Raw genomic sequence first — 144,179 nt, forward strand, 5'->3', positions numbered from 1 at the left:
TCCACAACCAAAGCTCCAGGACTGGTGGGAAACCACTTGGGAATTCTGGACTCACTGGATGGGTGCAGGCACTGTTTCAAGATGGTGGGAACAGTTAATGTCCCTTTGTGTGGCTCTGAACAGGAGGCCAGTAACCTAGCCCTTGCAGTCACTCTGATAGTCCTGGGTTCAGATGAAGATGCAGGGCTACAACAGCAGTGCTGCCCTCTGAGGGTTCAAAGCGATACCAAAGGGAATTATGTTTGCCCTAAGTTGGCAGGGTATGCCCAGACATGGGTCCCTTGCTCACTTTGCAACTGGATTCAAGCTAGCCTGGCTGATGATGGCTGATTAGCCAGAAACCAGTCCCAGGATGCTTGTTTCCAGTCCAGAGAAGGCATGGCTTGGCAGTTCGGGCTGGACTGTTCCCATGAGGCACAGGGTTAGACTGATTTGCATATGGCCATGTCTGAACTGGGGTGGTGGAGTGAGCTAAAGAATGATGATGGATTAAACCCAGATCAGTTGACTGGGGGTGAGTGTTTGATTTGCTCCAATGCTCCGTCCATCATCCCCTTTGTTATCGCTTTGTTCATCCTAAGTTGGCAGGGTATGCCCAGACGTGGGTCCCTTGCTCATTTAGCCACTGGATTCAAGCTAGCTTAGCTGATGACGGCTGATTAGCCAAAAACCGGTTCCAGGATGCTTGTTTCCGGTCCAGGCACAGGGTCTGACTGATTTGCATATGGCCATGTCTGAACTGGGGTAGTGGAGTGAGCTAAAGAATGATGATAGACTAAACCCAGATCAGTTGACTGGGGGTGAGTGTTTGATTTGCTCCAACGCTATGTCCATCATCCCCTTTGGAATCTCTCTGAGGATTCAAGGCAGGCTCCAGGCAGCAAAGCAGTCTGTAGTAATTGTTCTTTTGGGACCACTTTGGTTCTCTCTTAGTTTTGTGTAATATGCAATTTAGGCTGTCACTGCTTTGCACAGACACAGATAATACATTTGCTTTTGTGATATTATGTAATTTTAGAAATACACTGTACATGTTATTTGTTTTTAGGCCTGGGCGTTAAATTCCATTCCGCTCGCAGAATTTGCGAAATTTTGGTAATTTTGCGTTCCGCGTAGAACGCAGAATTGCCAAAAATTCCGCGATCCGTGAATTTTATGCGTGTTCACAAGATATTTCTCTCAGAGCACGCAAACAGCGTTCGTGAACAGGAAAAAGGCACCGCAAACGGGCGGAAGAAGCAATTCCGGTGTTTGCTGAACTCTGCACATGCTCGCAGAGATTTTTTACCATTTCACAGAGCTTTGCGTAGCGTAACTACGCAAATTCCGCCCACACCTATTTATTTTTCAGTGACTCTTATTGGCAATTACTAAGAACATTTTGTGCAAGGTCAAATAATGTGATGTACTGTTTTCTATCGCCTGGTCAGCAACATCTCCTAATGTTTTTAGACATGGTAGCTGTAGCACAGCTGCAGTTTTCGAACACAGTAGTTATATAAACAATGTCTCACAGCCTTGGGTAGCAGAGAGAAAAATTACAGCAGAGAGACCCATCCTGGAATGGAGGCAGCAGCCTTGTTAAACTGAGTTCACACCTATGAAGCTGACCACCTATCAACACACACCACGTATGGAGTCCATTGCTAATCCTAGAGATCACTAATATATCCCTGTGCTCACGTAGTGAGGGTAGGCCTAGACAGATGTTTTAGTTGCCATAATTGGGGTGTTTATTGTATAAATCCTACTATTAATGGAGATTACATTATTCAGTTCCATTTGTTTACTTTTTGCAGCACACTTGCTTCAAAATAGACTACAAGAGTTTCAATAAATATATTGTTTATTATGGACATGCATAAGTGAGATACAAAAGAAAAGAATCTGTTTCCTTGGTTCTCTTGGGGACAAGAGGTTCATGTTCTGCATTTCCTGAAGTCACCTACTATTCTCTAAGGTTAGGAGTTGAGGTGAGTCACTGTGAGCTAGTCAGGTTAGGGCCTACAGGTACAGACATGGTAGAGAGACTCCAGGCCTAACTATGATCGGGGTAGGACCACAACAGATAGCTCCTGGGTTGTGGTCCGAACTCCATCTCCTCCTGCTCTTCGACCAATGCATTATGATGTATGCGGTCGGAGGCAGCAGTCAGAGGGACTGGAAAGTCACCATAATTTCTTATGGATGGAGTTTCCGCCATTGGGATTATGATGTTGTTGGAAAGGCTGTCATAAAGCGACTTTGGCCCGTCCCTCCATGGCCTCCGCATTTGGCCCTGGGGATGGGCTCCTTAACATCCCTGCACCGGTGGAGATATGTTTAGGCGGGCACAGTGCAGGGATATTTCAAAACTTCACTTTTTCAATGGGAGCTTTTGCTGCTGGCGGTTTTAGCCCACCGCATATGCTCCCAGTGAAAAATGGATGTTTCTGTTCTGGTCGGAACCCCCGACATGAGGTAGGTTGGTTACCAATCTGCAATGGTGATGGTCGGAGGCAACTATGGCTGGCATCATAAGGAGGACCTCAGTCTTTACCTTCTGATGTCCTGTGATCCCAAGGCACAGTTCTGCTTCCCAGCAGAATCTCTGCAACAAGTCATTATAAGTGCAGGAAAGCAGTGTTGTGGAGCGCACAACAGGTCACAGCAGCAGGCAGTCCTTCCACAGGTCTAGAAGGTGAACTCAACAGTGGGTCTGAGCCCCTACCTTTATACCTGGTGCCTCCTTTTAAGCTAGGAGAAGTTTCAAGAGGCTTCTCTTTGAAGTGCTTGGAATATTCTGACTCCCCAGGGCTGTCTCCAAGCCGGCTGCAGAGAAATATGTGGAGTTGACAAGCCCTTATTTTGAAGGCAGAGCACAGCTTATTCAGTTGCAAGTGGGGCGGTGCCCAGCCCCACTCCCTTCCTGCCTGAAAATGTCCCATTCAGGCACAACAAATCCTTCTATTGTGTGACTGCCTGGGAGGAACACACAAAGTTTAACTGTCAATTACCCACTGTCACGTGACCTAGGGAAGGCAACTGCACACACCAAAAAGCTAAAGGCAGGAGAATTCCAGCTTTCTAAAAGTGGTATTTTCACAATATTAATATAATATGTGACTTTACCATTAAAAGGATTTTCCATCACAGTTTTATTGATGCCAAATATAAAATGCCTGCCAGGTCCAATTAAATATTATAAGGTAATCCAATGTTGTCCTATAGGGTAGGTAGCCCTCACAGTAGGGAAACAGTGAATGTAGTTTTTTTTACTACCAGGACATGTAAAACTTAATAGTGCATGACCAATCTGTTAATTACAATGCACCCTGCTGTAGGGGCTACCTAGGACCTACGTTAGGGGTGTCTTATATGCAATCAATGGGGAGTTTAAGGTCTGGCAAGGGAGCTGTATTTGAATATGAATCATTTTCCAAGCAGGAAAAAGCAGCCTTTCTTGGTGCACCCATGATTATGTTTTGTATAGGTAAATTAATTCATCCAAGTCTAATTAAGTTGCACATTTCTTTTATTCCTATTTGTAATTTCAAGACTAGCAATGTTCCAAATCACACTACATTATCAGGTTTATTGCGACTTCTTCACATGTTAAAGAACACAATGCATTTTGGGTGGGACCCTTCATCAGGAAACATTCCTGACTATTGGCATGTGATAGAAATCACACTGTCCTTAAAGGTTTGTCGGTTCAAGTGAGCTTCACGCTTCATATTCACTTATAACAATACACCTCAGGATCAGGAGGTGATACCCACAGGCACCAAAAACACTGAGTAATGCTAATTACCACAAGTTAAACTAATTTAAACAGGAGTGCAACTGGAATAAAAAATGTTCTAAGGGAGCTATATTGCCAAGTTGAATTGGCAGTTTATAACTAAACTCAGACTGCGATGGCAGACATGGGACATGGTTTAACGGGTACTTAAGTGGGTGGCACAATATGTGCTGCAGACCCACTAGTACTATTTAATTTCCAGGCCCTGAGTGTATGGTATACCACTCTACAAGGATCTTATAGGCAAATATGCAGATCTGGTGTAAACCAATTAACAATGTTTAGGGGAGCGAGCACAAGCACTTTAGCACTGGTTAGCAGTGGTAAAGTGCACAGGGTCCTAAGGCCAACAAAAACATATTTCAACAAAAAATGGATGTAAGTAGGCTAAATGTTTGGGGGAATACCACCCTAAGGGTGACATGTCTAACACCTAATAGAGGTAGGTACACTCACATTATATAGGTTTCTCCTGCATGAATAGGAAAATACCAGTGATGATATATATATGTGTTCAAACAATTGCCTGAAAGCTTTAAGAGGGCACTCTCAGCATGCCTACCCTCCGGTATATGCGTCCAACTTGTTCCAAGCTCCTGCAAAGTAGTATTTTCTGCCAACGCATTTCGAGGCAGAACGCCTCTTCTTCATGGGCTACTGCAAAAATGGCAAGGAGGACTCACTTTCCTTTTAATTTCCGGCATAATTAATTTATTCAATAGCCCCCAGGTGGGCCTCGCTCAGTGCGTGATATTTACAATGCCTACTGGGACATGTGCTCCATAATGCAAGTCTTTAATCTCCCCTTAGTGGGTTCCATGCACAATTGTTATAATTTACAGCTATTTTATTTTCCTTTAAGAAGGTCCAGCATTTTGGGACAAGTTCAATTAACAGACGGCTTGCTGTGCTGTATCAGGTTGGAAACAGTTCCAATTCCCAGTCTTTCTCTCTCATGAAATGGTGCACCTCTTCACGGCAGGGCCACTGTACCATTCAATGTTCAAACAATAGCCCGAAACGCACACACACACACATATATATGTATAGAGAATGCATCCACTGAATATACATTTCAAGACTACAGATCCCATAACTCCGCTGTGACCTTAGATGCCCAGGGGGCGGGGATTGCTCATACAAATGGGGCGTTCTCAAGTGACTGGCAACCTTTTGCCACTGAAGAAGAGAGCTTGGCCTCTCGAAAAGCGTTTGCCATACCATTTGCTGATGACACCGGTGCTGGGAGCCTGCTGGCAAGCTGTCGATAATAAAGGAGTTTTTTGGATCCATTTTGTGTGTGGCTTCTCTCCAAAATAGGTTTCCTGCGCTGATTGATGGATATGTATATATATATGTATATATATATATATATATATATATATATATATATATATATATATATATATATATATATCCACTGCAGCGTGAGCGAGGGCATTCGTGCTCGAAACGCGTCGCTGAAAAAATGGCTTGTGAACTGTAATAAACAAGATATGCTTGCTAGATTGGTGGTCCGTTTTTCCTTCCTGTGGTTGGCGTGGAGGCTTTGACCGCGTACGCAGAGCTGGAGAGAGGGAATCCTGTGCTCTCATATATATATATATATATATATATATATATATATATATATATATATATATATATATATATATATATATATATATATATATATATATATATATATATATATATATATATATGTCTATATCCTTACAAGAAGCTCCTGCTGGCAAACCAAACGCTTAAAGAAGTGGCTCGTATCCGGCGGAGCAGCCGGAAACAATATCACAACAGAAAACGGCGTACCAACGAGCACTTAGAGGAACAGAACACGGGAGTCAGGTCAAGGTTCCAGAGCAAAGGGTTTATTAATCCATAAACCTCGTGACGCGTTTTGCGCTTAGAAAGCGCTTGTTCACACAAAGTCTGCACCATTACAATCACGCTATATGGGCATTCTCACTTCCGTGTCATGGACAACAACAAAGGACTTGTTTATGGTCGCCATCTTTGAGTGGTGAAACAATCATTATTGTCAAAACGTAAAACAAATAACAGAAACATGTACGATATATCGTTTACAGACACATGGGGCGACATCATATTATGATTGCTAGTGCAAAGTGCAGGACACAAATGTGTGGAAATCTAGCTAATTCGCTTGTTAGTGCGTTTGTTATTCAAAATCCAAAATACCGTAAAGTCAAAATGAAAATAAAATACATCCATGGGATTCCTCCTCTCTCCCTCCCATGTATTTTATTTTCATTTTGACTTTACGGTATTTTGGATTTTGAATAACACGTGTGACATTTGGACACTATCAAGAGGTGAACTTCACTCATTCCATCTAAGGGTTTGCACCGTGCTTCTATACATATGGGCTATGGACAATACTCATGGACTTAACATAGCTGGACGATGATATTTATATCTTACAGCTTGAACTTTTGATTTGATTTTTTCGTGCATGACAATGAACTTTCATGATATGTATTATTTGCGCACTAACCAGCGCTTGAATCCTGTATATATAGAATTTTGTATTTTATGCAGAGTTAATTTTGTATTTCAACCTTAGTATTTTTGCATACCTACCAGGAGACCTTTTAACTTCATGTCTCTTATGGGTAGGACAGGATTTGCTGGTCTTATAATCGCTTTTGTTTACATTAATTTCTTGACCTGTTTCCATGATTGTAAGGTATCTGATGACCTAACCGTACTTATCCGAGAACAGTTTTCCCTTACCAATGATATTATATGCTGACAAACGCACTAACAAGCGAATTAGCTAGATTTCCACACATTTGTGTCCTGCACTTTGCACTAGCAATCATAATATGATGTCGCCCCATGTGTCTGTAAACGATATATCGTACATGTTTCTGTTATTTGTTTTACGTTTTGACAATAATGATTGTTTCACCACTCAAAGATGGCGACCATAAACAAGTCCTTTGTTGTTGTCCATGACACGGAAGTGAGAATGCCCATATAGCGTGATTGTAATGGTGCAGACTTTGTGTGAACAAGCGCTTTCTAAGCGCGAAACGCGTCACGAGGTTTATGGATTAATAAACCCTTTGCTCTGGAACCTTGACCTGACTCCCGTGTTCTGTTCCTCTAAGTGCTCGTTGGTACGCCGTTTTCTGTTGTGATATATATATGTATATATATATATATATATATATAAATATATATATATATATTACCTACTGGCAGTCCCCAGTAGGTATAAATAGTTAGAATTTTTTTCCTATGGGATTTCTGAAAATTCTATGTCGAATAGCTTTAGCGTTTGTCGACGGAATTGGCTGAAATTTTCAGGAAAATGGCACATTTTGTTTCTGAGCAGCCCCTGAAAATCTGGGGGGGTTTCGTCAAGGGGGGGTCGAGAAAAAAAGGGGGTCCCAAAACACGTTTTCCCATTCATTTTTCCGTAGGGCGGTTGGAATCACTTTTAGCTCGAACGGCTGAATGGATTTACATGAAACTTGGCAAAATTGTAGATATGGTTTGCCCGACGTGCCTTTGCTATGTCTCAATATATGTGCTCCAGTGAATTTTGAGAAATTAACGTTTTAAAAAACAGATATATCTGTGACAGCGCTCCGGTTAGCGCCCCGGCTGCGTACCTGACGCGTACCGGAACTTCGCGAAGCGAGGCTGATTGGCTCTCCGGTGTCTGTCAACATTCTAAACAGTCCGGAACGGCCGCCATCTTGTCTCTCGGTAGGATCGAGAGACAAGAGGTGGAGAAAAACGAAGGGGGAAATGAAGGAAAGGGGGCAAGGTAGACCCCCTCCTGACCCCCTCGGATTGATGAGGGGGATATTAAAGTGCCCCGCGGGCCAAAAAAAATAAAAAAATCGATGTTTCGCGGTAGAGGCGCTTCCTGGTACGCAAACCGGGCAGCTAACCGGCAGCGTAACAGGAGTCCACCATCTTGTGTTTTTGGAGCGTCCGGTTCGCGTACCGGGTAGCGTTCCGATAAGCGTAACGAGGGGAAAACCAAGAGAAACAGTAAAATAAAATTTAAGGGAATAGATTTCCACCAAACTTGGCAAAATTGTAGGGACTGTTTGTTTGATGTGCCTTTGCAAGGCCTCAAGATATGTGCACGTGTGGATTTTGTCTAATTAAGGTTAAAAAAAATGTATATATCTGTAAGCGTGCTCCGGCGCGCTTACGTTACGGGTTTTGATTGCGCTGCAGAGCCGATACGTCACGGTTATGCGACGCGTCATGAGGCGTCTCACGTGGCTACGTGATACGTCATGTAATAAAGAATATATTTTACAGCTATAGATATTAGCTTTTAAAAAACCAATGAAATTCACTTAAAAAACCATAGGGTATAGACCATATATAGTTAGGAATTTGCATTTACAAAACCTTGAAAATTCACTGAAAAAACCGTAGGTTAGAGACCATATATAGTTAGCTGGACATTTTATTGATATAAAACCAATACAATGCCATATATAGTTAGTTGCACTAACTATATTTCGCGCATCCGCAATCCAATGCTGATGATGTCACATATTACATCATTCATGACATGGTCAGTGACATCACTGATGACATCTCCAATGACATCACTGATGACATCACTGATGACATCTCATTTAACATCAATGATCACACCACTGATGATATACTTCATGTGATAATACAATGCACCTCCTTACACTCTAATATAACCTCTGTTACACCTAGTGTAAAATACAGAGTATCATTTTTGAAACCATTGACACACGAATAACATTTACTGCATACGCACTCACTGATTCCTACGTCTACCCACACATTCACTCATTCACCCATACAATCACTCGTACATACAGTCACTCATCATTACAACACTATCATATGCACTCATACACCTATGCAGACACTCACACACTGCCACTCATACATGGAGTTACTCACACACCTAGTCAGTCCTGTAAAGAATCAATCACACTTTGATTTCTTCATCTATACAGTTAAACACGGAACACCTTACATTTTTACACATATACTAACACATACTTACTCACTGATACAATCAAATCCTTCATCCATACTCTTATACATCCACTCATTCTTCAATATGTAAAACATATTTAAAATTTAAAAAAACACACAGTCACTGGATGATGTCATCAGTGATGTCATTTGAGATGTCATCAGTGATGTCATCAGTGATGTCACTGACCATGTCATGAATGATGTAATATGTGACATCATCAGCATTGGATTGCGGATGCGCGAAATATATAGTTAGTGCAACTAACTACATATGGAATTTCATTGGTTTTATATCAATAAAATGTCCAGCTAACTATATATGGTCTCTAACCTATGGTTCTTTCAGTGAATTTTCAAGGTTTTGTAAATGCAAATTCCTAACTATATATGGTCTATAACCTATGGTTTTTTCAGTGAATATATATATATATATATATATATATATATATATATATATATATATATATATATATATATATATATATATATATATATATATATATATATATATATATATATATATATATATATATATATATATATTCACTGAAAAAAACATAGGTTTCACACCAGTTATAGTTACCTGGAAATTTTACTGACATAAAACCATTGAAATTCCCATGTTATAGTTAGTTGGACTCACTATAACTTGCACGTGTAATGCACTGCTGATGACATCACATATTACATCACTCATGACATGGTTAGTGACATCACTCATGACATCACTGATGACACCATCCAGTGAATGTGTGTCTTTCAGATACATAAATATGTTTTATATATGTATGTTAACCCCTTAAGTGCTGCTGACGGCCAACGGTCGTCAGCAGCGCTACCTCCCCAGTGCTGCGCACGACCATTGGACGTCCATTCAGCACTGGTTCCAATGGACAGCGCAGCACTGGGGAGGGATGTTTACACGCAGCTAAGGTGTTAAGGTCGATGGAAGAATATTTGTTTAAATTATTGTCTTAATGGATGTTTTTTTTTTTAAATGATTGGATATCTGCCTTATTAAGTGTATCTTAGTGAATACATATATTAGCGAGTAATGTGTAAATATTTAAATATATGTATCAGTGTTTCACTTTGTGTATAAGTGGCTGCATGGGTTGGTGAGTAGCTACATGTGTGTGTATATGGGTTATTAGATGTTTTTTTTAGTATCTTTATAATTGTCTGTTTGATTTGGTGGGGGTGTTACTTAGCACAAAGATGCATCAATGACTGACTCACTCTTTGTATGTGTTTTGAAGACAGCATATGTGTAGGATTGTAAGGGTGAATGAGTGTGTATATGTATGTGTTAGTAAGTGAATGACTGTCTCACTAGTGTCTTTATCAGTAACTACATATGTTTTAATGTAGTATATGTGAGTATTGGTGTATATAAGTGAGTAAATGTGAGAGTGAGAGATTGAAAGAGTTCTTGTTTTAATAAGTATGTGTTTCTATAAGTGATTGTTTAAGATAGTAAGTATGTGTAAGTTTCCTTAGAAGTAAGGTGGTAGTGTATATATAGCTGTATATGCAAATAAATGGATGTTCAATAGTTTATTTGCATGTTTGAATATGTGTGTGAGCAACTTTTTGAAGACTGTCAGTGTGTTAACGGATGTATAGGTGTCTCACTACATATGATGAGTGAGTATATGTATGAGTGACTATATAGAAGTGTTGGTGAGCGAGTGGATGTGTATATAAATGGTGGAATTACTGAATTGGTTGTTGTATCTGGTATAGGTATGTCCACTTTTTATAAAATGTTATTTTTTATTATTCAAAAGGTGTTTTAAGAGTTACTTTACAGTGAAAGTAGGTCAGTCTCTCTGTCACAAGGATGGTGTCATCAGTGATGTCATGAGTGATGTCACTGACCATGTCATGAGTGATGTCATCAGCAGTGCATTACACGTGCAAGTTATAGTGAGTCCAACTAACTATAACGTGGGAATTTCAATGGTTTTATGTCAGTAAAATTTTCAGGTAACTATAACTGGTGTGAAACCTATGTTTTTTTCAGTGAATTTGATAGGTTTTTTAAATGCTAATTCCTAACTATAACTGGTGTGAAACCTAGGGTTTTTTCAGTGAATTTCATAGGTTTTTTAAATGCTAATTCCTTTCTATATCGAGTTTCTAACCTTTTTTTTTTACAATTTGCTGTTTTTTTGTAAGTATTCATTTTTTTTTTTATATAATTTTTTTCTTTTGCGCTCTGGGTGCGCGCTCCGGGAAGCTTTCAGCTAAGCTCTCCGGTAAGCTTTCCGGTGAGCTCACCTGATAGCGCACCCAGAGCGCTACTGTCGTTCGTGAAAAAAAATATGAATGAAAAGTTAATAATAATGCAAAACATTTCGTACCATACAAATAAAATCAGTTTTTTTTAATAAGGAAAATGATTATGCATTTCTGTAAAAGTTTGATGACGTCACTTCGGCGCGCAACGTAAGTGCCCTCGGACGCGCCTACGTTCGCGCTGCGTAAACGCACCCAAAAGCGCCTACGATCGCGCCACGTTTGCGCCCCGGAAGCGCCTACTATCGCGCTGCGTAAACGCACCCGGAAGTGCTCCGGAGCGCGCAGCGTAAACGCGTCGGGTCATGTGACCCTAAAATAACACTTTTCATTGGTTGCTAACAGTTTTTTTTACAAAGAATGAAATCCCCACCCATTTCCTTCACTTCTTCTTTCACTTTTGTGACTGAAAGACCTGTTTTTTGCTCCTGGATCTTTCTTGATTTACCATGGCTGCCAGAGAATCCAGCAGTGAGGATGAACCTGATTTCATCAATGAAGAGCCTCCTACCCCAAAGGTGAAGGAACATTTTATATGGAAATTTTTTAAGATTCCAGCTGACCAGAAGAAGGTGAATGCTCCAAAAGTGGAGTGCAGGATCTGCAAACAGGTCCTGTCACGGGGTGACCCCAAAAAAAATCCTCATTTGGGAACTTCACGATGATCCGGCATGTGGAGAGGAGGCATCCCCAGAATTATGCCCGGGAAAGTGTCAGGGCTCTGGCACAAGAGGTTCCCAGTGATGGGGCCTCTACATCCACAGGAGGAGCAACTTCTTCTGGGAGAGGGCAATCGCAGGAGCAGGTGCCAAACATTCAACCTGCTTTTAACCATGGTGTCCTGAGATGCAGATACTGCAATCAACTACTCACCTATGGGGAGCAAAGTGTCCAGCTCATGGTTCGAGCATTGGAGAACCATCACTGCCTTTCCCACCCCTAATTTTTTTGTTTTTTTTGCTCCTGTTGAGCAGTTTCCATTCCCTGTTTTTGTTCCTGTTTAGTTAAAAGAAGAAAACCAAAAGTTCTTTTCAGAACTACCTCCAATTCTCATCAAAGAGCTATATTCTTAAAAAAATGAAGAGTAAGTGAAATATAGTGCATTGATAATTGAAAGGAGAATGAGTAAGAAAGAACAGAAAGGTATGAGAGGAAAAAAGAAGTGAAGTAGGAGGACTGAAAGAAGGTGAGTGTTAGAAAAGAAAGTTATGAGAAGAAGAGTGAATATGGGGAATGTTGATATTCAAAGAAAATGTTGAAAAGGAGGGGTGTGGAAGGGTAAGAAAAGATGCATTGCTGGAGTTGAAGGTAGAAGGCCTCATTTATGAAGCCATGCGTCACTTTAGCGCCACCAAAGCATCACTTTTTGTGACACAACATTCCAATAAAAATTGCACCTTATTTATTCATATTTACAAAGTGGTGTTTCTTGGTAAATACATCACTTTGTAAACCCCTGTGCCACATTATTCCTACGTCAGGTGTAATATATGCAAAAGGAACGTATTGACGCAAGAAAGGGTCGTAGAGGTGACACAGTGAATAAACTGGAGGCCTCATTTCTGAAAAGTGACGCATCGCTACGTGAAAACAGCGATGCGTCACTTTTCTGGGCGCACTCCTTATGACATTCCAGATATGTCATATTTAATTTATGACTAATCAATTCGCAAGGAGTTACAGATATGTCAGTATTTCTGACGTATCTGTAAACACAAAAGTAACGCATTGCTGGAGTGCGTCACAAAAGTGACGCAACTCCAGTAATGTGTCCTTTCACATGGAAAAAGCACCATGTGAAAGGTCTGCTGTGAAGCAGGCGCAAGGTTTTGACGCAACAGCATCCTAAAAGTGACGCAGTGAAATCTCAAAGATTTCACTGCGTCGCTATTACAAAGCTTTTTGCGGTAAATACATCACTTTGTAAACCCCTGTGCCACATTATTCCTACGTCAGGTGTAATGTATGCAAAAGGGACGTATTGACGCAAGAAAGGGTCGTAGAGGTGACACAGTGAATAAACTGGAGGCCTCATTTCTGAAAAGTGACGCATCGCTACGTGAAAACAGCGATGCGTCACTTTTCTGGGCGCACTCCTTATGACATTCCAGATATGTCATATTTAATTTATGACTAATCAATTCGCAAGGAGTTACAGATATGTCAGTATTTCTGACGTATCTGTAAACACAAAAGTAACGCAGTGCTGGAGTGCGTCACAAAAGTGACGCAACTCCAGTAATGTGTCCTTTCACATGGAAAAAGCACCATGTGAAAGGTCTGCTGTGAAGCAGGCGCAAGATTTTGACGCAATAGCATCCTAAAAGTGACGCAGTGAAATCTCAAAGAGTTCACTGCGTCGCTATTACAAAGCTTTTTGCGGGGGAACACCCCCTCTGCATACATTATACCTGACGCAGATATATTGTGGCGCAGGATTTTAAAAAGTGACCCATCTACCTAGATGCGTCACTTTTTAAATATAGCGCAACGAGGCGCATTTTTTTACACCACTGGTGCGATGCATCACTTTTCTGTGCGCACTCCTTATGACATTCCAGATATGTCATATTTAATGTATGAGGAATCATGTCGCAAGGAGTTACAGATATGTCAGTATTTCTGACGTATCTGTAAACACAAAAGTAACGCATTGCTGGAGTGCGTCACAAAAGTGACACAACTCCAGTAATGTGTCCTTTCACATGGAAAAAGCACCATGTGAAAGGTCTTGCGTCAAACACCTGCTGTGAAGCAGGCGCAAGATTTTGACGAAACAGCATCCTAAAAGTGACGCAGTGAAATCTCATAGACGTAGATAATCTACCTAGATGCGTCACTTTTTAAATATAGCGCAATGAGGCGCATTTTTTTACACCGCTGGTGCGATGGTGCTTTCTCCTTGTGAAAGGACGCATTACTGGAGTTGCGTCACTTTTGTGACGCACTCCAGCAATGCGTCACTTTTATGTTTACTTTTATGTCAAAAATACTGACGTATCTGTAACTCCTTGCGACATGATTCGTCTTACATTAAATATGTCACATCTAGAATGTGGTAAGGAGTGCGCACAGAAAAGTGACGCATCGCACCAGCGGTGTAAAAAAATGCACCTCATTGCGCTATTTTTAAAAAGTGACGCATCTAGGTACATGGGTCACTTTTTAAAACTCTGCGCCACATTATATCTGCGTCAGGTATAATGTATGCAGAGGGGGCATTCCCCCGCAAAAAGCTTGGTAATAACGACGTACTGAAATCTATGAGATTTCACTGCGTCACTTTTAGGATGCTGTTGCGCCAAAATCTTGCGCCTGCCTCGCGTCACTTTTATGTTTACAGATATGTCAGAAATACTGACGTATCTGTAACTCCTTGCAACATGATTCGTCATACATTAAATATGACACATCTGGAATGTCATAAGGAGTGCGCACAGAAAAATGACGCATCGCACCAGCAGTGTAAAAAAATGTGCCTCGTTGCGCTATATTTAAAAAGTGACGCATCTAGATAGATGCGTCACTTTTTAAATATAGCGTAACAAGGCGCATTTTTTTACACCGCTGGTGCGTCACAAAAAGTGACGCACAGGCGGCGCAAACCTGGCAGCGCAAGGCCTTCATAAATATGGTCCTGGATTTTCCCCGTGCTTCGCTCCCCGGTGCGCTTCCCGGAACGCGTACCAGGCGCTTCCCCCGCGCAAATCGGAAAAAAAAAATTTAATGCCCCGCAGGACCCTATTTTAGCCCCCACATCAAACCTAGGGGGTCAGAGGGGGTCTACTCTGCCCCCTTATGGTCATTTGCCCCTTTTTTTTTCAAACCCCTTGTGTCTCGATTTTACCGAGACACAAGATGGCGGCCGCTCCAGACTGTTTAGAATGTTTACAGACACCCAAGAGCCAATCAGCTTTCTGCGCGCAAGTCGCGTGTCGTGCCTGGAGCGCTCTCCGGTGCGCGCACCGGAGAGCGCCTATAGATGTATATATGTTTTTTGAACCTAAAGTACTCAAAATCCACTGGAGCACATATCTTGAGACATAGCAAAGGCACATCGGGCTACCAGTCCTTACAATTTTGCCAAGTTTGGTGTAAATCCATTCAGCCGTTCGGGCTAAAAGTGAAATCGACCGCCCTATGGAAATTAACATGGGGAAAACGCGTTTTGCGACCCCCTTTTATCTCGGCCCCTGCTTGACGTATCCCCCCCAAACTTTCAGGGAAGGACCGGAGCTCGACGAGGCCATTTTCAGGAAATTTTCAGGCAGATTCGTCAACTGGTGCCAAAGTTATTCCAAATAGAATTTTGAGATTTAACATTGAAAAAAATCCTAACTATAACTACCTACTGGCGACCGCCAGTAGGTAATATATATATATAATGGCGACAGCTGAATAAACGAGAATAACCAGCATCCAAATTGTGGTCCGTGTCTGTTTCCAGCGCGATCAAGTCAAGGGTGATTGTGGCAGGAGAACGGAGGTTTTTGCATATATATATATATATATATATATATATATATATATATACATATTGTAGGAAGGGGGAGGCTCTAGTTCGCGCAGTGTAGCACTAGCGACAAGCAGGGACTCTCTCTTCCTCGTCAGGGCTGAGGGTTACCTTCCAGACAACCTCTGCTTACCCTCTAGGTAGTGTGGCTTAAGCAGACTAGGCTAATCTTTGGGGCACATAGGGTTAAACACTTGCAATATTACACTGTAACAACCAACCCACCACACAATGAAACCAAACTGTATTCTGTAAAAATATATATCTTTATATAAATTTCAAGCAGGCTTGTGAATACAGTCGTCAAACTTTCAAATAGCGGTTCCAGGTTACTTAGTTCAAGTTGCCACAGTTCTTTCTAGCAATAAGCGATCTTTAGGGCCTTCAGCCCAGTTCAACAAAGTTCTTGTGGAGCAGGCGGCTTCCAGGGGAGCTGTCCCACGTCGCGTTGCCTTCCCGGGGTCGCTGGTCGTTGCCGCTCTCAGCCGAGCAGTTCACGGGTCATCCGGGGCAGCGGTGTTCTGTGGCGGCAGGGTCCTTCCTTCGGTGTTCTCTCCGACCCTGGAGGCGGCGGCTGTTGTGGTGGCGGCCAGTGGCAGTACGGTCCCCAAGTGCAGGACGTACCCAGCCAAGGGCCGGTTGCAGCTGTGCGCTCACAGCTGGGCGGTCGGGCAGGATACCGACCAGAGGGGGGTTCTCACAGGGCGGCTGTCCGTCTTTGCAGGTGGGTTGGCGGCTTGAAGCACAGTCAACTCGGGAGCTTGGACCGGACGGGTCCTCCTTCGCTTTGCTCTCGGTTCCCGGTGCAGATGCGGTCACGGTGTTCAGGCCAGCGGCGGCTGGACCTCACTTTGCTCTCGCTGTTGCCTTGGGTCCCGGTCACGGTGTTCGGGAGGATATCGATGCCTTGGATTACGGGGAGCGTGGCAGGATTGCCCAGTGCTCCCAGACCCCTCTGTCAGTACTGCAGCGACAAGCAGCACACACAGTTGCTTTCTTCAGGGTGTAGCGCCCACTGGTCCTGGGGCGCTGGTCAGAGGGCAAGTTCAGCAGCAAGCCCTTGGAGATCTTTTAGCAGAGTTTGGCACAAAGTCTTGTAAAGCAAAAGTCTTCTCGCAGTCTTTCCTTTTTCCTCTCCTTCGGCAGCAAGGCACCAGACACAGGCAAGAGACAGCACTCTTCCTTGTCCTTCACGGTCCTTCTCGTCGGGCAGAGTTCCTTCTGTAGCCCAAACAGGATCTAACTTTCAAGGAGCAGGGCTCCTTCTCTTATACGGTATTTCTTTTGTTCTCGCAGGCCAGGGGGGCCTTTGCATAGCCACTTTCAGTCCTTGAGTACTCTGGTGGGCGTAATCCGGCTTCTGCTTTCAGTGTGAGGGGCAGGCGCATCAGACGCCCCACAGGAGGTGGAGCCAGCATTGTGCGGACAGGGGCAGCCAGAGTACCTTGTTGATGGGGCTTCGCCCTTCCTGGGCCAGGTGTCGGCTGAATCATCAGTCGCTCCCCAGGAGGGTGGAGCCAGCATTGTGGTGGCAGAGCACAGCCAGAGTTCGAGTCAAGAGGCACTCACCTCCCACTAAGGTGTAATCTGCGCATTCACCAACTGTCATCCCCCCAGCCCTGTCACTCACACATCCCAGACAGTCAGATACACATACCAGCAGAGGCGGGCTGAAATGGCTAGGCAAGCAAATGCTAACTTTCTAAAAGTAGCATTTGCAAACACAGGATACTAAAATAAACTTTACTAAAAGAAATATTTTATCATCCTGAGTTCAGGCATACTAAACATGAATCGCTACCTTGATCCTTGAGCCTGCTGGGACTATAGGGTGTAATAATTCCAGCAGCTCAGTCTGGCCTAACGGAAGCAGGTAGCCTTCAATAGTGAAATACGATTTTGGTTGTAAGTCACTACTAGGACATGCCACACACATCATGGCTTGTCCTACCTTACACCTACAACGCACCCTGCCCGCAGGCCTACCATAGGGGTGACTAATATGCAGTCAAGGGAAGGTTCAGGGGCTGGCAAGTGGGTGCACTTGCCCAGCTAGCGTGACAGTACGAGACCGCACGCGGGTTCTGCGGTCGCAGTCCCCAGACACATCTTTACGGCTGCTTAGGTGGGTGGCGCAACCAGCGCTGCAGGCCCACCAGCAGTATCGGCATCTACAAGCCCCGGCACTCCTAGTGCACTTTACTAGGGACTAACAGTAAATCCAATGAACCAATCATGGACATCAATCGCATGTACAATTTACAGTAGGGAGCACTTGCACTGCGGCACGGGTCAGCCGTGGCGCAGTGCCCTGAGTATGGGAAAACCAGCAAAACATCGGAGGCACATCAGCAAAAAGTGGAAGGGAAACTCACGCCAAGGTGCCAGGTCTAACATGTGTCCCCTCCAGCTGAAATGTGGGGGGAACTACCTTTCCCCAGGGAGTTCCACATCACTAAGGCGGAAAAATCTGGACAGACCGTCAGCGTTGGCGTGATCTGTGCCAGGGCAGTGTTCCACCGTAAAGTCCATACTCTGTAGAGAAATGGACCACCTCAACAGTTTCGGGTTCTCACCCCTCATTTGCATCAACCATCTGAGGGGCCTGTGGTCCGTCTGAACTCGGAAGTGAGACCCAAACAAGTAGGGTCTTAGCTTCTTCAGCGCCCAGACCACAGCGAATGCTTCACGCTCTATTGCACTCCACCTACTTTCCCGTGGAAGTAACCTCCTACTTATGAAGGCTACGGGTTGGTCAAAGCCCTCCTCAGTCATCTGTGAAAGAACAGCCCCTACACCATGCTCTGAAGTGTCTGTTTGCACTATGAATTCCTTGGAGAAATCAGGAGCCAGGAGCACGGGCGCCGTGCACATGGCAGTCTTCAGGGTGTCAAAAGCCTTCTGACAGGTGTCAGTCCAAATCACATTCCTGGGCTGCTTCTTCGAAGTCAGCTCTGTCAAGGGGGTCACGATCGTGCCATAGCCCTTGACAAACCTCCTGTAATACCCAGTGAGCCCCAGGAAGGCTCTCACTGCAGTCTGGGTCTTGGGGGGTTCCCAAACCAGGATGGGCTCGATTTTGGGTTGCAAGGGTGCTACCTTGCCACTCCCCACTTGGTGTCCCAAGTACACCACGGAACCCTGCCCAATCTGGCACTTGCTTGCCTTGATTGTGAGGCCTGCTCTGCGCAGGGCCATCAACACTTCCCAGAGGTGTCGCAGGTGTTCGGGCCAGGTGCCACTGAACACCGCAATGTCATCCAGGTAGGCGGCACTGAACTCGTCCAGCCCAGCCAACACCTGGTTGACCAATCTCTGAAAGGTGGCAGGGGCATTCTTCATTCCAAATGGCATAACCCGGAACTGGAAATGCCCATCTGGTGTAGAGAATGCCGACCTCTCCTTTGCCCCATCGGTCAAGGCGATCTGCCAGTACCAAGACGTTAAATCAAACGTACTGAGGAACCGGGCAGGCCCTAGCCGATCAATGAGCTCATCAGCTCTGGAGATGGGGTGCGCGTCAGTCTTCGTGACTGAATTGAGTCCTCTGTAGTCCACACAGAACCGGAGTTCGGGCGTGGCTCCCGGCGCAGCAGCCTTTGGGACCAAGACCACGGGGCTGGACCAAGGACTGCTGGAAGACTCAACCACCCCAAGGGCAAGCATCTTGGAGACCTCCTCTTTGTTGCAGGCCCGGACCCTGTCAGTTACTCTGTAAGCCTTATGCTTCACAGGTAAGCTGTCTCCAGTGTCCACATCATGGACGCACCAATCTGTGACACTCGGAACCAGGGAGAACAGATCTGGAAACTGCCCCAGCAACTGGCGGCAGTCTTCCTGTTGTTCGGCGGTCAGGGTGGGTGAGAGGTTAACTCCATCCACTGACCCATCTTTCTCACAGGCCACCAAGAGGTCAGGAAGAGGCTCCGACTCCTCCTCCATTCCGTCATCAGTTGCCAACAACATGCCCACTTCGGACCTTCATAAGTGGGGCTTGAGGCGGTTGACATGTAGGACCCTCAAAGGGTTCCTGGGCGTCTTCATGTCCACCAAGTATGTCACTGGGCTCTTGCGCTCCACAACCTCAAATGGGCCTGTCCACTTATTCTGAAGGGCACAGGGCTCCACTGGGGCCAGGACATACACCTCCTGTCCAGGCTGAAGCTCGACCAGAGTGGCATTCTGGTCGTACCACCGCTTCATCTCCTCCTGGCTCGCTTCCAGATTTGCCTCGGCAAGTTGTCTGAAGCGCCTGGTTTGGTTTCTGAAGGCCAGCATGTAGCTATATACATTCTGGGGAGGTTTCCTGGGAGATTGCTCCCAGCCTTCCTTTACCAAACTCAGTGGTCCTCTCACGGGGTGACCGTACAGCAGCTCAAAGGGGCTGAACCCTAGGGACTTCTGTGGTACCTCGCGATATGCAAAGAGCAGGCATGGTAAGAGGACGTCCCACTTACGCCTCATCGGACCTTCCAGGCCCATGATCATGCCTTTCAGGGTTCGGTTGAATCTCTCAACCAACCCGTTACCTTGGGGATGGTAAGGCGTGGTGAACTTATACGTTATGCCACACTCTTGCCAAAGGGACTTCATATACTTGGATATGAAGTTGGTCCCCCTGTCGCTCACCACCTCTAGAGGGAATCCTACTCGCGAGAAAATTCCCATCAGTGCACGTCCCACCACGGGGGCCGTCACTGTCCTCCGAGGGATTGCTTCAGGGTACCGGGTGGCATGATCCACCAAGACCAGGATGAACCTGTTGCCCATGGCTGTCTTGGGGTCCAGAGGCCCAACAATGTCAATGCCCACTCGCTGGAATGGCGTACCGACCACAGGGAAGGGTTGGAGGGGAGCCTTGTTCTTCCCTCCGGTCTTCCCACTTGCCTGGCAAGTCGGACAGGTTCTACAATGAGCGTCTGAGCTCTTGTGCATTTGGGGCCAGTAAAAGTGGGTGACAAGCCTGTCATAGGTCTTGTCCATCCCCAAATGTCCTGCTAAAGGCACATCGTGAGCCAGACCCAGTAGGAAGGCTCTGAACTTCTGGGGTACCACCAGCACACGGGCTGACCCAGGTTCAGCAGCCTTAGGCTCTGAATTAGGCATGGGCGGAAAATCCGTTCCGCTCGCGGATTTTGCGGATTTTCGGGAAATCCGCAATCCGCGAGATTTGCGAATCTCCCGCAAAATCCGCAAATCCGCGAGCAGCGGATTTTGCTCGCACTGCTCGCACTGTTCGCGTGAGTTCGCGCCCCGCGAATAAGTGCAAAATTGCAGAAATACGATTTTAGCAAAACTGAAAGTAACTACTTACCAGGTTCAAAAGTTCAGGCTCATCATTAGTAGCCATTTCCTGTAGTGCTTCCTGAGGGGCCCCTCCAGAGTTCAGTTGCCAGTTGAAACTATTATGTGACCCTGCTCTGAACCTCAGAATAGTTACACATATGCCACAAAGGTCCTGAATTACAGCTAAGGGAGACAAGCAGGAGCCAGGCTGGAAGTTAAAATCCATTAATCAGCCCCTAATTCATTATTGTCAGTTGGGGCAGGGCAGGTGTTGTAACTAATTTTGCAACAATGAAAGCACTTAGCAAGTGCAAAAGATCACTAATCAGGGCGCACTAAGGAAGCAGGTGCCAGCTAAAAAAATATTCTGTGACACATTAATCAGCCCCAAATTAATTCAGGTCACTTGAGGCAGGGAAGGTGTGCTTTGCTTTGCCGAAAATAATGTACACTGGACAACCAGAGGGTGTGGTGATGAAACAGAGGTTGGCATGGGTGGGCCAGAGGGTGGCATGAGTAGTCAGAGAGTGGCAGTGGTGACAGAGAGTGGCAGTGATGAAGAAGAGTGTCCCAAACAGGCTGGACACGTAGAAACAACAAGTTCGCGAAACTTGCGACCCGACAGGTAAGTTCGCAATTTGCGAAAGTGTACAAAACCCTCGCGAACTGGCAGAAACACGGGCGAACACAAAAAAAAAAAATCCGCAAATTCGCGGGAATTCGCGGATTTTGCGGATTGCGAATCCGCAAATCCGCAAAATTCGCGAACGCGAGATCCGCAAAATTCGCTCATGCTTACTCTGAATACAGGAGGTCGTTCTCCCAGTACACATAATGTGTTTTGGCCTGAACACCATTGGCCTGGTCTGCAGCCTGCTGCCGCATACCCACGAGAGAAGGGCATTCTTTCTGCTCCTTGCAGAATTCCTCCCTGGAGGGTCCTCCTTCTTGCTGCCAATGGGTCAGCTCAGGCAGGTCCCCCAGTTTGGCAATCTGTTCCCCTGTAGGCTCCAGGGCATCCCCCTCAAGGTCTCCTTCCTCCTGGACCGTGGGAACTTCAGGGGCCGGTTTCCCGCGCCCCCTGCGCCTTCTCTCTAAGGCCGGTTCCTGGGCCTCTCCTTCAGGCCCCAGGACCTCTTGATCACCCCTACTGGCTGCCATCAACCGGGTGGTCATGTACGCCCAGTCAGGCAGACCCACCATCCGCAGGTGAGTCGTCTTCTCCACCTTTTCCCAAGGGGAGTGCTCCAAGTCATTCCCTAGCAAACAGTCAACAGGCATGGTTTTTCTCACACAGACCTGCAGAGTACCAGAGACCCCCCCCCCACTCGAAGGGAACTTGAGCCATCGGACACTGACTCTCTGAATTATCAGCGTTGATAACCCTACAGTAGGCATGGGGTACAACCTGCTCTTGAGACACCAGGTGCTGCTTCACTGCAGTCACACTGGCTCCTGTGTCTCTAAGAGCCTCAGCTTCCTTGCCATTGATGATCACCACCTGCCCATATTTCTTAGTGTTAGAGGGCAGGTAGTTTGTAGGGATCATCTCACTGTCTCCTAGCGAGACTAGGGTCATGTGAACGGGATCTCCACCCCCCGGGACCATCACTTCTTCTCCTAAGTGAACACTAGTCACTTGACGGGGCGGAGCACCAGTGGGTGCGGGTTTGCCAAACAGGCGACACTTGGGGTCACTGGATATGTGCCCAGGCTCGCCACATTTGTAACAATTGAAGGGCCCCTTTGGAACAGGCTTACCTGTCGGGGCCCCATTCTGCTTTGGGGGTGGGGGAGGCTGAGAACCTTGCTGCTGGTTCCCCTGGGAACTACTTTGGGGGCCTTTTTGGAACCCTTTCTGTTTTCCCCCCTTGTCCCCCCCACTCTTCTGCTGGGGACCCTGCCCACTCTTGGCGGAGTCTCCCACGGGACCCTTGTGGACCCTGGTGCTGAGCCAGCGGTCCGCCTCCTCAGCAAGCTTCCTCGGGTTGGACAGCTTGCTATCGATCAGGTGTTGGCGTAACTCAGGAAAACAGTGATCAGACAAGTGCTCCCATGCAATCAAATCAAAGAGACCTTGAAAATCATTCACTTTGCTACCCTTCACCCAACCATCCAGTGCTCTGCAAAAATAAGTCACATACTCCACATACGTATTCCCAGGCCGCTTAGTACATCCCCTAAACTTCTGTCTATACATTTCAGGGGTCAGCCCGTACCGGTTCATTAAAGCTTCTTTCATGTGGGGATAGGATCTCTGATTTTCAACGGGCAAATCTAGCAAGGTATCTCGCCCTTCGCTAAGGAACCTTCCCCACAACCCCGCTCCCCAATCCTTGTCAGGGACCCGGTGGGAGGACATGGCTACCTCGTATGCCCTAAACCACTGTCCTATGTCATCCCCCTTAAAGAACTCCTTAACTACGTCCTTCGGGATGTGCACTCTTGACTCTACCTGCACTGGCGATGTGCTGCCACCAGAGGGAGGATGATCCAAGCCTCTCTCCTTCAGACTCATCTCCCTCATTTTCACTTCGTAATCCATTTGGTGCTTTCGCTCTTCCAGTGCCATTCTTTTGGTTTCAAGCTCCAGTTGGATTTTTAATTCTGCCAGCTTCCTTTCGTGATTCCTCGTTTCTTTCCTGTCCGCCAGCTCCTCTGGCGACAGGCCTTTACCAAAGCTGTGCACGCTGTCTTGCCTTTTGAGATCCACCAGATCCACAGGTGCATTCTGCTCCTCAGTTGTGTCTTGCTCCGCGAGGGCATCTTGATCCTACGGGGCCTTTCTGGACTCTATCCAGGCTTTCAGGGCCTTGTACAGCTGTGGCTTGTTCTTGCAACCGGTGTGTGGAACCTTGAGTTTCTTGCAAAAAAACTTCAGTTCCGTTCTGGAGTATTTATCCAGTTTTGTGGCGTCCCACTCCACCTCCAACATCTCAGAGGTCGTGGACTCCGCTCCATCCAGGCTCTTCGTGCCCGGCATGGTTTCCACACTCGGAATCTTCTTTCGGCAAAATTCAAAAGCAAAAGTCTGTGGCTAAGTAACTGGACTGTAATCACTGTGTAATGGTCAGAAGCTAAGGTATAGATACCGCAAGTGTAAATTCGAAAATCCTCACCGCTGCGTCCAATGTAGGAAGGGGGAGGCTCTTGTTGGCGCAGAGTAGCACTAGCGACAAGCAGGGACTCTCTCTTCCTCGTCAGGGCTGAGGGTTACCTTCCAGACAACCTCTGCTTACCCTCTAGGTAGTGTGGCTTAAGCAGTCGTAGGCTAATCTTTGGGGCACATAGGGTTAAACACTTGCAATATTACACCGTCACAACCAACCCACCACACAATGACACCAAACTGTATTCTGTAAAAATATATATCTTTATATAAATTTCAAGCAGGCTTGTGAATACAGTCGTCAAACTTTCAAATAGCGGTTCCAGGTTACTTAGTTCAAGTTGCCACAGTTCTTTCTAGCAATAAGCGATCTTTAGGGCCTTCGGCCCAGTTCAACAAAGTTCTTGTGGAGCAGGCGGCTTCCAGGGGAGCTGTCCCACGTCGCGTTGCCTTCCCGGGGTCGCTGGTCGTTGCGGCTCTCAGCCGAGCAGTTCACGGGTCATCCGGGGCAGCGGTGTTCTGTGGCGGCAGGGTCCTTCCTTCGGCGTTCTCTCCGACCCTGGAGGCGGCGGCTGTTGTGGTGGCGGCCAGTGGCAGTACGGTCCCCAAGTGCAGGACGTACCCAGCCAAGGGCCGGTTGCAGCTGTGCGCTCACAGCTGGGCGGTCGGGCAGGATACCGACCAGAGGGGGGTTCTCACAGGGCGGCTGTCCGTCTTTGCAGGTGGGTTGGCGGCTTGAAGCACAGTCAACTCGGGAGCTTGGACCGGACGGGTCCTCCTTCGCTTTGCTCTCGGTTCCCGGTGCAGATGCGGTCACGGTGTTCAGGCCAGCGGCGGCTGGACCTCTATTTGCTCTCGCTGTTGCCTTGGGTCCCGGTCACGGTGTTCGGGTGGATATCGATGCCTTGGATTACGGGGAGCGTGGCAGGATTGCCCAGTGCTCCCAGACCCCTCTGTCAGTACTGCAGCGACATGCAGCACACACAGTTGCTTTCTTCAGGGTGTAGCGCCCACTGGTCCTGGGGCGCTGGTCAGGGGGCAAGTTCAGCAGCAAGCCCTTGGAGATCTTTTAGCAGAGTTTGGCACAAAGTCTTGTAAAGCAAAAGTCTTCTCGCAGTCTTTCCTTTTTCCTCTCCTTCGGCAGCAAGGCACCAGACACAGGCAAGAGACAGCACTCTTCCTCGTCCTTCACGGTCCTTCTCGTCGGGCAGAGTTCCTTCTGTAGCCCAAACAGGATCTAACTTTCAAGGAGCAGGGCTCCTTCTCTTATACGGTATTTCTTTTGTTCTCGCAGGCCAGTGGGGCCTTTGCATAGCCACTTTCAGTCCTTGAGTACTCTGGTGGGCGTAATCCGGCTTCTGCTTTCAGTGTGAGTGGCAGGCACATCAGACGCCCCACAGGAGGTGGAGCCAGCATTGTGCGGACAGGGGCAGCCAGAGTACCTTGTTGATGGGGCTTCGCCCTTCCTGGGCCAGGTGTCGGCTGAATCATCAGTCGCTCCCCAGGAGGGTGGAGCCAGCATTGTGGTGGCAGAGCACAGCCAGAGTTCGAGTCAAGAGGCACTCCTACCTCCCACTAAGGTGTAATCTGCGCATTCACCAACTGTCATCCCCCCAGCCCTGTCACTCACACATCCCAGACAGTCAGATACACATACCAGCAGAGGCGGGCTGAAATGGCTAGGCAAGCAAATGCTAACTTTCTAAAAGTAGCATTTGCAAACACAGGATACTAAAATAAACTTTACTAAAAGAAATATTTTATCATCCTGAGTTCAGGCATACTAAACATGAATCGCTACCATGATCCTTGAGCCTGCTGGGACTATAGGGTGTAATAATTCCAGCAGCTCAGTCTGGCCTAACGGAAGCAGGTAGCCTTCAATAGTGAAATACGATTTTGGTTGTAAGTCACTACTAGGACATGCCACACACATCAGGGCTTGTCCTACCTTACACCTACAACGCACCCTGCCCGCAGGCCTACCATAGGGGTGACTAATATGCAGTCAAGGGAAGGTTCAGGGGCTGGCAAGTGGGTGCACTTGCCCAGCTAGCGTGACAGTACGAGACCGCACGCGGGTTCTGCGGTCGCAGTCCCCAGACACATCTTTACGGCTGCTTCGGTGGGTGGCGCAACCAGCGCTGCAGGCCCACCAGCAGTATCGGCATCTACAAGCCCCGGCACTCCTAGTGCACTTTACTAGGGACTAACAGTAAATCCAATGAACCAATCATGGACATCAATCGTATGTACAATTTACAGTAGGGAGCACTTGCACTGCGGCACGGGTCAGCCGTGGCGCAGTGCCCTGAGTATGGGAAAACCAGCAAAACATCGGAGGCACATCAGCAAAAAGTGGAAGGGAAACTCACGCCAAGGTGCCAGGTCTAACATGTGTCCCCTCCAGCTGAAATGTGGGGGGAACTACCTTTCCCCAGGGAGTTCCACATCACTAAGGCGGAAAAATCTGGACAGACCGTCAGCGTTGGCGTGATCTGTGCCAGGGCAGTGTTCCACCGTAAAGTCCATACTCTGTAGAGAAATGGACCACCTCAACAGTTTCGGGTTCTCACCCCTCATTTGCATCAACCATCTGAGGGGCCTGTGGTCCGTCTGAACTCGGAAGTGAGACCCAAACAAGTAGGGTCTTAGCTTCTTCAGCGCCCAGACCACAGCGAATGCTTCACGCTCTATTGCACTCCACCTACTTTCCCGTGGAAGTAACCTCCTACTTATGAAGGCTACGGGTTGGTCAAAGCCCTCCTCAGTCATCTGTGAAAGAACAGCCCCTACACCATGCTCTGAAGTGTCTGTTTGCACTATGAATTCCTTGGAGAAATCAGGAGCCAGGAGCACGGGCGCCGTGCACATGGCAGTCTTCAGGGTGTCAAAAGCCTTCTGACAGGTGTCAGTCCAAATCACATTCCTGGGCTGCTTCTTCGAAGTCAGCTCTGTCAAGGGGGTCACGATCGTGCCATAGCCCTTGACAAACCTCCTGTAATTCCCAGTGAGCCCCAGGAAGGCTCTCACTGCAGTCTGGGTCTTGGGGGGTTCCCAAGCCAGGATGGTCTCGATTTTGGGTTGCAAGGGTGCTACCTTGCCACTCCCCACTTGGTGTCCCAAGTACACCACGGAACCCTGCCCAATCTGGCACTTGCTTGCCTTGATTGTGAGGCCTGCTCTGCGCAGGGCCATCAACACTTCCCAGAGGTGTCGCAGGTGTTCGGGCCAGGTGCCACTGAACACCGCAATGTCATCCAGGTAGGCGGCACTGAACTCGTCCAGCCCAGCCAACACCTGGTTGACCAATCTCTGAAAGGTGGCAGGGGCATTCTTCATTCCAAACGGCATAACCCGGAACTGGAAATGCCCATCTGGTGTAGAGAATGCCGACCTCTCCTTTGCCCCATCGGTCAAGGCGATCTGCCAGTACCCAGACGTTAAATCAAACGTACTGAGGAACCGGGCAGCCCCTAGCCGATCAATGAGCTCATCAGCTCTGGGGATGGGGTGCGCGTCAGTCTTCGTGACTGAATTGAGTCCTCTGTAGTCCACACAGAACCGGAGTTCGGGCGTGGCTCCCGGCGCAGCAGCCTTTGGGACCAAGACCACGGGGCTGGACCAAGGACTGCTGGAAGACTCAACCACCCCAAGGGCAGCATCTTGGAGACCTCCTCTTTGTTGCAGGCCCGGACCCTGTCAGTTACTCTGTAAGCCTTATGCTTCACAGGTAAGCTGTCTCCAGTGTCCACATCATGGACGCACCAATCTGTGACACTCGGAACCAGGGAGAACAGATCTGGAAACTGCCCCAGCAACTGGCGGCAGTCTTCCTGTTGTTCGGCGGTCAGGGTGGGTGAGAGGTTAACTCCATCCACTGACCCATCTTTCTCACAGGCCACCAAGAGGTCAGGAAGAGGCTCCGACTCCTCCTCCATTCCGTCATCAGTTGCCAACAACATGCCCACTTCGGACCTTCGTAAGTGGGGCTTGAGGCGGTTGACATGTAGGACCCTCAAAGGGTTCCTGGGCGTCTTCATGTCCACCAAGTATGTCACTGGGCTCTTGCGCTCCACAACCTCAAATGGGCCTGTCCACTTATCCTGAAGGGCACAGGGCTCCACTGGGGCCAGGACATACACCTCCTGTCCAGGCTGAAGCTCGACCAGAGTGGCATTCTGGTCGTACCACCGCTTCATCTCCTCCTGGCTCGCTTCCAGATTTGCCTCGGCAAGTTGTCTGAGGCGCCTGGTTTGGTTTCTAAAGGCCAGCATGTAGCTATATACATTCTGGGGAGGTTTCCTGGGAGATTGCTCCCAGCCTTCCTTTACTAAACTCAGTGGTCCTCTCACGGGGTGACCGTACAGCAGCTCAAAGGGGCTGAACCCTAGGGACTTCTGTGGTACCTCGCGATATGCAAAGAGCAGGCATGGTAAGAGGACGTCCCACTTACGCCTCATCGGACCTTCCAGGCCCATGATCATGCCTTTCAGGGTTCGGTTGAATCTCTCAACCAACCCGTTACCTTGGGGATGGTAAGGCGTGGTGAACTTATACGTTACGCCACACTCTTGCCAAAGGGACTTCATATACTTGGATATGAAGTTGGTCCCCCTGTCGCTCACCACCTCTAGAGGGAATCCTACTCGCGAGAAAATTCCCATCAGTGCACGTCCCACCACGGGGGCCGTCACTGTCCTCTGAGGGATTGCTTCAGGGTACCGGGTGGCATGATCCACCAAGACCAGGATGAACCTGTTGCCCATGGCTGTCTTGGGGTCCAGAGGCCCAACGATGTCAATGCCCACTCGCTGGAATGGCGTACCGACCACAGGGAAGGGTTGGAGGGGAGCCTTGTTCTTCCCTCCGGTCTTCCCACTTGCCTGGCAAGTCGGACAGGTTCTACAATGAGCGTCTGAGCTCTTGTGCATTTGGGGCCAGTAAAAGTGGGTGACAAGCCTGTCATAGGTCTTGTTCATCCCCAAATGTCCTGCTAAAGGCACATCGTGAGCCAGACCCAGTAGGAAGGCTCTGAACTTCTGGGGTACCACCAGCACACGGGCTGACCCAGGTTCAGCAGCCTTAGGCTCTGAATACAGGAGGTCGTTCTCTCAGTACACATAATGTGTTTTGGCCTGAACATCATTGGCCTGGTCTGCAGCCTGCTGCCGCATACCCACGAGAGAAGGGCATTCTTTCTGCTCCTTGCAGAATTCCTCCCTGGAGGGTCCTCCTTCTTGCTGCCAATGGGTCAGCTCAGGCAGGTCCCCCAGTTTGGCAATCTGTTCCCCTGTAGGCTCCAGGGCATCCCCCTCAAGGTCTCCTTCCTCCTGGACCGTGGGAACTTCAGGGGCCGGTTTCCCGCGCCCCCTGCGCCTTCTCTCTAAGGCCGGTTCCTGGGCCTCTCCTTCAGGCCCCAGGACCTCTTGATCACCCCTACTGGCTGCCATCGACCGGGTGGTCATGCACGCCCAGTCAGGCAGACCCACCATCCGCAGGTGAGTTGTCTTCTCCACCTTTTCCCAAGGGGAGTGCTCCAAGTCATTCCCTAGCAAACAGTCAACAGGCATGGTTTTTCTCACACAGACCTGCAGAGTACCAGAGACCCCCCCCCCACTCGAAGGGAACTTGAGCCATCGGACACTGACTCTCTGAATTATCAGCGTTGATAACCCTACAGTAGGCATGGGGTACAACCTGCTCTTGAGACACCAGGTGCTGCCTCACTGCAGTCACACTGGCTCCTGTGTCTCTAAGAGCCTCAGCTTCCTTGCCATTGATGATCACCACCTGCCCATATTTCTTAGTGTTAGAGGGCAGGTAGTTCGTAGGGATCATCTCACTGTCTCCTAGCGAGACTAGGGTCATGTGAACGGGATCTCCACCCCCCAGGACCATCACTTCTTCTCCTAAGTGAACACTAGTCACTTGACGGGGCGGAGCACCAGTGGGTGCGGGTTTGCCAAACAGGCGACACTTGAGGTCACTGGATATGTGCCCAGGCTCGCCACATTTGTAACAATTGAAGGGCCCCTTTGGAACAGGCTTACCTGTCGGGCCCCATTCTGCTTTGGGGGTGGGGGAGGCTGAGAACCTTGCTGCTGGTTCCCCTGGGAACTACTTTGGGGGCCTTTTTGGAACCCTTTCTGTTTTCCCCCCTTGTCCCCCCCACTCTTCTGCTGGGGACCCTGCCCACTCTTGGCGGAGTCTCCCACGGGACCCTTGTGGACCCTGGTGCTGAGCCAGCGGTCCGCCTCCTCAGCAAGCTTCCTCGGGTTGGACAGCTTGCTATCGATCAGGTGTTGGCGTAACTCAGGAAAACAGTGATCAGACAAGTGCTCCCATGCAATCAAATCAAAGAGACCTTGAAAATCATTCACTTTGCTACCCTTCACCCAACCATCCAGTGCTCTGCAAAAATAAGTCACATACTCCACATACGTATTCCCAGGCCGCTTAGTACATCCCCTAAACTTCTGTCTATACATTTCAGGGGTCAGCCCGTACCGGTTCATTAAAGCTTCTTTCATGTGGGGATAGGATCTCTGATTTTCAACGGGCAAATCTAGCAAGGTATCTCGCCCTTCGCTAAGGAACCTTCCCCACAACCCCGCTCCCCAATCCTTGTCAGGGACCCGGTGGGAGGACATGGCTACCTCGTATGCCCTAAACCACTGTCCTATGTCATCCCCCTTAAAGAACTCCTTAACTACGTCCTTCGGGATGTGCACTCTTGACTCTACCTGCACTGGCGATGTGCTGCCACCAGAGGGAGGATGATCCAAGCCTCTCTCCTTCAGACTCATCTCCCTCATTTTCACTTCGTAATCCATTTGGTGCTTTCGCTCTTCCAGCGCCATTCTTTTGGTTTCAAGCTCCAGTTGGATTTTTAATTCTGCCAGCTTCCTTTCGTGATTCCTCGTTTCTTTCCTGTCCGCCAGCTCCTCTGGCGACAGGCCTTTACCAAAGCTGTGCACGCTGTCTTGCCTTTCGAGATCCACCAGATCCACAGGTGCATTCTGCTCCTCAGTTGTGTCTTGCTCCGCGAGGGCATCTTGATCTTCCGGGGCCTTTCTGGACTCTATCCAGGCTTTCAGGGCCTTGTAGAGCTGTGGCTTGTTCTTGCAACCGGTGTGTGGAACCTTGAGTTTCTTGCAAAAAAACTTCAGTTCCGTTCTGGAGTATTTATCCAGTTTTGTGGCGTCCCACTCCACCTCCAACATCTCAGAGGTCGTGGACTCCGCTCCATCCAGGCTCTTCGTGCCCGGCATGGTTTCCACACTCGGAATCTTCTTTCGGCAAAATTCAAAAGCAAAAGTCTGTGGCTAAGTAACTGGACTGTAATCACTGTGTAATGGTCAGAAGCTAAGGTATAGATACCGCAAGTGTAAATTCGAAAATCCTCACCGCTGCGTCCAATGTAGGAAGGGGGAGGCTCTTGTTGGCGCAGTGTAGCACTAGCGACAAGCAGGGACTCTCTCTTCCTCGTCAGGGCTGAGGGTTACCTTCCAGACAACCTCTGCTTACCCTCTAGGTAGTGTGGCTTAAGCAGTCGTAGGCTAATCTTTGGGGCACATAGGGTTAAACACTTGCAATATTACACCGTCACAACCAACCCACCACACAATGACACCAAACTGTATTCTGTAAAAATATATATCTTTATATAAATTTCAAGCAGGCTTGTGAATACAGTCGTCAAACTTTCAAATAGCGGTTCCAGGTTACTTAGTTCAAGTTGCCACAGTTCTTTCTAGCAATAAGCGATCTTTAGGGCCTTCGGCCCAGTTCAACAAAGTTCTTGTGGAGCAGGCGGCTTCCAGGGGAGCTGTCCCACGTCGCGTTGCCTTCCCGGGGTCGCTGGTCGTTGCGGCTCTCAGCCGAGCAGTTCACGGGTCATCCGGGGCAGCGGTGTTCTGTGGCGGCAGGGTCCTTCCTTCGCCGTTCTCTCCGACCCTGGAGGCGGCGGCTGTTGTGGTGGCGGCCAGTGGCAGTACGGTCCCCAAGTGCAGGACGTACCCAGCCAAGGGCCGGTTGCAGCTGTGCGCTCACAGCTGGGCGGTCGGGCAGGATACCGACCAGAGGGGGGTTCTCACAGGGCGGCTGTCCGTCTTTGCAGGTGGGTTGGCGGCTTGAAGCACAGTCAACTCGGGAGCTTGGACCGGACGGGTCCTCCTTTGCTTTGCTCTCGGTTCCCGGTGCAGATGCGGTCACGGTGTTCAGGCCAGCGGCGGCTGGACCTCTATTTGCTCTCGCTGTTGCCTTGGGTCCCGGTCACGGTGTTCGGGAGGATATTGATGCCTTGGATTACGGGGAGCGTGGCAGGATTGCCCAGTGCTCCCAGACCCCTCTGTCAGTACTGCAGCGACAAGCAGCACACACAGTTGCTTTCTTCAGGGTGTAGCGCCCACTGGTCCTGGGGCGCTGGTCAGGGGGCAAGTTCAGCAGCAAGCCCTTGGAGATCTTTTAGCAGAGTTTGGCACAAAGTCTTGTAAAGCAAAAGTCTTCTCGCAGTCTTTCCTTTTTCCTCTCCTTCGGCAGCAAGGCACCAGACACAGGCAAGAGACAGCACTCTTCCTCGTCCTTCACGGTCCTTCTCGTCGGGCAGAGTTCCTTCTGTAGCCCAAACAGGATCTAACTTTCAAGGAGCAGGGCTCCTTCTCTTATACGGTATTTCTTTTGTTCTCGCAGGCCAGGGGGGCCTTTGCATAGCCACTTTCAGTCCTTGAGTACTCTGGTGGGCGTAATCCGGCTTCTGCTTTCAGTGTGAGGGGCAGGCGCATCAGACGCCCCACAGGAGGTGGAGCCAGCATTGTGCGGACAGGGGCAGCCAGAGTACCTTGTTGATGGGGCTTCGCCCTTCCTGGGCCAGGTGTCGGCTGAATCATCAGTCGCTCCCCAGGAGGGTGGAGCCAGCATTGTGGTGGCAGAGCACAGCCAGAGTTCGAGTCAAGAGGCACTCCTACCTCCCACTAAGGTGTAATCTGCGCATTCACCAACTGTCATCCCCCCAGCCCTGTCACTCACACATCCCAGACAGTCAGATACACATACCAGCAGAGGCGGGCTGAAATGGCTAGGCAAGCAAATGCTAACTTTCTAAAAGTAGCATTTGCAAACACAGGATACTAAAATAAACTTTACTAAAAGAAATATTTTATCATCCTGAGTTCAGGCATACTAAACATGACTCGCTACCATGCTCCTTGAGCCTGCTGGGACTATAGGGTGTAATAATTCCAGCAGCTCAGTCTGGCCTAACGGAAGCAGGTAGCCTTCAATAGTGAAATACGATTTTGGTTGTAAGTCACTACTAGGACATGCCACACACATCAGGGCTTGTCCTACCTTACACCTACAACGCACCCTGCCCGCAGGCCTACCATAGGGGTGACTAATATGCAGTCAAGGGAAGGTTCAGGGGCTGGCAAGTGGGTACACTTGCCCAGCTAGCGTGACAGTACGAGACCGCACGCGGGTTCTGCGGTCGCAGTCCCCAGACACATCTTTACGGCTGCTTAGGTGGGTGGCGCAACCAGCGCTGCAGGCCCACCAGCAGTATCGGCATCTACAAGCCCCGGCACTCCTAGTGCACTTTACTAGGGACTAACAGTAAATCCAATTAACCAATCATGGACATCAATCGTATGTACAATTTACAGTAGGGAGCACTTGCACTGCGGCACGGGTCAGCCGTGGCGCAGTGCCCTGAGTATCGGAAAACCAGCAAAACATCGGAGGCACATCAGCAAAAAGTGGAAGGGAAACTCACGCCAAGGTGCCAGGTCTAACACATATATATAAATATATATATATATATATATATATCGCACCACTCCACTCACACGAGCAGTCGCTTTTGCCTTTCTCCCTGAAAAGAACGTGGAGCACAGACCCAGATAAGTGCTCAGAATCTTCTTTATTTAGCTGTGCAGGATGTTGGCCATTACGCGTTTCGGTACACAACGTACCTTAATCACATGACACGAAATAACGTCACCTGACCCCTTAAATGCCACAAAACCACTTTTTTCTTTTCATTTTGTTTGTGATGCAGTGTTAAAGTGACAGTGCTCATTTGTGCATTTAAACAGTGCTACTTGGTAATTCCTTAGTAGTGACAGTATCGGTCTAATGCCATACTTGATCAGTTTTTTAGTTTTTCTACAGTGGGTCTCACAGATACTTTTCATATTGGTTGTATCCTTGACATAGACACATGTGCAAATAACGCTTGTGCAAATATCGCAATACAGTACATATTTAATGTGCAAATCTCTGCATATAGCTGCCATTTACAAAGTGCAAATTATGCCTCTCTTGTAAAACAATTATATGTGCAAATTTACGCGGATGTGCAAACTTTAGCATTAAAATCACGGTATAAATACCTGTTGTGCAACATTTATGCTGTTCTGTGCCAATTCATGTCAACTTTGTCACGGTTTAAATACCAAATGTACAACCAATCTTTAGATCTCTCAGAACTGATATAACACTGTATTCTACAAATATTTCTTATGCATTAAAATTTCATATAAGTTAAAATACAAAACTTATACTTAAAATCATCATTATACATATTTTTCTTATATTGGTTCCACAATAGTCTATTCCTTTCTTTCCACTGTCACTGTCTTAATACCTTTGTTACCATCTTTTTAGCTACCTATTTTACCAACTAGAAGCCTCTGTTGGTAGTGTAATGTGCCCTCTGAACCTTATGTGAAAAAGAAGTGCTTATTATTTAGAAAAAGTGAAGTTAAATTAAAAACATTTCTACAAGGATCACTGGTGATAGGCTAGGAATAAACTTTCTTTTGTCTTTTGTTTAAAAGACAATGTTAAAAGAAGTTTTCTAATTCTTGTTTATTCCTGCTTCTTCCAATGCATGAGGTTTTTGTTAACGTGGACTCTGTTTCTCGGGTATTGTATGTCTCCCCTCCATTTTTTGATTAACCTTTTCAGCTTAGGGAGTATACTTATTTACCCCCACATCTTATCTGTATACTTATCCAGACTTAGAGACAGGTATATAGGTCTTTGGTGGCGTTCAGACCATGTGGATGTTTCGAATCTAGATCCAGGATGTATCTAGTCTCTAGTCTTCGTAATTTTTCATCCCTGTCTCCTCCTCTCTTACTTGGGGGTATTGTATCTAGTAAAAAATACTTTAGTAATTTTTCATCGCCTTGATGTTTTTCATTAAAATGTCGGGCAACTGGTTACATGGGACCTTTATTCTCTATAGCCCGGATATGTTGTAATATTCTTGTATGCCCCTGCAGCTTTGTGCTTCCCACATATTTTAGCTTGCAGGGGCATTGTAGAACATAAATTACATATTCCGTTTTGCATGTTAGCATATGTTTTATTTGGTGTTCCCCTTTGCCAAATGCCAGTTCAACACTCTTGGTATTTACACTATTTAAGCAAGCCTTGCATACCTGACATTTGTAGAACCCTTTTCTTTGGTTGAACCAATTCTTTTTAGGGAGTTCCATGGGATTATTTACCACCAATCTATCTTTCATATTTGGTGCCCTCCTGCTGGTGACCGTGGGTTTACTGGGAAGGTGGTTTTCCAGGATCGGATCATTTTTTACTAGAGACCAATTCCTCCGAATTATTTGTTTGATCTCTCTATGCTGTTTGTTGTACTAGTGAAGTAGTGTGGCTCACTGGTTAGAGGCGGCAGAGGACGGCCCGGGACCAGGGTTCGAATCCCGGCGCGGCAGGTTTCTGGACCAGGGTCAGCGGACGCGATAATTCTCTCGCCTCGGTGCCCACTCTGATCAGCGATCACACTCGGCAACTCTGGGCATTAGCTTGCCTCATCTTCACTAACGGCCCCACCAGACCGCCGGGGATGCCTGGTCTCACCCTGGAGATACCCATTAAGGGACCATCTCTCAGGGAAGCCAGGAAGGGTTGCGCAGCGGTCGAAGCGCCTTGGGACCCTCCGGGTAAGTAGTGCGCTATATAAATGCCTATACATTTACACATTTACATTTACACATCTTACGATCATCCTGAACTTTTTATCGGATTGTATAGGGGGCTCAGTTATCTCATTGGTCATTGGTAATTGTGCTAGGGCTGAGTGTAAGGGTGTTGTTCTAGTTATTGCATTACTTTTCTTAATGGCTGCGTCTATGCATAATGCTGTGTACCCTTGTTGCAGAAAACGGAGGTAATATATATATATACATAGATATAAATATATATACACATATAGATATATATCTATATATTCACTGAAAAAACCATAGGTTCAACACCAGTTATAGTTAGGAATTAGCATTTAAAAAACCTATTAAATTCACTGAAAAAAAACATAGGTTTCACACCAGTTATAGTTACCTGGAAATTTTACTGGCATAAAACCATTGAAATTCCCACGTTATAGTTAGTTGGACTCACTATAACTTGCGCGTGAAATGCACTGCTGATGACATCACATATTACATCACTCATGACATGGTCAGTGACCCCCCCCAAAAAAAACAAAAAAAATATAAAATTGTTCAAAAAATACAAAAAAAAAAATAAATGTTCAGAAAAATAATAAAAAAAATATAAAACAACAAAAACAATAAAAAAAAGTTCTTTTCAGAACTACCTCCCATTTATAAAAAATTGCTAAAATGTTTAGCACTCTGGCAATCTCTTTTTTTTTTATTCACTTCCCGGTTCGCGAGCCGGTGCGCGAACCGGAAGCGAACCAAAAAAAAAAAATAAAGAGTGAGTATAAGGGAAGGAAACAGAGAGAATAATGCTAAAAGAAAGACAGCTAGAGGGAGTAACACAGAGATACTGTATAATAGATAATTATACAAAGGAAAGATGTAAGAGGGTATAATTGAGAAAAAGAAAATAGGAAGTGAAAGAAAAAAAGAGAGTAGAAGAATAATAAACAAGAGTTACTTGGAGAATGTGAGTGAATGTTCAAATTAAAAAGAAAGAGAGTAAAGGATGTGGAATGAGAGGTAGGGATAGAACCGGACTAAAACAACAACCCTGAGAGAAGGTGTTAAAAAAACAGTGAGCGAAAGTAAATAGGAATAAAACAAGGTGTATGATAGTGAATAAGGTTAAAACATGTGGAATGACAGAGAGAAAAAACAGAAAGAAGAAAAGAAGAAGTGACAGAAAAGGAATAATTGAAGCAGCAAAGAAATGTAAAGCGCATCGGGTCATGTGACTTGAAAATAACACTTTTCATTGGTTCTCTTCATTTTTTTCTCCAAATAATGAAAGCCCCCTCCTTTTTTCCTCATTCTTACTTTCTTCATTGAGAGAGCAAGAGCTATTTTGGAGGAGACAATGGCTTCACTTGTTGCTGCAGCTGGTCCACCCCCACCACCACCCCCACCACCCAGAAAAGAAGGTCCACCACCACAGTTCATTGGAGGACAAGAAGAAGAGGAGGAGGATCAACATCAAAGGGTCTACCTCCCAGAAGAACCAAGACAAAGGCACGTCAAAGTGCACTTCATTTGGCAATTTTTTTCTTTTCCAGATGACCAAAAAAAGGTGAACGCCCCCAAAGTCACCTGTCTCATCTGTGACAAAGTTCTCTCCAGGGGCAATCCCTCCAAGAAATATTCTTTCGGTAACTATACCATGATCCGCCACATGGAGAGGTGGCATCCCAATAATTTGGCCCAGGATGAAGTCCGGGAACTTCGGCACAACCTACCCCCTGTGGCCAGCACTTCCTCTTCAGTACCCTCACATTCTGGACCAGAAGAACGGCAAATGGTGCCAAATATTCAACCAAAATTTGGCAAGGCCAAATTTCTTTGCATTTTGTGTGGCAAAACTTTATGCTATGGTGAACTTAGCGTCACCTTAATAAATACTGCTGTAGACAACCACAAATACAGCAAGGAAAGAAAACAGTAATTCTTTTCTTTTTTTTTGCTCCTGTTGAGCCATTTCCAATTCCCTGTTTTTTGTTTGTTCCCTCAAAAAAAAAACCAAAAATATAATATTGTTCAAAAACACAATTTTTTTTTAAAATGTTCAGAAAAAGAATAAAAAAATATAAAACAACAAAAAGAATAAAAAAAAGTTCTTTTCAGAACTACCTCCCATTTATAAAATATTGCCAAAAATTTTTAAACTCTGGCATTCTTTTTTCTCTGTTGTGCGCTTCCCGGTGCGCTCCCCGGTGCGCGTACTGGGCGTTCCCCACGCAAAAATCGAAAAACAAAATATTTTTTTTTTGCCCCGCGGGGCCCTTTTAAAGCCCCCACATCAAACCTAGGGGGTCAGGGAGGGTCTACTCTGCTCCCTTATGGTCAATTCCCCCTTTGTTTTGGCCACCTCTTGTGTCTCCATCCTACCGAGACACAAGATGGCGGCCGCTCCGGACTGTTTCGAATGTTTACAGACAACCAAGAACCAATCAGCTTTCTGCGCGCAAGTCGCGTGGCGCGCCCAGTGCGCTCCCCGGTGCGCGTACCGGGGCGCTGTCATAGATAAATATATTTTTTTTAACCTAAATTACTCAAAATCCACTGGAGCACATATCTTGAGACATAGCAAAGGCACATCGGGCTACCAGTTCCTACAATTTTGCCAAATTTGGTGTAAATCCATTCAGCCGTTTGGGCTAAAAGTGAGCTCGACCGCCCTATGGAAATTAAGATGGGGAAAACGCGTTTTGGGACCCCCCTTTTATCTCGGCCCCCGCTTGAAGCATCCCCCCAAACTTTCAGGGAAGGACTGGAGCTCGACGAGGCCATTTTGAGGAAATTTTCAGGCAGATTCGTCAACCGGCGCCAAAGTTATTCCAAATAGAATTTTGAGATTTAACATTGAAAAAAATCCTAACTATAACTACCTACTGGCGACCGCCAGTAGGTAATATATCTATATAAATATATATATATATATATATATATATATATATATATATATATATATATATATTCACAGAAAAAACCATAGGTTATAGTGGATATATAGTTAGGAATTTGCATTTACAAAACCTTGAAAATTCAATGAAAAAACCATAGGTTATAGGCCATATATAGTTAGGAATTAGCATTTACAAAACCTTATTTTACTCGCATAAAACCATTGAAATTCCATATATAGTTAGCTAACTATAAGCGCTAACTATATATCGCGCACCCGCAATCCACTGCTGATGATGTCACATATTACATCATTCATGACATGGTCAGTGACATCACTGATGACATCACTGATCACAACATCCAGTGATTGTATGTGTCTGTAAAGTTTAAATATGTTTCACATATTGAAGAATGAGTGGATGTATAAGTGTCTGGATGAAGAATTTAGTAGGTGCATGACTGACTGTATGAGTGAGTGATTAAATGTGTCTCACTGAGTACATGGGTTAGTGACTAAACTGTCTTAATTCGTGCATCAGTATGTTTGTTGTTGTGTAAGCTGCTGCATGTGTTGATCAGTAGCTATAAGAGTGGCCATATGGGTTATTGATTGGTTGCCCAAATATTTGAATGGGAGGCTGAGTGTGTGTGTGGGTGGCTGGGAGGTGCGTGACTCTGTGCATAGATGTGTAAGCAGTTGATTCACTAGGAGTATGAGTTCAAGAGTGCATGTGGAAACAGCTATATGGGCGGTTGACTGTGCATGGGTGTGTTGGTGAGTGAATGGATTTCTCATTGCTACATGTGCAAGTAAGTACGTATGTAAAACACAATACATGTGAGAGTTGAGATATATAAATAACTGAACATAAGAGCCAGTGAATGTGTGAGTGGCTGTATCGATCACTGTGAGCTTGTATCAGGGATTATATAAGAGAGTAAATATGTGTTATTATATGTTTGAATAAGTAAGATGTGTATAACTGTATAGTTGAGGAAATGGAGGTGTGATTGATTCTTTGCATGACTGACTAGGTGTGTGAGTAACTCCATGGATGAGTGACAGTCTGTGAGTGTCTGTTTATACTGAGTGTATGTAAGGTTATATTAGAGTCTGAAGAGGTTCATTGTATTATCACATGAGTGATGTGATCAGTGATGACAAATGAGATGTCATCAGTGATGTCATTTGAGTTGTCATCAGTGATGTCATTTGAGATGTCATCATTGATATCATTTGAGTTGTCATCAGTGATGTCATTTGAGATGTCATCAGTGATGTCATCAGTGATGTCACTGACCATGTCATGAATGATGTAATATGTGACATCATCAGCAGTGGATTGCGGGTGCGCGATATATAGTTAGCGCTTATAGTTAGCTAACTATATATGGAATTTCAATGGTTTTATGCGAGTAAAATAAGGTTTTGTAAATGCTAATTCCTAACTATATATGGCCTATAACCTATGGTTTTTTCATTGAATTTTCAAGGTTTTGTAAATGCAAATTCCTAACTATATATCCACTATAACCTATGGTTTTTTCTGTGAATTTCATTGGTTTTTTAATAGCAAATATGAAAAGCTTTAAAATGTCAAGTACGTGATAGATAAAAACATTTTCGTATTTATGCACGCTGATGTGCTTTGAACGCTGCCCCCCCCTCCCCTCCGTTGTAATCCGTCGTACCTCCTTGTCTCTCCATTTGATTGATTGTTGTCCAAGCATTTACTGTTTTAGAATTGGTTCTCTTTGGATCATTCTCTATTTACAAACAAGCACAAAGTCGCAATACTCTGTTTAGTCTTTGCAGATAGTGAAAAATCGTGTAAAAAAAATAAAAGTAATCGAGCAAAATCAGTAGGCCACTAATTGGATCTCTTTTTGACCTCGCTAAAATAGAAATATTAGGAACAACCCTTCTTGAGAAATACGAAAATAGTGAGATGAACTGAGCTCCACACCATGAGGGCTGCAAGACAGCTCGGCTCCATCACCCATCCCGCACAAAATAATGACAAACCCTATGCAAATATTAAAAATATAGACAACACACCAGCAAAGAAACAGGGTAAAACATTTTATTAAAAAACTATTTACATAACGTTGGTTTATAAGATGATGTCAGTAGTGGACCGATGTGTGAATAGATCGAAAACAGCACAAGGCTCCAAGATCCGGATACCAAGCTCCTGGATGTTGGGTGCCATAGTTTAGAGTTCTGAATTTCAGCCTTTTTCAATGCCTGTGCTTTGTTGAATCAAAATGGCGGCTTGACACAAAGCTGACTCAAGCGTTGCTACTGATGCTATGCAGACCAAAACTGGTTTTCAGTTTGTACATTTTTCTAGATTTTTCAATCCAAGTTTGGTTGACTTTGTAGAACGATGGCTTCAGATTTTCAACATACGGTGTGGTGGCGCTGACTGGGAGGGGGCGCTTCACTCCTGCCCCCTCCCCAAGTAAGATTTTCATACGTGAAAGTACGTTAATGGTTTTGGTCCCTGAGATGCTTCGATGTCACTACCATTCTCAAATAGCATAAGTTCTAGATGTTGGGTGCCATAGTTAAGAGTTCTGAGCAGCGCTTGTAACACTGTCTGAAGCTTATTTCCACCTACTGCAGCTTCACTATTCTCAAAGTAAGTGAGTGTCGTTTGTGGACCTGACTGCATTAGAAAACAATGTGATATGTTACCTTCCTAAACAGCTTGACGGAGGCCCCTGAGGGACGCTGTGATGGCCATGGACTCGGAGAAGACGCTTGGCTCCGACACCCTCCCCAAGTCTTATAGCACTGGTGTAGCCTGAGATCGCCCCCGACATAGGCGGCCGGCTCCCGGGGTCCGGCGGTACTTTTTGCCTTTTGATGACTCTTCAATTCTGGACCTTGTCCCACAATCCGTTTGACCTGAAGACAAGCTGTAGTGGGGCGCCCCTTTATCGTTTTAGTTGCCATTCCGCCCGCTTTTGCTACACTGTGCCTCTTCCGCCATTCAGCTGTTTTCCGCCCGCTCTTGCGACTACAGCGTCTCGCTCACCATGTAGTTGAGATGCGCCCGCTCTTGCGGTGCAGCGATAGGCGGCTGCCACAGGACTCTCAAAATGGCGGCCGGCTCTTCGGTTTTGGGCCTGGTCCACTAAAATGGCCCTGGGACACCTTGGAACTCGGACGCTTGTCTGCTAGGGCTTGGGTCCCATTCTCGAAAAGCGTCCCCTCAGCCGTGAAGATTCTACAAAAGTCTTGGGGGCCTCCGACTCCCGCAGGCTTCTGGTGGGGAGCGGCTGCCATGATTGCTCGTGGAATGGCCACGACGGAGCTACGAGATGGTAGTGGTCTCATGCTGACGCCAGCTTTAGTCTGAAACATCCAGAAACACTGTAGACTACCAATTCGATCAGTTCCGGTAGCGCCCCAACATGACCCGGAAGAGAAGAACTTGCCCTCCCCTCTTTGACTGATGGTTCTTGTTGCCTGTCCCCTCTGTTGTCATTTAACAGAACTTTTTGGACTGCTGAAAGGGGTTGTGTTCTGAACGCTGGTTGGTGGAGACATTTAGACTATATTCTTGACCTACGTTGTCGCGTAATGCGTTTTATGACACGCCGCGTTAGCGCACCCGGAAGTGATCCGAGGCGCGGCGCGCAGCGCGTAACGTAAGCATAACAGGTCATGTGACTTGTTAATAAAACTTTTCATTGGTTCATTTTACTTTTGTTAATTTAATGATGAAAAGCTTGGTCTTATGACCTAAAAATTACGCTTTTTATTATTTTCGAACAATATTTTTTTTTCAAACATATGTTATAATATTCCAGGCTAATGTACTTTCCCGGAAAATTTACAACTGTCTGGCAAGTAAAATATATTCCTTTTTCGAGAAAAAGGGCGTTTCTTCCTTCCATGACGGAGCCGTTGAGTAAAAGAGATTCGGCCTGCTGTCTTAGTCGCCGATACGCCTGATTATCAGATTCTTATCGATCACTTTATGTTGCAGACATGAAAAACACAACTGCCCTTGACCATTTATCTTTACTGCGTTCCTACATATTATACCTTTTATCCGTCATGTAATTGGACTGCTTTATTTCACTTGCCTTTTACTGATTCGAAAACAGTCACTAAAAGTAAAAACTTTACAAATGAAAATACTACTACCGTGTTTTGTTTTAAAAACCTTTATTGTGAAAATGTCAGTATACAAATACGGGCCTATAACCACGTGGGCCGGCCACGGAGCAAACTCAAATCGTATATGATGAGGAGACATTTACACTGTAGAAGAACGTAACGAGCGGGCCATTAGGTGACAAGAACAAAGGTGTCTAACAGTTGCGGAATCGGTGGACGTACATTTTGTAATTAAAATACGACAGGGCCACTTACAATAACATTTTCTAGATATACATTTGCGGGCAAAGAGTTACGAGTCCCATTTATACCGGCGCCATTTTGGGCGAGGCCGGGCAGGTCCAAGATATAGTCAAAATGTCTCCACCAACCATCGGCCAGACCAGAACCCCTTTCGGCCCTTTATGTTACAAGATGGTGTCTTCTATTCAGAAAATATTGGTGGCAGCATTTTGAAAGGAAACAGAAACAGCCGTTCTCCTAGTGAGTTTCACATTGTTACATTTAGGAAGAATGTTGAAGAGTAGTATGTGGAAAATCTGAAGCCATTTTTCTACAAACTCTCAATCAGACTTGGATGGAAAAAAAAACCTGAAGAATGTACAAACTGAAAACCAATTTTTGTCTGTATAGCACCAACAGTAACGCTTGAGTCAGCTTTGTGTCAAGCCGCCATTTTCATTCAATCAATAGCGTCCCCCTGCACACATTCAGGGACCTGGTCGTGTCTTCAGATGAAACGCATTGTAGGAAAAGAAGCAGAAAGGAAAAGGAAAAATGTTCCGCCGGACCTAGTGAAGCTGCAGCAGGTGCAAATAAGCTTCAGACAGTCTTACAAGCACTGCTCAGAACTCTCAACTGAGGCACTCAACATCCAGGACTTGCCATTCGGATCTTGGCGCCTTGTATTTTTGTTTTGTTTTTGATGGAGGGGAAAGAACAAAAAACAGACATTGAAAAAGGCTCAACAGTGCAGGGCGCCTTGTGCTGGTTCCGACCTATTCACACATCGGTCCACTACTGACATCACCTCATAAACCAACGGGGCACCCCACGCCGACTTTCGGCGCAGCATTGTAGGATGGCCACACCAGTGCGGCAATTTGCTGGACACCACCTCGGTGCCATCCAGATCTCGGCGCGTTCATTCATTCAATAGCGTCCCCCTGCACACATTCAGGGACCTGGTCGTGTCTTCAGAAGAAACGCATTGTAGGAAAAGAAGCACAAGGGAAAAGGCAACAAGTTCCGCCGGACCTAGTGAAGCTGCAGCAGGTGCAAATAAGCTTCAGACAGTTCTACAAGCACTTCTCAGAAATCTCAACTGAGGCACTCAACATCCAGGACTTGCCATTCGGATCTTGGCGCCTTGTGCTGGTTCCGACCTATTGACACATCAGTCCACTACTGACATCACCTCATAAGCCAACGGGGCACCCCACGCCGACTTCCGGCGCAGCATTGTAGGATGGCCACACCAGTGCAGCCACTTGCTGGACACCACCTCGGTGCCATCCGGATCTCAGCGCGTTCGAGTCACTGTGCCGGAAGAGTAACCGGAACTCAGCTGAACACGCCGTCTTTCGGCGCAGCATTGTAGGATGGCCACACCAGTACGGCAATTTGCTGGACACCACCTCGGCGCCATCCGGATCTCGGCGCGTTCGAGTCACTGTACCGCAACAGTGACCGCAATTCAGCTGGACACGCCGTCTTTCGGCGCAGCATTGTAGGATGGCCACACCAGTGCGGCAATTTGCTGGACACCACCTCGGTGCCATCCGGATCTCGGCGCGTTGTGCTGCCTTCGGCCTATTCGCACATCGGTCCGCTACTGACGCCGCCTCACGTGCCAACGGATTTTCTACGCTTTTTGTAGCCCTATGTCGCATAACAGGTCATGTGACTTGTTTATAAAACTTTTCATTGGTTCATTTTACTTTTGGTTTCCTAAAGATGGAAGGCTTGGTCATATGACCTAAAAATAACACTTTTCATTGGTTTAGAACATTTTTTTTTCCCAAACGATGAAAGCCCCACCTTGTTTCTGGATCATTCAGACTGAAGCTGGCGTCAGCATGAGAGCACCACCATCTCGTGGCTCCGTCGTGGTCATTCCGCGAGCAATCATGGCAGCCGCTCCCCACCGGAAGCCTGCGGGAGTCGGGGGCCCCCAAGACTTTTATACAATCTTCACGGCTGAGGGGACGCTTTTCGAGAATGGAGCCCAAGCCCTAGCAGGCAAGCGTCCGACTTCCAAGGTGTCCCAGGGCCATTTCAGTGGACCAGGCCCAAAACCGAAGAGCCGTCCGCCATTTTGACAGCCATGTGGCAGCCGCCTATCGCTGCACTGCAAGAGTGGGAGCAACTCCACAACATGGTGAGCGAGACGCTGTGGCCGCAAGAGCGGGCGCAACTCAGCTAGATGGCCGCCACCTGGGGAGACCCGTTCACGCCGCCTCCCCCCCCCCCCCCCCCGGGCCGCCGCACGCCAATTTTCGGAGCAGCATTGTAGGATACCAAAACCAGTGCGGCAGTTTACTGGACATCACCTGGGTGCCTGTCGTACATGTTGTGTCAGCCATGTGACACTGGACACAGACCGCTACTGACGAGGCCTCCCCCCGCACCACCCGGGACGCCCCACGCTGTTTTTCTGTGCTGCATTGTAGGATCCCTAAACCAGTGCGGCACCCAGGCGACATCACCTGGGTGCCGTCCAGAACTCTGCACGTTGTGCTGCCTTGGGACTATTCGCACAACAGACCGCTACTGACGAGGCCTCCCCCCGCCCCACCCGGGACGCCCCACGCCAATTTTCGGAGCAGCATTGTAGGATCCCTAAACCAGTGCGGCACCCAGGCGACATCACCTGGGTGCCGTCCAGAACTCTGCACGTTGTGCTGCCTTGGGACTATTCGCACAAAAGACAGCTTCTAACCATTGTTGCTTTTTGTGTTAATAAATGTTTAAATGTTTTTAGTTTTTGTTCTGTTCATTATCGTTAAAAGTTAATAAAGTTTTATAACCTTAATTTGTTGGAGTGTTATCTATTTTTTGAAAAACGGGTGAATGGGGCCTTGAATCGGGTTATTGTCATGTGTGGGCTTTGGAAGTGTGCTGCTGCAGGATCGGACATTTCAAACTCAAATGCACGTTCTTTTTCTTACCTTTCCGAAGCATGGAGCGCAATAGCAAGCAGAGAAAGGGTGATGCACGTGTTGAACACTACCTGACCTGGCAAGTTGCTGGCAGTGCCCCCCCGCCCGCTCCTGAAAGAGGGCACACACACACCGCCGCCCCGAGTACTTCAGAAATCTTTAAAAGACCATGCGCTTGTTCATGAGGCTTAAATGGTTTATCACCTCTTCTAGAACCCCTACATCGACCCTCTGACGTTTCATGGAAAAATTACCATGTAACACAATACCAAGCCCTGTCAGCTGAAACCCCCAAGGAATCGTGGGGCATATTATCAAGGGGGTTTATCTCCGCTTTTTTGGCTTTAAAAACCATGAAAGCGGAGATAAAATTATTTCCCTATTATCAAGCTGTCGCTAACACCAGTTAGTGACACCTAAAAGGAGATAGCGACCATCTTGGGCCCGGCTTTGCATGTCAGTGATACTTATCACTAATGACATGCAAAGTGGCGTGCCAAGATGTTAGCGACTGGAAACAGTCCCTAACATCGCTACCTTCTATTACCAACTTTTGGAGATATTCGCACTAAGCGCGAATATCTCCAAAAGCTAACACCTGCCCTGAGCAGGTCTTAGCCATGTTATCCAATGGGAGGTGGATAACATGGCTAAGAGCATTAGGTCGATAATACATGAATATCGCTGACTTTTCTGCGATAATAGCAAGGTTTATCTGCGATAAAAATCGCCGATGTGCGGCGATAATTTTTGTCTCTAAACAAGTTATAGACAAAAATTATCGCTAGTTGTTAGTAATATGCCCCCGGGTTTTTGCTTGCAGAAATCGGGAGGCGGGAGACTAGCACTGAAATCAGTACTCACACGCCTGAATCAGGAGGATTGGCATGTCTGAATTCTCTACAGCTGGGGCCATAAACTACATCCGCAGGGGTAGGTGATAGCCTGGGACCAGCCTGGCATCTAAAATGGCTGCCGTGCACGACAAAATTGTGGCATTCGAAAAAAGGCAAGATGGAGCAGCCGCTGGAAGAGATATATCAACATATATCAGCCTCCTCAGCCACCCTCAGGAAACATAGGGGATTAGGATATGTCTCCCGCACCCCCTTATACCTAGTACTTTAATTAACGAAGCACAAAATGGCGAATTCCCGTTTCGCTACCAGTTTGCGGCCCAGTTCGCGGCCCGTGAAGCGCTTCTACCGTGAAAAATCATTTTTTTTTTATTTTCCCCACGGGACCCTTTAATAACCCCAACAACATTCCTAGGGGGTCAAGAGGGGGATACCTTGCCCCCTTTCATTAAATTCCCCCTTAGTTTTTCACCTTTTCTTCTCTCTCGATCCTACCGAGAGACAAGATGGCGGCCGCTCCGGACTGTCACGCAGCAAAAAAAAAAAAAAAGCTCACGCACAGCCGCTGGAAGAGATGTATCAACATATATCAGCCTCCTCACCCACCCTCAGGAAACATAGGGGATTAGGATACGTCTCCCGTACCCACTTATAACTAGTAATTTAATTTACGAAGCACAAAATGGCGAATTCCCGTTTCGCTACCAGTTTGCGGCCCAGTTCGCGGCCCGTGAAGCGCTTCTACCGTGAAAAATCATTTTTTTTTTCTTTTCCCCACGGGTCCCTTTAATAACCCCAACAACATTCCTAGGGGGTCAAGAGGGGGATACCTTGCCCCCTTTCATTAAATTCACCCTTCGTTTTTCACCTCTTCTTCTCTCTCGATCCTACCGAGAGACAATATGGCGGCCGCTCCGGACTGTCACGCAGCAAAAAAAAAAAAAAAGCTCACGCACAGCCGCTGGAAGAGATGTATCAACATATATCAGCCTCCTCACCCACCCTCAGGAAACATAGGGGATTAGGATACGTCTCCCGTACCCACTTATAACTAGTAATTTAATTTACGAAGCACAAAATGGCGAATTCCCGTTTCGCTACCAGTTTGCGGCCCAGTTCGCGGCCCGTGAAGCGCTTCTACCGTGAAAAATCATTTTTTTTTTCTTTTCCCCACGGGTCCCTTTAATAACCCCAACAACATTCCTAGGGGGTCAAGAGGGGGATACCTTGCCCCCTTTCATTAAATTCACCCTTCGTTTTTCACCTCTTCTTCTCTCTCGATCCTACCGAGAGACAAGATGGCGGCCGCTCCGGACTGTTTAGAATGTTGACAGACACCGGAGAGCCAATCAGCTTTCTGCGCGCAAAGTTCCGATAAGCGAAAAGTAAGCGGACCGGATCGCTGCCCAGAGCGCTGTTACAGATATATATCTTGATTTAAACGTTAATTTCTCAAAAACTACTGGAGCACATATATTGAGACCTAGCAAAGGCACATCGGGCTAACAGTCCCTACAATTTTGCCAAGTTTCGTGCAAATCCATTCAGCCGTTCGAGCTAAAAGTGAGTCCAACCGCCCTATGGAAAACTCAATGCAAAAAACGCGTTTTGGGACCCCCCTTTTTTCTCAGCCCCCCCTTGACGAAACCCCACCAAATTTTCAGGAGCTGCTCAGAAACAAAATGTGCCATTTTCCTGAAAATTTCAGCCGATTCCATCCACAAACGCCAAAGTTATTAGACATAGAATTTTCAAAAGTCCCATAGGGAATTTATCCTAACTATATATACCTACTGGCGAACGCCAGTAGGTAATATATATATATATATATATATATATATATATATATATATATATATATATATATATACATAAATACATATACATGGTGTATATATATGTATATATATAAATATACAAACAAGAACGCACATATATATACATACACTGCTATATTTTGTTTTACCACAGCTTAGACAGGTTCCTAGCATTGGCCATGACTTCAGGAGCCTTATGATTTGTACCTGTGTCTCTGGGGTTTGGGATGGTGGGGCTGCTTTGTTTTTGGAGCTGGCCCTCTAGTGACTTTGACTGTTTCCAATTAGGGCTCAATGGGGTGAAGGCTGTCAATACCAAGAGACAATCCCCTGGTGGAAACTCCACAGGATAGCCAGTGTGACTGTGTGGGGGGGCAGTCCCCAGTAGAAGAGGTTAGAGCATGCCCCAGTGTTCCTTAGTTGGGAGGTGAACTCATGGGGTAGGGTTGTGATCCCTGATGGTGGGAGTAGTCACTTCCACCAAGTCAAAGTAAAGAGGAACCCTGTCACTTCTCTGAGAGATACTGGTGCCAGCCAGACCATGGTAGTGGAAAGTCTGTGTTTTCTCCAGCTCATTACCTGTCAGGAGAGGTATGTAGGGTAACTCAGGCCCACGGGCAGGACTTTGTCCACCCTATGGCCCTTGTGGCCCTGGAATGGCATGGGGAAGTGGCGAAAGGAGGGTTGTTTCCATTGGATGAGTTTCTTTCAACTGAAGTGTAATACCAAGAAGATAGAGGTGCTCTGTGTGGGGCATAATTTTGACTTCAAGTTGAACTGCACTGGCCAGAGGGGGCGTCTCCACCCAATTTCCATGCGGAAACAGTCAATAACTTGGGTGTGACATTTGATAATAAATTGTCCTTCAATAATCAAATTTATTTTGTGGTTGGCAAAGGTTTTGGCATATTACTCATGCTCAAGAAATTCCTACATTTTTTGTCGGACCCAGTATGGCTCACGGCGGTCCTGGTGTTGGTTTTGTCCAGGATGGACTATACCGATGCCCTATATGGTGGTCTCCCACAATATTTGTAGAGAAACCTTACATTTGTACAGAATTCTGTTGTTAGGATAGTCCTCAGTTTCCTTAGAAAGGTGGACATTTCTCTCCATCTGTTAAATTTGCACTGGCTTCCTGTGTACAAGCGGATCCTTTTTAAGACATCTCTCCTTGTGCACAGAGCACTTTACCACTCGAGATTAGATATCTGTGTTCAAGGATTTCCTTTTACAGCCCTCTGAGAAAGCTGCTCTCCTCCAACATTCTCTTAGCAACGTATCTGAATGTCCGGCTTTCAAGTGTTGGCTGGTGGTCTCTCTCGCTTTTTGGACTGATGGGCTTGAACAACCTTCCTTTAGAATTCAGTGGTATGGAGGATGAGAAAATGTTCAGGAAAATGCTAAAAACCTGGCTTTGTCTCGACAGCTGTTTCGCTCTCTTCTTTGCTCGTGCTCTTACATCAGCACCTGGACACTCTCATGAGCAGCTGCACATTTCATAAATACCAAAAAGCATAACAACATAACATAACTGTCTCCAGATGCCCATTGACTTTATCTTGGTAAATGAACTATCGCCTGTGAAGGAAGAGATGGAATAGATGGGTGGGGCTGCGGCCCAGGTGTTGTAAGCAAACCTCAGCTAGGCCTACTTAGTGCAAGGGTTCGCCCTTCTCTGCACAGAGTGCTCAGACCTTAGGGAGAAGTTGGCAATGAAACTGGAAAATACAAAAGCAAAGTTTATTAAACCTTTAAAGGTGGTACTACAGTCCACACAACACCCTTCGGTATTGTATCGAGTAGCACACCGAACTAAAGCACAATTGGCCAGATTCATCAAGGTAAGGCATTGCGAGTCCTTAATAGCGAATTTTAAGGATTCGCTATTAAGTACTCATAAAACGGGATTCATGTAGGAATCGCAATTGAATTTGCGATTCCCACTGATTCCTTATTTGCGTTTAGCTAATTGCTAATCGCAAATAAGGAATAACTCCCCATTCATTCCTATGGGGCTAAAGGCCCATAGGAAGGAATGGGAAGTCATTCCTTATTTGCGATTAGCAATTAGCTAATCACAAATAAGGAAACGATTTCAAGGGTGCCAGAGGTGTCCAAAGGACACCCTGTAGCACCCCTGAAATGTAATCTACATTGGTGTTGCGCACACACATGTCCAAAGGACATGTGTGTGTGTATTATGCAACTTAGAAAAATGCATTTAAATGCATTTTTCTAAGTTTTCGCTATTTACCACGAGGTTTGATCTCGCGGTAAATAGCGGCCCAAAATTGCGATTTCGCAATTTTAAAATGGTTCATGAATTGCATTTAAGGAATCTCAAATGGAGATTCCTTAAATGCAATTCCTCGCAAATGTGCGAGTTCTTTAATAGCGAATTTTGCATTTGGGATGATGAATCCCAAATGCAAAAATTGTACTCGCAAAGGGCCAGATTCTCAGAATCTGGCCCTTTGTGAGCGCAATTAAGCTTGATGAATCTGGCAGATGGCCCCTTTTATACACAATGAGGGGGCTCAAGAGAAGGCGGTACCAAAGATAAGAGCAGTTTTATGACCATACAAGGACATATTGGAAGGCACAATCGATGAGTGGGCATAGTTAACAGTCTCCAATAACTAGTAAACACATTCCTTTCTGGAATCAATTAGTAACGGTAGTTGATCCTACTGCGCATGTCTGGACATGCTGGAAGCGGAGAATCCTAAAAATAGCCTGTTGCCGGGCAAACTTCAGGTGGGGTGAACAAGAAGGTAGGACTAAGCACATGACGAGCACATGGCAATGTATGGCATACAAAATGGCCGCTGCAAATATAAAATGGAGTCAGCACATTTGCTGCGATAATGGTCAAAACGAAGCATGTCTTCTGCTAATTCTTAACCCAATCGCTGTTGATTTACAACAGACGACCCTTTCAGCATTAGCTGAAGACATTCGACTTCCTGGGAAAAGCCAGATACTCATCTCTTATATCAATGGCCATCATACTAGCTATCTCCTTTTTCAGATCATTCTGCACTTTAACTTCTGCAATATTACTTTTAGTTGGTATACAAGCATTGACACACATAGAGCAAATCATCGGGCTGCATTGAATGCATACACAACAGGTGAAAATGATTGCAATTAGTTGACACCCCCACCCACTTAGTCGGTCACACACTCGACCCTATCTTCACCTCCAGCAAACACATCTCCTTCGATCACACCACAGCTCTCCACTGGACGGACCACAGCTGCGTTCACTTCAGCTACATAAAGACCACGACCCACACCCCACCACAACCTATCCCTCGAAGAAACTGGAACAAAATCACCACCGACCAACTCTACACATCGCTCAACCAAAACCCCCCTGCCATATCATCGAACCCAAACCAAGCTGCCACCAAACTCACACAATGGATCACCCACAGCGCTGACAAATTAGCACCCTTGAAAAATCACCCGATCAACCATGGTAGCAAAAAGGCCCCCTGGTTCAACGATGACCTTAAGAACTCCAAGAAGTTATGTTGTACCCTCGAGAAAACCTGGATAAAAAACCCAACCACTAACAACCTGACCACCTTCAAGGACGCCACCCGCAAACACCACCAACTGATCTGATCCACCAAGAAATCAGCATTCAAGGATCGACTCGACAACAATGCCGACAACAGCAAGGAATTATTCAACATCGTCAAAGAATTTACCAACCCCACCGCCGGCACCAACAACATCACTCCCTCTCAAGACCTCTGCGACTCTCTATCCTCTTTTTTCCACAACAAAATTGCCGACATTCATAACAGCTTTGAAAACCTGTCCGAAGAACAACCCACTCCATCCACCTCCGAACCAAAACAGCACTCTCACAACCTTTGCGTCTGGAACCCAATCAGTACTGAAGACACCATCCGTCTGATGAACTCCATCCACTCAGGTTCACCAACTGACCCATGCCCCCACCACATCTTCAACAAAGCAGACTCCATCATCGCACCCCATCTCCGCGATGTCATCAACTGCCCCTTCAACTCCGCTACCTTCCCAGAAAGCTGGAAACATGCCGAACTCAGCGCCCTTCTGAAGAAACCCACAGCGGACCCCTCTGAACTTAAGAACTACCGCCCCATCTCTCTCCTCCCCTTCCCGGCCAAAGTCATCGAGAAAGCTGTCAATAATCAGCTCGCCGCCTTCCTTGAATCCAACAATTCACTCGACACCTCACAGTCCGGCATCCGAGCCAAACACAGCACCGAAACCGCCCTCATCGCTGCTACAGACGACATCCGTACGCTACTGGACAACGGAGAAACAGTTGCCCTCATCCTACTTGACCTCTCCGCCGCCTTCGACACAGTCTGTCATAACACCCTCATACATCTCCTCAGTAACGTCGGAATACAAGGAAAAGCATTGGACTGGATCATCTCGTTCCTCGCCGGAAGAACCCAGAGAGTCCGCCTCCCCCATTCAAATCAGAGGCCACCGAAGTCATCTGCGGCGTACCACAAGGATATTCACTCAGTCCCACCCTCTTCAACGTGTACATGAGTCCCCTCGCATCCATCGCGCGACAACACAACCTCAACATCATATCCTATGCAGATGACACCCAGCTGATCCTCTCCCTCACCAAAGACCTTAACACCGCCAAAACCAATCTGCAGAATGGATGAAGAACAGCCATTTAAAACTAAACTCAGACAAAACGGAAGTCCTCATCTTAGGATCATCCCCCTCTGCATGGGACGACTCATGGTGGCCACCGGCTCTGGGCACAGCACCCATACCTACAGATCACGCACGTAACCTGGGCTTCATCCTAGACTCCTCCCTCTCGATGATCAGACAAGTCAACGCCGTCTCATCATCATGCTTCAACATCCTACGCATGCTCAAAAAAATCTTCAGCTGGCTCCCCCCCCCCTGAAACAAGAAAGACAGTCACCCACGCACTAGTCACAAGCCGACTGGACTACGGAAACCCCCTTTATGCCGGAACCACAGCCAAACTACAGAAAAAACTCCAACGCATCCAAAACGCCTCAGCCAGACTCATACAGGACATCCCCCGTCAAGCTCACATTTCCGGTCACCTGAAAGATCTCCACTGGCTTCCAGTCAAGAAGAGAATAACGTTTCGTCTCCTCACCCACGCACACAAGGCCCTCTAAGACCTAGGACCCGAATGCCTCAACAAACGACTTTCCTTCTACACACCCACCCGCCAACTACGTTCATCCAATCAAGCCCTCGCCGCAATTCCGCGCATCAATAGATCCACCATGGGAGGAAGATCTTTCTCCTACTTAGCGGCCAAAACCTGGAATTCTCTCCCCACTCACCTCCGCCTTACACGGAACCACCTATCCTTCAGAAAGCAGCTAAAAACCTGGCTATTCGATAAGTAATGCACCCACCCTCCCTCAAGCGCCTTGAGACCCTCTGGGTGAGTAGTGCGCTATACAAATTACTGAACTTGAACTTGAACTACATAGAGCTGTTAATATTTCCAGCCCCAGGCAGAAATCAGAGTCCAAAGCCACCCTGTAAAAGTCCATGTACCATTTTCTGTGTGAAGGTCTGCAGCGATTTTATTAAGTTTATTAATCGCTTTATATACTAAAGGGGTATGGTCAGGTATGAACATGCAGCAGCTACTACCTATAACACGGCATGCACCACCTCTATCTGCTAGCATTACATCTAGCACCATCCTATTCTGTAAAGCTACAATTCTAGCAATTTGCAATTCTTCAGTGATATTTCCTAAAGCTACAGGGTTATGTGTCTGAATTTTTTGCCAAAGGTAATGGATTGGTTAATTCAGAATTAAAGTTAGTCAGTAAACATGTTTCTGCCTTTACAGTGGTTTAAATTTACCTAGGCATTCATCAGGACTAGTTAATACCCCGGCGGTATGGACTCTCTAATCGTCCACCCTAACTTGGGGGCGTGAAAGTGAAAAAATCAAAAATGTGATAAAGAGCATTAAAAAAGGGGAAAGAGCAGGTTGCTCATTCCAAAAATACTCCTGGTTTAGGAGTGTTTCTGCACCTGTAAAATGAATAACACAGACAAACAAAGAAGACATACACACAATTAGTTGTTGGTATAGGTCATTGCATTTGCCCAGGGTGCTCCATAGTTGTGGCATAGGTAGTGTTCCCAAATAAACACTAAAGTTAACACCATCCATATAGCCCTATAGGGATGATACCACTAACTTTGGGTAAGTGAAGTGAAAATAAGTGCTTAAAACACACAGAGTGACTAGAAAGGGTTAAAAACACGATAAAAGCACTCCATAGGAAGGATCAATGGACCAAAGGTCTGTGACCCCACCGAATAATTCAAGGATTCAATAGATATCTCACTTTAGAATATGACACTAACTGCACCATGGGTCTCGGGAGGGGGGTTGGAGCGTACCTGGCACATCCTGAAAATAGAAAGTAAAGGCTTGAAATACATTGGATCGGGTTTGACTTAGCTCGATCGCGTCGCTGAAGGCAGATCATGGTGGTTCAGCAACTCACGCCCTCAACGCTCTCAGCCCGCTTTTGCACCTAGCATAACCTCAGGACCGGACCCCGACGATGGGGAGCGGGGTCGGTTTCTGAGTTTAAAAAGCGTTTGCTCGTTGTTCCTCGCTCTTCCGGGTGGGCGTGTCCCGCACCAAAGCGCGGCTTGAAACGCGCCGGCTCGGGTTAGGTGGGCGTGGCGCGTGTCTGATCGAGGCTTGGATTACATAGCCAATCGGACCGTGCATGTTACCATGGCAGCCCTGCTGCCTCAATGTTTGTAATAAAAACTTTACTCGATCCATAAGCTGCTCAGTATATACTGCAAACAAGTATGCATGGAGTGTGACATGGGTCATGATAATTCAAACACTGTGGATTCAAAGCTATACATAGGTTGTGGTGTCACAGAATTGCTAGTAATGGATAGACAATATAAGAGGAGGAAAACCTCTAGAGTGAGACTGTGGTGAAGGAAACCACTGTTTTTGATATGCAAAAACAATTATACATGAGCCCACCAAAGAATCAAGGGTAGATGGTGATGACAGCTGCTGTGACATGTGTCATGGACCGGTCCTGAGGTTATGCTAGGTGCAAAAGCGGGCTGAGAGCGTTGAGGGTGTGAGTTGCTGAACCACCATGATCTGCCTTCAGCGACGTGATCGAGCTAAGTCAAACCCAATCACTGGCACCACTAACATTTCGAGCAGGCTGTTTGAAAAAGAACAGCGCTGGGTGTACCGTATGGGTACCAACAGTGTGGGGTGGAATGATGACATCCCGTGGAATACCGTCCTGGGGTAACAAGGTGGTCCATGACACATGTCACAGCAGCTGTCATCACCATCTACCCTTGATTCTTTGGTGGGCTCATGTATAATTGTTTTTGCATATCAAAAACAGTGGTTTCCTTCACCACAGTCTCACTCTAGAGGTTTTCCTCCTCTTATATTGTCTATCCATTACTAGCAATTCTGTGACACCACAACCTATGTATAGCTTTGAATCCACAGTGTTTGAATTATCATGACCCATGTCACACTCCATGCATACTTGTTTGCAGTATATACTGAGCAGCTTATGGATCGAGTAAAGTTTTTATTACAAACATTGAGGCAGCAGGGCTGCCATGGTAACATGCACGGTCCGATTGGCTATGTAATCCAAGCCTCGATCAGACACGCGCCACGCCCACCTAACCCGGGCCGGCGCGTTTCAAGCCTCGCTTTGGTGCGGGACACGCCCACCCGGAAGAGTGAGGAACATCGAGCAAACGCTTTTTAAACTCAGAAACCGACCCCGCTCCCCATCGTCGGGGTCCGGTCCTGAGGTTATGCTAGGTGCAAAAGCGGGCTGAGAGCGTTGAGGGCGTGAGTTGCTGAACCACCATGATCTGCCTTCAGCGACGCGATCGAGCTAAGTGAAACCCGATCCAATGTATTTCAAGCCTTTACTTTCTATTTTCAGGATGTGCCAGGTACGCTCCAACCCCCCTCCCGAGACCCATGGTGCAGTTAGCGCCATATTCTAAAGTGAGATATCTATTGAATCCTTGAATTATTCGGTGGGATCACAGACCTTTGGTTCATTGATCCCTCCTATGGAGTGCTTTGATCGTGTTTTTAACCCTTTCTAGTAACTCTGTGTGTTTTAAGCACTTATTTTCACTTCACTTACCCAGAGTTAGTGGTATCATCCCTATAGGGCTGTATGGATGGTGTTAACTTTAGTGTTTATTTGGGAACACTACCTATGCCACAACTATGGAGCACCCTGGGCAAATGCAATGACCTATACCAACAACTAATTGTGTGTATGTCTTCTTTGTTTGTCTGTGTTATTCATTTTACAGGTGCAGAAACACTCCTAAACCAGGAGTATTTTTGGATTGAGCAACCTGCTCTTCCCCCTTTTTTTATGCACTTTATCACATTTTTGATTTTTTCACTTTCACGCCCCCAGGTTAGGGTGGACGATTAGAGAGTCCATACTGCCGGGGTATTAACTAGTCCTGATGAATGCCTAGGTAAATTTAAACTAAGCATGGGCGAATTTTGCGAATCTCCCGTTCGCGAATTTTGCGGATTTGCGAACTCGCAATTCGCAAAATCCACGAATTCTCGCGAATTTGCGGATTTTTTTTTGTGTGTTCGCGCGGGTTTCTGCCAGTTCGCGAGGGTTTTGTACAATTTCGCAAACGCAAACTTACTTGTCGGGTCGCAAGTTTCGCGAACTTGTTGTTGCTACGTGTCCAGCCTGTTTGGGACACTCTTCTTCATCACTGCCACTCTCTGTCACCACTGCCACTCTCTGACTACTCATGCCACCCTCTGGCCCACCCATGCCACCCTCTGTTTCATCACAGCACCCTCTGGTTGTCCAGTCAGTGTACATTATTGTGGCAAAGCAAGCACACCTTCCCTGCCTCAAGTGACCTGAATTAATTTGGGGCTGATTAATGTGTCACAGAATATTTTTTTAGCTGGCACCTGCTTCCTTAGTGCTTCCTGATTAGTGATCTTTTGCACTTGCTAAGTGCTTTCATTGTTGCAAAATTAGTTACAACACCTGCCCTGCCCCAACTGACAATAATGAATTAGGGGCTGATTAATGGATTTGAACTTCCAGCCTGGCTCCTGCTTGTCTCCCTTAGCTGTAATTCAGGACCTTTGTGGCATATGTGTAACTATTCTGAGGTTCAGAGCAGGGTCACATAATAGTTGCAACTGGCAACTGAACTCTGGAGGGGCCCCTCAGGAAGCACTACAGGAAATGGCTACTAATGATGAGCCTGAACTTTTGAACCTGGTAAGTAGTTTCAGTTTTGCTAAGATCGTATTTCTGCAATTTTGCGCTTATTCGCGGGGCGCGAAGTTGTACTGGGAAGCTGCGAACTCACGCGAACAGTGCGAGCAAGCCATAAAATCCGCTGCTCGCGGATTTGCGGATTTTGCGGGAGATTCGCGAATCTCGCGGATTGCGAATTTACTGAAAATCCGCAAAATCCGCGAGCGAAACGGATTTTCCGCCCATGCTTAATTTAAACCACTGTAAAGGCAGAAACATGTTGACTGACTAACTTTAATTCTGAATTAACCAATCCATTACCTTTGGCAAAAAATTCAGACACATAACCCCTTTTAACCGTGTCCTAGGGATCAATCATTAAAATATTTTTTGCAGATATCCTTTAGGCACTTTTACTTTTATACCTCACTGCACACCCTTTTCACACAACCAGCTCCGCAGTCTTCTGGCGTCCTAGCACACCAAAGAGGCACTCGGCGTCTTTTGGTGGGGCCCTATGATGAAGCATGACACTGACTAGGTCGGTGTGTGAGGGCTTTCTTATCCACCCAAAGTGGGTGTGTGATTCCCCAGTTGCATCGCTCCATCTCTGTGGCTTTTTGAGACCTATTCAACATTATCAGTAGTGAACGTCCTTTTGTAACTATTTACAGTAATATTGTTGAACAATTTAAGATTTCGGTGATACAATGGAGGTGCCAGAAACACAGGGGGCAACAATAAAGAAACGTAACAAATACCGGTCCAACCGGCTGGCAATCGATAATATCCACGATTTCCACACACAAAATAAGTGTTATGTGAAGCTAAAAAGGTACTATTATTTTGACCGTCTATATTCAATACAGTGATACAATCACTGACCCCCACAGGAATATGTCCAATGCTATGTACACATAGTTCTGCTTGTGTTTCGGTAACAGAAATTACAAAATGTTCGGCATCAGATGAGTCTCTCATGTTGGTGAAGATATATGGCGTTGAAATATGGTCCGGTCGGTAATCCTCCCACTCCCATTTAGTTCCATTCGCTTGGGGATACCCATCATTATCTTGATGGCACTCTTTATTTAACCGGAAAAGCAGTCTGCCCACTGTAGGCTTCCTAGTCGCAAAAAGCAAAGTATACCAGGCTCGACAAGAGCCATTATGTGAAAAAGGGAGAGGTATAAACAGTGTACCTCCTTTCTTTTGATGTGCAGGCATCATCCCACAAATCCAACAGTTCGCAGCATTCGTAGCGATGTGGGTATGATGCAGCATTTGAATAAAAGTATTATTAAGATAAGATTGTCGATGTTTCAATTCTTGGTATGGAAGCGTAAAGAAATAATGCTCCTCTGGTGTAGATGTAGTAAAAACAAACAACTCACGAGCAGGAGTTGTCTCCTCAACAGACCATGTTATTGTTGCCACAATAACCAAGGCAACAACAAACCCTACAGCACAAAAAATCTTCTTCTTTTCCATTTTAGTCACAACACAAAACAAATCTTCCTGAAGCTAAAGTAGTTGTCAGAACTCTTACCCCTGGGTAGCCGTTGATTTCTTCACCATGGGCCAGGACGGGTGTCGCTACTCTAATGCAGGGCTGATTTCCCCCCCTTGCCACATCGGCTCTCCATTTCACTGACCCAGGGAATGCTCAGACAACTTTCATAATGCTGCAGATTTCTCTCTCTGTCTCAAATTATATCTTGTTGTTCCAGAGACTGTTTGGTCCTGGAAGAACTCCTCAGATCCATCAGGCGTCACAGCACGACCTCTCTCTGCAGTCAGAGCCTCTCGGTGGTCGGTCAGCACAGCAGGCTCCACCAAAGTCAGGAGTACTTGGCAACAATGGGTACCGTGGACCCAATTCTTCCGATTTGTCACTCGAGTTGCTGTTCTTGTAGCAAGTAGCACTTGCTTTGGCCCACGCCACCTTGGCTCCAAACTGCTCAACCTCTCGAAAGATTTTAGAAGGATGAAGTCGCCAAGTCGGAGGTTATGACCCTCTCCTGTGGATCTGTCAGGAAGTGCTTCTCGAACCTGTTGATGAATTGAAACCAAGTTATCAGTTAATTGTGCCAAATAGTCATTCATTAAGACACAAGGTACATCACACACAGAACTCGGTTTAGGAATTCCCCAAATATTCATTGGCCTGCCAAACAGGATCTCATATGGTGTGAGACCTGTTTGAGAATGAGGCACTGATCTGATTGATAACAATGCCAGTGGCAACGCATCTGGCCAACTCAAAGAAGAAGAAGCCTATATCTTAGCTAATTTTAGTTTCAGAGTAGCATTGTACCTTTCCACCAAACCTGCTGATTGCGGGTGGAATACTGCATGAAACTTCTGTTTAAACCCTAATCCTTTCAGGACATACTTTATAACGTCCCCTATAAAATGAGGTCCGTTATCACTCCACAAAAATCTGCAAACACCACAGCGAGGAAAGAATTCCTTCAAAAGCCCCTTTGCCGTAGTAATTGCAGTATTGTCTTTGGTAGGGTACGCCTCAATCCATTTACTAAAGGCACATACCACCACCAAGACATTTTTCAAATTATTGCAGGGTTGAAGCTGAATATAATCCATCTGCAAAACCTCAAAAGGTGCAGTCGGTGTAGCAAATCCTCCTGCTGGAGTTTGTGTCCCTTTTCCAGGATTAAATCGTAAGCAAATCATACAGGACTGTACTACTCTCTTAGCTGTGCTAGCAATTTCTGGATGCTCCCAAACTTGTGTAAGCAAATTCACTACTGCTGAAGCTCCAACATGTGCTAGCCCATGTGCCATCTGAACCATAGGTTGTACAAAAGCTATAGGCAACTTCCATCTATCCATCTGTTTATTTCGGCAACAACCTTTATCATACAACTCTCCATCTATGGACCATTGCTCTTGTTCTTTATCAGAAGAGGTCCTCTGTATTTTTTCCTTCCTGCATCATTCCACCGCCTAGCTTGCTATTTCACTACATACATGGAAGTAGTATCAGGCTGCATCGCAGTCTCATGTGCCACTCGATCTACAAAAGCATTTCCTTGTCCCACCTTATCAGTCACTTTCTTGTGCGCACTACATTTCACTATAGCTATTTTCTTTGGGTATGTTAATGCAGTCAAAAGATTATGCACTAGTTCTCCGTGCATTATCTGCATCCCGTGTGGTGTCAGAAAGCCTCTTTTCTTCCAGAGAAGGCCAAAATCATGCACCACTCCTAAAGCATAGCGGCTATCTGTATAAATATTCACACACAAACCTGTACTAAGCTCACATGCTCGCGTCAAAGCTATTAGTTCTGCTGCTTGAGCTGACTTCTGTGGTATGCGAGCTGTCTCTACTATCGTGTGAAGTGTAGTAATTGCATATGCAGCTGAAGTTGTACCATCCGGTAACTTCAGACAAGACCCATCAACCCACAGTTCTCCATCCACATTTAAAGGGGCGTATCCTGCAAATCAATACGACCCTTTGTCTGTTCCTCAGTCAGAAAAATACAATCATGTTTCCTGCATGTCGCTTGAAATGGCAACAACGTGGCTGGGTTTAATGGTGCACATCTCTTCAATGTAATATGAGGAGCTAACAGCATCAGCTCATATCCTGTCAGACGAGCACTAGTTTAATGCTGCGTCTTTGTTTGATTCAAAAGAGCATCAACAGCATGAGGTACCAACACCAACAGTTTATGCGATAAGACTATCCCTTCACTCTGGCGTATTGACACAGCTGTTGCTGCTACTGAGCGAAAACAACCAGGCAACGCTCGAGCAACTGGATCAAGCACTGCTGAAAAATATGCACAAGGGCGCTGCTTATCGCTTTGTGTCTGTACTAAAACTGACAATGCACATCCATCCCTCTCGTGTACGTACAATGTAAAGAGCTTCGTGTAATCTGGAGTACCTAACACTGGTGCTGAGCAAAGGGCTTGTCGTAACTGTCGAAAAACATTCTCACATTCATCTGTCCAAGGAAGGGGTATTGGAGTATCTTTTGTCAAAAGTGCTAACAAAGGTTTAGCAATGTATGAAAATCCCAATATCCATTGCCTACAAAAAGAAGTAAGACCTAAAAATGCTCGAACCTCTTTCTGTGTGGAAGGTACTGGTGTGTCTAGAATTGCTTGAATGCGATCTGATGTGAGTGCCCGCCCCTCCTTAGACAAAAGGTAACCTAAGTAGGTTACCTTTAGTCTACAATACTGCAGTTTTTTTCTTGATACCTTATGGTGATGTGAGGCAAGGAAAGAAAGCAAAGACAGCGTGCATTTCTCACATTGTTCGGGGGTATCGGCTGCTAACAGAATATCATCAACATACTGAATGAGCGCCACACCCTCGGGTAGAACAAAATAATCAAGTTGTCTTTTCAATGCTTGGCTGTAAATACTAGGACTCTCGGTATAGCCTTGAGGAACTCTGCAAAATCTATACGATCGATTATTCAAAGTGAAACCAAACAAGTATTGGCTATCAGGATGAATAGGGATCAAAAAGAAAGCATTCTTCAAGTCTCTAACAGAGAACGGGGTTGCAGTAGGTGGAACTAGGGTAAGAAGTGTTGTGATATCAGAAACCACTGGGTATTGTGGTACCACTATCTTATTGACCTCCCGTAAATCAATAATAAATCTGTAGATCCTAGTATCAGTGTCTTTCTTCAAAATTGGGAGGATCGGACTGTTACAAATGTTAAAAGGAACTTCCTGAACAACTCCAACTTCAATAAGATCTTGTACAATTTGTGTGAGTGCTTCCTCACCCTCCTGTGAAATTTGATATTGAGGCAAGCGTGTTAACACAGCTCCCTCCTTTACACTAATATGCACTGGTGGAATAACCATCTGACTCACATCGGTATCTGAAGTAGCCCACAAAGTGTTAGGTAGGGAAGCTAATGCAGTATCTTCTTGAACAATACAAACTCTGTCCGTTACTGGATAATTGTCGTTCAAAATCACACGCACACCTTCAGGGGAACATCTAATTGTGGCTCTGAAATACTTGAGCATATCAAGACCCACAATATTATCTGGTGTATTTGGAGAAAGCAAAAACGGGCATGGAGCAGCAAACTTGTCGTCATGAAATGCAAGTGGTTGTGACAATGGGCTAAGGCAGGGGTCGCCAAACCGGTCCTGGAGGGCCGGATCCATGCCAGATTTTTAAAATTACTACATGTATCTCAATGGGGATATCCAAAAATCTGGAATGGATCCGGCCCTCCAGGAACGGTTTGGAGACCCCTGGACTAAGGGAAGGTGTTCCATTGAACCCTATCGATGTAATCGTTAAGCCAGACAGGGGAGCCCTCGGAACCAATTGTTTAGACAAAGCGCTATGAGTAGCTCCTGTACCAACCGGAAACTGATCAGTAGAACCCAAAACATGTGCTGTAACCCCTCTGATCCACTGGAACTTCAACTGATTCCTTACCCCATCCTACGCAATCCTATGCATAAGCAGAATCATGCGACTCAGGCTGTGCATAATCAGACATCTGGTATTGGTTGCGCCGATCAAAAGTATTAAACCCATTTTGTACCCGCACATTAGAATCAAATCTAGCACGATCATTCATAGCACCTCTAGGTCCTGAGTTCCCCGAGCGGTTCCTCATCGATCCTCAGCCACGGACATAGCGCAACAATGAACCAAATTTTCTACAATACGCGCATTGATCAACGGCCAAAGAGAAACGAGTAGAATAGGAATTAGAAAATGCTCGTCCGCCACTATCGTTACCTCGAAGAGGTGAACCATAAACCTGAGACAACATAACTTTTGTTTTTAATTCTTCAGATTTTCTATCCTCATTGCCCTTTGCTTCAAGCTCCTGACGCTCGTAATATTGAGCCATTGTCAGGACGGATGCCGGAGAAGAGGTAGTCCAAGAGCTTTCGCTAGCTTTCAAGCGGCTAGGCGCTCCTGGTAATGGATTCGTAACATACTTATCTACAAACAAGTGACGACCCGTATCTTCAGTTAACGATTGGCCACTAAAATCATGAAAAGCTTCCTCAAAACGTGTGAAGAAATCTGAAACCGATTCATCTGTCTTTTGTTTGCAAGATGCTAAATTAGTCCTATCAATCTTTTTAGGGGGAATAATTGTTTTCAATTTAGCTAATATTGCACCGGGAAGATCTAAAATCAATTGACATGGCTTTTTCGCTGGTTCTCTATCCGTATCTTCCCTCTCTATCTCCTTCCACAATGCCCCGTACGCTGTGCTATCATCTATTTTACGCATGGATCTCCACATATCGGGTGGCAATAGGAGCCCGAAAAATAAATCAATATCAGTCAGCGTCATGGTACAAGAATTTAAGGCACCCTCGACTTCCTCATAAAAGGCAGCAGGATTTTTACGCGGATCAGGCAATGCAGCTTAAAGCGCCATAACATCTGCTCTATTCCAGGGAGTATTTACCCAATTATAAATAAAATACCCTTTTGCATCTACAGAATATTTATCATCATTGGTACCCGCTCCTTTAGGAGGAACATATAAGGGTGTGGCCTCTCGCATAGGCTTTGCATGCACTATCGTGGTCTTATCTGTTTCGAAAATATATGATTGTTTCCCGTCTACCAATCCCGCTCGTTCAGCTGTTTTAGCTTTCCGTTTCTCCTCGCATAGCCGAAGCGCATCATTTCGAAGTTTAACCAGCCGCCTGATTGTATCAGTCACCTGGGAATCGATTGCCACATCATCAGGTTCGAAAACATCAGATACTTTTCAAAACATATCAACAACTTCTTCTGCAAAATGTTCAGTAAAATATATTTGCTCTCTTTCTTGCCATCCCTTAAGAGTCTCTGAAATATCCGAAACAACAATAGTATCCTTAAGTGACTGCTGAGCCATTTTCCTAAGTTAAGCCGCACGATCGACCGGAATCATGGAGCGGGTATCTGGTTTCGTACGATCTGTACCGGAATCCTCATTGTCGCCAGATGGAGCGGACGGAACGGTATACGGAGGCGGAGGACGATCTAATAAAGGTGGGATTGTGGTTTATTAAGGACAGGATAAAGAGGTTGTCGAACAGCGAATTGGCCAGATATCTGTAATCTGCTCTCCTTTTTCTGTCTCTCTTCCAATTCTTTCGCCTCCTTTTTTCTCAGTTCTTGCGCTTTTTCATACACATTCTTCCGTTGCTCTTTCTCAATCAGCGCTTGCTCACGTTTCTTAGTCTCACGTACTTCTTTCACCCACATTCACACACTCTCAAACATATCTTGTCTAGATTTTCACTTAAACATACACTGTTCCACATACTCAATTTTTCGCATACCAAATGACCCATACTTAGGCCAACGTAACTCAGGATCCTTTCGCGTGTATTTCCTCCACAACGTGCTGTACATTATAGAAGAAAGACCATATTTAACATACATCTCTTTATGAGGCGTCCCCTCTGGGGGAGCCGGTTGCGATTCCTCAAGTTTTAACCGGTTATTTCCACAAAAGCAGCACATCCTATGAAGTGCGCTAAAAACAGGCATGCCAAAAATAGTGCAGAATATGCAGTATTATAATCAAAGTAGTGTTTAAGGTATCTGTAATACGTTGTGCCATTCAAATCAAAATCGCATTATGGAGAAAAGTCTCCTCATTACCTGCATATATGTGTTGCAACACATATATTACACATACACATACACATTGACTAGTCATTCCAAAATTGCCACAGCAAGCGTAACCTAAAACTGCCTTGCCACTCAGCAAGTACCGTACAACAGTTCTTACCACTCACAGGGTGTCCAGTCTCCAACTGCTAAGTTCTAAATTCGACCAAGCGGACACTGCACGGCAAGCCAACAGAAGAGATCTCAGTCGAGGACCAGCACCACCTGGATGGTCAGATCGGAAAGAAAGGAAAAAACACCTTGGATGCCAAGACTCGGGTCTGCTCCGGCATGCGTCCGCGTCCGCAGCGAGATTCCAATCCTTCGTAACGACCGCTCCTTCGGGCATCCGAGTCGCCGATGAGCCCTACGTGTTTGGCGCCAATTTGTTGTAAGCAAACCTCAGCTAGGCCTACTTAGTGCAAGGGTTCGCCCTTCTCTGCACAGAGTCCTCAGACCTTAGGAAGAAGTTGGCAATGAAACTGGAAAATACAAAAGCAAAGTTTATTAAACCTTTAAAGGTGGTACTACAGTCCACACAACACCCTTCGGTATTGTATCGAGTAGCACACTGAACTAAAGCACATGGCCCCTTTTAAACACAATGAGGGGGCTCAAGAGAAGGCGTTACAAAAGACAAGAGCAGTTTTACGACCATACAAGGACATATTGGAAGGCACAATCAATGAGTGGGCGTAGTTAACAGTCTCCAATAACTAGTAAACACATTCCTATCTGGAACCAATTAGTAACGGTCGTTGATCCTACTGCGCATGTCTGGACATGCTGGAAGCGGAGAATCCTAAAAATAGCCTGTTGCCGGGCAAACTTCAGGCGCGGTGAACAAGAAGGTAGGACTAAGCACATGACGAGCACATGGCAATGTATGGCATACAAAATGGCCGCTGCAAATATAAAATGGAGTCAGCACATTTGTTACGATAATGGTCAAAACAAAGCATGTCTTCTGCTAATGCTTAACCTAATCACCATTTATTTACAACACAGGGTGCCCTAATAGCTCAGGGTTGTGGGGTACTCCTCCTAGCCTGATAGTATAAATGTCCAGATGGAGAGCAATGGTAGGAGGTGGAAACAATTCACAGTGAGATGACCAGTGGGGCAGTGGTTGTCAGCTCTGACCATGATGAAGACACTTTTGACGTGGAGGTGCAGCCTGTGCTATCCCAGAAACAGAAGACAAAAGACTTGCACCAATCCAACCACTTTACAACACAGAGTTTGGCACTCTTGAGGTTATAATGTTTCCCTCCTTTAAGTCATATGTTGCCTAGCACACCTGTTCATCCACAGGATACAGACCCTAGGCTGAGAGTCCACTCTCAGGATTTCAACCAGGAAATTTTGGAAAAGAGAGTGGTGGTAGGGTGCCTATCACTTGGGCTGCTGCCCCCCACTCTGAGAAATGGAAGTAATCAGGGAAACCCCCGCGGAAAGTAGGAGACGCCTTCCCTGCCCTAAGGCTGGAATTTAGACCTGTCCAAGTCTACAGCTTAGAGTGCCCCCCTGGTAGTGTATGGATAGGTGTCTAGCTCTTGACACTGACAACTGTCAGTGGCCTCTATTGGCTGTGGTCCCATTGGGCAGAGGTTTCCCTGGGTTGGGGACAGAAGTTGGATCCGAGGGGTGAAATGGGCCACATCACCCTATTGGCTATGGTGGTTCTGTCTAACTACTGGGATCAACTGTAAGCAAGCTAAGGTCAGGAGCCTCACAGATGGGGTCCACAGATGATGAGAAGGATGCCTGCCACGGCTCAGTGCAGTCACTCAGGAGGATGTTGACTGAGGGATCCAATAGGTTCAGGGGTGCATAGAGCAGACAAGAGACACTACAGATGAGGTCAATTGTCCACTTTCTATCGCCTGAGCGGGGAAGCCCATCAAGGTATTGATTAGCTCTGAGTTGTTTACCCTGGCGTTTGGTTGTTGGGGTTATGTTGGACTTGTCCTGAATCTTTTGTCACGCTCACCACAGATTTTTGCCTTCCTTTGCTGAACCTATTTTTGTTGGCTGTTAGGACTTTGCAGACTTTGCCCCTGCTAATCAGTTGTAAAGTGCTTGTACCCTCCATTTTAAACATTGTAGAATATTCTGCTCTATTCCAGGGAGTATTTACCCAATTATAAATAAAATACCCTTTTGCATCTACAGAATATTTATCATCACTGGTACCCGCCCCTTTAGGAGGAACATATAAGGGTGTGGCCTCTCGCGTAGGCTTTGCATGCACTATCGTGGTCTTATCTGTTTCGAAAATATATGATTGTTTCCCGTCTACCAATCCCGCTCATTCAGCTGTTTTAGCTTTCCGTTTCTCCTCGCATAGCCGAAGCGCATCATTTCGAAGTTTAACCAGCCGCCTGATCGTATCAGTCACCTGGGAATCGATTGCCACATCATCAGGTTCGAAAACATCAGATACTTTTCAAAACATATCAACAACTTCTTCTGCAAAATGTTCAGTAAATTTATTTGCTCTCTTTCTTGCCATCCCTTAAGAGTCTCTGAAATATCCGAAACAACAATAGTATCCTTAAGTGACTGCTGAGCCATTTTCCTAAGTTAAGCCGCACGATCGACCGGAATCATGGAGCGGGTATCTGGTTTCGTACGATCTGTACCGGAATCCTCATTGTCGCCAGATGGAGCGGACGGAACGGTATACGGAGGCGGAGGACGATCTAATAAAGGTGGGATTGTGGTTTATTAAGGACAGGATAAAGAGGTTGTCGAACAGCGAATTGGCCAGATATCTGTAATCTGCTCTCCTTTTCCTGTCTCTCTTCCAATTCTTTCGCCTCCTTTTTTCTCAGTTCTTGCGCTTTTTCATACACATTCTTCCGTTGCTCTTTCTCAATCAGCGCTTGCTCACGTTTCTTAGTCTCACGTACTTCTTTCACCCACATTCGCACACTCTCAAACATATCTTGTCTAGATTTTCACTTAAACATACACTGTTCCACATACTCAATTTTTCGCATACCAAATGACCCATACTTAGGCCAACGTAACTCAGGATCCTTTCGCGTGTATTTCCTCCACAACGTGCTGTACATTATAGAAGAAAGACCATATTTAACATACATCTCTTTATGAGGCGTCCCCTCTGGGGGAGCCGGTTGCGATTCCTCAAGTTTTAACCGGTTATTTCCACAAAAGCAGCACATCCTATGAAGTGCGCTAAAAACAGGCATGCCAAAAATAGTGCAGAATATGCAGTATTATAATCAAAGTAGTGTTTAAGGTATCTGTAATACGTTGTGCCATTCAAATCAACATCGCATTATGGAGAAAAGTCTCCTCATTACCTGCATGTATGTGTTGCAACACATATATTACACATACACATACACATTGACTAGTCATTCCAAAATTGCCACAGCAAGCGTAACCTAAAACTGCCTTGCCACTCAGCAAGTACCGTACAACAGTTCTTACCACTCACAGGGTGTCCAGTCTCCAACTGCTAAGTTCTAAATTCGACCAAGCGGACACTGCACGGCAAGCCAACAGAAGAGATCTCAGTCGAGGACCAGCACCACCTGGATGGTCAGATCGGAAAGAAAGGAAAAAACACCTTGGATGCCAAGACTCGGGTCTGCTCCGGCATGCGTCCGCGTCCGCAGCGAGATTCCAATCCTTCGTAACGACTGCTCCTTCGGGCATCCGAGTCGCCGATGAGCCCTACGTGTTTGGCGCCAATTTGTTGTAAGCAAACCTCAGCTAGGCCTACTTAGTGCAAGGGTTCGCCCTTCTCTGCACAGAGTCCTCAGACCTTAGGAAGAAGTTGGCAATGAAACTGGAAAATACAAAAGCAAAGTTTATTAAAACTTTAAAGGTGGTACTACAGTCCACTCAACACCCTTCGGTATTGTATCGAGTAGCACACTGAACTAAAGTACATGGCCCCTTTTAAACACAATGAGGGGGCTCAAGAGAAGGCGGTACAAAAGACAAGAGCAGTTTTACGACCATACAAGGACATATTGGAAGGCACAATCAATGAGTGGGCGTAGTTAACAGTCTCCAATAACTAGTAAACACATTCCTATGTGGAACCAATTAGTAACGGTCGTTGATCCTACTGCGCATGTCTGGACATGCTGGAAGCGGAGAATCCTAAAAATAGCCTGTTGCCGGGCAAACTTCAGGGGCGGTGAACAAGAAGGTAGGACTAAGCACATGATGAGCACATGGCAATGTATGGCATACAAAATGGCCGCTGCAAATATAAAATGGAGTCAGCACATTTGTTACGATAATGGTCAAAACAAAGCATGTCTTCTGCTAATGCTTAACCTAATCGCCATTTATTTACAACACAGGGTGCCCTAATAGCTCAGGGTTGTGGGGTACTCCTCCTAGCCTGATAGTATAAATGTCCAGATGGAGAGCAATGGTAGGAGGTGGAAACAATTCACAGTGAGATGACCAGTGGGGCAGTGATTGTCAGCTCTGACCATGATGAAGACACTTTTGACGTGGAGGTGCAGCCTGTGCTATCCCAGAAACAGAAGACAAAAGACTTGCACCAATCCAACCACTTTACAACACAGAGTTTGGCACTCTTGAGGTTATAATGTTTCCCTCCTTTAAGTCATAAGTTGCCTAGCACACCTGTTCATCCACAGGATACAGACCCTAGGCTGAGAGTCCACTCTCAGGATTTCAACCAGGAAATTTTGGAAAAGAGAGTGGTGGTAGGGTGCCTATCACTTGGGCTGCTGCCCCCCACTCTGAGAAATGGAAGTAATCAGGGAAACCCCCGCGGAAAGTAGGAGACGCCTTTCCTGCTCTAAGGCTGGAATTTAGACCTGTCCAAGTCTACAGCTTAGAGTGCCCCCCTGGTAGTGTATGGATAGGTGTCTAGCTCTTGACACTGACAACTGTCAGTGGCCTCTATTGGCTGTGGTCCCATTGGGCAGAGGTTTCCCTGGGTTGGGGACAGAAGTTGGATCCGAGGGGTGAAATGGGCCACATCACCCTATTGGCTATGGTGGTTCTGTCTAACTACTGGGATCAACTGTAAGCAAGCTATGGTCAGGAGCCTCACAGATGGGGTCCACAGATGATGAGAAGGATGCCTGCCACGGCTCAGTGCAGTCACTCAGGAGGATGTTGACTGAGGGATCCAATAGGTTCAGGGGTGCATAGAGCAGACAAGAGACACTACAGATGAGGTCAATTGTCCACTTTCTATCGCCTGAGCGGGGAAGCCCATCAAGGTATTGATTAGCTCTGAGTTGTTTACCCTGGCGTTTGGTTGTTGGGGTTATGTTGGACTTGTCCTGAATCTTTTGTCACGCTCACCACAGATTTTTGCCTTCCTTTGCTGAACCTATTTTTGTTGGCTGTTAGGACTTTGCAGACTTTGCCCCTGCTAATCAGTGGTAAAGTGCTTGTACCCTCCATTTTAAACATTGTAGAATATTCTGCTCTATTCCAGGGAGTATTTACCCAATTATAAATAAAATACCCTTTTGCATCTACAGAATATTTATCATCACTGGTACCCGCTCCTTTAGGAGGAACATATAAGGGTGTGGCCTCTCGCATAGGCTTTGCATGCACTATCGTGGTCTTATCTGTTTCGAAAATATATGATTGTTTCCCGTCTACCAATCCCGCTCGTTCAGCTGTTTTAGCTTTCCGTTTCTCCTCGCATAGCCGAAGCGCATCATTTCGAAGTTTAACCAGCCGCCTGATCGTATCAGTCACCTGGGAATCGATTGCCACATCATCAGGTTCGAAAACATCAGATACTTTTCAAAACATATCAACAACTTCTTCTGCAAAATGTTCAGTAAAATATATTTGCTCTCTTTCTTGCCATCCCTTAAGAGTCTCTGAAATATCCGAAACAACAATAGTATCCTTAAGTGACTGCTGAGCCATTTTCCTAAGTTAAGCCGCACGATCGACCGGAATCATGGAGCGGGTATCTGGTTTCGTACGATCTGTACCGGAATCCTCATTGTCGCCAGATGGAGCGGACGGAACGGTATACGGAGGCGGAGGACGATCTAATAAAGGTGGGATTGTGGTTTATTAAGGACAGGATAAAGAGGTTGTCGAACAGCGAATTGGCCAGATATCTGTAATCTGCTCTCCTTTTCCTGTCTCTCTTCCAATTCTTTCGCCTCCTTTTTTCTCAGTTCTTGCGCTTTTTCATACACATTCTTCCGTTGCTCTTTCTCAATCAGCGCTTGCTCACGTTTCTTAGTCTCACGTACTTCTTTCACCCACATTCGCACACTCTCAAACATATCTTGTCTAGATTTTCACTTAAACATACACTGTTCCACATACTCAATTTTTCGCATACCAAATGACCCATACTTAGGCCAACGTAACTCAGGATCCTTTCGCGTGTATTTCCTCCACAACGTGCTGTACATTATAGAAGAAAGACCATATTTAACATACATCTCTTTATGAGACGTCCCCTCTGGGGGAGCCGGTTGCGATTCCTCAAGTTTTAACCGGTTATTTCCACAAAAGCAGCACATCCTATGAAGTGCGCTAAAAACAGGCATGCCAAAAATAGTGCAGAATATGCAGTATTATAATCAAAGTAGTGTTTAAGGTATCTGTAATACGTTGTGCCATTCAAATCAAAATCGCATTATGGAGAAAAGTCTCCTCATTACCTGCATATATGTGTTGCAACACATATATTACACATACACATACACATTGACTAGTCATTCCAAAATTGCCACAGCAAGCGTAACCTAAAACTGCCTTGCCACTCAGCAAGTACCGTACAACAGTTCTTACCACTCACAGGGTGTCCAGTCTCCAACTGCTAAGTTCTAAATTCGACCAAGCGGACACTGCACGGCAAGCCAACAGAAGAGATCTCAGTCGAGGACCAGCACCACCTGGATGGTCAGATCGGAAAGAAAGGAAAAAACACCTTGGATGCCAAGACTCGGGTCTGCTCCGGCATGCGTCCGCGTCCGCAGCGAGATTCCAATCCTTCGTAACGACCGCTCCTTCGGGCATCCGAGTCGCCGATGAGCCCTACGTGTTTGGCGCCAATTTGTTGTAAGCAAACCTCAGCTAGGCCTACTTAGTGCAAGGGTTCGCCCTTCTCTGCACAGAGTCCTCAGACCTTAGGAAGAAGTTGGCAATGAAACTGGAAAATACAAAAGCAAAGTTTATTAAACCTTTAAAGGTGGTACTACAGTCCACACAACACCCTTCGGTATTGTATCGAGTAGCACACTGAACTAAAGCACATGGCCCCTTTTAAACACAATGAGGGGGCTCAAGAGAAGGCGGTACAAAAGACAAGAGCAGTTTTACGACCATACAAGGACATATTGGAAGGCACAATCAATGAGTGGGCGTAGTTAACAGTCTCCAATAATTAGTAAACACATTCTTATCTGGAACCAATTAGTAACGGTCGTTGATCCTACTGCGCATGTCTGGACATGCTGGAAGCGGAGAATCCTAAAAATAGCCTGTTGCCAGGCAAACTTCAGGCGCGGTGAACAAGAAGGTAGGACTAAGCACATGACGAGCACATGGCAATGTATGGCATACAAAATGGCCGCTGCAAATATAAAATGGAGTCAGCACATTTGTTACGATAATGGTCAAAACAAAGCATGTCTTCTGCTAATGCTTAACCTAATCGCCATTTATTTACAACACAGGGTGCCCTAATAGCTCAGGGTTGTGGGGTACTCCTCCTAGCCTGATAGTATAAATGTCCAGATGGAGAGCAATGGTAGGAAGTGGAAACAATTCACAGTGAGATGACCAGTGGGGCAGTGGTTGTCAGCTCTGACCATGATGAAGACACTTTTGACGTGGAGGTGCAGCCTGTGCTATCCCAGAAACAGAAGACAAAAGACTTGCACCAATCCAACCACTTTACAACACAGAGTTTGGCACTCTTGAGGTTATAATGTTTCCCTCCTTTAAGTCATAAGTTGCCTAGCACACCTGTTCATCCACAGGATACAGACCCTAGGCTGAGAGTCCACTCTCAGGATTTCAACCAGGAAATTTTGGAAAAGAGAGTGGTGGTAGGGTGCCTATCACTTGGGCTGCTGCCCCCCACTCTGAGAAATGGAAGTAATCAGGGAAACCCCCGCGGAAAGTAGGAGACGCCTTCCCTGCCCTAAGGCTGGAATTTAGACCTGTCCAAGTCTACAGCTTAGAGTGCCCCCCTGGTAGTGTATGGATAGGTGTCTAGCTCTTGACACTGACAACTGTCAGTGGCCTCTATTGGCTGTGGTCCCATTGGGCAGAGGTTTCCCTGGGTTGGGGACAGAAGTTGGATCCGAGGGGTGAAATGGGCCACATCACCCTATTGGCTATGGTGGTTCTGTCTAACTACTGGGATCAACTGTAAGCAAGCTAAGGTCAGGAGCCTCACAGATGGGGTCCACAGATGATGAGAAGGATGCCTGCCACGGCTCAGTGCAGTCACTCAGGAGGATGTTGACTGAGGGATCCAATAGGTTCAGGGGTGCATAGAGCAGACAAGAGACACTACAGATGAGGTCAATTGTCCACTTTCTATCGCCTGAGCGGGGAAGCCCATCAAGGTATTGATTAGCTCTGAGTTGTTTACCCTGGCGTTTGGTTGTTGGGGTTATGTTGGACTTGTCCTGAATCTTTTGTCACGCTCACCACAGATTTTTGCCTTCCTTTGCTGAACCTATTTTTGTTGGCTGTTAGGACTTTGCAGACTTTGCCCCTGCTAATCAGTGGTAAAGTGCTTGTACCCTCCATTTTAAACATTGTAGAATTTGTATACACGTACTTGTCAAACCTATAATTTACTTATATTTTCCGAATACATGGTAGTACTTGTACCTATGGCCGGTAAATGAAATGCTGCAAGTGAGCTGCAGCACCCTACCATTGTGCCCCCCACTAATGTACAGCTTAAAACATGTCCCAGATCTGCCGGTGAAGCCTGTAGTGCTTTTTGAAACTGCCATATTGACCTGGTAATAAAATAGGCTTACATTTTCCTTTTTAATACTGTTAGGTCACCCCTAAGGTAGGTCCCAGCAGTTCATAGGGCAGGGTGCATGGTATTTTAAAAAATAAACATATGTTCTAAAGTTGTTTCTAGCACTGGGATACCTTATTACACTTAATAAGTGAAAACCTCAGATTTGGAGCAGATAGAAAAATATGTGTTCCATTGATTTGAATGTAATTTAAACTCTTCTTTATTGGTGAAGTCAGATTTTAAGCTACTATTCTGAAAATGCCATGTTTAGAAAGTAGAAGTGTACAAAAAGTGATTGATGGAATGCTTGAATTATTCTCAGCCAATGGTAATTATGTGGGCAGCATCCCATTTTATTGTTAATTTGCACACCATGCCACTTCAGTTGGAACACAGTCATCAGTCTTGACCCTGCCCCAATGGGAACTGACCTGCCCAAACTGCCAGGCCTTCCAGGAACTGGAACACAAGCAACCTAAGACCAGTTCTACTTTTTGGATTGTTGCCATTTGCTGTCATTTTATTCATTAAACTTACTCTATTTTTTAAACTGATTTTAGATTTTACTTGAGTTGTATTTTCACTGCATTACTGCTTGAATGTTGCATAAATACTTTCCCAAGAGACTTATCAGAAAACAGGCAACCAAACAAGATGGCTCTGGGGAAACAGACTAATCCACATAGAACCCCTAATAAAGATAAACAGGTTACGGGTCCCGCAAAACATATTGACCTTCCCCCAGAAGCAGAACCCCTTGTTATTGTATTAACAGGGGTGCCTGAGTTGCAACCAGAGAAATTCAAAAACTATCAGACTCTTAAAAATAAAGCCATGTATTGGCTAAGAATAAACAGACCATTACCTGCACATCTAGACGGAGTAATTCTAAATGTTAGAAGGTTAGACTGGATCGGGAAAAGAAATAAGGATATCCCAGGAGAAATAATTGTTATAATTTTTAGAGATCAAAGGGTGATAAAGCACACACGAGACTGGTTCTCTGATGGCTATGAGGGAGGTATTACCCCTAGACTTCTATCCAAAAACTTTAATTGGAAATCCTTGGATACCTGGGAACTTAAGATCTTGTCCGTATCCGCCCCCCCATGTTCAACATCCTTACTTCAAATCGCTTTTCTTCTCTTATGGGGCTGGAGGGAGTTGATTGACTGCAACCCAGGAAAGATAATAATAATTATCAAAGAGACTATAAACCCCACTCACTCCCAGGACAAAGAGAAGCGAGTAAAAAAAGTAACAACATGGATAAAATTAACACAGGAGGGGATGATAGCTTTGAGATGAAATAAACTACCGACATCCTTGTTCATCACTCTTCATTAGTTCTAGATATAAGATTAAATCATTATCCAAGAAAGGAAACACCAAGAATGACCTCTCCCTTACTTAGTCAGTTTAATAACTGTCAAGATTTAAACATTATCTCCTGGAATATCGCAGGATTAAAAAGAAATCTCCTCGATCCCACTTGGCATACATTTATTGGCTTGTAAGATATTATAATTCTTCAAGAGACCTGGATGTTAGAATGTGCCCATAGGGTAGGCTATAAAACATACTGGGTGGGGGCATCCCCATCATTTAAAGGAAGACCATTGGGAGGACTGATTATATGGGTCCGTGTCTCTCTACGATCACCTTACTAGATATTTCCTCTCTGGATATACTGGGCTTAAAATTAAAAGCAAAAGATGATAAAGGTACATATCTTTTTAATGTATATAATAGACCATCCCCTACTAATGGTCCATCAATAGTTATCGAATTGTTGGACAGTGTCCTTAAAGCATTAGACCATAGTACAGGTGTATTCACAGCTGGCGATTTTAATTGTAACTATGAGCCAGTACTAGGATTCGGTGCTCTGATGGAGCCCCAAGACCAAGCATACAATATACCAACCTTGGTCAGTGATAAGGAAGTGAAGTGTACAACTGCTGTGACTCAGGTTATAGGTTTTACTTTAACTCACAATCTTAGATCATGCAATGGGCGCCTTCCATCTGATAGACCTAAAGCCCATACGTTTCGGAGAAACAGTTCACAAAGCCACATTTGTGTGACTTTAAAATAATCCCCAGAACAGAGAGTGATCATTTACCTTTGTCTTTGAGGGTATCAACAGAATTTCTTTCCACAGTAAAACTTACGAAAGTGATTCATGACCCCTTAGATGACTAGATCATGTTAAAAAGGAATGATCGAGCAGTGAAATGGCCTTATATTCTGGAGGACAATAAGGCAATGACTAATATCTGCATAAATACTTTACACATTGCTTTTAAGATAAGCATGATTGTATATGTGCCAAGCAACAAGATGGTTAAGCACAGATCTATATAGTGAATGTTATGGTTTGTGTTTATTATTTGAGTGGAGACCCTACCTCTCTCATCTAATATATTTCTTACAAAAGGTGACAGGAGCAATACAATGCCTACCTGTCAGTCTACGACTGGGGAGCACACATGCATATCAGCATTGACGAGACAAATGATTGGGAACGCCTGGAGATAATACTACATATGATATTTACAAGGAAGTCTGCATGCTTGTACAACTTTTTCTTGTGGGGGCAAGATCAAAATAGTAGGGTTAGAGTACTCAGGGGCAGATTTACAAGTCCCTTGCAACGTCTTTACAACATCTTTGTGTCACTTCTATGACACTGCGACATCGTAAACAATGCGCCACTAAGCGACATATTTACAACGTGAAAAAGGGAGGGTGACCCAATAAACCCATGCGAGCTTGGGCTGAAATATGTTATAAAAAAATAGCTTACAAGGGAATTGTTATTTGGTTAAATTCTGAAACAGGAGGAGGCCGAAACGTCGACACATGAGTCCACATCTTTTGTTGTTTTGATCAAGTCGTCACAGCGCTACCTTTGTATCCATTGGTCAAGATCGTCTGTGATTTAACTATAAAGAGTGGGCTACAACGCAAGTAGATTTCAAGAGCAACTAATCTATGTCTTGTCCACTTGTATTTTGTTGATTAATTTGCACAGATTTTAATGTAATTGTACCCTATGAAATTATATTTTGATATAAAGTGATATTCTACAAATTCTACTTCCCGTGTAGCTTGTTCCATTATGAGTTATTACCACTTACTAAATTTGTTATTGTCATTATGAATTATTATTTTTGTTGAAATTTATAAGTCCTTGATTAGACACAAACAGGTTCAAATTGAATTAGGGTGGTACAAAAAATCTATTTTAGACCAACCTCCTGTTTCAGAATTTAACCAAATAGCAATTCCCTTGTAAACAATATTTACAACGTGACGCATCTAATGTGATGTGTCACGTTGTAAAGCCCTGTGCTACATTATACCTGCATCAGGTTTAATGTATGCAGGGTGGGCGTTCCGTCGCAAGGAAGCCCCCTAAAAGTGACGCAGTGAAATGTACAAGATTTCAATGAGTCACTTTTACATCCCCGCTGCGTCAAAACCTTACGCCTGCTTGTAGCAGGCGTAAGGAGTGATGCAACACAGCAAGTATAGGGCGCCCCTGAGCAGTGCTGGAGTTGTGTCGCGCTTGCGACCCGACTCCAGCACTGCGTAACTTATACGCTGACAGATGCTTCACGCATCTGTCTATCCTTTCACCATGGTGCACTGCGTTGTAAATGTTGTGCATCCATGGTGGCGCAAGGGGTTTCTAACGTCATGCAAAATAACTGGTGCATCCCTGCTGATAAGCAGGGATATACCAATTATTGTAAATCTGCCCCTGAGTACTGCTAATGTCTGGAAAATGGAAAGAACATTCTTTACCACATAAACATGCCCATACTATGATACTGGAGTGCCTGGAGAAAATGAGCATCACCACAGGGAAACAAACTCACAAGATAACATCTCTTAGCTACCCTAGACCTCAAACAATTGATCATAAATGGAAATATGCAAATCACACAATAATCTGTATGTGATCTGCTGAGACAAAGATCTATATAAAATAAGGAGTTAAACTACCGTAGCCAATCAGAGAATATCTGACCTTGAGGGTACAACTGATAATAAAACACAAGACATTAAGGACCCAAAGAAGTTCACTAGGTAACAGGAAGACAAGCTGACAGACATTGAGGGCAGATCATGGAGAAATAGTGTTTTTTTTTATTCCCTGGAGGGCTAGCTTTACTGCTTCTTACTCGGCGGGCATTCAAAGACATTCTGGGTGACTAAGTCCATAGAATCCCAATCTAAATACAGTCACTGTGGGTTCCACCAAGAATGATAATATTAATATTGTAAAGATACAGGGACAGGATTACGATTCCCAGCATGGCAAGACTGCAGCAAGAGATAAAATATATTGGAAACAGGATCTCTTATAATCCACACTTTGGTGTAGAAGTGCAAAAATGGCACAAACCTTCAAATAAGTACAATTCATGTACAGATTGAGAGTCAAGAGTATTACGTATACACTCCTTCCATCGGCCATACTGGGAATCAACGACAAAGGTAAGATGGAACAGAGTCTTTTTTGAGAATTCAGAGAAAGCAACGCTATGTATTAAAGCTCTAGGTCCGAACAACAATGCCACTAGGGAAATCACACATTAGCTGGCACGGTACACAGTTGAGGATGTGTGCTTGCTTTGTTCTAGAAGGTGTCCGTTACCATAAGTATAATATGTCCATCAGTCTTGGACTGGAAACAAAGAGGGGGTAAATCACTAATTATAGTTCTTCCCACACTGGTCAGACAACAGACTCTGATATGGCAAAGGGAAATCCTAATTAGGGGCAATACCACAACCCACAGCTGGTTTGCCTGGACCTAAGGTGGCCCAGGATGTAGGCCATGTTCCAGGCTGAGGAAAGTTTCTCAGCTAGAAATTAAACAAAAAAAAATATTATTTTGTTTGGTTATCTCTGTTAGATGAGTGTATTGATATAAATTAGCAGGCAGTCAAGATAGGAAAGCCAGGAGATGTGTCATGAGTAGACTGGTGGCTTTATTTAGCAAACAGGAACAAAAATGTTTAGCGGGCCCTAACAGGAGCAGATGTTGGTGGCAGCTCAGCCCAGGTTTAACTGTCACTTTTCTGACTTTCCATATTTTGAAAAAGCAGCATGCTATGTTTAACCCACATTTTCGCCTTTCACACAAACACCCCAGAAGGAAAGAAAGACAGGATAACACACATCTTCCCTGTTGGAATTAAGGTAGCCTGGCCTAGGGCAAGACTAACATCTAGAGGCACAGTGTAAAGGTTGCAGACCACCCAAAAGTAACTTCACGCAATAGCACTCAAAAAGAAAAACACTACACCAAAATTATATGAAAATACGTACTGCTTTATATAAAAATAATATGCTCTGGGTTGTCAAATCAGTAACTCACATATAAATAGTTCAAGCAGTTTAGATCACTTTCAGGGTCAACAATTACACTTTCTTTAACCTACTAGCAGATTATCACTTTTTAAATTACTAGCAGTTACTGTATTACCAAATTCTCATCACACTTCTGCATTAGGATAACTGTACCCTAGAATCAATTAGGCTAGATATACTCCGCTAGAATCTTGGGAGAAAACTACACTTCACTTATAAGCATGAGCAAGTATCATCACAGTAGTAACATTTAAACTGTTAAGCAATTTAGTTAGCCAGGTTCCACATTCCACATTACAGTTCACTTGTCATTAAACCAATCGCAAAGAGAATCACAATGTAGTTTCTTTTCAGTTGGGATAAGAAGGTCTGATTAGATAATGGCTGTACTCCGCTTACTTAAATTAGGCCAGAGCCTCACTCTCAGTCACATGAAACACCTTTAACTCCTCTTACTACTTCTCTGGGTATCCTGGGGTTAGATTCACCTCCATCAGCATTCAATTAAGCCCCCACAGTGATGGAATGAAAATACCTTGTAGGACACTATACTCAAAATATTCAGCCCCTGAAGGTCTCCTTAAATCAATTACCAGCGTCACTCTCCCCCGTCCTGAACTCCTCCTTACTTGTTGTTACCAGGCGGTTCTGCAGGCAGTCCGGGTTCAGGGGACAAGATCGATCTCGTGTGAGGGCGGGGGGAAAACAAGGTCAGGAAAGTTCCCACTCCTCCTCTGGCCCCTTCGCGCTACCTCCGCGCTAAAGATAACCTCCAGGCAGACCCCAACCCTATTTACCGCTGTCAGGCCTCCTCACTCTCCCTCCCTGCTCAGGCCGAATCCTGGACACAGCGCCCAAGCAGGAGGTAGCGACCTGACCGGCGGCGAGCTGAGGAACCCTCCGGCGCCTTCCCTCAGCGCAGCGCGAAGGAAGCACTCCTCCGATGCGCCTGCGCGGAAGCGCTCTCGCCGAGGCCGCCTCCCACGGGATCTGCTCCGTGGCGAGACGCTGATCGCTGGGGCCTGCTCCCTTCACGGCCCCTCCTTCCGGGGATAGCTACCTCAAAGGGGCATGCGCGATGGCGCTCTCACTCTCCTCAAGCCGGGGTCACTTCCAGCAATGCGTCACAGCGCGAAAGGCGCCCCGGGGGTCCCGCTCACGAAGGGGAAGCCTCGACAGGCTTCTCCGGCTCAGTGGATCCCGGGGGGGCGATGGTACCAAGCGTATTCGGTATTTCCAAGGTCCTGCTCCCAGTTCTCCTCACACCTTTCACCCACAGGCGGAAGAGCTTGCCCTACGCCACAGGACCAGTCCAGGGTAAGGAAACACTCCAGTTATTCAGGGATGTTACTTCCTTTCTTCACCAAAACGAAGAGACGGGGAAAGGGGGGGGCTCCTTCAAAATAAAGCCAGGTTGTACTCTCTCAGCACCAACCCCCTATTCCTCCTTACTGGGCAGACTAGGGCACGGGGGAACTCTCAGGACTACTAGAGTTAACCCCTTAATCTCCCTGCCCAGGATCAGCAGGATGAGCTAACTTGGCTAGGACAACAGGACCAAAGAGGGGGCCAACCTTGACAGAGGGCTACTCTTGTAGAGGGAACCACCCTTCAGAATCCTACCCCCACTGGACCTCAGCCTTCACTCTAGCTGCTCCTCACTGACAGACAAAATGGCTGTCCAGCATTCCGCCTTATATAGGCCGCCCTTCAGTGGTCCAGAATGGACCAGAAGGTTCTGGAAGGCCCTATGTTGGTCTATGGCCAGGTTCTGTTGGTGACAGTTGGGGCAGTTGGTGGCCACCATTTTAGGTGGTGCCAACTTTCCTGTCAGAACAGGCCTCTGGGCCTAAGGTAAAAGATTATGAGGGGGGAAGAAAACACCTATCCCCCTGACCAACACCTATAAAAAGCCAGTAGACACAAAAATTAATAAGGGTATGAGGGGCAAAAAGGGGACAAAATAAATAAAAATTAGGAGGGACTTCGCCAAAAAGTCAGACAGGTCTAACACGCGTCCCCCCCAGCTGAAAGTGGGGAGAACTACCCAACCCCTTGGGAGTCCTCATCACTAAGGCGGAAATACCTGGAGAGACCGTCTGCATTGGCGTGGTCCACTCCAGGCCGATGTTCCACCCGGAAGTCCATTCCCTGTAGGGAGATGGACCACCTCAACAGCTTGGGATTTTCCCCCTTCATTTGCATCAGCCAACGAAGGGGTCGGTGGTCGGTCTGAACCAGGAAGTGCGAGCCAAAGAGGTATGGCCGCAGCTTCTTCAGAGCCCACACCACCGCAAAAGCTTCCCTTTCAATGGCACTCCACTTCTGTTCTCGGGGAAGCAGTCTCCTGGATAAGAAGACCACAGGTTGATCCAGGCCCTCTTCGTTGAGTTGCGATAACACTGCCCCAATGCCATGTTCTGATGCATCCGTTTGGACAATGAACTCCTTGGAGAAGTCTGGGGCCCTCAGGACCGGTGCCGCACACATTGCCTGTTTCAATTTTTCAAAGGCTTGCTGACAAGCCTTTGTCCAAACTACCCGTCGAGGTTGTTTCTTGGAGGTGAGCTCTGTGAGGGGCGCTACAATAGTGCCATACCCCTTCACAAAGCGACGGTAGTAACCTGTGAGGCCCAGGAAAGCTCGGACCTCAGTCTGTGTCTTGGGGGGTTCCCAGGCCATGATTGCCTCAATCTTCGCCTGCAGGGGCTGCACAGTCCCCCTACCCACCAAGTGTCCAAGGTACACAACCGACCCCTGCCCAATCTGGCATTTGCTGGCTTTGATGGTCAATCCAGCTTGTCTCAGGGCCTGGAGAACGGCCTGCAAATGCTGCAGATGGTCCTCCCAGCTGCTACTGAAGACAGCAATGTCATCCAAGTAGGCAGCAGAGAAACTCTCCAATCCAGAGAGGACCTGGTTCACCAGCCGCTGAAATGTGGCAGGGGCGTTCTTGAGCCCAAAGGGCATCACACAGAACTGGTAGTGTCCCTCAGGCGTGGAGAAGGCTGACCTTTCCCTTGCTCCATCTGTCAAGGAGATCTGCCAGTACCCTGAAGTGAGGTCAAAGGTACTTAGATATTGGGCAGCTCCTAGCCGGTCAATCAATTCATCCGCCCTAGGGATCGGATGAGCATCAGTCCTTGTCACTGAATTCAGTCCTCGGTAATCCACACAGAACCTCAGTTCAGGTGTGGTGCCTGGTGGTGCGGCTTTTGGCACGAGCACCACCGGACTGGACCAAGGGCTGTTGGAAGGTTCAATTACTCCCAGCTCTAGCATCTTGGCAACTTCTCCATGTATGCTAGCCTTCACCTTGTCAGACAGCCGGTAGGTCTTGGACTTCACTGGTGGGCTGTCTCCTGTGTCCACATCATGGGTACACAGGTGGGTCCTTCCCGGGACAAGGGAGAACAACGAAGAGTACTGCTCCAGTATCTGGCGGCAGTCCTCCCGTTGCTCAGGAGTGAGAGTAGGAGAGAGATTCACTCCCTCCACTGACCCATCCTTCTCTTGGGATGAAAAGAGATCTGGGAGAGGTTCGCTTTCCGCTTCCTCTCCCCCGTCAGTCACCATCATCAGCATGACTTCGGGCCTCTCATGGTGGGGCTTGAGTCTGTTGGCGTGTAGCACCCGCAAGGGCTGTCGAGGGGTCTTAAGGTCCACCAGGTATGTGGCCTTACCCTTCTTTTCCAACACCTCAAAGGGGCCTGTCCAGCGATCCTGGAGGGCGCTAAGCTCTCCAGGTTCCATCACCCACACTTTCTGTCCAGGCTCCAGTTCCACCGGGTGAGCGTTGTGGTCGTACCACTCCTTCATGACTGCCTGGCTGGCCTCCAAGTTGTCAGAAGCTTGCTTCCACAACTTCGCCATTTGGCTCCTGAAGGCCAGCATGTAGCTCACCACATCCTGGGGGGGTTTCCTGGGAGATTTCTCCCAACCATCCTTCACCAGGCTGAGAGGACCGCGTACAGGGTGCCCATACAGAAGCTCAAAGGGGCTGAAGCCCACTCCCTTCTGGGGCACTTCCCTGTAGGAAAAGAGTAAACAGGGTAGGAGGACATCCCATTTCCTCCGCAGGCTCTCGGGCAGACTTCTGATCATGCCCTTCAAGGTCTTATTGAACCTCTCAACCAGTCCATTTGACTGGGGGTGATAAGGAGTGGTGAACCGGTAGGTCACTCCACACTCCTTCCACATTGCCCGCATGTAAGCTGACAGGAAGTTGGTCCCCCTGTCGGACACAACTTCCTTGGGAAATCCCACTCGGGTAAAGATTCCCATTAGGGCTCTTGCCACTACAGGTGCAGTGACTGTCCTCAGAGGTATTGCCTCTGGGTACCGTGTGGCATGATCCACCAACACCAGGATAAACCTGTGACCAGCTGCTGTGGGTGGATCCAAAGGCCCTACAATGTCGATGCCCACCCTCTCAAAGGGGGTGCTAACGACTGGAAGTGGTTCCAGGGGAGCTTTTAGCTTCACCCCTGTTTTCCCACTGGCCTGGCAGGTTACACAAGTCCTACAGTATGTGTTGGACGCCGCTTTCATCTGGGGCCAGTAAAAGTGGAGAACAAGCCGTGCAAAGGTCTTGTCCTGGCCTAAGTGTCCTGCCAGGGGTATGGCATGAGCCAGTTCCAAAAGAAAGGCTCGGTACTGTTGCGGGACTACCAAGGCCCTCGATGAACCAGGCGAGGGTACCTTGGGTTCACTGTAGAGGAGTCCATCCTCCCAGTAAATATGGTAATGTCCCGTAACATCACCTGCTGCTTGGGCTTCAGCCTGTCGCCTCAGTCCCTCAAGGGTGGGGCACTCCCTCTGCCCCTTACAGAATTCCTCTCTGGTAGGACCTCCCTCCACATGCCACTCCGCAGGGATGGGCAAATCCTCCAGAGAGTCTACTTCCCCCTCCACGGACTCCTGGTCCACCACCGCAGGTGGCCGATCTGTCTCATGGGATGTGGAAGCCGGAGCAGGCTTTCTCTGTCTCCGGGTCTGTCCCTTCTTAGCAGCGGGTTGGGCCATTGTTCCAGGCTCCAACCCAGGCGAACTCCCTCTCCGGGCAGTCGCAGACCGTGTGCTGACACAGGCCCAGTCAGGTGTACCCAGCATCGCAGAATGCGTCCGGTATTCCACCTCTCTCCAAGTGTTGTGTTCCATGTCATTCCCCAACAGGCAATCGACTGGCACGGCAGGGCTTACGGCAACTCGAAGTGAACCTGCAACCCCCTCCCACTCAAAGGGAACCTCAGCCACTGGATAGTGGCCCATTCTGCCGTCAGCCATCGCGGCGGGGTGGAGTACATTTGGAACAACCTGCTCTGGGGACACCAGCTGACTTCTCACCATAGTCATGCTGGCTCCTGTATCCCTCAGAGCCTCCCCTCTCTGGCCATTGATGGTAACCCATTGCCCATACTTTGTAGTATTTGGGGGCACCTGGATCTTTGGCACCATCTCCCGCTCTCCCAGGGACACTAAGGTGACACCCGCCCACTCACCCCCCTTATCTAAGGGCAACTCCTCCCCGAGCGCTACACTAGCTACTCCCGGTGACTTTCCTCCGGTGGGAGGGGGTGGTCTCTTTGGGCATCTGACATCTCCCTTATAATGTCCAACGCCACCGCATTCAAAACAGTGGAGAACCCTGGGCTGCTGGCTCTGGCCAGGATGAGGGTTCCGGGGCGGGTTTGCCCTAGGGGTGAAACCTGCTCCCTTCCCTTGGAAGTTATTTTGGGGACCTTTAGAGAACTCTTTCTTTTTCTCCCCCCCTCCTTCTTCTGGGGGGCGCCCTGTCCGGCTTTTTGAGATTCCCCTCCAGTCCCCTTGGTGGACACCCGGGTACTTGTCCAGATGTCCGCCTCCTCTGCAAGCTTCCGGGGATTGGTCAGCTTGCTGTCTACCAGGTGTTGGCGCAGCTCGGGAAAACATTTCTCGAGGAGGTGTTCTCTCAAAAACAGATCATACAGCCCCTCATAATCTTTTACCTCACTGCCCTTGACCCAACCCTCTAAAGCCTTTCTGGCGTAATCAAGGAAGTCCACCCAGTTCTGAGTTCCCATCTTGTGGCTCCCCCTAAACTTCTGTCGGTACCTTTCTGGGGTGAGCCCGAACTTCCTCAATAACGCCAGCTTCATGGTGGGGTAGTTTGTCTGTTCCTCTGGCTCCAGGGCCAACAAGGTGTCCCGACCAGCAGGAGGCATGTACTTGTACAAACTACCCCCCCAGTGCTTCTCCTGCACACCATGAACCTTCAAAGAAACCTCATAAGCGGCCAGCCACTTAGCAACATCATCCCCCTGACTGAAGCTCGCTATCAGGTCCTTTGGGATATAGGGTTTGGTCTCCCTGGCTGACTCTTTCGGTTCGCTGCCACCATTCCTAACAGGAGAGGACCCCCGTTGTAGACTTTGGAGCTCCAGTTCCTTTAGCCTAAACTCATGGACCATCCTCTTCTCCTCTTTCTCCAATTCCATCTTAGCCAACTCCCACTTTAGTTGTCTCTTCTCCCTCCTGTCGGTAAGCTCAGCTTCTGTTAGGCTTCTCCCAGAAATGCTACTGCCCTTTCTGGAATAGGACACTGGTCCGGTGAGCAAGTTTTCCCCCTCATGGCGGAATAACTCCTCCACCCCCCCTTCTGTGCCCCGGTCAACCTCTTCATCCTCCTCCTTTGTCTCTTGGTGTGCCTCCACCCAGGCCCTAAGGCTAGTCTGGAGCTCCCCCTTCCTTGCACCATGTTTGAAGAAGACCCCCATCTGCTGGCAGAACATTCTCAATTGGGGCACGGAATAGACTTCCAGGTTTTCCACCGCAAACTCCATTGTGAGTCTGGCAAACCTGGATACACACCAGAGATTTCAGTGGGGTGAGGGTAACCTAAAACCAACTCCACCCACCACCAGGAATAAATTTAGAAAAAACAAAAAGACTAATTGGGAGGGCCGCAAGGAGAAAACTCCTGGTGTAGGTTAGGTGTATTACGCCAAATTACTAGTAAGTAGCTGCAACCAAGTCCGCAATCCCACCGCTAGGCACCAATATGTTGGAATTAAGGTAGCCTGGCCTAGGGCAAGACTAACATCTAGAGGCACAGTGTAAAGGTTGCAGACCACCCAAAAGTAACTTCACGCAATAGCACTCAAAAAGAAAAACACTACACCAAAATTATATGAAAATACGTACTGCTTTATATAAAAATAATATGCTCTGGGTTGTCAAATCAGTAACTCACATATAAATAGTTCAAGCAGTTTAGATCACTTTCAGGGTCAACAATTACACTTTCTTTAACCTACTAGCAGATTATCACTTTTTAAATTACTAGCAGTTACTGTATTACCAAATTCTCATCACACTTCTGCATTAGGATAACTGTACCCTAGAATCAATTAGGCTAGATATACTCCGCTAGAATCTTGGGAGAAAACTACACTTCACTTATAAGCATGAGCAAGTATCATCACAGTAGTAACATTTAAACTGTTAAGCAATTTAGTTAGCCAGGTTCCACATTCCACATTACAGTTCACTTGTCATTAAACCAATCGCAAAGAGAATCACAATGTAGTTTCTTTTCAGTTGGGATAAGAAGGTCTGATTAGATAATGGCTGTACTCCGCTTACTTAAATTAGGCCAGAGCCTCACTCTCAGTCACATGAAACACCTTTAACTCCTCTTACTACTTCTCTGGGTATCCTGGGGTTAGATTCACCTCCATCAGCATTCAATTAAGCCCCCACAGTGATGGAATGAAAATACCTTGTAGGACACTATACTCAAAATATTCAGCCCCTGAAGGTCTCCTTAAATCAATTACCAGCGTCACTCTCCCCCGTCCTGAACTCCTCCTTACTTGTTGTTACCAGGCGGTTCTGCAGGCAGTCCGGGTTCAGGGGACAAGATCGATCTCGTGTGAGGGCGGGGGGAAAACAAGGTCAGGAAAGTTCCCACTCCTCCTCTGGCCCCTTCGCGCTACCTCCGCGCTAAAGATAACCTCCAGGCAGACCCCAACCCTATTTACCGCTGTCAGGCCTCCTCACTCTCCCTCCCTGCTCAGGCCGAATCCTGGACACAGCGCCCAAGCAGGAGGTAGCGACCTGACCGGCGGCGAGCTGAGGAACCCTCCGGCGCCTTCCCTCAGCGCAGCGCGAAGGAAGCACTCCTCCGATGCGCCTGCGCGGAAGCGCTCTCGCCGAGGCCGCCTCCCACGGGATCTGCTCCGTGGCGAGACGCTGATCGCTGGGGCCTGCTCCCTTCACGGCCCCTCCTTCCGGGGATAGCTACCTCAAAGGGGCATGCGCGATGGCGCTCTCACTCTCCTCAAGCCGGGGTCACTTCCAGCAATGCGTCACAGCGCGAAAGGCGCCCCGGGGGTCCCGCTCACGAAGGGGAAGCCTCGACAGGCTTCTCCGGCTCAGTGGATCCCGGGGGGGCGATGGTACCAAGCGTATTCGGTATTTCCAAGGTCCTGCTCCCAGTTCTCCTCACACCTTTCACCCACAGGCGGAAGAGCTTGCCCTACGCCACAGGACCAGTCCAGGGTAAGGAAACACTCCAGTTATTCAGGGATGTTACTTCCTTTCTTCACCAAAACGAAGAGACGGGGAAAGGGGGGGGGCTCCTTCAAAATAAAGCCAGGTTGTACTCTCTCAGCACCAACCCCCTATTCCTCCTTACTGGGCAGACTAGGGCACGGGGGAACTCTCAGGACTACTAGAGTTAACCCCTTAATCTCCCTGCCCAGGATCAGCAGGATGAGCTAACTTGGCTAGGACAACAGGACCAAAGAGGGGGCCAACCTTGACAGAGGGCTACTCTTGTAGAGGGAACCACCCTTCAGAATCCTACCCCCACTGGACCTCAGCCTTCACTCTAGCTGCTCCTCACTGACAGACAAAATGGCTGTCCAGCATTCCGCCTTATATAGGCCGCCCTTCAGTGGTCCAGAATGGACCAGAAGGTTCTGGAAGGCCCTATGTTGGTCTATGGCCAGGTTCTGTTGGTGACAGTTGGGGCAGTTGGTGGCCACCATTTTAGGTGGTGCCAACTTTCCTGTCAGAACAGGCCTCTGGGCCTAAGGTAAAAGATTATGAGGGGGGAAGAAAACACCTATCCCCCTGACCAACACCTATAAAAAGCCAGTAGACACAAAAATTAATAAGGGTATGAGGGGCAAAAAGGGGACAAAATAAATAAAAATTAGGAGGGACTTCGCCAAAAAGTCAGACAGGTCTAGCATGCTATGTTTAACCCACATTTTCGCCTTTCACACAAACACCCCAGAAGGAAAGAAAGACAGGATAACACACATCTTCCCCTTTCTCGAAAGCACCACAGAAGGAATAATATACCACACGTTAGGTGCCCCGCCACATAGAAGTGTAACAACAAGCAACATTAAAGCCCACAGTCAAACAACATAAGGAAACACATGAAAGAACACTAGGACCGTGTCACACAAATAACCAGTTGGCCACACCAACTTTTGTGGACTGTTATGGAACAGAGAATGAGAATGTCTCAAAAACTGAGGTATAACAAAAAACATTATTTTACAACTGTCACTGCCAGGCAATCACATCCATGCAGTCCATGTCTAAGAAAATGGTGTTTAACACACACAGTAGTTAAAGGGGTAGGAGTAAAACGCCCCACTCCGCCTCCTAGAGATACCTGTACACACACATAGAGGGGGGGGCTGCACAAGTTATGTTGCTGCGTTATAGAGGTGTAAACCACACACACAAGTTTCAATAATGCCCTCACCCACAGAAATCTGTGGCATGCTTCATCTTGTGAGTAATTACTTGTGAGTAATTTACATGTGTAAATTTACTCTTGCACTTTTGAGTGACTTTATTATTCTTGGCTAGTTAGAAAATCTGAGTGTAAAGTTACTTAAAGTGTAGACTTACATGCTTCTGCCTCTTGAAACAGGGGGTCAATCAAAATTAATGAGTGTAAGTTACTACTGCCAAAACAAAACAGTGTTAAGTGCAGCACCACACATGGCCAACCACAGATCTGCAACACCTTTCTTTTCATAGGAAATACTCAAGGTAGGGACCTAAAATAAAACATAATTTCATTCTTGTATCACACAATTCCAAGAGTTTCACTGAAACAATGTCCTGATGTATACCATCAAATGCGTCCTGACACTCTTAATTCCATACATACCCTTAATACCCTTTTCAACACATTTTGCAATGGATTGCTCCTGTTGGCCAAGTGTGGCACAACATTTGAATAAAATTCAACCAGACCCACTTTTTCTTCCAGAAACATTTATTTGGCAGATGTATTGACAACATTTCAATAAAGCAAATGCAGTCAATTAACACACCCCTGTGTAGGTTTGTGGTCCCTAAGGTGCTTATATGAAGAGCCAAGTCACAACTTCTTGTTGAACTCAAGAAGTAAGGAAGATCTGAGTATCAAGTCTAGAATGGTGCAGTCTAGCTGGACCCCCAGATTAATTGTGGCATGTGTGGTAACCATTTTTACCAGAGTTATCACAATTACAAATTGTGTGGTAAGCAGCCACACCCCACATAGATGTTACAAGTAAAACGTGCCGAAATTTACCAGAGAGAAAATTCCAAATGCTTAGTGTGATATGCAAATTTTGTTTCAGTAAGCACCAAAATCTGCATGTTATTCACCGTTTCCAGAGCAGTGATAATAACTGGGTGATATTTATCACCCCAATATATTCTGATATCTATGGTGTCAGAATATATCAGTGCAATAATTGTCTCGCCCTTTTCCGGCTACTGTAATCATGGCCTTAAAGGGGTGTCAAAGAAAGTGTAGACTAGCCCCGTATACTATCACAATGTGCCCGCCTCCAGAAGGAATCTTCATCTAAACATGGACAAGAGAGGAAAATGCAGTAAGAGAAACCAACATTTAGCTATTCCTGTACCCAAGCAAATTATGGACCTCACATCCAGTGTCAAACTCGGACAGAAAATAGGCCCTGGCACCAAAATAAAAGTGCCGCCCATAACTAAATTATGTAGTAAAAACAAGTGCAACATGTCTGCAAATTGGGGCAGTTTTAAACTTGCAAAGACATGCTGTATAGCTAACTGTTTTGCAAGTTATGGAAGACTGCCTGGAGCCGAGCTAGCCGTAGGTAATATTTGTTTTAAAAACAGGGATATTTACAATAGAAGCCTATCCAGCAGACCACAAAAAATGCCCACAGACAGCTAAAAAACACACCCCACCCAGTGAGCCATCAGACCAGTCGTTGGGCACTGCCAGGTTGCCTTATAGGGAAGTCAGACCCTTCTCACATCCAAAAAAACACTGGCCAGAGACCTTTCAGTGGTTCCCTGAATGTTACTGAATGGGCTACAGGAAGGGCCGGACAGACAGTAGCCGGCACCAGGCATTTCCCCAGTGGACCAGGTGTGGGGGCTAGTTTTGAGATGGTGGGGGCCAGGACACTGACTACAATACCAAAGTGGAAATGATGCTTAAAAGCAGCTCCAGCACGAGGTCTGCGCCTCTTTAATGAGCAAGCACATTATATATTCTGCCGTTCTAAACTGTGTGTAATCAAAATAAGAAAAGAGTCTAACTGAAATACAAGAATAGCTTTTTAAACTGATAGAATAATAATTAAATAATTTATAATGAGTGTTTGCAACAACGCTTTACCTATAAAATTTCCTGGGCAATTATTGTCCAGCCACGTTGGGAAGGCAGAGAGTCTGAGTCTACCTAGCCTGCTACCTATAGTTCACACACAGATCTCTGAAGCAAGCACTTAACTTACTGAGCTACCATACTGTTGTATGGCATTTTAGGATCCGAGCGAAATTTCCCGATTCATGCCCTTATATAGGTACAATTCATATTGCCCTAAAATAGGCATATAAATCATACCCATGCAGTCCAAATACAGGCATGGCTACTTCCACCTGTACCAGAAAGCTACAACGATTTCTTGGAAAATCGGCTTGAATATTGATTTGTTCAAGAACTCATGGAGTTTACAAAGAACTACCATTCCCTTGGGGTTCTTTAATGACGTTATTAAGCCCGACTTTACGGCAAACTAGGCACCTTCAAGGTATAAATATGCCTTCACTTGCTCTATCAAACACACAGTGGTTTGGAGCCGCTCGACTATCTACTTGCCCGACGCAGCTCGCTACAGCAAGTGCCGAAGGAAGCGCACCCTCCAGCTAACGCACTGATCGAGAAGCTGTCCTTTCTCTAGCTTAGAATCTAGCTCCAGTGTTTCCAAGTTCCCCTCGCGGGGTGTTGGGAAATTGAGTCCCGAGACAGAGATACCAACCAGACGTCCTTCATTCTAAACTAAGGTATGGAGCTGATTAGACCCTAAAGAGAAATCTTGGCTAGATTCTTGGCAAAGAAACTAAACCTATGCTACACCACACTTACTTCTTCCCTCGCACTAGACTTAGGTTAGATACATCAGGGTAGGCGTATTTTAGAAGCACCAGTTGAGTACTTTAAGCCTTTGTTATTTATGTATGTATTTCATCTATGGTTTAGAAACCTTACAATGCTTTAACATTATTTCTTTATAATACTCTTCTCGCTTTACGCATTATACTTTGCAGCCTGTATTACGATTGTAGCAGTTCACTTTACTTGCATGAGAAAGAAGCCTGTTCAATAAAACCTTTTATTAAAAATGCCTGTCTCTCTATTTTTCTGCACCTCTGATGAAACGAAGCATGCACGATTGACTGAGTAAAATATCTATCTATTGTTTCCACAACTCTGAAGATACATCTATTCTTGGGGAAACAAAGTTGTCATGTTCATGCGGTTGTCAGAAACGAATCCCTTCTTCTTTATTTGAGAACGTTTCTAGTGACCTCTGAGCTAGCTGGCACTCACAATTAAGTCTAATATATTCAATAGAGACCTAGAAGACATAAGTCCTACATCAAATCTATACAATATATTATTCCAATGCGCACAGTCTATTGGGAATATAGGAACTACACTACATGGCGCCCAACATTTTGTAAGGCACTAATTAAATGCTAGATACTAAAGTAACTCAGTCATCCTTTTCAGAGAGACCCCCTTTTCCCTTAAAATACTCCAATAGACGTCTGGAGTGGGTAAAAGGACAAAATATCCGCCATAACTGAGTAGGACAACAATCCTATGTATTAGTTTTTGGTTTGTTCAAATTTGAAGGATACAGTGTTCCAAAATATTGTGCACCTAATCTTTGTTTCCTTGAAAGGTGCTCTGCAAACTTGGTGCAGCAGCTGCAGCCTAACCGGGCTTCAACATTACAGGTTTCCAACAAGATGACCCGGATGCTATAATCATCCCGGAAAACTTAAGGAAAACCATCACTATACAGCTTATAACAAATGGCCTATCACCAAGAGGTGTTAAGGAAATTTTTGTCATAGAGGCACATGAATATCAGCAGATAGAGGTATTCTATTCATGGATTTTCTTCCCTGAAGCGAATTCAGTAACACATGTGTTTCACTTCTACAAAGAAGAGGAACCTCCAACGGAATATACTCCTTTCGAGGATGTTGAAATTCCACTAACATACCAAGAGCATGCGCTCTGGTTTAAAGGCGCCCAACAACATCCAAATCACATTACCAGGCCCAGCCCACTAGGTAGACCAGGAGCAACATGGCTGGTACTAGCCAGCTATACACCACACCCTGCCATCGAAGAAATGACGGGTGCTGAACTATTAGTTTAACTAAAACAACGAATTAAAATACATAGACAATTGGTTCAATATGTCATGCAGACTCTAACAGTCCAACCTCTTATAAGGATTCCACAACAAACCCCTCACCAGGGGAACACAAAGAAAATCACACCACAGATTATACAATCAGTCATTGGTAAATTGCCCGCCAAACAGGAACAAATTCCATTCTGGTTAGCTCAAAAAATTACTCAAATAGAGGCAGTATTTCCCGATACTACCCCTCATGAGAAACACAGAATTTTAACAATCTGTTTTCCAATGGGGATCGCACCACACCTGGAGGACTGTGACACTTGGAGTACAGTCTTTGCTGCAATCTACACAAAAACACATGGTGGTCAGTCTACGGCAGTTATACCAAATGTCCTGAAACAGATTCAAAATGAAAATGGGACAGAGCCTGCTTTGAATCTGTGTATGAAAATACTGAGATATTTCAAACAGGCCTCAGCTATATTATTAGCTAATATTAAAGGTGAGGCAGCATTCGTGGTATTCTGCCAAAAATTAAGAGAATTTGATGTAACTGAGCAACCATATGAACTGGCCAGAATAATTGAAAAATCCTATGAAGAACTAGGTAGAGATAGTTTGGGTGGAAAACCAGTTAAACCCCAACTAATAGAAAGTCTTGAAAAGGTCTTTATTAAAAATACTCTCACTACTCCTAAAAAGAAGTTGGAAAATACTAAACACATTTCTAAAGAGAAGCGTTCTCAGTCCAGAGGAAGGTCTCCTCAAAAGGAGCCCTCTGGAAAGAGGTATAACCTCAGGAACAGGGATGATTTGAAAAACCTGATAGATATCAAGATGCTGATACATTTTCCTCTCGTACCTTTCAGACTTCCTCACAGCAATCGGAAAGAAGAGGACGATCAGAACACAAGGAAGAATGCGTGAAGTCCAAAGATGATCAACACGTTCCAAAAAATAGGAAAACCCAATTCACCAAAAAGAAGGTAGCAGGTCTAAAAATCAGACATGCCGAGGATCTTGAGGACACAACTCAAGATTGGGGAGTGGACCCAGACAATGCTGGACAGTGCAGAAGATGCTGGACAGTGCAGAAGAAGTCACCATCGCACACAAGATCTTGAATGATCATCTGGAGACAGTGGACTTGAATAAGTACATCCAAGTTGAAACAGCTGATACCAGGGTTAGTGTACCCCATAAGGTTTATGATGTAATGCTCCGGATGGAGGGGGACATAACTAGGAAAATAAGAGCACTCTTTTGGGGGAAGCTCTCTAAGGGTTATGACATTCTTCTAGCTGAAAAAGACTGGCCACCAAAATTTGTCAGGCAGTGCCCACATGGCGAAGACATCATTATGCCAGCCTTCTCCAATCACATTCCAATTCACTTAAAATACATCTATGCCAGAAAATGGGCTGTAGCACAGGCTCCAGCATTATATACAAATCATGTAGGATGGGATGAGGATTCCCCTCGCCATAAAATCCAGTTAAAAACTCAACCAACTCCACAAAGGCAGTATCCAGTAAAGTAAGAAGCTAAAAAACAGGTCAGGGAGATATTAGATCAACTTGAATATCAAGGGGGGATTGAAACATGCACCTAGTCAATGAACAATCCTTTGTTGCCTGTCTCCAAACCAGACAATACATATTGTCTAGTTCTGGACTACAGACATTTAAACTCTTGTTGCAAAACCTTTGCAGTACAAAATGCACACAGTGCAGCACTAATGAATAACATTGTGCATAAAAAATATAAAACCACATTAGATATTTCTAGTGGTTTCTTCTGTAAAAACATTGCACCTGAAAGCTGGTACTTGACCGCTTTCTCAATTATTAGGACACAGCATCACTTCTGTCGTCTCTCCCAGGGATTCAAGAATAGTCCGGGGTTATTTTCAGCTAGAGTAACAGAGTTACTACAAACATATGATGATGAGGCATTATCTTATGTCGATGACATCTATCTAACAGCCGCTGACTTGGACAGGCACTTGAACAGAGTGAATACCATTATACTTGGATTTGCATCTGAAGGGTATAAATTCAACTTTAAGAAATCAAGAATTGCCCACCTCAAAGTCCTTTTTCTAGGATACGAGTTATCAAGTGGAGGCAAAAGCCTGGCAGCCAACTTTTTAGAAAAGTTTGCACTGCTCCAACCTCCAAAGACGCTGAAAAACTTACAGTCAATTCTAGGCTTCCTAAATTTCGGAAGAACTTACATTCTAAATTACGCAGAAAGGGTTAAAACTCTCTACGAATTCATCAAACCTGATTTCAAAACTACTAATTGGACTCAAAAACACATAGAAATGTTGTTTTCAGTGCAAACAGACATGTTAGCAACAACACTTTTACAGACACACATAAACATATGCAACCTTGTAATCAGAATCATCCAAGGAAGATGTGGATTTACGTATTTAACCTTTAATGAATCTGAAAAAGTACCAATTGCTTACAAATCACACTTGTACACACAAGCTGAAATGAAATTCACTTCTACATAAAAAATTCTGACAGTGGTTCAAAGTGCAGTAGCAGAAGAGAGAGCCCTCGCACAGTGAAAATGAATATTGGTCGTTACTCCGGTACCTGCCTTAGAGGCAGTGACAAAAGCAAGCATTGCAAATGCAAAGGCTTTACATCCGAGATGGAGGCAATGGTTAACTCTCTTGCTGCAACAGACGTTGAATACGTGTTTGACCCCTACTTGAAAACTCAAGAATTTCTACAATACGAACAAGAATGTCCTCTGCCCACTGAGATTATGCCTCTTGAACAGTACGAATGTATAATTTATACAGACGGATCAGCACAGCCTGCAATTGGGGGTAAACAAGCTTATACTGCTGCGTGCGCGATCGTCAAAGGTCGCTGGCGCAATGGTAAATTCCGACCTATGGTCACAAAAATGCAATCTCTCGGAGATTGTACAGCTCAGCGAGCTGAACTACAAGCATTCAAGTTTGCGCTTGAAAATACTGATTGCAAATTCTCCACACTCATAGTGTGCAATTTGTATTACTGCTTTCAATCATACAATGAATACTTGCAGAATTGGATTCAAAACGATTTCAAAGATGCAAAAGGTGGCACAATCAAGCATAAGTTGCTTTGGGAACATAGTTCAATTACAGAAAGAACTACAAAAGACTCACATGACCCATACACTGAGTCATCAGTGTGATGGCGTTCACGTTGAAGGGAATTCATTGGCCGATGAAGCCGCGAAGGTAGCTGTGCAAACAGATTCCGTAGCTGCAATCACTCTTTCTAAAACAAAAATAGACAGCGAAATAATGCAGGCTGTCGCCGCTTCCAATAAAGACAGCGGTAAAACATTACCAAAAGGCTTTCCATTCAAATATTCGTATATAACTGATGTAAATATTGTTCCTATTGCTCGAATCCCTGGAGTGGGGGATAGAGTAATTCCAAACATGGAACATAGATTAGGACTGAATTTAGCAGCACATGAAGGGCTCGCCTCTGCACCCGCAGGTGTTTCCGCTACAGTATCATTATTAAAACAGAGATACTGGTGGCCGCACAGGAGGAAACAGACCAGAAACTTTGTTTTGGAATGTGAAATGTGCCAAAAGATGAAGGTTTCAACAGAGAAAAGCCCGGCGCAGATGCCCCTTTTGATTTCAGATAAACCATTAGCGTGCGTTTACCTGGACCACTGTAGTCCCTTACAGAGGGATGGTAACTACAAATATGGTTGCAGTGAGTTCATGCTCAAGATTCATTTGGATGTGGCCTCAGCGCTCGGCTGACGCGGAACTGTTATAAAAGATTTGCAAGTTTTTCTCGCCACATAGCAGTCGGCACGCTATATTCTGACCAGGGTCCTGCGCTTAGCTCCAAAGCTTACAAGGAGGCCATGGCCAATCTGGGTCTTGCATTGCGGTATTCTAGTCCATTCCATCCTGAGGGAAATTTTGTAGTGGAAAGAAAAAACTGGGACATAAAGTAATCTATTACAGCAAGGGTATTAGGCTCGGGTGACGGGTGGGTCAAACATCTAATAAGTGTCAAACGTAGTCTAAATAATCTGCCAAGAAATTCTCTGGGTAGAATCACTCCATACAAAATCCTTTTTGGTACTAGAATGATTGTCCAGGACCTTGATCGTCACACCTCAGTGGTGGAACAAAAACCTTTTGATATCAAAGAACGTTTGGCTGTTTTGCAGGACTTAAATGAAACAAGGAGAAGTCAAAGCAACACATTGCAGAAGCCAAGGACCACTGAAGGGGAACCACCCATCCCAGCAAGGTCCATCTGTATTCCAAAAATTGGGAATCTAGTCAGAGAAAAGATCGTGGTTAAGAAGGAATTTTGGCCTTCTTACAGACAGCCAGTACCTGTGCCAGCAATCCACCTATCAAGAACAGTGTTACTGCTGCCCCTTGCTGGAAGAAAGGAGAACAGGTTCGTCTCTATCGACCTGGTAAAACCACATCATGTGGCCAATCATAAGTAAGTGTGGGAGTAAAATCCGTTTCGGGCACGAATTTGCGGATTTTGGCAATTTTGCGGTCTGCGAATCGTGCAAATTTGCCCTCAAATCCGCAAATTTGCAAGCTGCGAATGATTTTGCTTGGTCGCGCTTAAAAAATACAATATCGCGCGCGTGGCGTTGACTTACCGTGATTCTGAGTCCGCCGAGTTGTTTTTCTCCCGGTTTGCGTGTGCTGCGCCATTTTTGATCTTGCTGCGTGATCACGCGAGAGTTTTTCGAACGCATTTGCGGGAGTAAACAATACAGAACACATAGATGCGGCGCGCAGCTGACTTCCAGCGGGAGATTTGAACAGCTCGCGTTCCCGAAATTGCAAAATTTGCAATTCTGCACAAGAAATCCACCGCAGGAAGCATAAACCTTCTGAAATGATGATTTTGATCAGAATAACTTTTTGATGCAAGGAGTCCATTTTGGGGGGGGGGGGTGGGAGGAAGGAAGTGCCCCAGAGTCTCCAACTTCCTGTTCCTGTCCAGCAGGCGGCTCCCAGTGCTTTGTCCATGTCCTGGTCACTTTTGATTTGGATCTGGAGCTGGAAGGATTACTTTTTGTGGCTGCTGCTGGATATTTGTATTTGAGGACTTTTTGGACTTTGGAGCTTGGATCACTTTTGGACTTGAGATTTTACAAGTAAGTTGGTGTTGTTTGTTTGGGGCATTGCAGTTGAGGCAACTAAAGTTTTAAAACTTTTTTCACAAATTTAAAAAAGTATATATTGTGGGTAGCCACAGTATCCTGTAGGCCCAGGGTTTGTCATGGGTGCATGATGCAACTGTTTCTGTGATTTTTTTAAACTTAATTCTCATTTATGTCATGGAATTTTAGCTCACTGTTATATGTCGATTTTTTACATTTATTTTGGGGTGCCTGTAAAGCCTCACTAGCCAGTAGGCCGAGGTGTAGTGAGTGGTGCATGGACCTAGTCTTTCTGTGGGGTGTCTTGAATTTAAACATCATCGAGGGCATGGATGGGATTGGGTTGTGGTGATTTTTGTGTGTTTTTTTACTTTTTGGGGTGTTGTTGGGGCGTGGCCATGTGGATGGGGGCAAATTTGATGCCTGGTCCAGGCAAGGCCTGGCCATGCTGCTGGGGGTCAAGGGTCCATTTTGAAGCCAGGCAGTGTGCTCAGGCCTGCACCCAGTTTGCCTTGCTTTCAACCATTCTGCCCAAGTGTAGTGAGTGGTGCATGGACCAAGTCTTTCTGTGGGGTGTTTTGAATTTAAACATCATTGAGGGCATGGATGGCATTGGATTGTGGTGATTTTTGTGTGTTTTTTGACTTTTTGGGGTGTTGTTGGGGCCTGGCCATGTGGGTGGGGGCCATTTTGAGGCCTGGTCCAGGCAGGGCCTTGCCATGCTGCTGGGGGTCAGGGGTTCATTTTGAAGCCAGGCAGTGTGCTCAGGCCTGCACACAGTTTGCCTTGCTTTTAACCATTATGCCCAGGTGTAGTGAGTGGTGAATGGACCTAGTCTTTCTTTGGTGTGTCTTGAATTTAAACATCATTGAGGGCATGGATGGCATTGGATTGTGGTGTTTTTTGTTTGTTTTTCGAAATTTGGGGTGTTGTTGGGGCCTGGCCAAGTGGGTGGGGGCCATTTTAAGGCCTAGTCCAGGCAGGGCCTTGCCATGCTGCTGGGGGTCAAGGGTCCATTTTGGAGCCAGGCAGTGTGCTCAGGCCTGCACCCAGTTTGCCTTGCTTACAACCATTATGCCCAGGTGTAGTGAGTGGTGCATGCACATAGTCTTTCTGTGGGGTGTCTTGAATTTAAACATCATTGAGGGCATGGATGGCATTGGATTGTGGTTAATTTTTGTGTGTTTTTCGACTTTTTGGGGTGTTGTTGGGGCCTGGCCATGTGGGTGGGGGACATTTTGAGGCCTGGTCCAGGCAGGGCCTGGCCATGCTGCTGGGGGTCAAGGGTCCATTTTGAAGCAAGGCAGTGGCTCAGGCCTGCACCCAGTTTGCCTTGCTTTTAACCATTATACCCAGGGGTACTCAGTGGTGCATGGACCTAGTCTTTCTGTGGGGTGTCTTGAATTTAAACATCATTGAGGGCATGGATGGCATTGGATTGTGGTGATTTTGTGTGTTTTTCTACTTTTTGAGGTGTTGTTGGGGCCTGGCCATGTAGGTGGGGGCCATTTTGAGGCCTGGTACAGGCAGGGCCTGGCCATTCTGCTGGAGGATCAAGGGTCCATTTTGAAGCCAGGCAGTGTGCTCGGGCCTCCACCCAGTTTGCCTTGCTTTCAACCATTGTGCCACGGTGTAGTGAGTGGTGCATGGACCTGGTCCTTCTGAGGGGTGTCTTGAATTTAAACATCATTGTGGGCATGGATGGCATTGGATTGTGGTGATTTGTGCTTGTTTTTCGACTTTTTGGGGTGTTGTTGGGGCCTGGCCATGTGGGTGGGGGCCATTTTGAGGCCTGGTACAGGCAGGGCCTGGCCATGTGGTGGGGGTCAAGGGGCCATTTTGAAGCCAGGCAGTGTGCTGCTCAGGCCTGCACCCAGTTGTCCTTGCTTTCAACCATTATGCCCAGGTGTAGTGAGTGGTGCATGGACCTAGTCTTTCTGTGGGATGTCTTGAATTTAAACATCATTGAGGGCATGGATGGCCTTGGATTGTGGTGTTTTTTGTGTGGTTTTTTTTACTTTTTGGGGTGTTGTTGGGATTTGGCCATGTGAGTGGGGGGCATTTTGAGGCCTGGTACAGGCAGGACCTGGCCATGTGGTGGGGGTCAAGGGGCCATTTTGAAGCAAGCTAGTGTGCTCAGGCCTGCACTCAGTTTGCCTTGCTTTCAACCATCATGCCCAGGGGTACTCAGTGGTACATGGACCTAGTCTTTCTGAGGGGTGTCTTGAATTTAAACATCATTGAGGGCATGGATGGCATTGGATTGTGGTGATTTTGTGTGTTTTTCTACTTTTTGAGGTGTTGTTGGGGCCTGGCCATGTAGGTGGGGGCCATTTTGAGGCCTGGTACAGGCTGGGCCTGGCCATTCTGCTGGGGGTCAAGGGTCCATTTTGAAGCCAGGCAGTGTGCTCGGGCCTCCACCCAGTTTGCCTTGCTTTCAACCATTATGCCCAGGTGTAGTGAGTGGTGCATGGACCTAGTCTTTCTGTGGGGTGTCTTGAATTTAAACATCATTGAGTTCATGGATGGCATTGGATTGTGTTGATGTTTGTGTGTTTTTTTACTTTTGCGGGTGTTGTTGGGGCCTGGCCATGTGGGTAGGGGCCAGTTTGAGGCCCGGTCCATGCAGGGCTTGGCCATGCTCCTGGGGGTTAAGGGTCCATTTTGAAGCCAGGGAGTGTGCTTAGGCCTGCACCCAGTTTGCCTTGCTTTCAACCATTATGCCCAGGTGTAGTGAGTGGTGCATGGACCTGGTCTTTCTGTGGGGTGTCTTGAATTTAAACATCATTGAGGGCATGGATGGCATTGGATTGTGGTGATTTTTGCTTGTTTTTCGACTTTTTGGGGTGTTGTTGGGGCCTGGCCATGTGGGTGGGGGCAATTTTGAGGCCTGGTACAGGCAGGGCCTGGCCATGTGGTGGGGGTCAAGGGGCCATTTTGAAGCCGGGCAGTGTGCTCAGGCCTGCACCCAGTTGTCCTTGCTTTCAACCATTATGCCCAGGTGTAGTGAGTGGTGCATGGACCTAGTCTTTCTGTGGGATGTCTTGAATTTAAACATCATTGAGGGCATGGATGGCATTGGATTGTGGTGTTTTTTGTTTGTTTTTCGAAATTTGGGGTGTTGTTGGGGCCTGGCCAAGTGGGTGGGGGCCATTTTGAGGCCTAGTCCAGGCAGGGCCTTGCCATGCTGCTGGGGGTCAAGGGTCCATTTTGGAGCCAGGCAGTGTGCTCAGGCCTGCACCCAGTTTGCCTTGCTTACAACCATTATGCCCAGGTGTAGTGAGTGGTGCATGCACATAGTCTTTCTGTGGGGTGTCTTGAATTTAAACATCATTGAGGGCATGGATAGCATTGGATTGTGGTTAATTTTTGTGTGTTTTGTTGACTTTTTGGGGTGTTGTTGGGGCCTGGCCATGTGGGTGGGGGACATTTTGAGGCCTGGTCCAGGCAGGGCCTGGCCATGCTGCTGGGGGTCAAGGGTCCATTTTGAAGCAAGGCAGTGGCTCAGGTCTGCACCCAGTTTGCCTTGCTTTTAACCATTATACCCAGGGGTACTCAGTGGTGCATGGACCTAGTCTTTCTGTGGGGTGTCTTGAATTTAAACATCATTGAGGGCATGGATGGCATTGGATTGTGGTGATTTTGTGTGTTTTTCTACTTTTTGGGGTGTTGTTGGGGCCTGGCCATGTAGGTGGGGGCCATTTTGAGGCCTGGTACAGGCAGGGCCTGGCCATTCTGCTGGGGGTCAAGGGTCCATTTTGAAGCCAGGCAGTGTGCTCGGGCCTCCACCCAGTTTGCCTTGCTTTCAACCATTATGCCCAGGTGTAGTGAGTGGTGCATGGACCTAGTCTTTCTGTGGGGTGTCTTGAATTTAAACATCATTGAGTTCATGGATGGCATTGGATTGTGTTGATGTTTGTGTGTTTTTTTACTTTTGCGGGTGTTGTTGGGGCCTGGCCATGTGGGTAGGGGCCAGTTTGAGGCCCGGTCCATGCAGGGCCTGGCCATGCTCCTGGGGGTTAAGGGTCCATTTTGAAGCCAGGGAGTGTGCTTAGGCCTGCACCCAGTTTGCCTTGCTTTCAACCATTATGCCCAGGTGTAGTGAGTGGTGCATGGACCTGGTCCTTCTGAGGGGTGTCTTGAATTTAAACATCATTGAGGGCATGGATGGCATTGGATTGTGGTGATTTTTGCTTGTTTTTCGACTTTTTGGGGTGTTGTTGGGGCCTGGCCATGTGGGTGGGGGCAATTTTGAGGCCTGGTACAGGCAGGACCTGGCCATGTGGTGAGGGTCAAGGGGCCATTTTGAAGCCAGGCAGTGTGCTCAGGCCTGCACCCAGTTGTCCTTGCTTTCAACCATTATGCCCAGGTGTAGTGAGTGGTGCATGGACCTAGTCTTTCTGTGGGATGTCTTGAATTTAAACATCATTGAGGGCATGGATGGCATTGGATTGTGGTGTTTTTTGTTTGTTTTTCGAAATTTGGGGTGTTGTTGGGGCCTGGCCAAGTGGGTGGGGGCCATTTTGAGGCCTAGTCCAGGCAGGGCCTTGCCATGCTGCTGGGGGTCAAGGGTCCATTTTGGAGCCAGGCAGTGTGCTCAGGCCTGCACCCAGTTTGCCTTGCTTACAACCATTATGCCCAGGTGTAGTGAGTGGTGCATGCACATAGTCTTTCTGTGGGGTGTCTTGAATTTAAACATCATTGAGGGCATGGATAGCATTGGATTGTGGTTAATTTATGTGTGTTTTGTTGACTTTTTGGGGTGTTGTTGGGGCCTGGCCATGTGGGTGGGGGACATTTTGAGGCCTGGTCCAGGCAGGGCCTGGCCATGCTGCTGGGGGTCAAGGGTCCATTTTGAAGCAAGGCAGTGGCTCAGGTCTGCACCCAGTTTGCCTTGCTTTTAACCATTATACCCAGGGGTACTCAGTGGTGCATGGACCTAGTCTTTCTGTGGGGTGTCTTGAATTTAAACATCATTGAGGGCATGGATGGCATTGGATTGTGGTGATTTTGTGTGTTTTTCTACTTTTTGGGGTGTTGTTGGGGCCTGGCCATGTAGGTGGGGGCCATTTTGAGGCCTGGTACAGGCAGGGCCTGGCCATTCTGCTGGGGGTCAAGGGTCCATTTTGAAGCCAGGCAGTGTGCTCGGGCCTCCACCCAGTTTGCCTTGCTTTCAACCATTATGCCCAGGTGTAGTGAGTGGTGCATGGACCTAGTCTTTCTGTGGGGTGTCTTGAATTTAAACATCATTGAGTTCATGGATGGCATTGGATTGTGTTGATGTTTGTGTGTTTTTTTACTTTTGCGGGTGTTGTTGGGGCCTGGCCATGTGGGTAGGGGCCAGTTTGAGGCCCGGTCCATGCAGGGCCTGGCCATGCTCCTGGGGGTTAAGGGTCCATTTTGAAGCCAGGGAGTGTGCTTAGGCCTGCACCCAGTTTGCCTTGCTTTCAACCATTATGCCCAGGTGTAGTGAGTGGTGCATGGACCTGGTCCTTCTGAGGGGTGTCTTGAATTTAAACATCATTGAGGGCATGGATGGCATTGGATTGTGGTGATTTTTGCTTGTTTTTCGACTTTTGGGGGTGTTGTTGGGGCCTGGCCTTGTGGGTGGGGGCAATTTTGAGGCCTGGTACAGGCAGGACCTGGCCATGTGGTGAGGGTCAAGGGGCCATTTTGAAGCCAGGCAGTGTGCTCAGGCCTGCACCCAGTTGTCCTTGCTTTCAACCATTATGCCCAGGTGTAGTGAGTGGTGCATGGACCTAGTCTTTCTGTGGGATGTCTTGAATTTAAACATCATTGAGGGCATGGATGGCCTTGGATTGTGGTGTTTTTTGTGTGTTTTTTTTACTTTTTGGGGTGTTGTTGGGATTTGGCCATGTGAGTGGGGCCATTTTGAGGCCTGGTACAGGCAGGACCTGGCCATGTGGTGGGGGTCAAGGGGCCATTTTGAAGCAAGCTAGTGTGCTCAGGCCTGCACTCAGTTTGCCTTGCTTTCAACCATCATGCCCAGGGGTACTCAGTGGTACATGGACCTAGTCTTTCTGTGGGGTGTCTTGAATTTAAACATCATTGAGGGCATGGATGGCATTGGATTGTGGTGATTTTTGTGTGTTTTCGACTTTTTGGGGTGTTGTTGGGGTTTGGCCATGTGGGTGGGGGCCATTTTGAGACCAGGTCCAGGCAGGGCCTGGCCATGCTGCTGGGGGTCAAGGGTCCATTTTGAAGCCAGACAGTGTGCTCAGGCCTGCACCCAGTTTGCCTTGCTTACAACCATTAAGCCCAGGTGTAGTGTGTGGTGCATGCACCTAGTCTTTCTGTGGGGTGTCTTGAGTTTAAACATCATTGAGGGCATGGGTCGACTTGGATTGTGGTGATTTTTGTGTGTTTTTCGACTTTTTGGGGTGTTGTTGGGGCCTGGCCATGTGGGTGGGGGCCATTTTGAAGCCTGGTCCAGGGAGGGTTTGGCCATGCTGCTGGGGGTCAAGGGTCCATTTTGAAGCCAGGCAGTGTGCTCAGGCCTGCACCCACTTTGCCTTGCTTTCAACCATTATGCCCAGGTGTAGTTAGTGGTACATGGACCTAGTCTTTCTGTGGGGTGTCTTGAATTTAAACATCATTGAGGGCATGGATGGCATTGGATATTGGTGATTTTGGTGTGTTTATCGACTTTTTGAGGTGTTATGGGGCCTGACCATGTGGGTGGTGGCCATTTTGAGGCCTACAGGCAGGGCCTGGCCATGCGGTCGGGGTCATTTTGAAGCCAGGCAGTGTGCTCAGGCCTGCACCCAGTTTGCCTTGCTTTCAACCATCATGCCCAGGGGTACTCAGTGGTGCATGGACCAAGTCTTTCTGTGGGGTGTTTTGAATTTAAACATCATTGAGGGCATGGATGGCATTGAATTGCGGTGAATTTTGTGTGTTTTTCGACTTTATGGGGCGTTGTTGGGGCCTGGCCATGTGGGTGGGGGCCATTTTGAGGCCTGGTACAGGCAGGGCCTGGCCATGTGGTGGGGGTCAAGGGGCCATTTTGAAGCCAGGCAGTGTGCTCAGGCCTGCACCCAGTTTGCCTTGATTTCAACCATTATGCCCAGGGGTACTCAGTGGTGCATGGACCTAGTCTTTCTGTGGGGTGTCTTGAATTTAAACATCATTGAGGGCATGGATTGCATTGGATCGTGGTGATTTCTGTGTGGGGTGTTTAACTGATGTTCCTCTGGCTTCCATTGCTTTTAGGTGCACAAGAGAACCACCAGTGCCAGGAAGAAGTCCTGCAGCCATGTGTGCAGTACGTCACATGAAGTCACGTGTGGCCACAGACAAGACAACTCTGCAACTCGTGCAACTGCGGCCTGCTGTTCTGACATCTGAAGAAGATGGCCCCAAAGAAAGGTGGCCGTAGCGCCTCAGCAAAAAAAGTTGCCAGTGCCACTGCCAGTAAGAAGGAGCAAAAGAAGCAAGTGGCACCACCTACCAAGGAGACTGGTGATCCTGATTGGAACCCACAAATGCAGTCTGAGAGTGAGGCATGCCATGAGCCGACAAAGGTAGCTAAGCCAAATAGAAAGGTTCCCGCAAGGCTTCGACTTATGTGTGATGAAGACAAACAAGAAGTGGTGTCTTCTGCTGCTGATGAACAGTCTGATGACGACCCAGTTATCACAGACTTCACTCCAGCCCCAGCGGGCATGGAGCAGACAGACATTTTCACCCCATCCCGAATGGCTGCTGAGCGGGATGTGGGCAGCGTGGCACTGGTACCACCACCAACGCAGTTAACTACAACACCAACACAACCTACAGCTTCCATCTCTTTTAGTCAGAAGGGCCGGCAGGGACCTCCATCCAGCTTGACCTCAATTACCTCAAGAAGTGGTGCTGGAAGTGAACAACATAAACAAATTCAGCCACGCTCATCCTCCATTTCATCTGGCATTGAAAGTCAAAGTAGCACCTCCACCACCAGCAGACATCTCCAGTCCCCAGTTTGGGACTTCTTTACTGTTAGCGAAAAGGCGGAAAACATGGTAGTTTGTTCGATTTGTAAAGTATTCGTTAGTTGGGGTAAGCTTGGTACCAACTATGGTACCGGAGGCCAGAGAGGTCATCTCAATACACACCACCCTTATCCAGTGGTATGTGCACCTACGTAAGATCGAGGAAGCCCAAAGTAGAACTGATCCAAATGTATCCATTCACATTGCATCTGATGCTGACGAGGGGCTGATTGTGCAGGGGGGAAGTCAAGAACCGGGCAACATTTTTTCTGGTACACCCAGTACCCCTGGCAGCAGCACTGCAGTTGTAGCGCCCAGTCCCTCTACCCCTGCAATATGTATGAGGCACACTAAGAGTCTGGGACAGACACCAATGCAAAAAAGTCCATCAATGAGCATAACTGGTTTGAAGTCTGCATCATCATCATCATCACGTAAAACGGTCCAGCCCACCATTGGAAGCATGTTTTGGTCGGAGGCGCCATTTGAACGCAACCACCCAACGGTAAGTTTGTAGAACCCAAAGCTGGCTAAAATGCTAGCGCTGGACCTTCTCACTTTTTCTTTCGTGGAAGGGGTCGGGTTTCTTGAATTTGTGTCAACAGTCTGCCCTAAATGGAAGGTTCCTAGCAGGTCCTATTTTGCCAGAGTTGCAGTTCCAGCACTACATCAAGATGTGCTGTAGGTGATTGGAGCAGCTTTGCAGAAGAGTGCTGTTCACACTATCCACTTGACAACAGACATGTGGACCAGTTGCTAATCCCTTGATTACATGTGCATCACTGCACACTGGGTCTCTTTTGCAGGGTTTAGAGACAAGTCAAGTGCAGGTGTTGACCCGGACCCACTTTTTCAAGCTACTCGGAAACATGCAACATTAGCCATGTTTACCGTGGAGAAAACTCCTACTGCACCTAACCCTTTGGAGGAGTTTGATAGGAAGGTCTCGGAATGGCTGCATCGAAGAAATCGCATAGTTGGTTATGTTTCCACGGATAATGGCTGTAATATAGTTAGGGCCATGCAGCAAGGTGACTTTTTCAGAGTGCCGTGTTTGGCGCACAGTATTAACATCGTGGTGCAAGATTTCTTAAAAAATTAAAACACAGTCAGCAAGTTACTGACCACCTGCCGGAAGCAGCTGAGGAGCATTCAACATTAACGTAGACTGCCAGTCAAAGGACTCATCGAGGAGGTGGCAACACGTTGGAACTCAACCTTTTACATGCTTGAGCATCTGTCTGAGCAGTGCATGGTAATCAATGAGTATGTCTTTCGACGGGATTCTACTATGAAAGACATGAGGCTAGAGTTGGAGGAATGGAAGCTAGTTGTAAGCCTGACAGACATGCTTCGTCCTTTTGAGGTCTTCATGCGTGAAGTCAGCAGGGAGGACTGTTCTTTGGGCAAAGCTATCCCATTGTTGGTCATGCTAGAGCACCACCTCTATATAACTGATATACAAGAAATTGATCATTGCAACAAAAGCAGATTTCTACTATAAGTCAAGCAGACAATGTTCAGAAGGAAACATTTAAAATCCTACCCGAATTAAGTAAAAAAACAGAAACATCGGAAACAACTATAACTGCTGACAGTTTTCAAAGTTTCTTTCTCGAGAAGGTGGATACCATCCTTTCTGAAATTAAGAGCAGTGCTTTGAAGAACTCCTGCCCTCCACAGGAAGCTCAATCCTCCCCTGAAGTGTACATCTCTAAGCTCCCTACACTAGACCAGTTAAGTCTTGAACAAATTATGAAGAACATCAAATCAGGCTCTTCAGCAGTACCATGTCCTCCTAAGGTATTCTGTTTAGTACGACCAATTCTGGAAAATCAGATTATCTCCATTCTTAACAAATCAATGGAGACTGGTCAATTACCATCTAGCCTCAAGGAGGCACGGATGAGGCCTTTGTTAAAGAAACCTGGAGCCGATCTGGCCATCTTAAAGAACTATAGGCCGATCTCCCAGCTGCCCTTTCTGTCCAAAATTTTAGAGCAACATGTGCTGAAGTCCCTTTCCTCCTTCCTGGAGTCACAACATCTGCTCCAGGAGAGACAGGCGGGATTTCGGGCACATCACAGCACCGAGTTGGTGATGCTCTCGGTGCTGGATGAGCTGAGAGGAATGGCTGACAGGAAGAAACTGAGCGCCCTGATACTTTTAGATCTATCGGCGGCATTCGATACTGTCAGCCAGTCCCTGCTATTGGACAGACTGGATGCATTTGGAATAAGGGGTCAGGTCTATCAATGGCTCCAATCTTTTTTAACGGGCAGGACCCAGAGAATTCAACTGGGAGATGTCACCTCTAAAGTGGGTTTTCTGGAATGCGGAGTCCCGCAGGGCTCTGCATTATCCCCACTCCTCTTTAATCTGTACCTTCAGCCATTGATTGACTCACTAGTTAAAATGGGTTGTCGAGTATTTAATTATGCGGACGACACCCAGTTATTGCTGAGTATTGACAATACGATCTCGGCACAAACTAGTGCCCAGAATATACTCAGACATACGGTTGGCTGGATGACGGCCAATCTATTAAAAATAAACCCAGAAAAGACTGAGGTACTAGTGGTCTCTACCCAAGCCTCGCCGTGGAGTGACCGTTACTGACCCCAGGAATTAGGCCCCTCACCGATACCGAGTGATAATGTAAAAAGCCTCTGAATTAAGATCGATAACGAATTGTCCATGACCAGTCAGATTTCCTCAGTGGTAGGGATGTGTGCTGGCTTGATCCGACAGCTACGGAAGCTGGCCCCTCTCCTTTCCTCTTCTGCACTCCGTATGGTAGTCTCGGCCACTATTGTGTCGAGACTAGACTACGGGAATGCCCTGTACCTTGGTTTACCCAAATTTCTGATTAACCGACTACAGGTAGTCCTGAATGATGCAGCCCGTCTAATCTTCAAGGTACCCAGAAGAACTCATGCCACTGACCTACTACTCAAGTTACACTGGCTTCCCGTTGAACAGAGAGCTGAGTTTAAGAGCATGTGTACTGCCCATAAACCCATCTATGGGCAAGCTCCTGCGTACATCAAAGAACGCTTGGAGTTATACATCCCTAGGCGAGCTCTACGTTCGGCGGAAGCTCAGCTCTTGGTATATCGCCGCTATAAGTTAAAAACCAAAGGCGGAAGATCTTTCTCGGTTCTGGTTCGACAGATTTGGAACAATTTGCCAGAGTCACTTCGGAAAGAAACAAATCTTCTGAGGTTCAGGAAGCAGTTAAAAACTTTGTTATTTAAGAAGGCACTTGATCTAGTTAAATAAATCTTATTATAATTTCCCTTGATCATCATAGTTTCATGTATTGTTGCTGCTGTTTTAAGCGCCTAGAGACCTGGTGGTGAGTTGGCGCTATAAAAGACCAAGTTAACAATAACCATAACAATAACTGAAGGCAGTGTCTTCAACGTTCCGAGATGATACTCAAAAGCAAGACGCATATCATTTGGCAGAGAGGTTAATAAGCCGCCTAGATGACAATGAAAGGCATAAAAACATACATACAGAACAACATTACATTTGTGCCACTATTCTGAATCCACGGTATAAAAAAGGCAATGGCAGCAAAGCTTTCATTCCTTTTGATGAAGCAGATGTTTCAAAGTACAAACATTGGCTAGCTGTGTCAGCCAGTCGGTTCGAAAAAGAGCGGCAGAAAATTCAAGGAGCCGGCAGAAGTACAACTGAATCAGCAGGCCATCCGGCGTCAAGTTCCACTTCTGAATCTGTGGCCGAAGGGAGTCACTTTCCCTCACAGCCGTTAACGACACCAGCAGCAACCGTATCATCGCCCTCACCTGCACCAGGCCCAGCCATAATATTGTCGGAAGAGGATTGGCTAACTCATCAAGGGTTTGCTCGTTACAGTGCTGCAAAAGCCACAGATGGTACGGAAAGTGGAGCACCTTGAGTCGATCAATCAATCAATCAAAGACATTTATAGAGCGCACTACCTACCCGTAGGGTCTCGAGGCGCTTGGGGGGCGGGGGGGGTGCCGCTACTGCTCGAACAGCCAGGTCTTGAGCTTCTTCCTGAAGGAGAGGGGGTCTTGGGTCAGGCGCAGGTCGGCCGGGAGGGAGTTCCAGGTCTTGGCGGCGAGGTAGGAGAAGGACCTTCCTCCTGCAGTGGCTCTGCGGATGCGTGGGACGGCGGCGAGGGCGTGGCTGGCAGAACGGAGGTGGCGTTTGGGAGCGTAGAAGTTGATGCGGTTGTTGAGGTAGCTCGGGCCTTGATCGTGGAGAGCTTTGTGTGCGTGGGTAAGTAGGCGGAAGGTGATTCTCTTGTTGACCGGGAGCCAGTGCAGGTCTCTAAGGTGTCCGGAGATGTGGCAGTGTCGTGGGATGTCGAGGATGAGTCTGGCTGAGGCGTTCTGGATGCGCTGCAGACTCTTCTGGATCTTGGCGGTGGTTCCGGCGTAGAGTGCGTTGCCGTAGTCCAGTCGGCTGGTGACGAGGGCCTGGGTGACGGTCTTCCTGGTCTCCGTGGGGATCCACCAGAAGATCTTCCGAAGCATGCACAGGATGTTGAAGCACGACGAGGAGACGGCGTTGACTTGCCTGGTCATGGAGAGGGAGGAGTCCAGGATGAAGCCCAGGTTGCGTGCGTGGTTCGTCGGTTTGGGTGCGGTGCCCAGGGCGGGGGGCCACCAGGAGTCGTCCCAGGCGGAGGGCGAGGAGCCCAGGATGAGGACCTCCGTCTTATCTGAGTTCAGTTTCAGGCGGCTCGTCGTCATCGACTCGGCTACCTCTTTCATCCCTTCGTGCAGGTTGGCTCTGGCGGCGGCGGGGTCGTTGGTCAGGGAGAGGATCAGCTGGGTGTCGTCGGCGTAGGAGATTATGTTGAGGTTGTGTTGGCGTGCGATGGCCGCGAGGGGGCTCATGTAGACGTTGAAGAGAGTAGGGCTCAGCAAGGATCCTTGAGGGACGCCGCAGATGACTTCGGTGGCCTCTGACTTGTACGGTGGTAGGCGGACTCTCTGTGTTCTTCCGTCGAGGAAGGAGACAATCCACTCCAGTGCCTTCTCCTGGATTCCGACGTTGCTGAGGCGCTGCACTAGGGTGCGGTGGCAGACCGTGTCGAAAGCTGCGGAGAGGTCTAGGAGGATGAGGGCCGCTGTTTCTCCGTTGTCCATCAGGGCTCGGATGTCGTCAGTGGCGGCGATGAGGGCGGTCTCGGTGCTGTGGTTGGCACGGAATCCGGACTGCGATGGGTCGAGGGATCCATTCGTCTCGAGGAAGGCGGCCAGCTGTTTGTTGACGGTCTTCTCGATGACTTTGGCTGGAAACAGGAGTAGAGAGATGGGGCGGTAATTCTTGAGTTCGGTGGGGTCTGCTGTAGGTTTCTTGAGTAGAGCGCTGAGTTCGGCGTGCTTCCAGCTCTCGGGGAAGGTGGCGGTGTCGAATGAGGTGTTGATAATGTCCCGCAGGTGGGGTGCGATGACAGCGTCGGCTTTGTTGAAGACGTGGTGAGGGCAGGGGTCGGTCGGAGATCCGGAGTGGACGGAGTTCATCATGCGATGGTGCAGGCCTATCTGGATGACCCAACAGAGGTCTTTGTTAATAAGAGCCCATTGCTGTATTGGTACAGGAAAATGCCTCTATGGCCACTGTTCACCAACCTGACTCTAAATTATTTGTCTTGCCCACTCGCAAGCATGTCTTCTGACGTGTTTTCAGTGCTGCTGGTGCCATTGTAACTTCAAAAAGGACCCGCCTCTTGCCCAAAAATGTGGAGAGGTTAACACTGATCAAGGTGAATCAGCACTTCATACCACCAGATTACAAAATACTTGAATGCACGCAGGAAGAAGAGGACACCGACTTAGGTGAAGGAAGTTCTTCTCTGTTAGCTGACCTACTCCGGTCTCAATTCATAGAGTTTGAGGACGAGCTCTACTTCCCTGACACGAGGCCTGAAAATGACTTACTTTTTTTCGTCTTTATTCCCTTTTATTCCTGTGTGTCTTTCTTTGTTTGGCAACTTTTACCACAACAAAACTCTAATCACCTAATCACAACAAGTCCATCAGCAGCACTGTCTTCATCTTATTTTCCTTATTGATTCGAAGGTGCCGCAGTCTGCATTCCTGAGGTTCACAAGTTCACAACTCAATCATGCTCCTCTATACTCCTCCTCCATACTCCCCCTATCCATTTCCCTCAAGGCAGATGGATGGATTACGACGAGTCCCCTCAAGTGGGACTGAAATTACTGACTGACTACATGCTTGCTGATTGCTGACAGAGCTACTTCTGATATTGACAGGAGAGGCTGCCCTGTGGGCCCTCACTTTCCGAAGAAGATGCGGACAAAAAGTAGAACAGGTAATGAATATTTGAGAAGATGCCATGCAGTGGACAGCAATGGCTGTCTTGCTCTGATGAAACCAATTGCTGTTTGTTTTTTGTGGATGAAATGATGAATCATATGTTTTGTCTTAGTTATTTTTTAATCTTTTACACAGTAATTGTAGCTCATGTCAACTACTCTTTTTTTTTTACCTCGTTTAATTCAAATTGTACTTCAAAATATGGGGCCACTATGTTGCATTTTACAATATACAAAATGTCCTTGGAGTGGACTCACTTGCCAATATACCATGATGATTGATTAAATATTATATCTTTTTTCTTTACAGACACTCACTGGGATGGATGGATCATCAGCGTCGGTTTACAGAAGAACTAGGGCCAATATGTGAGTGGCAAACAGGTAAACCAGTCTACAACAACTACTACAGCAGAACTACATGTCTGTCTATTCGTGGTATGTAGTGGTCGAGGGCGAGGCAGTGTACTGTTGTTGTTATGCCAGGCAGAGTCCACTCCAGACAGCAGTTCATGTAAAATGTCCAGACGCCGATGTTGAACAAAAATAACTGCGAATATAATATGGGAGATTGTGATCTTTGACTCGAATAGAACGAGAATTCATTTGTTCTGAGTATTTTTGTTCAACATCGGCGAGAAGTGCCTTTCTAAGATGGCGCTCACACTGAGTCCTCTGTTCATGTTTATAACCTTATACAAGTTTGGGTAGAGATTCGCACTGGCGTTCTGTAGCGGTTTCACCGAGGAGATGAGGACGCGCTCACAAAGGTTTCAATAGGTGAGGATATTATTTGGGAGATTAAGATTGTGTATTCGAGACAACACAAGAGCTCTTTATTTATGCCATTTGTTTGTTGACAGCATTCAAGAGTTGAGGAGTTTTTCCGAACAAGCAAAGCATTTCCCGTGATCAGATCGTGATTTCCTGGTAAGAGTGGGTTTCAGACAAGTGGGTTTTGAGCACGCAGTAGCAGTTGCGGAAAAGAGCAGATATGATAATAATCGAAGCGTTATAATTTTTTAGGTGTATATTGTCCTGCTTGAAGCTCAAACATGTAAGCAAGTTTTACCTCGTTTTCCTTTTGCTTCACGATGCACACGTGGGTGTGGTGCCGGTGGTGTAGTTTTTACACACGCATTTATCCTAAAATAGGATATTCATTGAACAATTCTCTTGACATTTTGTACAATATAATTCTATCCTTCAGCTGAAATAAGTTACTGATGACTATGTGTACATTGTTGTTATAGATTAACATGCTCCTGATGAAGGGCCAGGTATGGCCCGAAATGCATTGAGCCAAAGAAGAAGCCCAGAAGAAGTTGTTTAAAAGATCCTCTCTAAGTTTATATATTGTGAAAATTCTTTTATTTATCTTTTTTGTTCAAAAGTAAATGATGTATGTTGATGAATTTTGATGAAAATTTCGACAAAAGTTTGCATTTTGGTGTCGAATTAAATCAAAACGAATATGACAACTCAAAATTCAATACTTGTTAAAATGTGTCTATTTGGGTTGAATCACTGAAAGCTATTGTGCGTAGAGGTCGAGTCCTCCGGATTCGAGATAGGAAGGTTAATTTTAGAGGCATGGAAGAGGCAACCGTGCTACCTCTGCAGCACGCTGTTTAAATAGTCAATATTTACAACCAAAAACCACAAATCAAAATTAATCCTTTCAAAAAAAGGAGTGCATGTCCGCATAATTTCAAATTTTAGCACTGCTGGGATAGTCTAATATTGATTGCAAGTGGTTTGAAGAAAATCCATGGTGGAAAAGGGGGGTTTGGGCCTAGTTGCAGACAGCATTTTGGCACAATTTAAACTGAGGCCTAGCAGTATTGTGTGTTTTTGGGGGGCTGTTAGGGGGGTTATAGATTTGTGGGGGGGGTCTGGGAGCACTGCTGGGATAGTCTAGTTTTGATTGTGAGATTGGTTTGAAGAAAATCCATGGTGGAAAAGGGAGGTTTGGGCCGAGTTGCAGACAGCGTTTTGGCACAATTTAAACTGAGGCCTAGCAGTATTGCATGTTTTTGGGGGGCTGTTTGGGGGTGTTCTATATTTGTGGGGGGGGGGGGGTCTGGGGTCTGGGAGCACTTCTGGGATAGCATAACTTTGATTGCAAGTGATTTGAAGAAAATCCATGGTGGGAAAGGGAGTTAGGCCCTTGCTGCAGAGCGCGTTTGGACCGATGTTGACTGGTTGGCTGAAAATTTTATAAGTGTGAGTTTTTACATTTTTGCTTTTTGCCTGTTTGGGGGTGTTCTACTTTTTTGCGGGTGGGTTGACGGGTCTGGGGGCATAGCTGGTAAGGTTTAATATCGGGTGCAAGTGGTTTGGACAAAATCCATGGTGAAAAACTTTTTCACTTTTCAGATTTTTTCGCTCACTTTTGTGTTTTCAGGGGGCTGTTTGGGGGGTTCCTGGTGTTTTGGGGGGGTTTGGGGGGTCTTGGAGCAATGCTGGGCATGGCTAATTTTGGTTGCAAGTGGTTTGAAGAAAATCCATGGTTGGAAAGGGGAGTTAGGGCCTAGCTGCCGAGCGCACATGGAGTGATCTGGGAACTAGGCCTACATTTTTTTAAGTGTCAGTTTCAGCATTTATGCTTTTTGCCTGTTTGGGGGTGTTCTACTGTTTTGCGGGTGGGTTCAGGGGTCTGGGGGCAATGCGGGGAAAGTCTAATATCGGAATCAAGTGGTTTGGAGAAAATCCACGGTGAAAACGTTTTTCTGTTTTTGCTCACTTGCCTGTTTTTGGGGGGCTGGAAGCACTGCTGGCACAGTCTAATTTTGATTGCATTTGTTTTTCAGAAAATCCATGGTGGAAAAGGGGAGTTAGGGCATAGCTGCAGAGCGCATTTGGACTGAATTGAAGGTAGGCCCATTTTTGCTTTTTGCCTGTTTGCGGGTGTTCTGCATTTTTGCGGATGGGTTCAGGGGTCTGGGGGCAATGCAGGGAAGGTCTAATATGGGATTCAAGTGGTTTGGAGAAAATCCATGGTGAATTTTTTTTCTCTTTTTGGACTTTTCGCTCACTTTTGTGTTTTCGGGGGGCTGTTTGGGGGGTTCCTGGTGTTTGGGGGGGAGGTTGGGGGGTCTTGGAGCATTGCTGGGCATGCCTAATTTTGGTTGCAAGTGGTTTGAAGAAAATCCATGGTGGGAAAGGGGAGTTAGGGCCTAGCTGCAGAGCGCGCATAGAGTGATCTGGGAACTAGGCCGACATTTTTCTGAGTGTCAGTTTTTGCATTTTTGCTTTTCGCCTGTTTGGGGGTGTTCTGCTTTTTTGCGGTTGGGTTCAGGGTCTGGGGGCAATTCGGGGAAGGTCTAATATCGGAATCAAGTGGTTTGGAGAAAATCCATGGAAAAAAAGGGCGGGTTAGGGCCTAGGGTTAGGGCTAGGGTTAGGGTTAGGGTTCTAAAATCGCAGTTTACACTTTACACCTAGCTTGAGGGGAAAGATCTGCAAATTTCGCCCACACTAATTTATCCTTGAAAAGGAAACTCAGAGTACGCACTTTCAAAATGATGCTTGTATGTTTTGTAATACTGTCGACTCTGAAACTGAAAGTGTTATTTTTGCACTACACAGCGTACCTTATATTTTTTTCTCTGTGGTGTTATCACTTCCTGTTTTTTCATCAATAATTACAGGCCGGCTTTTTCCCTGTGCAATGGCAAAAAGGATGACCTCAGGCTTAGCGACTCGCAATTCAGCATCCACCAGGCAGGCAGTGGACAAGGTGTCTTCTGGTCCCCAACATTGATCGGCGGAGCATCAGATGAAATGGAGGAGTACCACAAAAATGAGGAATGGCTGGAGGCAGGCAACTTCCCAAATTCAACAGGACAACTACAACAACATACAGTTACAGTATCCATCTTCATTTCTACTTATCTTTTAAGTAATGTTACTGCTGTGAACTTCTGTGATTGTGACTCTGTGCATTTGTTTGCTCTCTGCTTCCATTCGTCCCTCCAGCCATTGTATACTTTTTTCTTTGCTATTTTAAAAAAAATTTAATGTACTAAGTGGTTCTTCTCTCTGAGGGCAGATAGGCAAGTGAAATTGCGTGATTACTGCAGCCCTGTATGGTCACATTGTTTCTTCACAGTTAGTACATTGTAGAAAGTACTACTTACTTTACAGTAGCCTATCCATTGAGCAAAGCACTTCATGCATGCAGTAGTGCATGCACTTCCTTTATGTCCCTTAAAAGATTTATGGATAGCTTCGTATTCAAAGACTTGTTTATCTTCATTTGTTGTTTGTCCATGTTGTGGTTTTTTTCCTCTCTCCACAAAACTTTCCCCACAAACCCCATTCCCATCCAAGTTTCAAACCCTAACCCTCTTCCCCCGGGTTGTGTGTTTTTCATTGAGGTGTGAGTAAATTACAACAATAATTCCACACACTTGCTGGGGAGGATAAGGTCAAAGCAACAGAAAACATCCTCCTCCTACATGTGGCAAATGATTAAGCTGCTGTGCCCTTCACCTTCAGTACTATTTCTTGTAGTAGCCAAAGCCAAACTCCACGCAACTAGTATACTTTGGAAACTTTAGCATTTGTTAGGCTAAATTATGGCACTGTTCTTGTGTACTATGCTATCTATCTTACTGTTGTAATGATCCGCTCAGGCCACTCAAGGTTTCATTTTCTTTTTTTTCATATGCTGCTACTGCCACTGTGTACCACCACTACCACCACAACAATACCATTTCATCCGCCCAGGATTGCCAACCTTCATCGCCAGTTGCCATACAGCCAGCCCTGTGCCTAGCCCTAGGCCTATTCTCAAACACGAATCACAGGTAAGATACGCGTTTGGGGGGAGGAAGAATAATGGAGTAGGAGGAGAGAGGAGAGACTGACGGTAGTACTACTAAAGTAGTAGGACAATTGAATTCAATAACTTTGTGAGTGGCACTTACTTTTGTTAACATTTGGGCGATTACTTAGACAATTTGAATCAAGCAGCCAGTTAAGTTTCAGGAAAACAAACAAACAGTTAATGCCCCCCCCCTGCCTCCTCTGCAAAACAGTAAAAACGCGTATGCAATGTTTAAGTTGAAAGTAAATAATTATTTAAAACCATATCAAAAATAAACTATCCCGCAAGACCCGACCCACCCCGCTCCCTAACCCCAAAAAATGTCTGTAAAAAAGTCCCCAAAGTCCAAGAAAAAACCCAACTCCCAATTCCCACCCCCCCAAAAGTATTTAAAAAAGGGGCAAGGGACAGTCTCTCCTCCTCTACTGGCGCCAGTGGTGTCCTTTGGCCAGGTGGGCCCGTTGCTCCCCACGGAGGTTCTTCTTGAACAGGCTCTACATTCTCTTCATCTCCTTCTCAAGGTTGGACACCCTGAGCGTTAGGCGGTGGATGCGGGCCTTGCACCTGCTATGGGGGGCAGCTGATTTTTTGGCTGCTTGACGGTGGCGGGTGGCTGTGGTACCACGGCTCCGTACCGCTGGAGGCTTGCGCTGACAGGCTGACCCTGGGAGCGTGGAGGAGAATGCAGCTGTCGCGGTGGATGTTGTGGTGGACTGCGACTGCGTGTCCTCCTCCTCCTGGGCTACCAGCCGCCGATATTCGGCGACAATCACCTCCAGCTTCCTTTGCCGGGCCCGTCTAGCCAGCTCCTACCGTGTCAGTTTGGAAGGAGCATCTATATGAAGAAAGAAAGACTTACTGTAACCAATGCTCTTCAAGATTAACAAAAAATAATTCAGCAGAAAGTTGTGCCACAGTAGAACTAGCAACTTGCAAGCACAGTACATAACATTTGTGGCCAGCATCTATCTAACCTCTCACCTCATCAGCCTCTACTCTAACATTATTGGGAGTTTCAGGAATCAATTCTATGAGCACTATATGGACTCACTACATTAGAGTCGACTATGACAGTACACCAGTCTTATTGTTCTTCTTCTCTCTTGTTTAGCAAAATTGGTACGTAAACTTCTGGAAGCAGGCATAATGCCAGCGCAGTCAACTTGCACCCGAGAAAAAAAGATGCAAGGCATGAGGACACAGACTTGCGTTACTGTACCAGTCCAGTACATACAGGTGGTGAAGCTCTTACTTTTCTATTACGGGTGGCACTGAGAATACTCTGTTACAAGGGCTACTGCTTAATTAATTTAACTTTCACCCCACAGTGCCAATGACTACTAGAAAAGGAAAATGAAGAAGATACGTAATATGATTATCTATCCCTTCACAGGATATTTGCTTAAATATGGGATGACTTTAGGTGCTTTGTTTTTTATTGAGTGAACACTGATAGGCCACACATGAATGATAGAGTTGTACTAAACTTATTAAGCCCCCGTAAATGCCGGATATATGCTGTGCTTGCAATACAAACTACTGCTACTATTCATGGTAGTATTTGGAAAAATTACAACTTCTTTTCCTTGCCTTTGCTACACTGGAACGGACGTGCGGGTGCAGTATTACATGCTCTTCAAAGTAACACTTACTTCATCCAGTGACGTCTACTCTGTCTACAAACACATATGCTATCTATGAGTCAGATAGTACCATGATCCAGGCATCCATCCATTCAAAGTAAATGTCAATCAATCTTCTTAATGTCTCAACTAGACAAAAACCTTAGTTTTTCTCACGGAAAAACAACATTTTCATTTTATTTTGGAAACCGCAAGCCATGCATCCGTGCTTGACTTGCATTTGAATTTGAATCAAAGGATATATTGTGCACACATACAGTTCTGTTTCACCCACCCAGGCAGTCCTCTTCCCTTTCTCCTTCCACCCAGCTTCATCCTTCAACCGGCCATGCATCATATTCCCAGCCACCTCGGGCATCATTCAAAAACACGTATCATTCTTTGCCAGTCATCATTACTTTTTAACACGCTCGTCCTTCCACACTTACTTACACCCTTCTTTCCCTTTTCGTTCATCCCATCCATCAAGTTCATCTCTGATCTGACTTAGCTTCTCGATAAAACTTTCACAGCTGAGTTGAAGTCAATTTAGAGGAGGCTACTACCTGGTTGATAAAAACTTAGTTCTAAATTTGTAAGTCTTCTTAACAGTAAAGTATACTTGTACTGTACAACATATACACCCGTGCAGAGAGCCCCCCCTCAATCTCAATAAGTAAGGAATATAATAGCTTACCACTGCCCGCCAATCCCGTGGCATCCCCCACAGCAGTTCCTGCTGGCTGTTGCACCGCCTCCGTCCCAGAAGTGCCCACCTCCGCGCTGGCCCCGGTACCGGTGGATGGCTGTGCAGATGTTCCGCCTAGAAAATAAATTTCCGATTCTTAGATGCCATATACACCACTCCCTAGTATTTTGTCTAGGAATTAAAAACTGTTACTACAACTACACAAACAAATTTAATAATTTGTGACTCTCTAGTCTAAACTACTAATTGCCCTTTTTTCAGGGAAGGGTGTTTTTTAGTTATGCTTAGCCGTAACATGTCTTGCTACACTTTTTGACACAACTGATGAATGCTTGCTTTTTAACATGCACCATTTTTCTCATAACAGACAGAAGCTTCCCTTCGAAGAAAAAGAGCAAGATCAGAACATCATCACTTGAACGGAGTGAGCAACGATTCAGCACCACAAAGAAGACTCGAAGTTCCAACCTGGTGAGGGCTCGCCCACAATTAATGTGTGAAATCACTAACCACTTTTCAGTTTTCAATCCACCGTTTATGTAATATGCTGAACTTGATTTTAATAATTTTTTTACTTTTAATAAAGCTTTAAAACTTACATAGACTCTGTGGTTTTTGGTCATGAGTGAGTGAGCAAAAGGGTTTGTAATTTGCAAGCATGAGTCCGTGGCTCTGAGAGGTCGGGACTCTGACTCCGTAGTTTTATGTCCTTGGTTGTATAATCATTGGGGATCAATCATCGATGAATTCGGGAGCTAAATGACTCTGACACACTAGCTAGTCAGTAAGGAGATTGGGGGTTTAAATTCTGTTATGACGGAGGTATGTAGAAAGTCTAACTGCGCCTATTAAAATTGATAAACAATGCACTATTTTGTGTCCATAGTTCTGTTAGTGCAGAATAGTCCCTGCAACAGTAGTAGTATGGATTGTCCTCCTATCCAATCAAAAAGTAAACTAGTATCTTATTCTTTCTTGGTGGCCATTGACATTTTATTGTTGGGAATTGTCAAAGCATAAACATTTAGAAGACTTACAAAGACATTATGGGCAACCCAGAGGACTGCACTCAGTGCATAGAGCTATTGCTGAATAGAATGGGAGTTTTGTTTAACACCTTTAGCCAACTGTGCAAGCTTAGTTGGCTACACAGACAGACTAATAATAATCTAGTAGTACCACAGGGAGTCATAGTAGAGGCAGGAGAAGAATTTAGAAACAGTCTATAAGAAGATCAAAGACGATTTAGAAAAAATCGAATGAGGAACGTTAGGAAAAAATAGGAGCTGTAAAAGATAGGGAAGTATAATTATTAATATTAACAGGAAAACTTACTGGGGCCAGCAGAGGTGCCCTCGCCGGACCGATCCTGGCCTCCCTGATCTTGTCCCTTCTCCGCCGGCGCCGCTACCTCCTCCTGTGTCCCCTTGCCCCTGGGGGGTGCTGATGTACAACATGAAAGAAAGACACAAACATGGATGATTGTTGTCAACCAAATCAAACATTTCAAAAAAACACTAACAAATTATTTCGGGGAAATAGACAACAATTGCACTACATTTATTGACCTATCTGATGTGGTCTACTAGGATATTAGTATTGCTGGATTCGCGGACCGTCTACTTGGAAAGTTATGTAACTCACTAAACAAACTACAAAAAGGTTCGACTAGGACTGGCAGGCAACACACCACAGTACGCGAAGTGACAGACACAGCCCATCGTGATTGCAGACCAGTGAGAAGTTGAACACTAAAAAGTTTCCTACTAAATAACCAGTCATAATATACTCAAACTATCAATCCACCACCACTATCTCTTTTTAGTAGCAGGAGTACAAAGGAAGGACTGGACTTGAGTCTCTAGGGCAGATTTACAAGCCCCTTGCGGCTCTTTTGCTCCATCATTGCGTGACTTTTGTGATGCAGCGGCAGCGCAAAAGAGGCGCCATTGTGCGGGGTGTATTAACAACGTGACGCATCTGGGAGATGCATCGCATTGTAAAGCCATGCGCCATCAGGGGGCGTTCCGGCGCAAGGGAGGGCATTCCTGCGCAGGAACGCCTCCTAAAAGTGGCTGAGTGAAATCTACAAGATTTCACTCCGTCACTTTTAGGCCAATGCTGCGTCAAAACCCTGCGCCTGCTTGCAGCAGATGTACGGCTTGACGCAGCATTGGGGAGATAGGGCACCCTAGAGCATTGCTGCAGCTGTGTCGTGCTTGCAACGCAACTCCAGCAATGCGCCGCCTTTACGGCACAGATGCGTGACGCATCTGTGTCATTTTTGTCCCATGGTGCGCCGCATCGTAAATGCGGCGCACCATGGGTGGTGGAGGCGTGGCACACAATTACTGGCTCATCCCTGCTAATTTGCAGGGATGCGGCAATAATTGTAAATCTGCCCCGTAGTGTCTAGCATTACGCAGTTCTGTTAAGTACACTCATACATAATCACTTAGGCCAATGAAATGAGCACAAAATCGAAAACAAGTAAGCATAGTAGCACTGCCACTGAGCAGGCGAGCAGTGCACCTGCAATGCAATCAGAGAAGATTTTGAAACATAATTTACCTACAATATAATCGGCAGCATTATGGCTCTTCAGAAAAAACAAGCATTTGCAATATGATAGAGCAGGAGAAAACAGAGTAGTGATTAAATAGCTACTACTACTCACCAAACCCAGGGGTCTCGACGCCTAGCAGGTCGAGCAGGTTGTGTTCACGGTCCAGGATATCGGGCCACCGGTGTGTGGCCTGGCTGTCGGTGCACAGACCGGAGACTGCCGATACATGGCCCGGCACACCTTCCCCCACAGCTGCTAAAGCTCCCGGAGCCCCTACCCTCCAGCGATCCTGCCGCCTGCTGCGATGGTCTTGGGGAGGCGGAGCTGGACATAAAAAATCAGTGTGGCCACCTCCACTACGCTAAAGATCTCCCAGGCTATGACTTGCTCCCCCCTCAATCGCCCGCATGGGAGCCGGGTACAGGGTGCGGGACCCTTCCCCTTCACCTTCCCGGCTCCCTTTGCCATGGTCCTGCACAGGAATGGAAATAATAAATAGGAAAGAGAATAGGGAAAAAGTAAATAAAAGAAGAGGTAAAAAAAATTGTTTTAAAGTAACCAAAAGTAGAAGAAAATACAAAATATAGATCTGGAAAAATAGAGGGATAGATAATAAGTAAAAAAGATCAAAACAAACTTCAAACAAACAAAGGATGGCAAAGATTGAAGCTGGATAGAAAAAGCATGCCCAGAACCATAGCAATGAATGAAAAACAAGATGGGCGCGCCCATTGAGGACCGTGTGGGTACGTTTGCGTGATATATCCCCCGAGAGTACGCAAAAACACACGCGAACTCGTAATAGCACGCCGCACAAAACGCGAGATTGCCAATAGCGCCCGGAAACAGAAATCCGCAACCCGCACAAGATGGCCACGCCCATGTACGACCGCATAGGTAACTTTGTGGTCGGTGCCCTGCAAGTGGCCCGCAAATACACAAATAAACCCGCAAACACGCAAAACAAAATCCACAAATTCGCAGATTTTGCGGATTGCGAATCCGATTTGGCGCCAATTCGCAGACCGCTAATTCGCAAATTTCGCCCATACCTAATCATATGTAGTAGGCCCTGTGGACTTCAAAGATTTAGCAGACAACCAAATCTTGCTACTATCCAAGAGGTTGAAAATGAGAGACTCATCACCTTTGAAGAACCTGCAGTGGAAAGAGAAGGACTAAGCAATAAAGCCACGGAAAGTGTGGATATTGAGACCCAAATAACAGTTTGTCAAGACACTCCTGTCTACAAAGATGTAGCATCTGACTATACTGATATGACAAAGGATACAGTAGCTCCAGTGATTTCAAGTAATCTTGATGCAATACCATTGCAAGAGATGCCTCTGGCTATTTCATTAACTTTGACACGATTTCCGAGGATCCCAGTGAGCCTGAAATGACGCCAGCAAATACAAATTTAAAAAACAAGTAATGGAACTTCTTCAGCAATTTGAAAAAACTTATCTGGTTTCACCATGGGTTGAACTTTGGATTGTGCTAGGCATACTTGTTCTCCTACTTTGGCTAATTCTTGTATTAAATTTGGGAATGCTGATAAATAGAAGATATAGTAAAATGGACACAGCAAGTAAGAACATCAACTTACTCCTCAAGCCACACAAATCATCTCATCGTGAACAAAGAGACTTGACATCAGTGAACATCACAGCCGTTCCTATACCTGGTGGTATAGCATGGGACAGAACTGATTATGACATCTTTGGCCTTGCAGAGCTGTTGAAGGTTCCACATCAATTCAAGGTTTCCTTGAGTGACTTTGTTTCACCCAGCATATTTTCTGATGATTGGGACTTTGAAACTGTTAATAATATGATGTCTGCAAAATTTACAAAACATGAATACCTAGAAGGTTCATCAGATTATGAACAAATGTACTGTTATAATCACTATGGTCATCATTATTTGCACAAATCTGCAAACCCTAGAAATGTTTATACATTTAATCAATGGGAACATTGTCCAACGCCACCAAAGGGTAGCTCAAAAACATTCTATGAAAATGTCCATACTTCTCAGGTTTTAATGTTTCAAATCCAGAAACATTTTATTTAAAAATGTTAATAAGACAGGAACGAAAAGTATGTTGACTAATACTAAGCAAATTTATTCTGCAGCCTTTTATGTCCAGCTGTCCTCCCTAGTTTTTGTCTTTTGGAGCTACAACATTGAAACAAAAACTGTCTGGGGCACAAAAGACTGGCAGGTACAGGGAATAGAAGCTTTATTTTGAGCCTGCATTATCCCTGAACAAATAATGTTTTTGAACGACACTGTGCAACAGACATCCTGTCTTGGTCTAGCCAAGATAAAAGATTTGAACAAACCGTCCATACCTACACCTACACCTGATAGTAAAAACTCTTCAGAAGGAGGGGTCGACGTAAAAACAATTTTACTTAAAAACAGAACTGATCCTGATTGGAAGAAATGGTTAATCTGGACCACACATACAAACAACTGTCAAAATAGATTCCAGAATAAGACACAAGGGTTTACATTCACTAGGCCAGATCCAAGATATGTCCAGAGACAACATCCAGGGATAGTAACAACATACAATGTAGGAAAACTGTGCCTTGACTGGCTAAAAAAATCCACACTAACAGAGGTAAAACAACACTTATCTTTACTTAAAGATGGCATTGATTTAAGGAACTTTTTACAAGGTCCTCGAAACGGCGTCATAAATGTTTTATATACGCTGGAATATATGCCATTTATAATGTACTTGGATAGCGACTCAAGAGAGACTGCAGAACGAATACGAGAAATTGATTGTATTAATTTAGAGAAAGCTCTCTCTGTAATTGACAATGGGTTAACGACTCTGTCATCCAGAATTTATTCTTTGGACAGCATAGTATCCTCTGCCATAGACATAATGGAACAGGACTTGCTCATGCTACAGCATGGACAGTTACAATTGCGTTCTATAATGCTTATAGGCTGGACGTTGCTAAATCTTTCTTTCTGGATATGTGCCATGGCGTCTAATCAACACCACGTCATTGTTTTCTGTATTTAACCTTACAGATAAACAAATCACTTTGGCACAAAGAGGAGCAGACTATGCGGTGCTGAGCATTGAAAAGTTGGAAAGATTGTCAATAACTGTTTTGGAAAAACCTGCAACAGAATGGTTAATACACGGAGCAGTCACTCTGCCAGTCACAATTGACCATTTTCAGTATTGTTTGAAACATATACCAGCTGGCGTGAATGAAAGGTTGGGTAAAGAAAATATTATGTCAACCTGGGAATTACCATATACACTAGATGTTGGAGTGGGGGAAAAGAGGTATTTCTTAGTGGTACAAACTGCAAAAACGCACTAAGCGGTATACTTTTATGTCAGGGTACTAATTTACATGGACCTGCAATGTTTCTTCGACCAACTTATCCTGCCACCTGCAAGGTTCTCCAGCTGCAGTGATAGATCCAATTTTTAGGCAGCTTTCTAACGGAAGCTATATTATGTTGAATGATCACAGCTGCTGTGGCATGTTGCCAGGAATAGCCTATCTTGTAACTGAGTCAGCCAGGGTCACTTGTTGTATGCAAGTATTGTTTCCTAAAACCAAGACAGACGGGGAGTCACCAATATGGCCTTCACTGAACATCTCTTCTATACAAATTGATACTTTAAGCATAATGAAAGGAATTCTTTTTCAAAAAACTGTGCCACTGACCTTGTCCAAAGAGACGTATGAACTACAAGTTGCAAGGTCCTCTGCAGAGATACATGCCCTTTTATCTACAAACTGCCCTGTCCATTTCGTATAAATGTTATGTAGTATCATAAACATGTCTGATACCAGTGGTATTATACATGTATTTAAGACAGTTAGTAGTAGGACTATTGGCACCTTTTGAAGCAGTCCTCGGCATATTTCCAAACTTCGTGCACTCTGTGTTCAGCGGCCTATCTCTCATTTTGAGACTCGTAGCAGGAATACTATTCTTGTTCCTTCTGCTCTGATATGGTAAGTCCGGTCACCAGCGACACCCAGATTACCATAGAGAACACTTTCCTGGCAATGAAGTGTCGTGAGCGTATGATACAGATTCTGGACTTGGCTCGTTTAAGAGATCTGAATACCACATGGTTTCTTTCATTCCGACCAATCTGGCAAGATTGCATCTTACCTGTTCTATGATGCCTGCATTGTGGAGAGGAATGCGCGTTGGACATCTGTCTAACACTCCCATCAGTCCTGCCAACGGAAGTTGATACTTTGCTTGGTTCCGTAATGGCCCATGCATTGTGTTGTCCCCAGCGGCTGCCAATCCTGATGACAGCATTCATTGAGGTCTCACAGACGCAATCTGCTGATGTTGAGATACGTGGATCGACAGGCACACAGGTTCCATCACCATCTCCATTGAACGTTGCTAATGCGGCTAACGCTGACGGCGATCCTTCACATTTTTGTGCAATCGGTCTACTTAACGAAGTGGTCCAACTTTCACCTACTGTGGTAGACAAATTCTTTACCAGCTTAGAAGATTTGATGTTTTCTCCAAACAATGATACTGACTTTTGAAATTAGCACACAGCTTTCTATGGGACTCTGTATTTGACCTTCACTTTTTCAAAAACAAAACTTCTAACTTTAGAACTCTAATTTTTTACGATTTGACTTTCATCCAAATTTGAACACTTTTTTGGCACAAAGTAATCTGCTTAAAGTAGAACTATTCATAGAGAACAAGAATTCTTTGAATACTTCCAAGTGACAATATTTGACCTTGTCCACAACCAAAACAATTTATATATTCTGCCATGAAATGGTCTCGACCTTTTTCGTCTGTATTTAAAGAGCCGTTTCATAAATGTACTTTCATGATTCATTCAGATAGCATTTGCAACGTCATACTGTATGCTTTGAATGAAAACATTGCTTTTAAAATGCGTACAGCACAACTGCTCATTTTCTTGTATAACCATTTTGAATGCATTTTATGTATTTTGGGTGGGGTTTTACACATCATGCCTTAAATATGTTTTAAATGCTTAGAATTTAGTAATGTCTAACATAATAAAGAGGAGTGGGTGTTGAATGGCATTTTAGGATCCAAGCAAAATTTCCCAATTCATGCCCTTATATAGGTACAATTCACATTGCCCTAATATAGGCATAGAAATCATACCAATATTTAGACATAGCCCCTGCAGTCCAAATACAGGCATGGCTACTTCCACCTGTACCAGAAAGCCGCAACGATTTCTTGGAAAATCGGCTTAAGCAGTCAGGGACATCCCCTTGCTTGAATATTGATTTGTCCAAGAACTCATGGAGTTTACAAAGAACTACCATTCCCTTGGGGTTCTATAATGATGTTATTATGCCCAGCTTTACGTCAAACTAGGCACCTTCAAGGTATAAATATGCCTTCACTTGCTCTAGCAAACACATAGTGGTTCAGAGCAGATCGACTATCTACTTGCCGGACGCAGCTCGCTACAGCAAGTGCTGAAGGAAGCCTGCCGTCCAGCTGACGCACTGATTGAGAAGCTGTCCTTTTCGCTCGCTGAGAATTCAGCTTTAGTGTTTCCAAGCTCCCCTCGCGGGGTGTTGGGAAATCGAGCCCCGAGACAGAGATACCAGACCTCCTTCATTCTAAACTAAGGTATGGACTGATTAGACCCTAAGGAGAAATCTTGGATAGATTCTTGGCAAAGAAACTAAACCTATGCTACACCACACTTACTTCTTCCCTCATACTAGATTTAGGTTAGGTACATCGGGGTAGGCAAATTTTAGAAGCATCAGTTGAGTACTTTTAGCCTTTGTTATTTATGTATGTATTTATCTATGGTTTGGAAACAATGCTTTTACAGTATTATTTTATAATACTCTTCTCACTGTACGCATTATACTTTGCAGCCTGTCTAACGATTCTAGCAGTTCACTTTACTTGCATGAGAAAGAAGACTGTTCAATAAAACCTTTTATTGAAAATGCCCGTCTCTCTATTTCTCTGCACCTCTGATTTAACGAAGCATCCATGATTGACTGGGGTAAAATATCTATCTATTGTTTCCACGACTCTGAAGATACTTTTATTCTTGGGGAAACAAAGTTGTCATGTTTATGCGGTTGTCAGAACCTAATCCCTTCTTGTTTATTCGAGAAAGTTTCTAGTGACCTCTGAGCTAGCTGAAACTCACAATTAAGTCTAATATATTCGATACAGACCTAGTAGACATAAGTCCTACGTCAAATCTATAGGATATATTATTCCAATGCGCAGAGCCTATTGGGAATATAGGAACTACACTACAATACCAACTTTATGTTGGCCAAGCACATATTGGCACGGTTCTGTGCGGTCAGCATCAATGCAGTGGCCAAAACCCAAGATGGGAGTGTACATAGAACAAGGCACAGATCAAGAAAAGAGAACTGAAAAATATTGAGTAAAAGGAAACATCGCAATATAAAGGGAAGTGAAGAAAAACATGAAGGGATATATTTACAAGCTCATATCGTCACCACAATGTCCATTTTAGTGACGTTCTGATGGCAATAGGGGCTTCGCCTTATTTACAAGGCAGCATTAAGCCAAGTTACGTTGCTTAATATTGTCTTGTAAATAAGGCACCCTTTTACTCTGTACTTAAAGTGAAAGGGGTAGGCAATGGGAAAAAGGGGCTAATTCTTCCAGCCATAGGCAGAGTGGAGATGCAGGGGTTCTAAGAGGAGTGAAAAAACAACAAAGCCTCGTTAACAAGTAAATGGTCTTTAAAAGACCTGTGAAGTACTCGGGTGCGGCTGTGTGTGCCTGGAAAGCTGTCTCAGCCCGGGCTGACACACACACAATGGGGGGGCCTGAATCCCGGTAAGCACAATGGGTGTTGCACGCCTGGTGCAAGGGTGCCAGTGTTCGCGCTAGGCTGCTAAATCTAGTGCCAGCGCAGGAGGAAATTCAGGGCTGCACCATAATGTTGTAAATATGACGAAGCCCTGTGTTTCTGAAGTGGTGGAAAACAGAGTTAAGCATATATATCAGCGATATATTTTAAGGCTGCAAGCACTGTTACCAGCGAAAGAAAGGAAGGAAGAAAGAAAGAAAGAAAGAAAGAAAGAAAGAAAGAAAGAAAGAAAGAAAGAAAGAAAGAAAGAAAGAAAGAAAGAAAGAAAGAAAGAAAGAAAAAAAAGAAAGAGAGAGAAAGGCTTTAGTGTTAAAAATATTAGCATTCTACATCAATAAGCCAACTGCAATGTGCATGTTGACTGGCTAGTCAACATTAGTTAAATTGGATCGAAACCACATTCTAATGCAAAGGTATTCTTTTGATCTAGTGTTGTGACAAGCTGCTTTCAAACGAAAAAGAGAAAATCAAACAAGAAAACAAATGAAATTGTTGTTAGTGTCGGGGTTATTGTGATGTATCACTTGAGACGTGCCTTTTCACTAGAGCAATTGGAATTATTTTTAAATCAGATCTAGAGACTTTATCCTGCCTTGCTTCAGCGGCCTCCAATTTTTGCTTCTAATGCTCAGCTTTATAATTCAGCACGCAATTCCAAAGGTTATATGGCAGTGAGTAAGTAGATTTGTGGCAGGAAACTAAAGCACATGGGTCCAGTATTTATTTTGAAATTTTGGTTGGATTTTGTTGAGATTTTTCTCAAATTATAAGGTTACAGGTACTCAAGGGTGCTTTGATGATAATGCATTAAGTGATACTGCTAAATAGAATGTTTCTATGTCCTCACGTTTTGCGCGTGTTTTTCAAATGTATGTAAATTAATACTCGGACATTTTTTTTAATTATCCCGTGAGTTACTGAATCTTTACAGAAAAGGCGACTTAACGCGTGTTCATAGACCAATGAACAGTATTCAGTCTACAATTTGCAGCAAACAGCAATTGGTTCAACAGTCGCCTCACATTAGCTTCACAAAGACGCGCTGCACATTACGCCTTCCTTTCCAGTGATGTGGAAAGCAAAATTGAAGTGCCATACAACATTTGACTGTCCTACCAAATGACAACAGATGCTGCCGAGAAGTGGGCCCGGAATGCTACTTATCGTTAAATGGCGGAACAGTTGGCATTCTCCAGTTGCATTACTCTAACAGCCACAGAGCCACATCAGTGGACACCAAAACCAGGAAAATGTATTGTCTGTTTACACAACAAAATGCAATTCGTTTGCCTCGTGCGGCGCGCGCGATGATGACGGACAGCCGGCGGTTGTAAGATAAATGGAGATTTGCTTATTTTGGTATCAAACGACTTCTTATCAGAAGCAAAACATGAAGATTTGGTCTAGCAGCGTGAGATGTGGATGAGCCCCGACTTATTGTTGTGTAAATAAGAGTGTGGTGTTAGTTTTGATTTAATCTCCCCTCACTGTGGCAGAGTTACCCTTAACAGGAGCCCTTCTGAGCACCGAGTTAGCACATATGGTACAAGGTGCCAGATATAAACTGCCGGCCCATCTTGCCTGGGCAGACAACATTAAACAGTGCGTCCCTGGCAGTGGCGTCTGATCCTGTGCCGAAACCCACAGTGATAACATTTGCTTTGCTTGCGTCAATTGATTTCATGGCTGTAAGTCAGGTCTTGGCAACTGCTGAGCATGATTCACAAGACATTTGATTAGCAGTCCTTCTACCAAAGAGTTCCTTTATTTATTCTTTACTTGTCTTATGTTTGCGTATCTTACAAAATAAATATTCTACCATCTTCGAACGTGATATTGCAATACAGCGCCAAGAAACTGCTTTAGTATACGAGCGCTCTATAAATGTTTTTAAATTCTAAATTCTAAATATTCGTCTGGCCCTCACACACAGCTAGCTCACTTTCATTCTCACGCATGTAGTGTCCCTCTCTTTCTAATTTGTTTGTCTCTCCTTGTTACATACATGGAACCTCATTCAGAGAGCTATTTGTTTTGCTGAAGGGTCCTGCTCGCCCCTTCCGTAATAACAAATGTATGACATTGTTTCAACGTCCACTCATTGGTATGTGGTGTTACTGAATTTTAGATGGGGGCATCTCCAATGGAAATAATGGAATAACCTGTGTACATTGCACATGCTTTGAAGCAGAGACAGGGACAAAGTTCACACAAAAGTGCTGGATCTCCACCTCCCATAGAAACAATTCTTTGTGGGGTTTGAGAGAGGGTGTAGACGTTTCAAGTGGTCTTCAGATAGCTTTTGGAGAATCGCCTGAGGGGAAGATTTTTTCAAAGTCATACATATGGGATGCAGATGGGGCGTCTGCATGTACAGATTTCAATTAAACACCAACAGGGCACCGCGAGGGACAACGTGCTCAAGGGTTTCAGAAGACCAGCAGCATTAGATGTATCCATGCAGGGAACTGGTACCAGAACCCTCACACAGTGCCTCATCACTTCCTGTGTATAGCACCTCTGATACTAATTGGACACATATATTTCTTCTCCAAAAGATGGTGCTTTCGCTCCACTGTTACATACACTTAATCACTTGGGGCTATATATATCAAGCCAAATTGACTTCGCAAACGCCGAAATTTGCGTTTGCAAATGGAATTTGGCCTAATGGTATGTATCAAGGAAATCTGCTTGAAAAATAAGGAATTTGCGATTCCCTATTTTGCGATTGCATTTAAGGAATCACAAATTTTGCGATTCCTTAAATGCTATGTAAGAAGCCCAAAAAAAATCGCAAAGTGGACTTAAGGAATCGCAAATTACCACCAATTTCTAGTTGGTGGTAAGGTGCGAATTCCTTGAAAAGGCATATTTTTGCATTTTTTAAAGTGCCATGTGACGCACATACATGCCCTTAGGACATGTATGTGAGCCACATGTGCACCCATGCATATTTCAGGGGTGCAACAGGGTGTCCTATGGACACCCCTGCAACCTTGAAAATATTCTCAAATTGCGATTAGCAAATTGCGAATCGCAAATTTCCCATTCATTCCTATGGGCCTCTTGGCCCATAGAAATGAATGGGAAAGTATTCCTTAATTGCAAATTCCCAATTTGTGAATTCGCAATTAAGGAATATCAAGAAATCGCTATAAAAGTGCGATTTTCTTGATACATAGCAATTAGCGATTCTGAAATAGCGATTTCTTAAAAATCGCTATTACAGGATCGCTAATTGCTACCTTCATACATATGGCCCTTGATCACTTCTTTATTGGATGCTGGCTGCATCTTAACTGGACGTGGATTTGCATTCCTCATTTGCCTTGATCGTGTGCCATTTTAGTTTTACCTTTTTAATTTTATGTGGCCCAGCCCTTCTGGTACCAGTGCTTACCAAAGGATGCTTTGTCTGGCAAGATCAGCCTGCCCAACACTTCTGGTTGGTATATTCACTGATGGTTCTCACACTAGACTACATCTAACTCATTCAGTCTTCCATTGAGATAAAGGGTGCTTTAATTGCAAGTACGGTGTCCACTACTGGGGCTCTAAGATACAACTGTGCCTGGTAAATACCTTGACAGTAGTTAGATGGTTGAACCCATACGTACATCACATCAAGTGCAGCCATGGTAGTTAGCACAGACTCTTAAGGACTCTCGATAGAGGCAACAAATCACCCAAAAATGTCTTGAGAATGATCTTGATCTGTGTAGTACATCTGAACTTTACAAATTGGTGTCTCGTTTCTTCTTCCTTTTCTTTTCCATACACAAACTTTTGGCAATATGTGTTGTGCACGGTAAAGGCTCTTAGGGGGTAATTAACATTGTCATGTTTTTGTTTAGTTATATTATGTTTATATTTAGTTATGTTAAACTATGTTTGGTCATGTTATTCTGATGTTTAGTTATGCTATGTTTATGACATGTTTAGTTATGTTTAGCTATGTTTGTTATGTTTAGTTATGTTTAATTATTTAATGTTATATTTTCTTTAGTTATGCTATGCTTAGATATGTTATGTTTAGATATGTTTATTTATGTTTATGTTATATTTACATATATTTAATTATTTAATGTTATGTTTTGTTTAGTTAAAGTTATGTTGTTTTTAAGTATGTTAGGTTCAGATATGTTATGTTTAGCTATGTTATGTTTAATTATGTTATGTTTAGCTATGTTATATTTAGTTGTATTTATTTATGTTCAGTTTTGTTATGTTTAGTTAATATTATGTTTAGTTATGTTTAGCTATGTTATTTTTAGTTATGTTTGGTTATGTTAATTCATGTTGAGTTATGTTAAATTATGTTTTGTTTTGTTATGTTTAGTTATGTTATGTTTAGTTATGAATGAATGAATATGTTATTTGTAGAGCATGCTCTCACTCACAAGAGAACATACTGTCAGTCCACAAACAGGCAGAGGCACACAGAAAGGTTGAACAAGAAAAAAGCCACTTTCTAAAAGTGCTATTTTCAGACACATAATTTAAAAACCATCCCTACCAAGAGATGTGTTATTAAATTCTGAGTTCAGGGATACCAGTCTCCAATTTTCTATCTCACTCCTATCGGAAGATATGCAGGTAAGCATGTTTTCACAGCATTCCCCACTCTGTCCTATGGGTAAGATAGTGGTTGGGGTGACTCCAGGAGCCCGGGTGAGTCAGCACCACGCTGAATAGATCAATCTGCATTTGGAGGGGGGGAGGAGTAGCACATGGGCCTCAATAGGGCTGTGCCTGCCTTCCAAAATGCTAGCTACACCTCCTGCGGTGCATCTGAGGACCCTGGCCCACAATCACAAAGGAAGAAGTTGTGCACTGGCACAGTGCACCCCAAACCGGTTTGGACTGGGTCCAGGACCCCTAACACATAGAGAGCAAAGACTTTTGGGGTTTAAAAGTGAGAGCTGAAACCCCTGCAAAATTAAACTACCTCATGATCAAGAGGAACCTCTGCCAAAGCAGAACATCTGAAGCGGCTGAGAAGTACTGTCCTTGCTGTGTGCTCTGGGGCTGGCCTGCAGTTTGCTGATTCAACTGAGGATAGGACTATGAACTTCGCTGTGTGCTGTGTTCCCCCTGTTTGCTAAGGACTTTGCTGTGTGCTGTGTCCTGAAGGAACAAATCTCCAAGGGTCTGAGAAAAGTTGGCCTCCAGTTATTGAAACTAAGGGATACAAAAGTTTCCAAAGAGCGTTTTGCCTCTGCTGTGTGCATGTGCTTGCAGCAAGCTTGCATTCTGCGAGTTGCCGTGTGACGAGAAGCTTCCCTCATGATCATCTCTGCCCTTGGTCATGACCTAGAAGAAGAACTGAGCGCCTGTATTCACTGCCAACGGCCTGAGTCAACCCAAATCGCTATTGAAGGGAAAAGAGCAGCACCACTGTGTGTGTGTGCTTTTGCGAACTGAGCCTCCCGTAAGGTCTGTGGTGCTTATCTTTGAGGTGCACTGTGACCGCTTGGCCCTCGCAGCTTGCATCATCGTCCACCCTGCTGTCTTCACTGCCTGGCCCGAGCCGCAACGTGCAAAAGGATTTCGACAAGCCCTGAAAGCCTCTGTGTTGAGACCCTCGAATGGTCCATTTTTACTGAATAATACTGGGAAAATCCTGGTGCCTTCCTATTCTTATTTGTCATCGATTTGGGGGCTATCTTTGTAAGTGCTGACCACGTAGGTCAGCTGTAGGCTAATATGAATAATTTAACCACAGACACACCGCGTACCGGTGCCGAATCAAACTGAAATATAACATTTGAATTGCTCATAAGCACAGAGAAGGACCTTCAAGTGATTTTTCGTACCATCCTGAGAAGTCAATCTTAAGTATAAGTGTATGTTGGACATTTTGTGTTGTTTTGGTCTGGCCTAGATTTAGATAAAGATATATATTTTCATAGCAACCTGTGTGGTGTTCATTTGTGGTGTTTCACTGTGTTACTGTGGCTGTTGGTGCAAATACTTTAGGGTTGGAAAAAAAGGGACCCCTACAGAGAAAAGCTACCTGTTAGCTAGTAGTTAAAAATAACACAAAGGGTAAAGACTCAAGCTGAGTACAGGGATTAAATTTAATTGATGTACCACAATTCAGGCTATTAATTCATATAGAAAAACATACGTTCAAATGCACTAACCATAATGTACACACATGACCATAAGTATGTATTATTTCCACAAATAACTTTTGTTATTTATTTTTTCATTTACTTGAAAGCAATGTATATTTTTTGTATTATAAATATTTATATAGAAAAGTATCAACAATGCATATTTTGTGGTATTTTATACATTTGTTAATTTCTCAGTGGCTATTAATCCACATATACAATAGACTTCTCGGTCTGTGAAAAACAAATTCACGTGTCTAGAGAACATAAACATGACAAGTACAATTATCGTCACAAAACATAAACATTTAAATAAAGAGACAATTAATAGTTAGATTCGCATACAATTTGAGAGCTGGCTGCAGATGAAAACACTACACGTGTTTCAACTTGTTTGTCTTCTTCAGTTTCCCCTCCGACTGGCTGATTACGATACAGCCGGTCAAAATTGAAACCATCTGGTTATTCCGGCTGGCTTTCGACGAGCTCAAGGAGCCCGTCGGCCAGTCGGAACCGGACCATAATCCCTACATGATTTCCAACAGAGTCTCCATACCGGCCTATCAATATGGAAACCTTGTCGGGAAGCGTATTTGGGGGCCCCTAGCAGAGCCCCCGTTCCTTTGCAGCCTCCAGTTGGGGGCAGAGGGGGCACCTATTGTGCCCCCCCCATTAATCCCTGCACCTGGAAGGCAGGGTTTAATACATTCTCCCATTTCTCTATGGGAGCTTGTGTTACAGCTGGTTTATGGCCGTACCTCAAGCTCCCAAAGAGAATTGGGAGAATGCTACCTCTCCGAGTGCGGTCGTATCATAATTAAGCGGTGGGACCGCTGACCGAATTTGGTCGGTCCCATTTCTGCCACAGTGTCAGTCGGACGAAACTCCAACCGACATTGTAATAGGCCCCTGAGTGTTGTGTTCTGCTATGTTTATGAATTATTATGCTGTTATGTTTAGGTATGTTTAGTTGCGTTTTGTTCTGTGAGGTTATGTTTAATTATGTTATATTTATGTTTAGCTAAATTATGTTTAGTTATGTTATTTTTAGTTATGTTAAGTTATGGTATTTACGTTATGTTATGTTTTGTTTCGCTATGTCATGTTAATATTTGTTATGTTATTTGTTATTGAGGGTACACATTTTTCCATCAAGGTACACTTTAGATCTTAATTCATAAGTTGTATGCTACAAAGGCACAAAACGATATCAATCTTTAATTGACTGAGATGTTAAACAAAAAGGATTTCTAATTTTAAGTTTTATGATACGTTTTCACTCTATAGGTTCAAGGAGGTATTTCAAAGTTTCTCACCCACTCAGTTAAAAACTAAGAACTGAGGATAGTGATAAAATAGAACGCCTGTTCTAAAAGATATACCACCAATATTATCATTGAAGGAAATATTGGGGCGTATGCATCAAGCTCAGGAATTGCGATTCCTTAATAGCGATTTCTATTGAATCACGAATAAGGAATCGCAATTCCTTATGCATGTAGGTTTTGCTAACATATTAGTAATTCCTGCACATTCCCTAATAGCGAATTGCAAACTGTGATTAGCTATTAGGGAATGCTTTCCCATGTATTCCTTTGGGCCGAGAGGCCCATAGGAATAAATGGGAAAGTATTCGCAATTTGCGATTACCAAATAGGTCATTGCAAATTGCGAAGGCAATGTCAAGGGTGCTAGGGGCCCATAAGGTCCCCCTGAAGCACACCCAAAAACGGTATGTGTGCAGCTGTGGCACACATACATGCCCTAAGGGCATGTGTATGTGCCACATGGCATTTAGAAAAATGCAATTTTGTGCATTTTTCTAAGGAATTGCAAATTACCATCAACTTGAAGTTGATGGTAATTTGCGATTCCTAAATAAAAAGTCACATTCTGAAGATGCTTCCTGCATTGCATTTAGACAACTGCAAATTGTGATTCCCTAACTCCATTCCCAAAATAGGTAATCACAAAAATTGTGATTCCCTATTTTGAAAATGCATTTTGGGATGAAGCGGCGAATCAGCCCATTTGCGACTGGTAAAAAGCTTGTTGCATGTGCCCTAAATATCATTTTCAAAAATATCTTGTACAAAAATATCACTCCATTGGATTATATACCAGAAGACTACACCCAGTAGGATGATTACTTTGCAAATTATCGTAGGGAAACAAGATCTCTATCAGACAAAATGTTGCTAGCAATTCATTGTGACATACAACCACTCTAACATGATCATTTCCCAATATATCTCATGTTCTTCATACAGAGATGTTTGCTCCATTTTTGTCGCATTCATTACAGCACTAGAGATAAACTCGCCAAGGTAAAAACATTATTGATTCACGAATGATTTGACTAATTAGGAACCCATACATTGATTTATCACATGAGTAAATTAGTATTGAGTACTTGCATAATAAGTGGCTGTTTACAGCCCTTGAGTCTCCTCTACTCAAAAGTGCAAAAATATACAAATTACATACAGAACTACGGAAAAACATGCTGAAACCAGAGGTTATACCAAATGCAAAATCAACAAAATGAAAAGAATGATTATTAAAACGCTAACAATATTTTTGCGATTTCAGGTATGCCTTACAGTGTTCATTAATTTTTTAGACAGTAAATTGCCTAAATCAGGGGCAAAAAACCTAAACACAGGTGCAATTCATGAAGTACCATCGATCATAAGAAGTCAGCACTTTCAAAGCAACAGAACCTCCATTGCCTGACAATTTCTAGGGCTACTGGAAAATGCTATCACGATTTCCACTATATTATTATTTAGGCCTGACACTTGTGTTGGCCCAACCAACCTTGTCCACGGTTGTAATTCAAGTTCTAGATAGACTGCTCAAATGCTCTGCTCAGACATAATGCGTGCATCACCCTGTAAGCTTTAACACCCAGACTAAATGCAACGAAGGTCAGATGTGTTGCCATTGCAGGACTTTACTTCGAATAATTTCTTGTTCCAACATTTCTGTCTTGTCATCAGAGGCACATGAGCATGTGTTCTAGAACCACAAAATACAGCAATCTGCAGTGTGCAAATAGCATGTAGCACAGACCTCTTCAACGCCAGCTGCTTCATACAATTTTCATGTTCAATGCACGATGCTATATAATTCATATAACAATCAAATACCACATAAAGGTGAGGCTTGAAACCATTCTTATATTCCTTTTCATACATATATTGTGTTTTTTAACCCCTCCCCTGCTGATGACGGAACCGCTCCGTCATCAGCTACAGTTGGGCTGTGCTGATGACAGAGCGGTTCCGTCATGGCCCAGCCGCCGAGCCTGCGCGGCGCTGATTTCGCGCCTGCGCGGCAGTTCTAATGAGCGGGGCGGGTCATGACGGAACCGCTCTGTCACCAGCACAGCTCAACCGCGGCTGGTGACGGAGCGGTTCTGTCACCAGCATGCGGCCACCACGCAGCCGCCCCGCCCCTTTAGCGCTGCGGCGGAATAGCTGCCGCAGCGAAGGGGTTAAATGACTATTTGGTTGCATAATGTAGGCCACTATGTTCAGACCATTGACACAATGGCATTAGTTGTCAAGCTCCGTGCATTATAAAGGGAATTCTACAATTAGGCACCAGCAATACTTATTGCTGTCCGCTGGTACTCTACATAGTCCCCGAGGTCGCAGTCACAGAGAGAAAATTAAAATAGAAGTCACATTCTTTTCTCAACCTTCCTTTCCTGATCTGACCTATTCGGCCCAGCCAAGGCGCAGCCTTTCCTCAAGTTTGAGGAGATGGGGCAGCCAACGCACAGTACAATGCAACAAATTGGCTGGGCTACACTTTGTAATGCGCCTAACTCACTGCCTCCCTGATGAGTGTAGGAAGGTGGAGTATGATGCAGTGATGCTGGCTAGGCTTCACTATGCAACACTCTCACAATACCACAGAGATGGTCCTTGGATTCCTATTGATACATCTTTAGCTCAGTCCTGGTAGAGCAGCAACGTGCAGTCAGGCTTTACTAGAGGAACATGTGTTAAGCACTAGAGAGTACCAACATGGATGATAAGTAATTGACACGTCTCAAAAGAAATCCTACACCAACTTATAAAAAGAAATTCGATTTTTGTACACATTCAAACACTAGAACAATATCATTTGGAAAAGTATACCTGGAGTTAGGCATTTTAAATGCAAAATGTAATCAGTGCAAATCATTACTACAAAGCTTTAGCATTGCGGTCAATGGTAAACAGCACAAGTGACAACAAGTCATTTGCAGGTCGAGTTGCATGGAACCCAAGGAGGGTTAAGGTGATGTGGGTCCCAGGACCAGGCCACCACAGTCAGTTCAACTATAACTAGCTCATGAAGCCTCAGTACAGAGTTTTCGTTGCCGTATTTGGTTCTGAAGCAGAAGCCGCAGGGGAGCTGGTTTTACCTCTTACACAGTGCTGGTGAGGAAACAGGTGCAAAAAGTCGACATCCGGACCATTGCTGTGGTCAGAAGAAGGTGTTAAATTGTTCCCTCGAAATGCAACCTCTTGTAAAATGGTGGGCCACCAAGAAGCCTTGGCAGCTGTAATGTCAGCAAAAAGTTATTTTGATGTCTGGGGAACACTGTACTTCCTGAAACCTGCTGGAGGTCAGGCCTACATTTCCCAGAATACACTGGACCATCTACTTTTGGGTGATCCCTGGAAGGACTCAATGGCCAGTGATTCTTTGGTTCTGGTACGTTGTTTGTACGTGCAGACTGCAGGGGACTAGCACCACTAGTGCAAGGGAGTCTGGAGTTGCCTTTTCGCTCGCAAATAGGTCCCCCTGTAAGGAAGAGCCAGTCTTTGGTTTAGGACGAGTCACAGTCGTGCTGTTTCAGGAATGTTACCACCGGTGCAGAGTATCCCACCTTTGGTTGTTATAGATCCTATTGTTGCAGACTCAGGTCTCTTCTGTGTCTCTGTTGCAAGTCAAATCAGAACTGAGGTTCTGGTGCCAGGGGTGCCCTTTAAATTGCAAATGTAGGGGCATTAGGGGTGTGGGTGCAAGTTACCAATGGGCAACAAGCCCAGTGGCTAATCCACCCCTGAGTTGACCACATCCAGAAGTATGTGTCACCATTTCTACCCAGAATCCACTATTCTGCTACTTTTAAAAATGGCACCAACCTTTCTTAACTGTACAGACCATGTTGCCAACCCTAGAGGTGTGGCTAGCAGTCTGGGTGTGTACACCTCCTGACTACATAATTTTCCCACTTGACCAGGTGCAATTGCTCCTGGTAGCAGGGGGAGGGTTGTTTCCTCCTTTGGGAGGCAGCCTGGTTGCATATCACAGCTTTGAAGCACACTGCCTTGATGTGCCACTCCACTAACCACTAGATGTGACCTCATTCCCATGCAGGCCATTGCTTCTGACTTCTGGGAGAATTCACATCTCCTGGCAGCAGGGTCAGATTCCTGCCTTGGTAGCTGCAGGTGAACAGCCAGAGCAGAGGAAAGGCTGGGGCAAGCACGTGGGCAACCTCCAAGGTAGCCATCTGTGTGCATGCCATACCAACCTCAACATGAGAATCATGTACGGGGTGATGAGGCACATTGTTTAATACCAACCAAACAGGACATATTTTAGTGGTACCATAATGGAGCTGGCAACCTTAAAGTTGCCCGGGTGCCAACATCTTATCCTTCGAACCGCTTATCACTTATAGTAGCCTTTTAATGGAAAAGGCTAATATAGAGACATGTAAGCTTGCACTTATATGTCCTCACCATCAATAAAATGCATCCTGCCTCAGGAGGACTTCCTTAGGGGTGACTGGGATATATTAAAAATAGTGCTTTGCCCCTGCCACACATGGTGATGGCAAAGACGAGTTCAAGCAATTTGCCCTGTTCCTGCGGTCTGAAATTGCAGGACTGCTGTCATCTGTTTACTTGGGTCACTCAGGGTGGCACAAACAGTGCTTCATGCCCTGTTGACCCCTTTAACTCACATGCCATGGGTACCATTGGTAAAATTTACCACGAAATTATAACGGGGTGAAATTCCTTGCCAATCGGAGTTACCAATTCACATGTATCAATTTTAGGCGGAGAGCACTAGCACTGGGACCTGGTCAGGAGTCTCCAGTGCACATTCAGAGTCATAACATCTGCATCGGAGCATCATTTGGGGGAGGGTGATAATACTAAAAGGATACTTTCCTACATGACCCCCAGACAAAAGGTGATGAGCAACTAACCTATCCCCTGGTAGTTTGAAAAACCTGGAAAGGCCATCTGCATTGGCATGGTTGTCCCTGGTCTCTGTTCCACTGTAAAGTCCATACCCTGTAGGGAAATAGACCACCTCAACAATTTGGGGTGTCTCCTCCCATCTGCATCAGTCATCTGGGAGGCCTGTGGTCGGTTTAAGCCTTGAAGTGCATGGTCTCAGCTTCTTCAGGGACCAAACCCCAGCAAAGGCTTTCCTCTCAATGGCACTACAACTCTGCTCTCTAGGGAGAAGTGGCCTGCTCATATATTCAACTGGTTGATCCTGCCACTCATCATTTTTTTGTGATACCACTGCCCCAATACCATGTTTATAAGCATCCCTTTAGACAATAAACTCTTTCCATATACTGTTTCCTTCAGGACAGATGCTGAGCACAAAGCCTCTTTCAGGGTGTCAAAGAACTTTTGGCATTCTGTGGTCCAGATGACCTTCTTAGGCTGCTTTTTGGAGGTGAGTTCATTGAGTGGGGCTGCAATGGCTAGCCAAGGAAAGCCCTGACTTAGATCTGGGTTTTGATAGACCAGCTTGCTCTAGGCCTGTGAAATATCCCTTAGGTGGACTAGGTGATCCTCACCGGGTGGAACGAAAGACAGATATATCATCTACCAGTACCCTGATGTTAAATCAAAAGAACACAAGAATTTGGCTGCACCCAGCTTGTCAAATGAGCTTATCTGCTCTTGGTATGGGGTGTGTATCAGTTTTAGTGACTGCTTTTAAACCCATGTAATCCACACAAAACCTCATCTCTGCTTTTCCACCCTTTGAGTGAGGTTTGGGGACCAATACCACTGGGCTAGTCCAGGAACTGTCAGAGTTAAATCAACCCTAACTCTAGCATCTTGCTGACCTCAACCTTGATGCAGACTTCGTCTTCATCAGACAGTCAGTACATTTTGCAGGTCAACACAGCAAAGCAAACAACAAAGTGGCAGTCCCTCCTGACAGCTTCTCCAGCTCTTCTTCCTCGCAGAAAGTCCTCAGTCCAGAAATGTTCTGAATTTGGGGTCTCAGAGGTCCACCATTTATACCCCTTTCTGCCTTTGAAGTAGGCAGACTTCAAAGGAAAGTCTTTGTACTGCACAAGACCCTGCTTTTTCCTGACCTGTCTCCAGAAACACTACAGGGCGGGGTGGAGACATCTGTGTGTGAGGACAGGCACAGCCCAAGTCATGTGTCAGTGACAACTCCTCCCACCACTCTAGCCCATGAAGACCCATCAGCTTGGTGATAGCCCATCAGTATATGCAAGACACACCTCAGCTCCCTTTTTTGTGACTGTCTAAAGTGAATGCACAAGAGCCCAACAGTCAGCCTACCCAGGTATGTATTCTACAGAAAGACAGAGACACAGAACAGTTAAGCAGGAGAATGCCCAATTTCTAAAAGTGGCATTTTCAAACATGCAATTTAAAAACCAACTTCCCCAAAAGATATATTTTTAAATTGTAAGTTCAGAGACCCCAACCTCCAAATCTCTATCCGCTCACAATGGGAAATTGCACTTAAACATTATTTGGAAATTGGGGTAGGAGCATACTGCTTCATATCTCAGCGGCAATATTGCTTTGTATCCTGGTTAATGTAGTACAGGATTTCGCACTTGCCTCAAAGTACATCAAAATGTTTACCAAAGCTGGTGCATTCATTGCTGTATCTCTAGACACATGTGTTTCTGGATTATTCCGTCACAGTAC

The sequence above is a fragment of the Lissotriton vulgaris genome, chromosome 5, assembly GCF_964263255.1.
Source record: "Lissotriton vulgaris chromosome 5, aLisVul1.2, whole genome shotgun sequence".
Taxonomy (NCBI): Eukaryota; Metazoa; Chordata; class Amphibia; order Caudata; family Salamandridae; genus Lissotriton; species Lissotriton vulgaris.